The 131,555-nt window shown below is 42.5% G+C and overlaps 13 protein-coding genes, 2 non-coding genes and 1 pseudogene across 27 annotated transcripts; 6 read left to right on the forward strand and 10 right to left on the reverse strand.

Moving 5' to 3' along the window:
• Positions 1-11,216: 11,216 nt before the first annotated feature.
• On the reverse strand, positions 11,217-15,842 carry LOC133909517 (uncharacterized). Of its 3 annotated transcripts, none has more exons than XM_062351976.1 (4): positions 15,726-15,842; positions 15,407-15,632; positions 12,113-12,194; positions 11,217-11,524 (listed from the first exon to the last, which is right to left on the reverse strand). In XM_062351976.1, exons 1-4 carry the CDS (start codon positions 15,818-15,820, stop codon positions 11,334-11,336), a joined length of 594 nt encoding a protein of 197 aa, XP_062207960.1. In that variant the 5' UTR covers positions 15,821-15,842; the 3' UTR covers positions 11,217-11,333. The 3 variants fall into 3 exon arrangements, with proteins under 3 accessions (XP_062207960.1, XP_062207961.1, XP_062207962.1); XM_062351977.1 differs by having other exon boundaries at positions 11,217-11,521; positions 15,726-15,837; XM_062351978.1 differs by lacking the exon at positions 15,726-15,842 and having other exon boundaries at positions 15,407-15,673.
• Positions 15,843-16,875: 1,033 nt separating this feature from the next.
• Positions 16,876-21,114, reverse strand: LOC133909518 (uncharacterized; annotated as a pseudogene).
• Positions 21,115-25,513: 4,399 nt separating this feature from the next.
• On the forward strand, positions 25,514-29,928 carry LOC133909519 (inactive leucine-rich repeat receptor-like protein kinase CORYNE). Of its 3 annotated transcripts, none has more exons than XM_062351982.1 (3): positions 25,514-27,105; positions 29,184-29,504; positions 29,579-29,928. In XM_062351982.1, exons 1-2 carry the CDS (start codon positions 26,159-26,161, stop codon positions 29,491-29,493), a joined length of 1,257 nt encoding a protein of 418 aa, XP_062207966.1. In that variant the 5' UTR covers positions 25,514-26,158; the 3' UTR covers positions 29,494-29,504; positions 29,579-29,928. The 3 variants fall into 3 exon arrangements, with proteins under 3 accessions (XP_062207966.1, XP_062207965.1, XP_062207964.1); XM_062351981.1 differs by having other exon boundaries at positions 25,515-25,823; positions 25,915-27,105; positions 29,184-29,928; XM_062351980.1 differs by having other exon boundaries at positions 25,516-27,105; positions 29,184-29,928.
• An 11,889-nt stretch (positions 29,929-41,817) lies between these two features.
• On the forward strand, positions 41,818-47,385 carry LOC133909520 (auxin response factor 4-like). 3 transcript variants are annotated; one of them, XM_062351984.1, is made up of 15 exons: positions 41,818-42,190; positions 42,299-42,405; positions 42,478-42,573; positions 42,688-42,744; positions 42,840-43,001; positions 43,107-43,191; positions 43,436-43,526; positions 43,603-43,767; positions 43,910-44,029; positions 44,149-44,221; positions 44,295-44,463; positions 44,555-45,447; positions 46,073-46,263; positions 46,347-46,518; positions 46,883-47,385. In XM_062351984.1, exons 1-14 carry the CDS (start codon positions 42,109-42,111, stop codon positions 46,480-46,482), a joined length of 2,427 nt encoding a protein of 808 aa, XP_062207968.1. In that variant the 5' UTR covers positions 41,818-42,108; the 3' UTR covers positions 46,483-46,518; positions 46,883-47,385. The 3 variants fall into 3 exon arrangements, with proteins under 3 accessions (XP_062207968.1, XP_062207967.1, XP_062207969.1); XM_062351983.1 differs by having other exon boundaries at positions 41,819-42,190; positions 46,992-47,385; XM_062351985.1 differs by having other exon boundaries at positions 41,819-42,160; positions 46,992-47,385.
• Positions 47,386-49,316: 1,931 nt separating this feature from the next.
• Positions 49,317-54,080, reverse strand: LOC133909521 (aspartokinase 2, chloroplastic-like). Its single transcript, XM_062351986.1, has 13 exons — positions 53,400-54,080; positions 52,889-52,971; positions 52,758-52,798; positions 52,513-52,667; positions 51,903-52,052; positions 51,735-51,830; positions 51,452-51,568; positions 50,726-50,845; positions 50,552-50,644; positions 50,360-50,476; positions 49,984-50,100; positions 49,814-49,876; positions 49,317-49,725 (listed from the first exon to the last, which is right to left on the reverse strand). Exons 1-13 carry the CDS (start codon positions 54,063-54,065, stop codon positions 49,603-49,605), a joined length of 1,941 nt encoding a protein of 646 aa, XP_062207970.1. The 5' UTR covers positions 54,066-54,080; the 3' UTR covers positions 49,317-49,602.
• A 613-nt stretch (positions 54,081-54,693) lies between these two features.
• On the reverse strand, positions 54,694-57,621 carry LOC133909523 (transcription factor ICE1-like). Its single transcript, XM_062351987.1, has 4 exons — positions 56,815-57,621; positions 55,532-55,759; positions 55,124-55,294; positions 54,694-55,038 (listed from the first exon to the last, which is right to left on the reverse strand). Exons 1-4 carry the CDS (start codon positions 57,448-57,450, stop codon positions 54,955-54,957), a joined length of 1,119 nt encoding a protein of 372 aa, XP_062207971.1. The 5' UTR covers positions 57,451-57,621; the 3' UTR covers positions 54,694-54,954.
• A 7,891-nt stretch (positions 57,622-65,512) lies between these two features.
• On the reverse strand, positions 65,513-72,361 carry LOC133909524 (coiled-coil domain-containing protein SCD2-like). The gene is made up of 17 exons (XM_062351988.1): positions 71,827-72,361; positions 71,310-71,494; positions 70,463-70,532; positions 70,283-70,324; positions 70,128-70,190; positions 69,782-69,831; positions 69,676-69,703; positions 69,223-69,297; positions 69,004-69,114; positions 68,865-68,925; positions 68,042-68,158; positions 67,823-67,944; positions 67,329-67,398; positions 66,693-66,734; positions 66,516-66,556; positions 66,313-66,439; positions 65,513-65,912 (listed from the first exon to the last, which is right to left on the reverse strand). Exons 1-17 carry the CDS (start codon positions 72,202-72,204, stop codon positions 65,806-65,808), a joined length of 1,689 nt encoding a protein of 562 aa, XP_062207972.1. The 5' UTR covers positions 72,205-72,361; the 3' UTR covers positions 65,513-65,805.
• Positions 72,362-76,645: 4,284 nt separating this feature from the next.
• LOC133910230 (uncharacterized) lies at positions 76,646-79,629 on the forward strand. Its single transcript, XM_062352740.1, has 2 exons — positions 76,646-78,764; positions 78,834-79,629. Exons 1-2 carry the CDS (start codon positions 78,432-78,434, stop codon positions 79,467-79,469), a joined length of 969 nt encoding a protein of 322 aa, XP_062208724.1. The 5' UTR covers positions 76,646-78,431; the 3' UTR covers positions 79,470-79,629.
• Positions 79,630-89,068: 9,439 nt separating this feature from the next.
• Positions 89,069-93,912, forward strand: LOC133909525 (uncharacterized). 4 transcript variants are annotated; one of them, XM_062351989.1, is made up of 11 exons: positions 89,069-89,635; positions 90,012-90,071; positions 90,159-90,326; positions 90,755-90,818; positions 91,853-92,136; positions 92,240-92,344; positions 92,454-92,487; positions 92,662-92,753; positions 93,092-93,148; positions 93,234-93,314; positions 93,401-93,912. In XM_062351989.1, exons 1-11 carry the CDS (start codon positions 89,432-89,434, stop codon positions 93,461-93,463), a joined length of 1,212 nt encoding a protein of 403 aa, XP_062207973.1. In that variant the 5' UTR covers positions 89,069-89,431; the 3' UTR covers positions 93,464-93,912. The 4 variants fall into 4 exon arrangements, with proteins under 4 accessions (XP_062207973.1, XP_062207976.1, XP_062207977.1 ...); XM_062351992.1 differs by having other exon boundaries at positions 92,258-92,344; XM_062351993.1 differs by having other exon boundaries at positions 92,261-92,344.
• Positions 93,913-94,468: 556 nt separating this feature from the next.
• LOC133909526 (protein LAX PANICLE 2-like) lies at positions 94,469-102,779 on the reverse strand. Its single transcript, XM_062351994.1, has 5 exons — positions 102,692-102,779; positions 101,717-102,468; positions 101,397-101,447; positions 100,846-100,918; positions 94,469-94,722 (listed from the first exon to the last, which is right to left on the reverse strand). The coding sequence occupies exons 2-5, from the start codon at positions 102,295-102,297 to the stop codon at positions 94,531-94,533; spliced, it is 897 nt and encodes a 298-aa protein (XP_062207978.1). The 5' UTR covers positions 102,298-102,468; positions 102,692-102,779; the 3' UTR covers positions 94,469-94,530.
• On the reverse strand, positions 95,546-95,647 carry LOC133910329 (U6 spliceosomal RNA). Its single transcript, XR_009908501.1, has one exon. It is a non-coding gene; the product is annotated as a U6 spliceosomal RNA (small nuclear RNA).
• Positions 102,780-110,652: 7,873 nt separating the features above from the next.
• On the reverse strand, positions 110,653-114,451 carry LOC133909527 (long chain base biosynthesis protein 2d). Its single transcript, XM_062351995.1, has 12 exons — positions 114,056-114,451; positions 113,899-113,964; positions 113,369-113,457; positions 113,139-113,284; positions 112,910-113,034; positions 112,735-112,828; positions 112,490-112,653; positions 112,122-112,283; positions 111,907-112,033; positions 111,645-111,811; positions 111,369-111,476; positions 110,653-111,173 (listed from the first exon to the last, which is right to left on the reverse strand). The coding sequence occupies exons 1-12, from the start codon at positions 114,179-114,181 to the stop codon at positions 111,081-111,083; spliced, it is 1,467 nt and encodes a 488-aa protein (XP_062207979.1). The 5' UTR covers positions 114,182-114,451; the 3' UTR covers positions 110,653-111,080.
• Positions 114,452-116,371: 1,920 nt separating this feature from the next.
• LOC133909528 (uncharacterized) lies at positions 116,372-120,821 on the forward strand. 3 transcript variants are annotated; one of them, XM_062351997.1, is made up of 17 exons: positions 116,372-116,513; positions 116,684-116,843; positions 117,327-117,421; positions 117,546-117,659; positions 117,799-117,903; positions 117,990-118,061; positions 118,446-118,558; positions 118,644-118,778; positions 118,878-118,946; positions 119,079-119,166; positions 119,256-119,327; positions 119,414-119,514; positions 119,724-119,841; positions 119,956-120,015; positions 120,115-120,225; positions 120,431-120,548; positions 120,635-120,821. In XM_062351997.1, the coding sequence occupies exons 2-16, from the start codon at positions 116,711-116,713 to the stop codon at positions 120,527-120,529; spliced, it is 1,485 nt and encodes a 494-aa protein (XP_062207981.1). In that variant the 5' UTR covers positions 116,372-116,513; positions 116,684-116,710; the 3' UTR covers positions 120,530-120,548; positions 120,635-120,821. The 3 variants fall into 3 exon arrangements, with proteins under 3 accessions (XP_062207981.1, XP_062207980.1, XP_062207982.1); XM_062351996.1 differs by having other exon boundaries at positions 116,405-116,843; XM_062351998.1 differs by lacking the exons at positions 116,372-116,513; positions 116,684-116,843; positions 117,327-117,421 and having other exon boundaries at positions 117,546-117,658; positions 117,791-117,903.
• A 400-nt stretch (positions 120,822-121,221) lies between these two features.
• On the forward strand, positions 121,222-122,835 carry LOC133909531 (photosynthetic NDH subunit of subcomplex B 5, chloroplastic-like). The gene is made up of 5 exons (XM_062352002.1): positions 121,222-121,561; positions 121,710-121,764; positions 121,886-121,954; positions 122,108-122,166; positions 122,341-122,835. The coding sequence occupies exons 1-5, from the start codon at positions 121,292-121,294 to the stop codon at positions 122,572-122,574; spliced, it is 687 nt and encodes a 228-aa protein (XP_062207986.1). The 5' UTR covers positions 121,222-121,291; the 3' UTR covers positions 122,575-122,835.
• A 25-nt stretch (positions 122,836-122,860) lies between these two features.
• On the reverse strand, positions 122,861-126,867 carry LOC133909529 (serine/threonine-protein kinase-like protein ACR4). 2 transcript variants are annotated; one of them, XM_062352000.1, is made up of 9 exons: positions 126,720-126,867; positions 126,416-126,555; positions 125,015-125,241; positions 124,731-124,912; positions 124,361-124,487; positions 124,206-124,277; positions 123,879-124,062; positions 123,608-123,722; positions 122,861-123,496 (listed from the first exon to the last, which is right to left on the reverse strand). In XM_062352000.1, the coding sequence occupies exons 3-9, from the start codon at positions 125,163-125,165 to the stop codon at positions 123,233-123,235; spliced, it is 1,095 nt and encodes a 364-aa protein (XP_062207984.1). In that variant the 5' UTR covers positions 125,166-125,241; positions 126,416-126,555; positions 126,720-126,867; the 3' UTR covers positions 122,861-123,232. The 2 variants fall into 2 exon arrangements, with proteins under 2 accessions (XP_062207984.1, XP_062207985.1); XM_062352001.1 differs by having other exon boundaries at positions 126,648-126,732.
• A 2,784-nt stretch (positions 126,868-129,651) lies between these two features.
• Positions 129,652-129,732, reverse strand: TRNAL-AAG (transfer RNA leucine (anticodon AAG)). The gene has a single exon. It is a non-coding gene; the product is annotated as a tRNA-Leu (tRNA).
• Positions 129,733-131,555: the final 1,823 nt, after the last annotated feature.

The raw sequence follows: 131,555 nt of genomic DNA on the forward strand, positions 1-131,555 counted from the left end.
CACAAGCCATATTGAACTGAGGTCATTGTCCATCAGATCCTCACCCGGTAGAAGCATCAGATGTTTAGCAGGCGGAGCTTGGGACGGTTGATGTTGAGCTAGCACTTAAGACATAGATTGCAGCAGACTTTGCGCTCTATGGATCAACTCCTTCTTACTCATATCCTTAAGAAAGTCTACCTATAAAGTTAGTAAAGAACAAATGTGAGATATTATCTTACTAGGATGATGGATTAGTTTCTTCTAGTGGGCTTTATTTTTAGCTTTCTAGGTAGCCCAATAGACAATAGCTAGACCCATAGTGTAGAAGCCTTTGTCAGCTTCCACATGTGAATCGGTTCAAGCATAAAATTGATTTATAGAACTAGGAATAGTTATGGCACCAATTCAGACAGCTATCAATCCCCAAACCACTTTAGCAACAGGACACATAAAGAAAAGATGTTTACAACTTTCAGGTTAGGTACAGAAGTAACTGTTGGATTGTGATCTGAATTCTTGTTGGGCCAGACAAAGAACGTCTTCGGCCCATATTCTGGAACAGTCCGTATTAGACTGGAGTCGTATGTGTCCACCCCTATAAATATATCTTGTAAGCTGTAAGAAGAGCTACGCTCATTGTAATCTCCTGCATTGTACATATCCCTGATATAATGAAGATCGTTGATTGGCGCCTGTGATTTTTTTCTCGCAAGGGTTTTCCACGTAAAAATCGTGTCTCGTGTTTTATCCTGTTTTGCTTTATTTTCTAACAATTGGTACCAGAGCCGAATTGCATACACGAGAATAAGAAAAAAAAACAGATCGGTTTTCGTTGCCTTCGAGTTCTTCGTCTCACCGCCGAGTTCGTTTCTCGATTCGCCGTTCACTCGTCACTCAGCCATGTCCATATCCCAAACACTCAAAGAACCTCGAGCTTGCAGCCCACGTTTGCTTTCTGCCACAAAGAAGAAAAGACCGTGACCTCTCACATGAAGAAAAGAAGAAAAAAAGACAGTTTCAAGTCCTGAGGACACAAAGGCCTGCTCTAAAGTGAAAAGCCAATTCTTGGCATCTTTGCTAGGTGCATCCGAGAAAGTCTACCAGGAGCTTTGCTGTTTAATTGCTGCACGTACACAAAGTGTACCAGGACTTCTGCAATTTTTGCTTCGTGCACACAAAGCTGTACCAGAGGGGCTGCAAGCTATTTTGTTCCTAATTATTCTTCGTCACGGCTTCTATGAAATATGGTATTCCGCTGCTAGATTATGATACAAGATTTTCTCTATAGCAAGTAAAGATGTGGGTTATTCTTGCGCATACTGATCTGGATGATGCGCTTGATAATTTTGGAAATAAGGATCAAAAGTCTTGGGCCGATGAAGAAAAGAGAAAGGATCGTAAGGCTTTGTCACAAATTTATCTTCATTTATCAAACAATATTTTGCATGAGGTTTTGCAGGAGAAAACTGCTGCTGCTTTATAGCTAAAGCTGGAATCGATCTGCATGTCTAAGGATCTAACCAGTAAAATACATTTGAAGATGAAGTTGTTCACGCACAAATTACAGGAGGGTGGTTCTGTGTTGAATTATCTTTCGGTCTTTAAGGAGATCGTTGCTGACCTATAGTCTATGGAGGTAAAATATGATGATGAGGATTTGAGTCTTATTCTTTTGTGCTCATTACCTACTTCTTTTGCAAACTTCAGAGATACCATATTATACAGTCATGATACACTAACTTTGAAAGAAGTTTATGAGGCCTTGTATGCTAAGGAAAAGATGAAACAGATGGTGTCTACTGATGACTCTACTTCTAATGGAGAAGGTTTGATTGTGCGTGGCAGGACAAAGGAGAAGAATTTGCATAATAGCCAAAGAGATAAAAGTTCGAACGGTTACAGGGGTCGTTCAAAGTCCAACGGCAAAGAAAAATTCTGCAGGTATTGCAAGAAAAATAATCATGACATATCTGAATGTTACAAGTTGAAGAATAAAGAAAAGAGGAAAGGTAAATCTAATGAAGAAGGTAAAGCATCTGTTGCTGCTTCTGATAATAGTTCTGATGGAGAGACTCTCGTTGCTTTTGTTGGATGTGCTAGTAGTGGTGTTGAATAGATTATTGACTCCTCAATTAACCTCTTTGAGTACTCTTGATAATAAAATGTATGATTGGTCAGGTGGAGATGGTATTTTGAAGGTGAAAAAAAGTTCCCTTATTGTAATGAAATGTGATTTAAAGTCTGTCAATCTATATCATCTCCGGGACACTACAATCACAGGTGATGCCGCTGTAAGTTCACATTCATTATCAGATTCTGATGCTACTAATCTTTGGCATATGCGTCTTGGGCATACGAGTGAACTTGGTTTGGTAGAATTGAGCAAGAGAGGTCTTCTTGATGGACATAGTATCGGCAAGTTGAAATTTTGTGAGCATTGTATTTTTGGCAAGCATAAGAGGGTGAAATTCAACACTTCAGTTCATACAACAGAAGATATTCTTGATTATGTGCATTCTGATTTATGAGGACTATCTCGTAGGTCTTCACTAGGTGGTTCTCGTTATATGTTAACTATTATTGATGATTACTCGAGAAGAGTTTAGCTTTATTTTTTGAATCATAAATCATAAGCATTTAAAGCATTTAAAGAGTGGAAGGTTATGGTAGAAAGGCAAACTGAAAAGAAGGTAAAGAAACTTCGCACTGATAATGGGTTGGAATTTTGTTTTGATGAATTTGATTCATATTGTAAGTCTGAAGGCATTGTGAGGCACTACACTGTTCCTGGTATTCCACAACAAAACGGTGTAGCTGAACGTATGAACAGAACTATCATCTCGAGGGCCCGTTGCATATTGTCTAATGCAGGTATGCATAGGTATTTTTGGGCTGAAGCCGTTTCCACTGCTTGCTATCTTATTAATCGATCATCCAACATTGCCATTGATAAGAAAACTCCAATTGAGATATGGTCTGGTTCTCCAGCTGATTATTCAGAATTGAGAGTTTTTGGTTATCCTGCTTATGCTCACATTGATAATGGTAAATTGGAGCCTAGAGCTATTAAGTGCATTTTTTTGTTATAAATCTGGTGTTAAAGGTTATAAATTGTGGAATCCTGCAACACAAAAGGTGGTGATTAGCAGAAATGTTGTCTTTAATGAATCTGCTATGTTGCTAAATGCTCCTGTTCAGAGTCAACAGAGTTCTAGCGTGCAGGTGGAGCATTTTATTAATGTAGAAAGTACACCAGATACCGTTGTCCAAGATACACCTATTGCTGAAAATTTAATTATTGATCATGATTCATCTAGTGTTCCACATTCTTCATTCGTTGTGCAACCTACACAACATTCTATTGCAGTTGATTGGCCTAGAAGGTAAATTAATCCACCCAAGAGGTTAATTGAGGAGTGTAATATCGCTGCTTATGCTCTGAGTTGTGCAGAAGAAGTTGAAGGTAATGCAGAACCTTCTAATTACAATGAGGCTATTATTTCTGCTGATTGCAATAATTGGATGACTGCAATGCAAGATGAGATAGAGTCACTTGAAAAGAATGGTACTTGGGATTTAGTCAAATTGCCAAAAGAGAAGAAGCTTGTTCGTTGCAAGTGGATTTTCAAAAGAAAGGAGGGTATTTCTCCTAATAAAGCAGCAAGTTATAAAGCAATATTGGTTGCTAAAGGTTATAGCCAGATTTCAGGTATTGATTATAATAACGTCTTCTCCCCTTTTGTGAAGCATAATTCTATTCACACTTTACTCAGTATTGTTGCTATGCGTGATTATAAACTTGAGCAATTAGATATTAAAACTGTATTTTTACATAGGGAGTTAGATAAAAACATTTATATGGATCAACCTGAAGGTTTTGTTATTTCCGAAAAATAAGACTTTGTCTGTAAATTAAAGAAATCTCTTTATAGTTTGAAGCAGTCTCCTAGACAGTGGTACAAGAGGTTTGACTCATTTATGCTCTCTAATGGTTTTAAGCGTTCTAATTATGATAACTGTGTCTATTTGAAGACTGTTAATAGTTCAGCTATTTATTTGCTTCTCTATATCGATGATATGTTGATTGCTGCAAAGGATAAATCAGAAATAGCCAAATTGAAATCACAGTTGAGTAATGAATTTGAGATGAAGGATTTAGGTGCAGCAAAGAAAATTCTTGGCATGAAGATCATTAGAGACAGGAAAGCTGACAAGTTATATCTTAGACAGCAAGGTTATATTGAGAAGGTCCTTTGTCGTTTCAATATGCATGATACAAAACCAGTGAGTACTCCATTAGCTGCTCATTTCAAATTATCTTCAGCTCTATGTCCTAAGTCAGAGTGTGATATTGAGTACATGTCTAGAGTTCCATATTCTAGTGCAGTTTGTTCACTTATGTATGCCATGGTCTGCTCTCGTCCTGATTTATCTCATGCACTGAGTGTTGTTAGTAGATTCATGGCTAATCCTGACAAAGAGCATTGGAAAGCTGTTCAGTAGATTTTCAGATATCTGCGTGGTAGTTCTAATGCTTGTTTGCAGTTTGGAAAATCTGGAGATGGACTTGTTGGTTATATTGACTCAGATTATGCTGGTGATTTGAATAAGAGGAGATCTCTCACAGGTTATGTTTTCACCGTTGGTGGTTGTGTTGTTAGTTGGAAAGCATATTTGCAGGCTACTGTTGCTTTATCAACTACTGAAGCTGAATATATGGCTATTTCTGAAGCATGCAAAGAAGCTGTTTGGTTGAGAGGTTTGTATACTAAGCTTTGTGAAGATAATTCTTGCATTAATATATTCTGTGATAGTCAGAGTGCTATTTGCCTTACAAAGGATCAAATGTTTCATGAAAGAACAAAGCACATTGATGTGAGGTATCATTATATTCGAGATGTCATTGCTAAGGTAATATTAAAATATGCAAGATAAGCACTCATGATAATCCTGCTGATATGATGACAAAGCCAGTTCCTGCTACTAAATTTGAACTATGCTCAAATTTAGTTGGTGTTACAGTTTGAGTTCTAGATACTTTTGGCGTCAGTGATATTTATTGTTGAAGGGAGTTTATTGATGATTCTTTATTTGCTACAAGATGGAATTCGTCTTAAGGTGGAGTTTGTTGGATTGTGATCCGAATTCTTGTTGGACCAAACAAGGGATGCCTTTGGCCCATATTCCGGAACAGTTTGTATTAGACTAGAGTCGTATGTGTTCACCCCTATAAATATATATCTTGTAAGCTGCAAGGAGAGCCAAGACGCTCATTGTAATCTCCTGCATTGTACACATCCCTGGTATAGTGAAGATCGCCGATTAGTGCCCGTGATTTTTTTCCCGCAAGGGTTTTCCACGTAAAAATCGTGTCTCGTGTTTGATCCTGTTTTGCTTTATTTTCTAACAGTAACAAGTAACATCACCAACCCAATTCATCCTAAGCATATTATGTTTAGTAAGAACGGTTTGTTGTTTTAGAAGCCAAAGAAAGATTTTTATTTTTTTAGGTATTCTAGCTTTCCAAATGTGTTTGTAAGAACGATAGCGAGAATCTCTCATCAACCATTGGTACATGGATTTGACAGTATATCTGCCATTATTATTAAACTTCCAGATTACCACATCGTCAAAACTTGTGATGAACATGGGACACCCATCTCCTAATCATCTCACATTGATCAAGAAGATCCCTAGTTAACCATTTTATAAAAGGTATATGCCATTGGTTAAAACCTACCTCATACATGCATTCTTATTCCCACAAATATTATAGAGGGTAGGGAAAAGAGTAGCTAGAGGTTTATTTTGGATCCAATGTCCTCCAAAATCTGGTATTCTTACCATTACCAACTACACATTTTCTTCCTTCAAAATACAATTGCTTGACCTTTAATAAGCCAGTCCAACAAGGGGAGTCATCAAATTTATGTTTAACCAAAGCAATGTAAGTATTGGAGAGATATTTGTTTTTCACAATTTCCTGTCACAAGCCCTTTCTATTCTCAAGTTTCCACCACCATTTGCACAATAGAGCAAAATTCATCTTGCTAAGATCTTTGATGCCCATGAGTCCTTCAATTTAGGTCTACATATTTTCTCAAGCTACCAAATGATAATTTTTCTTTGTCCTTTCCCTTACCAAAAGAATCTCCTTCTAGCCATATCAATATGCTCAAGAGTTGTTTTAGGCAGTAAGTATATGACATATGATATATGGGGATATTTAAAATACTAGCATTTATCAAGGTAATTCTTCCCCCAATGAATAACAAACCCCCTTTCCAAACATCTAGTTTTTTCAGGATTTTTTCCTCCACTAGAGTCCAATCAGAGACATAAACCTACCAGGGCTCACATGGACACCTAAGTATTTAATAGGAAAGTGTCCAATCTAGCAATGACAGAGATCAGCATATTCTGCTGCAATCAGGTCATTACCCCCCAAACAAATTACTTTACTCTTTTGGAAATTGATCCTCACTCTTATCAATTGAGGAGGTTGTAATCAAATTATTTGAAACATGGGTGAACTTTTGTGTGAATTACTGAAATGTTGTGCTCTGGCATGGTGACAAGCTCGGCTACCACTGACAGCCTAGCCCCACGACAAGGAGCAACATGTAGTCTTGTTTTCCACCAATGATAGCTCTATCCTAGTGTCAGGCCACACCGGATGGCTCAGATCCAACCGCGTCATAGCACATGAACAACAACGTCGTCCACGTGTTGGTAGACCACGGCCGCATGTGCTCCCGAATGAGTAACGGCCCCAATGGCGACGACCATAGCCATCGAAGAACACGAACATCTCATCTTTTCTTGAGAGTACAAGTTGGACGTGCACACATATATAAACACTCTACTACACTCACACCCACTCACTGTTGTTGTTTGCAAAGTTAGAAGCTTGAACCGTCTTCGTTGATTACTCACTCCAGGGTGGAGTACTCCATTGGAAATTTGTTGTGATGAGTGTTTCACATCACCCGATTTTTTGATATCTTATCTTTCTTTTCTTTTGTTGCTGTTTGGAGCTGAATCTCACTCACTTTCGATGGTTGCCACTTTTATAGAAAGGTAGCCGCACCGATCTTGGCCCCTCCTATTATTAGTAGCAGCACTTTTACTGACTGAACCCAACCCGGGTTTGTTTATCCAATTTAGACGCATGCTAGCATCGAGAAGAAAAAAATTATGTGGATATCATTGTAAAGATACATATATTAAAATATATCCTCGGATATAAGGATAACATATAGTTTCTGAAACTACATGTCATAGAGACACCGATGCTATTTTTTAACTTAGATGATCTTTGTGATGATAGATTCTAAATTCACCCTAGAATGGCAGGAGCTTAATTCATTCTCCCATCACCTTGATTATTATCTGCAATTGTTCTGGTTACCAAGCTACTGGCTTTGATGTGCATTTTTTTATGTGTCAATCGAACCAGGCAAAGGCAAGTGGTTGCAGCTTGCAAGCAGGGCACGTGAAGAATATTCAGGTTAGGCGACCAAGCAGCAGTCGGTTAACGCTTGCTCTGTTTTTCTCATTCTGCAACTGCAACGCCCATAAAATTCGCTGAAACATGACACTGATATGATGATGCCCGTTCGTTCCCAACATGGATCCGATTCTCTAGGCGTGTCGTGTGATGAACGTTTGTGGATGACACTGTTATTAACTTTCTTCATAAATACTTGTCCTTTTTAATTTTTTAAGTCTTTGACGTACAATTGTGATCATGATTTTTTATTAGAATAGAGTTATAATATCTAATAAAAATATAATATTATAAGAATATTTTTCAAAACAAATCTATATGTTTGATTTTTTATGTTTTCAAACTAAATATTTTAAAAACTATTGATGATCAAAGTTTTAAAATTTTTAATCAGATCTTAATCAAAACAGTAAGATTTTACAAACAGAGGGAGTATTAATGTTGGCTGCACCACGATACTACACCACGATATCAAATCAGTCATTATATACGAGATAGCAATGCAATAGGAAGGTAAAAAAAAAGTCATGAATAAATATGATGTGTACCCTATCTTGAGAGGATGGGATTACGGAGCACCTGCATGTGCGTGCCCCCCTGTTTTCGATCTCCCTTTCTCCTGTCTCGCACTATGTCGTCCTGCTGCCCTCGCCTAATTACGCTGTCGCCGTCCACGCATCCCTCCTGCCCTCGCAAGAACGCATCTCCCTGGGCCATCGCGACGCCCCGCAGAGCCCCTCCGGATTCACCCTTACCGGTGAGCAACCTCGCCTACTCCTTCTCCTACGCCATCGTCATCCCCTAAACCCAATCCATGTGCGCAGAAGCCCTCACCTCTCGCCGCTCCCTCATCCTCCCCAGGGATGAGCTCTCGCCTTTGACCTCCTTTGACCTCGCATTCGCGTCTTCTGCACTGACCGGTGTATGATTATGGTGTCGATAGGTCTTTGTGGATTCTCCTTCAGTGGCGACCCCACGGCGGCTAGGATTGTGTGGCTTTCGGGCCCCAATGCAACGCCATCACCGGGCAGCGGGTTGCAAGAAGCCAGGCATCGGGTTGTAGGAAGCCAGGCGTGACATGTCCTCCCTCCCCACCGGCGACGACAGCGTGCTCAGAGTTAGATTCGAAGGAATCAAGGCCAATGCGACAGCAAATTAGCATCAAGGACTCATGTTCGCCCTCGCCATCATGAAGGTACACCCTAGCCCTGGCGTGCCACGGCCACCACCACATGGTAGGGGATCTGCTTGGTCCCGCGCATCCACCATGTCCTCATACTTCGTGTCGTTGTGCAGGACGATTCGGCTGCCTACGCCCTCGTCGTCATGAAGCTACGCCCCAGCTTGGTTACAGTTTGGTTTAGTTTGGCTTGGTTAGATGCAAGAAAGCTAATTTTGGAGGCTCGTTAGTTGCTCTGCAGTATTCAGATCCGATTGGGGATGGACTATACACGGAGGCGATCACGAAGGCACCCGGGCCGGAGTGCATCGTGCCCGGGCAACAAGCTCCGCTATGGCTCATGGGGCTCAAGGTACGAACCCATAACCTTCATGCAGTGTCTTAGGAATTCAATTGTGATTTATATGTGAGAGATCCGGGGACCGCAGTTGCTACCTCCTCCTCATCAACTGGAGCACCGAGCATATCGTCGCCTATATCCCCCTAACGCGCGCCCTAGACCTACTTCCCTCGCACTATCGGCGCCCCCGCACCACCGGTGCATTTGACCTCCACATCGTCGGCGCTCCCGCCCCTCCTCCTCTTCATGCGAATCGGCGAGCACGCACCACCACTACCTAATCCCCATGCGCGCCACGCCTCACTGGTCTCCATGCACCAGCCGGCGGTCTCCAAGTTCTACATCTCCTGGAAGTTTCAATAGAGGCAAGATCGTCTGATCCGGTTAAATCCGTGGGTCAATTTCCTTGCACTGCCAAGGTTGTCTGATCCGGTTGATTTAGGTGGGTTTGATCTGGAGTGTACCTTTTCTTTTCTGAACTTGCAAAGTAACCCCATTTTTAATTTTGCTTGACTGATTGAACAAACAAACATACTCATGAAGGGATCATGAAGTCATGCACTATATATTCCATCCACTTTGTTAGTTTTGAATTGTCATATGTTTGCATGTGTTATTTTGACAATACTTTTGTGATCAGACTGAGGAGCTGTTTGACCAAGTATTGATTAACTGTCCATATTTATTTGTTGTTCTGATATAGGAGAATACTTTGATAGTTTGTATTATGAATTTACTGGATTATCTTACTAAGGAGGTTAAGTTCTGTGTTTCAATTACCGTGATACAAGTAATCTGAGTAGTTTCAATATCAAGCTGCGATTTCATATACATAAATAGATGATGGATAGAAGTGGCTTCATATTTGTTGCCGTATTTTGAAATTGGTATTAATTTTGATTGCCCCTGCGCTATACAGTGGAAGGAATAACTTAACAAGGAGGGTGGGAGATCACAGTAACCTTTTAGCATTTGAACTCAAGAGGTGAGCCAAATTCATTGGCTGCATTGTTCTTTTACCATGGATCTCCACTTTGCCTTTGCTGCGAACTGCTCTAAATTGACAAGACGAACTGAAGCTATATTACCTTCTGAAAATGTTACCATCTAAATTTTTATTCTGCTGAAAAGAAAAAATAGAAGAAAGAAGTATATGAATAAATCCATGGCACGGTGTTTCTTCACTGCTGCTGATTTGTCCTTGCATGTTCGAGTGCACCAGCATATTTTCATATAATACTTGTTGTTACCAGCACATCAGATGTTCTGTTGCTAGATTGTTTTTGCATTTGTGTCCCAAGCTAATATAAGTTCATCATTGGCCGCTTCAGTGAAATTTCAAAAGTAGCATGTTCTTGTGCCAACCATAAGCTGCATTTAGATGTAGAATGGAGAGCTATATGGATACCTCAGGATCAATGGAGATTGGTTTTTAGACGTAGAAAAGACTAGAACTTATCGGTGACAATTTTTTTGGATATTTTTTTAATAAAATGGTTAAATAATGCTTATTGTGTTTCCAATAAAAAAAATGCTTAGGTTCAAGTTCAGTTTCATGGTACCATTTGAATACGTATCTTTCATACCGTGCTCATATGCATTGCAGATTTGAACTGGCGTTGAAGATCACAAGTGCTGCTAGTTGGCATCTCTTAGCCCTGAATGAAAAGGGTCAATGGTGACTTGATGAGCCCCTGAACGAAACAAAGACAAGCTGATAGTAATCAGATAGAAGTATCTCTGATTATTTTTCTTACATGTTAAACTAAATTTGAACACCAATTTGAGATGTAATGTCAAGATGTTACACATTTCGCTTGCTTTTGTAACATGTTTACATAAGATGTTTTCTATTTTCGTACTATTTATCTATGGCTAATGATAATATTAGTCGATTGACGCAAAATACACTATTTTCATAAGCTCATCATTAATGTTCAGTGCCTAACATTTATCTATATATCATGATTGAATATTTTTTAAGTGATTTTTATGCCTATAACAAACTGCTGCTAGATAAACTACTAAAGTTTTCAAAACCGAGTTGCTCACTTTGGTTGCACATCTTTGCATGTGGTAATAAACGAGTTTGTCTGTCTGTGCATGTGGTTTTACCTTTCGAGGTATACTTCTCTCCTCACTTTTCCTTTGAATTATGTAAGACTGTGACTATGAGAAATTAAATGACACTTGGTACCGCAACGTGAAGAGTCGATGACGACATATGTTATCTCATGAAATTTTCGGTTGCTGTTGCAACACAAACAATTAACTAATATACTATAACATGTACTATGCCGTGTACGCTATACTAGTACTAGCTATGAACCGTAGCATCCCAAAAACCAGGACAGCGTCCTGGCATGACAAGGAGATGACAGTGACGATCTCGTCTCCCAACCAGTGAGCCCATTCTTCTCCTTGTGCTTCTTCTTCTTCTTGGTGTGCACCACCTTCCCCCTCACTGTCACCTCTTTCTTCCCGAAATCCACCATGTAGTCCAGTAACCCTGCTAACCAAACAAACAAATGAAGCACATGAACGCACAGTACATTGGGCAAGAACGGACGCATGAGCACCGATGCACTCATTTCTGTGCATATAGTACGAATTTAACGGACATGATATGTCCTAATTACGTTGTGCTGGTCCATTTATGTGCATTAACGAATTTAACGGACATGAAATATCCTGATTCGGTTGCAAGGTCCATTCACGAATTTGTAGTGGTTGTGAAACTATGTAGGCGCCATTTGGAATGCAGGGAATCGAACTACACTTCATGTAAAATTCCTACAAAATTCATGAGAAATTGCTGTGTTTGAAACAGAGCCGCAACGGATGCACAATTCAAGATTTCAGCAAAATTTGGCTAAAGGAATGACATGCGGGCTAAACAGCATGTTAAAAAAACGGCTAAAGCAGAAATTACTGCGTCTAATCTAACCCTGAATTTTCCTTTCCTGTACACGTTCTAGACTTTGGGTGTCGAAGAGCTCCAATTTGAAATTATGAAAAGCAACCGGTTAGGATTTCCAAGGGAATTTGGGAGGAAAGGAAATACCAGCCAGGGTGGTCAGGACATTGGTTAGATGCTCACCGTTCATCTTGGAGACGACGTCGGCCACCCGCTGTCGGCAGTGTGAACAGCCCATATCGGCGCTCATTACCACCACCTGCACCTGCATGCGCGCATTTCAAGTCATCAATATTTTTCTTCCAAATACGCTGGGAGCTACGTATCTTTATATTAAAAGTAAAAAAGAAATACGAGTTCTTACACCGCGACCCATTTAGGTTCTAGAACAAAGCGAATAGTTTAAGCTGATTAACTTATGCCAAAGCGAAGACAACCGAGGGGAGCTAAGAACGTTTCATCTAAACTATCCTACTAACGATCCGCAAATGCTGAAGGAGCAAAGGTAGACTCTTTGCTCCAGCAGAGTTCCACTTCTTGCCATAAGTGGGCCACCAATACGTACGAAGAGGTGCGATGGTTATTGAAAACCATGTCGTTTCGAGATAACCAAATCGTCTAGCACATGAGGAGGATTAGGGAGTTCAGTCCGGCGCACAGGTTGCCGTCGACGTGCTGCCTGAGTTCGGACCACCAATCCAACAAGGATAGCAGACACCGGAACGCCCAAGTCATCAATATTTACTTCCCCATCAACACTAGAATTATTCGATTACTCCAGAAACACCATCAACAGCACCATTACAACTCATCTCCACATTTGCATTGCTTCTACGCAATCAAGCGACGGACCAGCCAGCTAGCTGGCCACTGATCCATTCATTCAATTGCACGGACGCTTGTTTACAACGCCGGCCGTATTGGGTTAGGCTCGACTTAGTTGTTGATGATTAATTATGAATGATTAAGTGCTAGCAACCCTACCCTAATTAAAGGCTGGGTAGCTATGTGCCTCTCACCTAACCATTCCATCTTCACTACATATTAAACTAGATAGAATTAACGTATCACCAAAAGATTAAACTAGTTAGAGAGAATATATCACAGGGAAAAAAATATACAGTATGTTTCTCTCTCAAGTCACATGGCTTCCACTCTTCAACAGTTTCAATACCATTGTTAAATGTACTAGTACTATCAGCCAGCGGTAGTATATGTTTGTGTCTGCCTCAATGACAAAACATAACAATTTAACATATGCTAATCTATCATCTATGCAAGTCACTTGCATTATAATATGCATACTGTATCACGTGCAGTGCCTTGTTAAATTGATTTAACCGAAAGTGGCCCATATGAACAGCCGGTTCACTTCAAATGTTGTGAACGTAAAAGGCTACCTGTTCATCGGGTATATATATGACTTCTGGGCAGATGGTTAGAAAATACACAAGAGAGAAAGGAAAGCAACACACATGAAAATAGTTCTCTAATCATCAAAGGAACAAGAAAAGTAGAAGAGAGGAGAAAAAAAAACATCTTCAATATGCAAGTAGCTAATATACAGGTGAGTAAGTTTGTGCAGAATAGCATATGAATGGTTAAGTTGTGCGACCCACACATAACATAAAGGTTGCATTATTTTATTTGGTTAAATCAAATTGTGATAATATGGTCTTGTAGCCTCCGTGAAATATTGCTAACATGCCTGTCCTGGCTTGGTCGCATATATGCATGGTTAGTTGGCTACCGTTATGCAGATGCATGTGGCCGTGTGGTCTCTCGTCCCTTATTGTCGGGTTAAAATTACTGGGAGGATATGTGGCCGTGATTGCATTGACGTATTAAGAGAATCTCTGCAGAAGAGGACACGAAAAATCTTATTCCACTATTGCAGCGGCTATCTTTATTCTTCAGTGTAATTTTTTTTTTCTCGAATACGCAAGAGAAATGCGTATCATTGCATTAAGAAGAGGAAAAAACAAATTCTTACAAATGAGGGGATTCTTTTGGAATCTGAACAAAAATCGTAAGAATTTGATCCGAATTCCCTTACCCAAACAGGTTTTAAGATGCTAAAATTTCAGCATGCATCTGCATTTTTGCAGATGCGCAGAAATGTTCAGTCAAAGATAATAAACTAGCGTGACTAACTGATGGTGAAACGGTGGACTGGATTAAATGTATTAGCATGTATGGTCAAACTTAGCACGGTGCATACAGATGCTGCTGACATGCATGTGTACAAAGACCCGTTGCTGGCAGTAGGTAGTATCATGCTGGGATGAGAATGAATGAATGAAGGGGATGTTTTACTATTTAATTCCATATGCATGTATATCTGGGGTCAAAGAAATCGTTTTCTACACCACATGTATTGCACTTGACTGAAGAAATTAACATGCAGAATACGGATGGATATACTTCAAGCGAAAATGACTCTGAAGCGACTGGCAGGATGGAACATCCAAAAGGATTTGCCTCTTCGATCACTCAAAATCCTGATCCAACGGTTGAAAGGAGGCAAGATGAATAACTAACCTCCAACGGTAGAGAGACTAGTTCATCAAGAATAATTCAGGAGCAGCCAAGCATGGCAGCTGCAGCAGGCTGCGTTGATGGCCCTCGAGAGGACCAGGAGACGCCGCTATCTGCCATGCACGTGATGCTTGTTCATGTCTAGTTGTCTACGGCATGGCACGGTCAAAACACAACAAAATACACTACTCCATGAGAAGACACCGAAATTGGTGACCAATTCAGCTTCGCCATTAGACAGGCAGCTCGAGTTCCCAGCAGCAGCAGCAGCTGTGACCGAGACCGGCACACAAACGGTAGCATAGCTGGTGCATGCGTGCCCGGTTTCTTCCAGATTCTTACTCCTCCATTTCCATGTGAAAAATAGAATGATATCATTCTGATTTCATCAGCGAGTTTAATTCTGCTTCCATCCAGGCAGGAGAAAAAGAAAAGAAATGGTCGTGCTGCAGCAGTGGAGTTGTTTGGCAGATTGGCACTGTGCCTTTTCACCTTTACGCTAAAAGCCGGAGGGCAAAAGTGATCAGAAATGGGGGGGCCCTTTGAGAATCCAAGGAGATAACGAGACAACTGCATTTCTCGATGGGCAGGGGACAGTGGGGCGCATAATATGTGAAGATGACTAACTGCAGTAAAGAATGGAGTGATTTACGAGCATATACATTGAGAAAGAGAGAGATTCTGATGGCTATGTTATTCATAGTTCAGATAACCGGGGAAGGGCAATGGCATCACGAGAACAGCCAAGCAGTTTCAGGAGCTAATGATTTCTGGAATGGCAAAATTAGCATCCTCGCGGAAGCAAGAACAGAAAACTTCAAGAGACAATGACTTTGGCATAGTAATAATCGCAAAAAAGTCACTAGAGATTTTTAGGTGGTGATCAACTGAGAGAGAGAGAGAGAGAGAGAGAGAGAGAGAGAGAGAGAGAGAGAGCACCGAAGGGAGGGAGAGGTCCTCTGCAAATCTCAAAGCTTGTAGCTTGGTTGCTGCGCTGCTAACGGTTGCATCTGATGATGCACCCAGGCTCCTCTTGGATTCACTCCCTCTGTCCTCTTCTTCCCCTCCATGCTCCATGGTGGCTCCCCTTCGGGAGCTCCCTCTCTTGAACAACCTTTTTCTTGTCTGAATGATAGCACAGAAACCTCTCTCTTTTATACTATGCCTAGGAGAAGAGAGAGAAAGGATAACAGTTACTTGTGGAGACCACTCACTGAAAGAAGAATTATTTTAAGCACTACTCAATAAAATTAGGTACATGATGGAAGGTGAACTCCAGGAATCATATTTATTTGATGGATTTCCTTCGCAAAGACTGCTCCAATCCACTGTATCGAGGTCCTTCACTTTCATTAGATGACTGGATATAATGTCAGTTGTCGTGGAGGCTGGTAGCAATTTCCAAGTGAAGGTGGCCCACTTTGTACCGGGTTCCTGACCCTTTTTTTTACTCTGTCCGTTACTGAAAAAAGTAAATAAACCAACCACAGCAGAGAGAGAGATTAGAACAGTTCGTATGCTATTGTATTGCCTTTTAATTATAAATTTAGGATTTTGTACAGTTTCTGCAAGAAAGTGCTAATGCTATGTTTATTTCATTATATACAGGGAAAAAGGCTCCAGTTCTTGGCACCTTATAGCGTGACAGATTTAAAATGTACTAGGTAGAGTTGATAATGAAAATAAAGGAACAAAGAAACAAAAGGTCGTGGTGATATAAAGGGAGAGTCGAAGTGCTCTTTAGGTATACTATCTCTAGGTGGCTTTAATGTTCTTTTAGCATGAAACACATAATATATACTAGTACTTCATCCTTAAAAGTCACAAAAAGGGATGGATAAGAAACATCAAGTTACTATTCTTAATTTTGGTAGGCAAAGAGGAACTATCAATCTCACAAACCCCAGAATTGAAGCAAAAAACCAAGATCATCACTGGCATGCATTCATTGTTCAACCTACACCGTGTGGAGTTTGAACTGAGAAGGAAGTTAACATAATGCCTCTATGTATTTCAGTGGAAACTTAATTTTGAAAACATGTGAGAAAACTGAATGTTCAGGGCCCAGAATCTCCCAAAAAAGGGGCCAAAGCTCATTGGCCCCGATTGATGTCTTACACAAGACTGACCCCCATAATTCTGATAAACAGCTATCGTTTTCATGGTGGTAGTTAGCATCCATTTTTAAGGACAAACTGACACGCTACCTAATAACTTTGAAAACTGTAGGCAGCTAGATAGTTAAAAACATACCATACACATCACCATAAATAACTGAAGACCTGAGGTACCCTAATGAAAATTCAGAAAATGATGCGTACTCCATGTCAAAACCAAGGGGCAATTCTAGCATGTTTCTGCCCACCTATTTCCCTTTCTGAGCACGCTACTGACCAAGATTGCACTTTCAAGTTTCAAGATCAGCTAGGACAGTAACTTCCACTTTTCGAGTCGTACTCACAACGTGTAGTTTCCAGAGTAACATACATTTTCGCTATATTTTTATGTGTGATATTGACACCTGGATGGTAGAGGAAGCAATCTCCAGACTTGCGTATTAATACCACAGAATGCTTCACGTCCCTACTGAATTATGAATTCATCTGTCTCTGTCATTCTTAAGTTTCTTTAAGCCAGTTGGAAGCCAGGAAACCTCATACATGAATGTAAGAACACTTAAAAATAGTTGCACCTGAGCACAAGAAAAACGCATAGATTATGCTCATGCAACAAGCAAATGTCACGGCCCTACTGGCCGCCGTGGGAGCTCTGACGAAAGGAGCATGCCAACAGCAGAAGGTGACTACTGAAGATCAAGCGGGAAAGGCGTGAAGGCATGAGTTGCGTGTGGAGCCAGCTTGTAATGGGTTGTAAACACCGATAGGTGTGCATGGGCCGAATCGAAGTCGGACGGATCGAGGAATCCTCACCCGCTGGTGTACTGGTTAAAAACGAATCCTGTAGGTGGTCATCGTCTTGTCGACCAAGTATGAACTATTCGCCACCTCCTTCCTGCTGTCTTCTTCCCCCCTCTGCCCCTCTCTGTACCTGATGATCTCGTAGTCTCCCTCGTCGGCGATCCATCACCGACGGCGGACCACTACAGCAATCAACTGGTGAGGACTTGTCTGAAAACCATCACAAAAAATAATAAGTTAAATCAGCAAAATCATTTAGACTTGCTGGAAACTAGTAGCGTACTACAAATGACAACACAAAACAGCGCACACCATAAAGTCTGATTGCCAGAAGTACAATCATATCAAAGTATTATCTAATTTTTGTTCTAAGCTGCCTACGTCACATAAAAGGACCGCAAAATACACTACTTATTCTAACCTAACATTTCCTTTGAAAGGAGAAAATTACAAGGCTGAAACTGAGCAAAAAGATATCCAGCACGCAAGAATTGGACAGAATTCGGTGTTTCTGTTTTGGATACTTAATCACAACTCAATTGTTGCATTGGAATTGTAAATATCACAATGCTGACATATGTATGGATGCATAAGATTCGCTGCAAGTAAAGACATAAATCAAGTAACAAGCCTTGCAAGAAATCCAAATAACAAGAAAAAGGAATCTTTTGGTGATCCACAAGTCAGTTGTCCTTGATTGATACTGTTCTGATATGGACCATCAAACAGCTTAAAAGAGTGACTACAGAAGACATCATTTTCTTGTTTGCAAGCCTGCAACCATCATATGTTGATATGGAGACAGATCATCTCAATAAAACCATTGAATATTAACAAAGATATTCTGGACACCCTCCACAGGGAACTTCAAAACACATGTTATTAGTTGGCGATTATGGGTTCACTTTCTTCGACGACAATGCAGTGTCGGCAGATCCACTCAAGAGGGATCGCAACAACAACTCAAGAGGGATCATTTTTCATTAATTCAACCATCATGCCCCATTACACTAAATATTAATTAGGCATGAAGCAGACAGTGATTGCATACAATGCTCATCAAGAAGCAACCAAAAGAACAGAAGGGTCTGTAAACAAATAACCCCAACTCGGGAGCCTGTAGCAGTGGCTGCAGTACAAATGGGCAGTTGATGCAAATGGTAAAATAATGCTACAGTACGCATCATTTCAGCTGTTGCTTTTAGTGTAACCGTAATTTCAGTTACATTGATTTCTCATTTGGTTTTGTCCTTTTTCATGGCAAAAACCTCATTATCCTAATTTTAACACCTGTCAGTCCTGATTTGAAATTGGTAAAGCATCAGAATGTAGGAAGAGCTGATCAAACAGTTCTATACACAGATAAAACAATCAGGACAACATCATCCATGGAGGCAATAAATCTATAAAAGATGGAGCAAAAGAGAAGGGTTGAGTCATTACAATTGGGCATCGGCTACTTGTGCTACTATCCATGCTTTAATGTATGATTCTTGTAGGAAGGGCACTTGGTTTCAGATGCCAGGACCCTTTCAGTATATCATGATTTTTAATTTCAATAACAAAGAAAGCAGGAACGTGATGGGAAAAGCTGAGCATTTCAGACCTTGGAATCCACCTTGTCAAATGGAAATCTTCCATTACTATCCTATGGAAAAAGGTTAAGCAACCTTTTACCCGAGCCAAGCTGCACACATTGACTCCATTTTCATTAGAGTAGTCCAAGAGGATCTCAACCATGCGAGGTTCACATTTGTCAATATCAGTGCTATTCAAGGTGATCGCCCAATTTTAGTACATAGCCCATATTTCCCCTTTCTTAGGGAAAATTCGGTAGAAAGACCTCTTTGCACTCCAATCACACTCTACAGGGTGAGAGAATTCCCAGATGTCCTTGTAAGTATTTTCAGTACCAGCCCGAAATACCCCATAAGCAACCGGTAGGCCATCTTCAACCCACCGCATTTCTTCATTAAGCATAGGGTTAGGTTCCAACTTCAACACAAAAACTGCAGTACTTGAAACCACACGGATTATTTTGACACAAGACCTAGGCAGCCGGTCCCGAGAATCATATACAGCCCATACCTGCCCCTCCAGAAAATCCTCGGGGGACAACTTGTTATTGCAGCTCATCATCCCTTGCAAGGGGGCACCTGAATTGATATTGCTTGTTGAAGGATTTGAGAATTGTGCAACAGCAGTTTCACGGAATCCAATTGTGTCATTATGTAAACCTGGAAGTGGGGACGAAGGAGAAATGCATGCCAATGTATTTTTGTGCTGCAGATTTTCTGGAACTGCAGAATGTTCAAGCTCGAACATAGTTCCAACCTCATCAGTACATTTAAAAGAAGGGATCTTGTGAGAAAACATGAGCAAATTCTCACTGTGGACTTGTAACACGTGCTCTGTTCCACTCCTCAAGTACCTCCAGAAAACACATGTATATCCATCTACCTTTACCAAGTGTGCAACTGTGCAACCTGAGTCTTCTGAGTAACTGGTAAGAATTTCTACAACAGAAAAGGCATTCTTCTTCCACATCCCAGGATCAGTGCACCACCCAATGTCCCAGTCACTGTAGATGGCACATACCTCTCCTTTCTGGGGATATACTTCAAGACGTCAATTCAGGTTATCGCTCGAGATTTGATAACAGAACATAGTTGGACAAGTTAGTGAGATTTGACATTCTTCCGCAACGAAAGTTCCACAAACGAATGGCAAGCCTGCACGAGACCATTTCTTCTCTTCATGAGATTGCGGATAGGGCTTGAACCATGACTCGGCCACAAACGAATGGCAAGCCTGCACAAACCATTTCTTCTCTTCATCGAAACATGACTTGTCGGTGAACTGAATATCCAAGGCTACATTGTTTGTAATATCCACTGTCCTAATATCCTTTGTGTGAAAACTTTTTAACTTGTCAGAATCAGCTGCTGTATTACGAGGAGTCGGTCCATCAACAACACCGGAACGAGCAAATTGAGAAAAGTGTCCCTCGAATCGAACTGTGCTCTCTTCGCTGGACCAGACAGCACCGTATATGCCTCCTTGACAAGCCTGAGAGCCAATTCAGCACGGGCAGCTCACCCCTGACAGGCTCCACCTGAGCTACAATGATCCTGTACTGCGCCTCAACTCTGGCAGCGTCATCCCATGGCAGGACCTGGAGAACCCTGTACCAGTCCATCCCACGGCTGCGACCGGGGTGCGCCTTCCCCGCGGCGCAGAGGACCTCGAGCACGGAGAGCATCTCGACGGCGCTCTCGAGCCTGGGGTTGGTCTGCAGCGTCTCCAGCAGCAGCGTCCTCGCGCCGGCGTAGTCATGGCCGCGCATCTTCGCGGTGATCGCGTCCCTCTGAGCCGCCTCGGCGTCCCCCTCCTCCATCCTGCACCGAAATCCTCCTCGGTATCCGCAAGATCCGATCAGAAGCAAGCATTCTACCCCAAAATTCAAATTGGGGTAAACAGATTCACCACATTTGAGCCCGCGCGTTGGATTAACCTACTCCCATAATCGGAAACGTAATCAAACGGAAATGGGGAACGGGATTGGGGCTACATGGTTGGTTGGTTCTTACCGAACCGATCGATGCAGCTCCGAGGGGTGGATGGAATTGGGCGAGGAAGCCCTAAACCCTAGCACCGAGGCATCGATTACCTCGCGGGAAGGCAATTCGATCAGTGCAGATGCTGGTTTCGGTGTTTAGTTGGACTTCACACTCTACAGCCTAAACCAGTGGCATATTCGTTTTTTTCCACTCCAATAAGTAGTAATGGCTGAGTGTGACTTGTCATCTCTGTAATAATTATCAATAGCTCGTTGGCTTTCTAGTTTTACACTAGGTCCAAATATGGGGCTTTTTTGAAAAAATTAGGATCATGAATGCTCCTATTTTTCAATACTTATCATTTTTATTAAACACGCATGCCAAAGATAGTATAAATTTTAAATATGAAATGATAAAAATATCTTTAGAAACTAGCTAAAATATTAGAACTTACCGTAAATAAGTGAATAAGAGATATTTTGTAGGGATAAAATTGAAAACTATATTAAAAAAAATGAAGTGACAAGTATTTAAAAATAAATAAAATGATCAAAAGTGACAAGTATTAAAAAACAGAGAAAGTATTGATTGATGGGTGTCATTATTATTAACACCGTTGTTAAATAGTACTATATCGTGATAATTGGTGACGTGTTAACTGTCGTGCAAAAAGAAAAAAATTATTATGACACAAAAAAAGATCTACTATATATTTTTTAAGAATTTATTTATGGATTATGTTTTAAGAAGAGATCGAAATGTAAATTTCTACTGGATAGATATGGGCTGTTTTCTGCAAAAGGGTCCGAATTTGGAGGTTTGATGCAAAAAAAAGTCGGATCGCAATTAAGAATAGCATTCCGAAATACTTTTCGGAAAGAAAAAAGGGACCCTACTTGTCAGAGCGTTGTCCCAGCCGGCGTGGACTCAACTGCTTCGTAACGAACGCCTCCATTTGACGGCGCATCTCAGAATGGGCTTCGTATTGGCTGAGGTAGTGTAGCTGCAAACAGAACGGCCCATAAAATCGAAGGACCTAACCGAGCCCGCGAGAACGGCCCGCGGCCCGTTTCCTTGCACGTGGCGCGGGTGATGGGGTCCAGGGGTGTCCCCACATGTCAGGGAGACGTCGCGGCTAACGAAAAGAGGGACGAACACAAGCGGCAGGAAAGGGTAAAGGGCATCTCAAAGTACGGGCCCGGGTATAATTACCCCGCCTGCCCTCAAACACCCGTGTGTTTGTTTGGGGAGTGGGTTTAAATGAGATATGATTATTTATGTTTTTTCTATGACGATTTAATTTTTTTTATTAGGATAAATATGATGTGTCAGTTTTTATTTGCTTAGATAGATGGGATGAGATGAATTAATTGTGATGACTTTTTATGAACACCTTAATTTATGCATATTCATATTTATATACATTTCATAAGTGTTTAAATGACTTTGTGTATATTTAAATTTGCTTGAATTTAAATTAAATTAAAAGGAGAATATCATATGAAATAATAAAATATATATAAATAGAGTAATGTAAAAAACTCATTGGTCAAAAGCGGCAGCCAACAAAAAGTTTCATCCGTCGAGTTCGTCCGGGTTCCGGAGCATTGATTCTACTACGGGCTACGGCCACCTGAAGAGATTAACCTCGTACAGTAACCGTAGTGAGCGAATTACTGATGGTAACTCCTGAAGCAGGCACTGATTGATTGAAACAATTAAGGACCTATTTGGCGAGTTCCATTTTTTGGATCAGCGGAGAGGTTAAGCAGTTGAGAATTACTTGCAGGTTTGTAAGTAGTAGCATCAGTAGAGCATGATGTGTGTTTTGACCAGTGTTTTCCACGGTGAACGAGAGTACCAAATGTGGAAAGGAAAGCTTATGACCAGAACCACTAGTATTGAGACAAAGAGAACTACTTACCGTCAGTACTGAGAAAACAAATTAAAATATATTTTAATTTACTTTTGATGAGTATAATCATGACAAAGGAAGTGAAGTTGGCATAGTTTTATCAAAATCTAGAGAAAATTGTACTCATTAGATAGCCCGATGTATAGAAATTTATATATAGTGGATAATCCGGTGAGCACTTAGAAACAAAACACTAAAGCATTTAACAAAGATGTAGTTTTTCAGTGTCAAACTGTTCTGCACATCGAATAGTCCGGTGATTAGAAGTAATGTATGTCGGAGTATTATTTCTTTGGCGCCAAATTTGAATATTGCACCGGATGGTATGAACACCGGACAGTTTTTTAAAGAAGTGTGACAGAGAGAAAATGTACACAAGATAGTTCGATGATGAGCTGTATGAGCACTGGAGGTTTTACCAGACAATTAACTGAGATTTGCAAATGAGGTATGATACAGTTTTACTTATCGGATTATCTGTTGATGGACCTTGAATTCACCGAAGAGTTTTCTAATAGGTTTCCAGAGAAAAAATCATTACACTCACCGGATGAGCCGGTGTGTAGGAATTTATACACATCGGATGATCCCCTGAGTATTTAAAGACAGCATCGGATAATTCGGTGATCAGACCAGTGCATGCCGGAGTATTTTTCTTTGGTGACAACATTTGAATGTTACACTGGATGGTCCAGTGTTTGGAGTATGTGAACATCGGACAATTTTTCAGAGAAGTCTGGGTTTTTTTTTTTTTTTTGCCAGAGAGAAGACGCACATCGGATAGCCCGATGATGAGCTATGTGAGCACCGGAGGTTTCACTAGACCAATTAACAGAGATGTTGCAAAATGAGGTATGATGCAGTTGTACTCACCGAAGAGTTTTCTAAAGAGGTTTTGAGATTAAAAAAAATATTGTGTTCACCGGATGGTCCGGTGTTAAGAGACAATACACACCAGAACATCTAGTGTTTATGTTTTCTTTGGACTGTGTTTTTCAACAAGGATTTAATTTGAACTAACTTGTGATAAGTATATATGGTGTTTTGGAGATACATGTCTACTTGTCTCATGATGTGTAGATCATGGATGTAACTTGGTGAACGATGACGGGATGATAGAGGCAAAACGGGGTGTTTAGTTCTAGACGATCGAGGAGGCCAAGGAAGTCGAGGGTGATCCTAACTATGCATATAGAAGTCAAGCAAAACTTAAAAGGAAGGATGAAGACGGTATGCTAACAAAGTCACGTGAAGGGAATACCGGTGCAAGTGACAAGCCGGTCTGAGGGGTCGAGAGCTGGAGAGACTTACCGGTGGTCAAGAATACAAGCTAAAGTACACATGTCGATATTGGAATGTTTGCTTGAGGTCAAAACAAACAGTTGTGAGTCACACTTTAAGAAGCATATGAGGCGGTTTCGCAATTTGGCCTAAAAAACCGTGGAGGGTTGAAATGCACGTGGCACCATCGCGGAGCTAGCGTCGAGACGAAGCTAAGTCTTGAAGATGTCACGGCCGTTCGATGGATGGAGAAAAAAAGACTAAAATACCTCGGTAGTAGATAGGAGACTATTGTAAGCGATGGGTATTTTATAAATAAAGAAGCTTAAGAGTCAAGCTACTTCTTTACATATATAAATAGAAAGATAAGGCTATAGGGATGGATTGAGCAAACTATTTATACTTGAGAGCTAGGTTTTCAATGAGAAGAGACGATAGATTTAACATTTGTAAGAGGAAAATACTTTATAATTTGTTTAAAATAGGGCTGACTTCTTGTTAAAATGAAGTGAAAGTTTCCTCCTGTGTTCGTGTTCATCTCCTTCTAGTCTCTTTTTATTGGCTTCGTGTTTTATTGCAAGTTTTCTTTTTGGACGAGTTTTTGGTTTTGGTTTTTGGCTAAAAGTTCAGCACCTTATGAAGTGATTCTCTTTGCTATTAAGAGACATCAATTTCACATATATAGGTATACAAGTAAGTATTGAATTATCTTGCCTCTGTTATATCAAATTAGTGAGTTTGCCTCTATAGGTTGCTTGTGTTGATTTAAAATTGTAAACTTTTATGTACTAAGACTTAGAATGGTCTTAAATGCATTCATAGATTCGAGTTGCCTTGTAACTTTCATTCTTAAACAATCTCCCTATTATTTTTGCTTCTGTTGAGATTTTAAGATATGTCGAATGATTAAATAAGAGAACCTCATCAGTTTCGAAAGAAATTTATTAAAGTGACTATTCATTCTAACTCTATTCGTCAATATTAATCATACATATATTTTATGGAAAGACGTGAGAGTACTCACTTTGAGAAAGGACATATTAAAATAAAGATTTGAAACAGTGTTGGCCATTGCGCACAGGCCCGAAGCATCTTTGCTCCTTCTCAGACTTCTTTACACAGGTTATAAATCGTGGATTGTAAAAATTAGATGGTAAAAAATAAATTATATAAACTAATAGAAAATAAATTACTATACTGTTATAATTAGAAGTTAAATTATATAATCTTATTTTTATAATTAATCTATTTATTTCAACTTGTAAATCGTGGTAAAGCGGCGGGGAGAATGTCCGGTCCGATCACTGTGATTGGTGGGTGCAAAGCCGAGCCGAGCCGAGCCCGCTGAAGAAGATGCGTGAACAAAAGTCTCGGCTTTTCAGTTTTAGGCGCCCACACCAATGCCACACTGCTCTGCTGTCCGAGGAACTTAGTGAGAAGAGAGCTCAGCTTTGGATAATTCTTGCTACGTGTCGTTTCAGTTTGAAGCTTTCTGGAGGGAGAAGAGGGAGTGTGAGAGACCGAGAAGAGAGTGGAGCAGCGGAGGGGGCAGCAATCTTGGTTGATTTCTTGGTGGGAGGCGAGAAGCGCTTGAGCCGGCTGCCTTCTCCTCCAGAGTGACTGGCCTGGGAGGAGAAAGGAGGTGTTTTCTCGTTGTTGTCTCTATCCAGGCTCTTCTTCAGGTACTTCTGTTTCCAGGTTCTCTCTTCTCCGGTTGCCTTGGGCAACTGCTCTTTTTTTATCTTTCTTCTTGCAAAATTTCTGTGGGTATAGATCAGGAGGACCCGTGCACAAGTTGAAGCTCCTTTGATGCACAAGTTCCTCGCTTATAGTATCCTTGGCAGCTCCAGTTCTTTGATTTCCATGAAGGAACACTGGGGTGTGAGTGAGATAAGCAATAGCCAAGCAAAAAATGGCATCTTGAACCTCGTTTGATCCTGAGCATTGAGCATTTTCCCCCTTTCCTGCCCGAGGATTTTTCTTTGTTTTTTTGCCAACGAGTCTGGTTCTTGTTTCCATGGAGGGAGGAGGTGGGATGATGAGCAAAAACCCTACCAAAACTCTGCTGCTCCTCTTACTCGCCTTCCTCTCCCTGTGCGCGCCCGCCTCCTCCCAGCCGCTGCACTCGGAGCCCATGGCCACGCAGTACCCGCCATCCTCACCACCGCCGCCGCCGCCGCCGCAATCAAAGATTCCCCGCGCGCAAGCCGGCGCCGCCGCCCGCCTCCGCCGCATCGCGCTCGGCGTCCTCTTCGGCTCCCTCACCGGCTTCCTCCTCGCCCTCGCCTTCCTCTACGCCATCCGCGAGGCCATCCTCCATGCCAAGAACGCGCCCGCGATCGTCAAAGGCCCCGTCTCCTTCAACCCGCAAATCTCCCCAAAGAACCTCCAGGCCGCGCTCCCCTCCGCTCAGCTGTTCGCCCATGGCCCTCATGGCAAGTACTACAAGCTGGCTCTTGATAATGACCTCACCGTCGCCGTCAAGTTGCTCGACACAGCCAACCGCCCTGAAGCCTCGCCGTCCGTGTCCCCGAACACATCCAAGTCTGACATGAGAAGGGTGCAGAGGCAGCTGGAGGCGCTTGCCCGGGTGAGGCACCAGAATGTGATGACCTTGAAGGCGTATGTTCGCGAGGCTGACCGCCTTTCTCTTGTGTACGACTTCGTTCCTGGGGGCAGCCTCGAGGATGTGATGAAGAGGGTGAGGTCGCAGCAGTTCAGCCTCAATTGGGATGCTAGGAGCAGGATTGCTGTTGGGATCGCCAAGGGATTGAGGCACTTGCATTTTGAGTGCAGTCCAATGATACTCCATTGCAACCTCAAACCATCGAATGTGATGCTAGACGAAGGTTTCGAACCGATACTGACTGATTGTGGGGTTGCAAGGCTGATTGCTGCAGGTTCAGGTGATCCAGAATGGTGCAGTGGCCTCTACGCTGCTCCAGAGTGCCACCAAAGCAGCAGGTAACATCCATGCATTGTCATTTCCAGGTTCTCTTGTATGATCTATAGAGCTAGTTAAATCTCTGAAGAATCTCATCAACAATCTTTGCCCCCTTTCGGAAAGCATGAACTTCACAAGAAACAGTCTAATTCTTGCAGGAATGTTGAAAAAGAAATCCCCGCGTTCTAGGGGCCTTAGCTTATTGTTGACAATACAAGTGAATATTTTCAGATTTAGCAATGCCGTTGATTTTGAACGGAAGAGGAAATTTAAACCTAAGTGATTCAAACTTAAAGAATAAAGTATCATCTCAGTGTTACTTATATACCATTCCTGAATGCATGTTAATCATATCTCAGAAGGTTAACCCAAGAAAAATAATGTTGTGGAATCTGAGTATTTTTTTTTTTGGTTAAACTAAATATATTTTAGAAGCAGCTGGCTGATGTGTATATGTTGACCTGTTGGATATCAAATGTCAAACAATTCTTTTAAAAAAACATCGGATCATGCAAATAACTAAAGTTTTTTTCTTTGTCAAAATCTGGAGATACGAAAAAGGAATTGTAGAAATCTGTGATGTGTACAGATGTTTGTTTAATATTTTCTATTTGCATTGTCTAGTCTAGTTGAGCATTGTAGACTTAAAAGACATCTTGTAATGATTTTGTGAGAACATACTTGTACATCTGACAACAACCTGCATATGGACTAATACCACATGCATTGTAGCAGTATCTTGGAAAAAACAAATACTTTGACTGTTTGTTTGCTTACTACTTACAAGTTCCATGCTGTGTCAATAGATTATTTCCTCTCTCTTTTTAAGTTTTAGTTCTCTTACCTCTCTAGACAGTATGCATTCATTGACTTGCAGATGCTAAAGCCCTGTATTATTTTCTCTTATACACCTATCTGTTGCATTGAGTTTTCCAAATTACTATTAGTAGTAGTCATTACCATTAAACTGATGAAAAGAATAATAGAGAAGGCATAAAGCATATAAATCATGATTATCCCTAGGGCTTGATGAAGGTATCCAACTTTTGCTTTCCACAACATGAGAATCTTCACTTTGTTAGAGGAACTGCATTTGTCCTGCCTTTGATACTTATGCTTTTTCATATATTCTTGCGCGAGCACATAGAGAATACACTCTGCTCTCTTTTTTTTCTCTTGAAAGTTTAAAACGATCTTTTTCATTCAGACCTCCCATATCTCCATCAGAGAATAAATCCTTTGAGGATTGGCTTTCTGACGCTTTATTCTTATTCCATTCTCTTTCTAGTCAAACTTATTAGCTATGTCAGTAAATTTTTGGAAAGTTAATTTCCAATTGTAAGTGCTTTTAACAAGACTGATCTATGTTCCTCTACCAAAGAAAAAAGACTCGTCTATCTTAACTACAAAAGAAAATTGTTGCTCTTGTTGTTGTATCTTAACTACAAAGAAGTGTCTCGTTGATGGTTTGTTTTAGTCACGGTGAATCTTTATTCTACGACCCTTGGAAGTAGGTAGTATATTAATTCTTTTGCCAATAAAAGCAATTTTTTTTTCCTCTTGTGTTGAGTAAATTTCACAAAACTACACTAAGATTGGAAAAACTATCGCAAAACTACACTTTTTAAAACTAGTTTCACAAAACTACACTTTTATTAATAGTATTTTTCGCAACACTACACTTATGTGAATCAAGTTCACCAAACTACACTACTATTTCCATGCCATATCACAAAACTACACATTTGTTGTCATTTTGTATCGCAAAACTACACTTTTAAGCCCTGAAAAAGGTAGTTTTGCGATACAAAATGAGCACAAATGTGACATGAACTAAGTGTAGTTTTTTTAAATTGACTCTTAAAAGTGTATTTTTGTGATACTTATGTCAATAAAAGTGCAGTTTTTGAAATTGGTTTTTAGAAATGTAGTTTTGCAATAGTTTTTCCAATCACAGTGTAGTTTTGTAAAATTTACTCTTTTATGTCTGATTCTATCCATACATTTCCCTGAGACGATTAAGACCTTAATAACTCGCGCATGTAGTTTAGTCATCATGTACCCCATCTCATTTAAATTCAACTGTTTGATGGTACAGGTACACAGATAAGAGTGATGTCTATGGTCTTGGCATGATCCTGGGTGTGCTGCTCACTGGGAGGGACCCAACAGATCCATTCTTCTCCGGAGAAACTGGCCGGGTTAGCCTCGCTAGATGGCTCCGGCACATGCAGCAGTCTGGGGAGGCAAAAGAAGCACTAGACAGCAGCATCTTAGGGGAGGAGGTGGAAGAAGAGGAGATGTTCATGGCTGTTAGGGTTGCCATTGTCTGCCTCTCTGATTTGCCAGCCGATCGGCCATCCAGCGATGAACTCGTGGCAATGCTAACTCAGCTCCACAGCTTATGATGCTAATCCCTGTATGTTCCTGCATCATGACACAGACGCTGAATTATGTTTGATCATCAAACCTTACTGCACGTGTACCTTTCAGTGTCTTCTGCTGGAGAGCCCAAGCCAAAATGTTCCACAAGGGAACCAACAAATTCAGAGTCCGAACAAGCAGCTGTTCCCTGTAATTCAGTTATGTAGCTTCATGCTGGTGGTTGAGCTTCCTCGGATGTTTTGCCCATGATCTGGAGGCCTTAGCGTCTAGCGATGTGAAAGTGAATATATCTTTGTAGAAAGCTGTCTTTCTTGGTTCTGTTGCTGTTACTTAGCTGTAGTCCGTAGAGGGATATTGAGCATGCATTGACCCATCATGTATATCGGCTCCACCACTTGCCTGTGATTTGATGATGCCTGGTATTTAACAGGCCGTTGGGCCCAAATGATTCGATGACATTTCTCTTCATCTCCCATGTCTGCAAGGAGAAGAGCACTCATGTGCCGATGAACTCTTATACTGCTGACCTCTTTGCCTGCTTCCATGTGCGTCGTGTGCTTGTGTGCTTGTAGACTCGCATAGACTATTTTGACTCTGTCTGACACAGAAAATAACAAGTATCCTATGTGAGGCCGGACCAATGGTGAAATTTTGCTCGACTGTCTTCTACTCATCTTTCTGGAGACTTGCAAACACCATTTCAGAGAGCTTTTATCGCCACCTAACCTCTCTGTTTCACTGTCAGCGTGTGACTGCACTGCCTGGCCTGGTGAAATGGTGGTCCTGTACAGCAGGACAAGGTTGCAAGGCCTGCAGCAGTTTTCACTGCAAGGTGGTACATACAATGGCTGCAATGCATGCCTTGTGGGCCATGCATGCTGTATCGCAGGCTTTGCATGTGGGCACTGAAAGGAGGCACCTTTCCACTGCTAGGTAGTAGTAGCAGCAGCAGAAAGTTGAAATAGTAACAGAGGGAAATGGTTAAAGAGGGGGCATGCATTAGGGAAGGGTACTCTTTCTTTGCAGTGTGCATGTTAACATGTTGGAAAGTTTGCTAATGGCCAAAGTTGAAGTTGCTTCCTTTTTGTTGTTGTTTTACACCCAACAGTTTAAAGGTACAAAGGGGGCTCCTCTTTTAATGTAAAGCAGGGATATTACTTGAATAATCCTCGAGAGGAGGAGGCCCGCCCTAGCATTAATAGGTAGAAGTGAGAATCGAACTAGCCAGTATACCTCAGAGATATTACTTGAATCTACTTGATCAGATTAAACGACCCTTTATTTTGTGGAAAAAACACGTGTGCGAGATAACACGAAAGCATTCCTTCAGTAGAAAAATGGTGAAGAAAGGGGGCAAATCCGTAGCCATGAGTTGGATATATCGTACAGAAAAAGGGGGGGGGGGGGGGGGGAAGGAGATGCAAATAGGGGTGAGATGCTTGGAGTTGGAGCCAGGTGATGGAGAACAATGGGCCAGGAAACACGGGGGCCCAAGCAAAGGACGGCGTGGTGCTGAGTAAGCCAGGCCAGGCCAGCAGCAAAGCAGACCCGTGACGACCTCGGCCATGCTTTTGCCTGTACGGCCCACAGATCCCAACACGAACCCCTCCACGGCCTGCAGGCCATCCTGGCCGCGTAATACGCAGACCGACGGTCCAGATTCCCGCCCGTGCTCCACCATTAGTACTATACTATTTTGTCATATATTTACGCTAGGGATGTACACATGCACGTAACAAAGAGAAGAAAAAAAAGAAGCCTAGCTAGCCCCATTCTTTTGGCCAGCCCGACCCTCTCCTCCTCTCCCGGCTCGAGCCGGTCCGACCCAACTCCCTACGCCTTATCCACCGACCACCGCCTGCCCTAGGTGCCCTGGGCGCATGTTCCTCTTCCCCCCACGCCCGAGCCACCGCCGCCTCCCTCTCTCGCGTGCTCTGTCTCTCTTCTGCGCTTGAGCCGTGCCGCTGCTTCCCCTCGCGCCCGAGCCGCTCTCTCCTTCCCTAATCTCTCTGCTCCTTGGGCCAGAGCCGACCGAGCACGCATCTGCGCTTGTACTCTCCTGAGCCGCATTGCCCCTCACCCAAGCCGCGCGCACACGTCCTTATTCTTTTCCGTTCTTATCCCCCAACACCTCAATCTAATTTTATCACTTAGGAAACCTAGCCACTAACTATATTGCCTGAGGAGGGATGCTCGCAGTAGAAAAAAGGTCAGATCTGAGAGAGAAGAGAAGAGAGCTAGAGGAGAGAGCTAGAGAGAGAGGAGGGAGATCCATTAAGAGAGGCATCCTCGCCGCATAGGTCATCTCGCTGGAGCGCCATGGCCGTTGTTGCCCTTGCTGGTGGATCTCTGCAATGATTCGTTTCCCCTCCCCCTCCATATGTGCTACAGATGCCGGCCGACGCTTTGCGTCGCGCCGTGCAAGCAGGTGTGCTGGCCGGCCTTTGTGTCGTGGCTATGCAAGTAGGTGTGTTGGCCGGCCTTTGCGTCACATCCGTGCAAGCAGGTGTCGCTGGCTGGCCTTTGGGTCGCGTCCGTGCGTGAGCAGGTGTCGCCGCCCGGCTTTCGGGCCGCATCCATGCATGAGCATGTGGTAATCCGGTCAGTGCTTCTTTTGCTTCGTCCGTGAAGTTGTGATCTTGGTGGCCAGCTACTTTTTGTGCTATCGTGATTGGCCGACTTTCGTGTCGCACCGTGCGATGGTTATTTTGTTCTGTGATCCGGCTGGCTCTTGTTGGCCGCATTCGTAGAAGAGGTGTTGTGTGTGTTGGCCGGCTGATCTTTGTGTTGGGATGAATCTGACTGATGCCTTGTCATTGTGGTCGTGGAGATGGTGTGCTGTGATTTTGGCTGGCTACTCTTGTTCTGCGATGGGATCCGAATGGCTTTGCGCCATGGTCATGGAGGTGGGCATTGCTATCAAGAATTTAGATGGGTACAAATGGTTGTTGCCTCTTTTGTTTGTTGTGATGCTCATGTGACCGACTGGGTGTTAGAGGGTCGTCGGTGAGCCGACAGTGGGTTTAAGCGTCGTTGAGCGCTTGCTGAACGTCATGGCCATAAGTGTGTGTATATGCCTTTATCGCCGAGATACTGTTAGTGTTTCCTTATCTGTGATGAGCTTCGGCTAGTGTTCGCGCCATGACAATGGGCTGGTGTGCTGTTGTTGGCCATGTTTGATATGGTGTTAGCTTTAGTCAAGATGTTCTATGATCTTATTGCGCTAAGCTGCTGCAGATTCTAGTTTATGGCTGACCTTTGTTTACCTTCTCCTCTCCCAGCCCGAGCCAGCTCGGCCCATCTCCCTGCACCTTATCCACTCGGCTGCCACCTGCACTAAGTGCCCCAGACGCTTGTTCCTCTTCTCCCCGCGCCCGAGCCACTACCGCTTCCCTCTCTCGCATGCGTCGCCTCTTCTCTACACTCGAGCCGCACCATCGCTTCCCCTCGCGCCCGAGCCACTCTCTCCTCCCCTGTTCTCTCCTTCCCTAGTCTCTCTGCTCCTTGGGCTGGAGCCGATCGAGCGCGCCATCTTGGCCACGCTCGTGCTCTCCTGAGCCGCGCTGTCGCTCGCCCAAGCAGTGTGCACCCGTCCCTATCCCTTCCCGTTCTTATCCCCCTAACGCTTAGATCTAATTTTATCGCGTAAGAACCCTAGTCACCGGCTATATAGCCCGGGGAGGGGTGCTTGTGGTAGAAAAAATGACAGATCCGAGAGAGAAGAGAAGAGAGCCAGAGAGAGAGAGGGAAGAGAGAGGAGGGAGATCCATTGAGAGAGGCATCCTCACCACACATGTCATCTCGCCGGAGCCCCATGGCCGCCGGAGCCCTTGCCGGTGGGTCTCTGCAATGATCCATTTCCCCTCCCCCTCCATATGTGCTACATATGCCAGGTAAGCAGGTGTCTCTGCCGGCCTTTGCGCCGCGTCCGTGCAAGAAGGTGTTGCCGGCCGACCTTCGGGTCGCATCCGCGCGTAAGAAGGTGTCGCCGGTCAGCCTTCGAATCACATCCGTGTGTAAGTAGGTGTCGTCGGCCAGCCTTCGGGTCGCGTCCGTGTGTAAGTATGTGTCGTCGGCTGGCCTTCGGGTCGCGTCCGTGTGTAAGTAGGTGTCGTCGGCCGGCCTTCGGGTCGCGTCCGTGTGTAAGTAGGTGTCGTTGGTTGGCCTTCGGGCCGCGTCCGTGCATGAGCAGGTGTCACCGTCTAGCCTTAGGGCCACGTCCGTACGCGAGCATGTGGTAATCTTGTCGGTGCCTCTTTGTCGCGTCCGTGAATTTGTGATCTTGGTGATCGGCTACTCTTTGAGCTATGGTGATTGGCTGGCCTTCGTGTCGCACCGTGCGATGGTTATGTTGTTCTGTGATCCAGCTGGCTCTTGTTGGCTGCGTCTATAGAAGAGGTGTTGTGTGTGTTGGCCGACTGATCTTTGTGTTAGGATGAATCCCATCGGTGCCTTGTCGTCGTGGCCGTGGAGATGGTGTGCTGTGATTTTGACTGACTACTCTTGTTCTGCGATGGGATCCGGATGGCTTTGCGCCATGGCCATGGAGGTGGGCATTGCTGTCATGAATTTAGATGGGTACAAATGGTTGTTGCCCCTTTTTGTTTTGTTGTGGTGCTCATGTGGTCGACTAGGTATTAGAGGGCCGCCGGCGAGCCAGCAGGGGGTCTAAGCGTCGCCGAGTGCTTGTTGAACGTCATGGCCATAAGTGTGTGCATGTGCCTTTGTCGTCGAGATGTTGTTAGTGTTTCCTTATCTGTGATGAGCTTCAGTCGGCGTTCGCACCATGGCTATGGGCCGGTGTGCTGTTGTTGGCCATGTTTGATATGGTGTTAGCTTTAGTCAAGATATTATGTGATCCTGTTGCACTAAGCTGTTATCGATTCTAGTTTATAACTGGCATTTGCTTATATTATGGTCGTCGACTTCTTCTCTCTCTAATGTTAGTGAGTACTGACTCTATTTTAGTAACTATCTATTTTTTAAAAATAAACTTACATGTAGTTTTATAATTTTTTATTTTCAAAATATAAAAATAAAAAAGCTCCATCATCTTCTCGGGCCATACGATGGGGCGGCCCTTTTACGGTCGCCGAGGTGACTGATGAAAAGGCGTACTTGGTACTGGCCATGGCCAGGATCGCACGGAATTGGGATCTGTGACCTGAGTAGTTCCATCCCAAATATATGTATAAGAATTATAAACAGTACTTTATAAACAGTAAAAACCGGTACATCATTGTTTTACACAGTTATTCGACTGCAAATACCTGTATCATCTCTCACATGTCAGGCCCTGAAATCAGGGGATCCGGATTCGATGGCCTCACCCCTCTCTCGCTGCAGCGCAGCGGTGGGCTGTCCGCTTCTGCCTGGTCTCGGACGGCCGTGCTTAGCTTACTCACAGCCGGGCCTTGGAGTACGTAGGCACAGAGTTCGTCGCACACGTCGCCATCGGCCTGTGATCCGCGTACGATTGATCGCCTGTAGAAGCAAGGGGCACAGGCAGGCGTGCGGCACGGCGCTACGACCTGTCGGCGTCTCTCTCTCACTCTCTATACAGCCGTCCTTGCCTGCATGCTCCGGTAGTCCAGTGCTGCTCTCCTCCCCGAGAGGATGAGCTTTTTGACCCACTCAAAGGCCAAAGCCTACCCAGGGCAAGGGCCACAGCATTTTTAGGCTCTCTTATAAAATTCACTCATATGCCTGTAAAATTCATTTGAAACTGTCAGGTGTCTGCGTTTCAAATACTTTCTTCAGAGATGTGGCAATTTCCAGGGTTATTCTGTTGTGTTCGTTTTGTTCGAACATACACATTCCTAAGTGCTGGTGATTAGCACGTGTAAGCGTCTTGCCTTGATGTTTCCCTCATGCTGCCATGGGTGGTAGCTGGTGTGTTTTGGGAGATGACTTTAGTTTCTCTGGACGGGAAGCGCACGGGGGACAGCGACCAGCAATAAGAACACGCGTGCTTTGAATGTTTCTTCCTTCTGGTTGTGCGTCTGCGTCTGAATTTAGGAGACCCTATTTTCTTACCTCTGCGAAGCTGGGAACGGCCAATCAGGCACAAGGTCAGCTGGAATCAATTTCAGCATTTTCATGGTCACAGCAACCATTTTTTGGTTAAATTTTGACAGTAGCATTTCGCGTGGTTGTCATAGCCTTTTTCTTCTCCGAAATGAATAGATAGCCTTGACCTCTTTTGGGTTTTTCAAAGGAGACAATTTGGTTAAAAATAATAATATGGAAACTGTTCTCTTTTCATCAAAATACCCCGCTCGTGGTTGGTCATCAAGTTTCAAATTTGCCCTGACGAAAGTTAAACCTTTTAAGGTTGGCAGCAAATCCATCCCCAATCCGACTACCCCACACACCTAGAAAAGAAACGGTCAGACAAGCCAGGAGGGGAAATGGCGCGTTGTCAATAGCAAGTCTACGTCAGTGATAGAGCTCTTACATCATATTTCTGCATATAATAAGGAGAGTTTTATTGAATAGTAGTTTTTAATTTAATTTTTTAGAGTAGAATCTATTTAATTGATTCTCTAAAATAAACTAGATATTAAAAGTAAAAAAATAATTTTTATGATTTACTTTTCACATAGAACTATTCTTTCTATAGAATTTATCTTAAAAAATTATTTTTCTTAGAAAATTACTTCCTCCGAAAAATTTAGATCAGAATTTTTTTTTTATCAAACATGACTAACCAGAAATGGGATTGACATTACAAGCGTTCCCAACCACGATCAACCAACACATAGACAAAGCGGTGGCCATTTTCCAAATGCCAAACTCCATGCCGAGCACGGGAGTTAGCCAATTAGGTCAAAGATAATTGACACCAAACTCCATCGCAAATGCTATTTCTCTCTCTCTCTCTCTTGAAAATGAATGCGGATCTCGTCAGGTTACGACTTACTAGTACGACCATTTTCTTTATCCTTTTAAAGGAAAAATGTCCGCTCTAGATGGGATTATAATTTGTCCGGCCGTCACCGTTGTCATTTTGTCAATATAGGCAGCATTGGCTTCATTAATTGAAGAGGAAACCAATGAAATGACAGTGGATTTTGTCGGTATAGGCAGCATTGGCTTAATTAATTGAAGAGGAACCCAATGAAATGACAGTGGATTTAGTAGTACTGCTCCATTAGTCCAGGTTTTAGTTCAACCAACGTGGTGGCGGAGGTTAGTATGGCTGGAGTTTTTTTAAAGCCAGTAATATATGTAGACACATATATATTCAAGTCTTCACCACGTACGTATTCACCCAGTGTATATTAAAAATCAGATATATAGAGTTTAGAGATTAATAAAATGATTATATGTACTGGTTTTCAACATATACGAGTATTAAAAAATCCATCTTAATAAGATAAGGAACAAAACTAAGATTTAATTGCTGATAGATACGGATACAGCCAAACCATCGAAAGCCTTGGTTCTCAACATATCTGGAGTTAAGCCCGCGTACAAAAACGCGGAGCCCAGTCCAATACGCTACTGTAGCACGTACAATGAGAACATAACGACAGGGAAATGATGCAAACTAGTACTAACGAGGTTTGGCAGGTTCTGTTTGCTGGATGATTGGCGATTGCTCGTGCAGACGTGCACCTTACCTCATGTCTTAGAATTCCCAGCATCATTTACTCTTTCTGTCGTTTGATTGTGAGCATGGTTTGAATTACGGAGAACGGATATACGAAGATAAGAACTACAATGTTACTTTCTGTAACATTCTAAAATTGTAGGAAAAGTTAGAAGCCGTCGTTTTCAGTTTTCGATGTTTAGTTGCTCTCACCGAAGAAGAAAAGAGAAATATTTGAAGCAAAACTGCAATAGTGGATTTAAAAAAAAATAAAAAAAAACTTTAACGTGAGAATTATTGAGCCAACCTGAATTTATGTCGGTTAACCCAGCCCCTCCCCAAATATCGAGGCGTCCCTCCCTTATTTTCCCTTCACCCGATTAAAACCCTAGCTAAGATTGGTTTTCCTCTATTATGCCCCCTCTTTCCCCTTTGTTGTGGTGCCTCCCTGCCATACCCTAGAGCTGTTGCTACTTCTAAAATCCGACCAAGAAGAGGAGGAGGAAGGGAAGGACAACAAGAAAAGGAGAAAAAGATGAGAGGAAGTGAGGATTAAGGTTGAGGATTTTGAGGTTTGCTTACTGTGGTGCCCTAAGTATCAATCCACCTGCTGTTTTTCATGTTTTGTTGGTATTTATGGTTGGTAGTTCTTGGTTTGAGAGGATATATTGAGTGGATTTGTGGTTTGATGTCGAATTGTTTGTTCTATGTGTAGGCAGATTGAGTGTTTTTATTGTTGAGGTTTTGGGGTCTTAGATTATTTTTCCTGTGTAAGAGATCAACTAGACAGTTGTAGTTAATTGTGAAATCTAACTGTTGTATGAATTTTATAATTTTTTTTTGCCTATGCGGTTTAGGAGATTTTGCTATATGAAGTTGTATGTATGTCATGTTGTCGTTAGAAAGTTCAGTATATTTTAGAGTTTAAATAGGTCATATTAATGATATTTTATGTAAATCCAAATTATATAAAAGTTGAAGCTTGTGTTATGATCTATATGTCCACAAAATTTTAGAATTTTTTGTTGAGTATTTTTGGAAATAATCAGTTTTTAGTGGTTGTTGATTGAAATTAATGATAATTTTTCAGAGCTACGTTGATGGGTCATTTAGGAGACCTTATAGGCATGAAAAAAATTATGTCTCTACAATAAAAGTTGCAGCCCTCGTTCTAAAGTTTTTGAAAATATATTTATTTATTGTCTTATCTGTGGTAGAAAAATAGATATGAAAAAGATAAGTACTGCTGCTCCTGTCGAGCGTTTGCATGTGTGCTGTTTTCTGTCGGTTTTGCTTGATTGAGGGTTTTGAGCGTAGGAACGTTTTGTATTATGTATTTGCATGTTATGAGGAGTGTTGGTGTTGAGATATGGTTATGTTTAGGTGGTGGTGCTTTGTCTCACACTTGAAGTTCATCGTTATCGTTGGTTGAAGGCAAGTAAACGTAGCTACGTGTTGCTACTGTTTTGATTTGTTATTTTCATCACCTATATATTTGTTTTAGAACCATGATAAATTTAAATATGATCTGAGCTTTGTGCTATTCTTTACATTTAAGTATGCTTAATTATTACTTATGTCTATCTTTATATTGCTACTATTATTGCCGAACTATATTATTGTTTGACTTGATAATGAAATTAAAGTATTATTGGTGGTATACTTTAATACAATTACAACATATTTATACCATGCACATTTGTATTTGCATATGCATTGGAAGATCACGACCGTACCGATATACATCGTACGTTGCCTGAGGAGCGGTGTGATGTAAAAGAAGACATGCTATTGCATTTATATGTATTCATAGAAGTTAATAATATTCATATGTTATTGTGGATATAAAGTTATACCTGTGGTTGTGACCTTTATTCGAGGTTATTCTTTAATATTGTCGATGCTATCGTAACCTGCTTTATGTTTTGAGAAGTTCTATATTAAATCGATGCTTAATCAACTTGTGGTTTAAATACTTTGTCAAAACAAGTTTGCTTGTTGAGATTTTCAATCTCACCATTGCATTACTCTTTCGAGGTACTTGATGCATGTTATGAAGGGATGTGAATGTAGCAGCACATTTTGCACTTTATGTCTATATCTTTTATCATTGTGCTGTAATAATAAATAAAGTTTAGTCCTCAGAGTCGTACGATTGAAACTTAAAGTATGGTGATGATGTTAAACTTAATATTTTACTCTTATTCTTATTAGGATGATTTTATCTGCTAATGTGATATTCTGTATACTTATTTATCTACGTTATCGATTCCATGATAATTAAATTTATAAGTAGATGTTGCTGTTTTTTCTTTCCTACAACAAGCTATGTTTTATGGCACTAAGGTGTTAACACTTTCGCCCTTGAAGATACTCGTATAAAGTATAATTTTGTTACTATCTAATAAGACAGTGTTGAAAAAAAAGATTACGGACACATCTTAGGTACCGAGTATAAGAGGACACATGGAGCACTAGTTCATTGCGAATAAAACCAAAATGAAATGTAAAACACCATAAGGCGGCATGCACCATGGACGTAAGTTAGTAGAGCCTGCAGATGCAAAGTCTCCTGAATCAGACTGTAGTAGTATTAACCGGTAGTTCTCCGGTTATGATGTTTCCAAGCGGACAAGGTTTTCGCCTTCGTCTCCGTTTGGTCTACGTGACCCTTTCTGACGTGGACCTATCAGCTGAGCTGGAGAAACAGCTCAGGCAAATCACCCTCCACTAGTTTCATCGCTGGCGACGAAGACCGAGAGGAGGAGCCCAACTCAGCCGTGCTGCTCGATCCGATCCTCTGCCGTGCCGTCCGGCAACAGGAGGAGGCGGTCAAAGTAAAAGCAACGAGCCATGGCAGTACACAGCCACTAATAATCAATCGTCTAAAGAATCCAAACCAATTAATAAACTAATCTGGATTCCTTGGATGCAGCAGTGCAGGAGCAGTATTGGTACTAGGCAGGTTAGGTCTTCACGTCGGCAGGATAAACTAAACAAATACCAGTAGTAATATCGTTAATTATCGCCTCCCGTCGCTAATGACCCGGTAATGATGACGACGACGACGAGGAGGAAACGCTGGGCGGAGGAGGGGCTGCGAGGCAAGGCACGAGACAACAGGGCGTCCTCCTCCTCCATGTGCGTGTCCGCGGAGCACGTCAAGCCAGACGCCGCGGAATAGTTTAATCGCGGGATTAGGCAGCGGATTAGCCGATCAGTTAACTAATCTGGCCGGGACGGGGTGGGGATGCCGAGACGATGCTACTGTTGGATGGCTGAGGAGTAGTTTAATCGGGTCCCCGGCGACGGGAGCAGAGCACGCATGCCGTCCGATGCAGCGACAGTGCCGCGCGCGGCCGGCCCGAGTCCATCGCCGTCAGACACCACACCACCACCCGCCACTTTCTGTTCCTTCCACACCGCAATTATTGCTCCTTTCTCCGTGAAGGGTAGCACCCCTAATTAACTAGCAGCGCTAACCCATGCGATCAAGTTGTTAATCTCTCGGCTCCCACTGTGCTGTAGCGTTGGTGATGGTGCGCCCGCACGCGAGCTCAGCTGAGCTGCCTTTTGTTTTCGCATCGCCATTATGCGCTAATTATCAAGATCAAAGGGGAAGCACTGACCGCATATCATTGTCGCCTTTGTGCTTCTATAATTTGCAGGTATAAAGCTCCGTGTTTATCGTCTATAAACATGGGGCCCACCAACCTAGCTTATATAGATAGAACTAGTAAGCTTTCAGCAAGATGAGTATGAACAAAGTGTCCTTGTTAATGCTCCATTTATGCCATCAGCGTAGCTAAGCTCGGCTCCCTCTTTTCGCCCAGAAGAAGAAATTGGCGGGTACGTGTTGGACTTTGGCGCGAGGCAGGCAATTTTTTTTTATTTCCGTTCAGGGTCTTGTTCTGCCTTGCCTTTTATGAGCCGCGATAAAACACCCCTTCCTTGCTTAACACTTCCAAATCAAGCTGTGCTTTGCTTGGCCGAAAATCCAACCCCCCTATTTTTATTTTGTACCCATCACCGGCTTTAATTCCACCCTCGGTATAGAAAAGAAAAGTAGAAAACCAATTCTCTGAACTAACCCATCACCCGATAGAAAAAAGCGAGACTTAGCGCACTAGCAATTAGTCCATTTGCAAGAAAAAAAAATGCCGCGAAAGGGAGTGCCACTGTCGCAAAAATAGAACGGCCAAGGTCTCTCAAGTCTTCCCCGTCCATTTCCACCACGGCAAAATATCTCATGTCCGTGCAAAGAGTAATAATATTAATTTTAGGTTGGTAATTTAAAAAATGTGACGTGCTGATCTCATAGGTAGCTTCTTGCTGTTAATTTCACGTGTAACGATTAACATGTGCTTATAGCAGAAATAACCTTGTAAAACCGCTAAAATTTTCCAGCGCTTGACTGATACTAGGAGTACTAGAAAAATATATCCTCGTATCCTTTTTCTCCGAAAAGATGAAAAAAAAAACAGAAGTGCAGAGCAGATCAGCAGAGCACCCGTCGTCGCTCCCATTGCTGCAGGCAGCCGCCAAACACTGACCCAACCCCGCACGCCCCGGTCCCACACTGTTCCGCCGAACCGGGTTCAACCGCCCGGACCCGACCCGACCCAGCCGGTGGTCCTCACCCGCCCATCACCGTCAAGCCGGGACACGAGAGAACGGGAAGAGCGTGAGGGAAAGGCAACGCGGTCGGGTCACCACCGGCTCGGCTTCTTTTTGTCCGAACGCCACCGCTCTTGCCTCGCGTTTGCTCGCCTGCCTCTCCATCTCCCTCTCTCTCCTCCCGCTCTCTCGCCTGCCTAGAGAGAGAGAGAGAGAGAGAGGGCCTCTAGGCTCGTGGCCGTGTCTCTCTCTACTCCCTACAAAGAGACCACCACCAAGTCCGGCTACCCCATCTCCTCCTCTCCCCCCTCCTCCCCACAGAACATTTCTCGACGACTACTGCTGCCTGCCCTTTTCCACCTGCCTTCCTCCCACCGCTGCCTTCTAGGGTTCCCCTCCCCCGCCGCCGCCGCCCGATCCGAGGCAGATGCCGCCCGCAGCCATGGCGCCGCCGCCGCCCCAGCCCACGTCTTCCTCAGGTACGCGCGCGCCTCAGCCGGCCAGATCCGGTCAGCCTCGGCGGTTTCTCGGTTCCCTCTCTTTGTGTTGTTCGTCTCTCCTAGTTAGGCTCGTGTTGTCGTGCTGATGGGTGCGTGGGGGCTGATGTGTTCCGGCAGGGGATCCTCTCTACCCGGAGCTCTGGCGCGCGTGCGCCGGCCCGCTCGTCACCGTCCCGCGCGTCGACGACCTCGTCTTCTACTTTCCACAGGGGCACATAGAGCAGGTAGCCGCCGCTCCCTCCTCCGCTTCCGTTGCTCTGTTTCGGGTGCTGATTTGCTGCTTTTGGGGCTTTTAGGTGGAGGCGTCTATGAACCAGGTCGCCGGAAACCAGATGCGCCTCTACGATCTCCCCTCTAAGCTGCTCTGCCGCGTCATCAACGTCGAGCTCAAGGTTCCTCCTCGTTTCGCTCTGCTTTTGCCCTCTTTTGCTGTCCAATTATCCTTTTTCCCTGCGTCTTAAGGTGAATTCGATGCGGTTGTTCACTTGTTCTGCGAATTTTAACAGGCGGAAACAGACACCGACGAGGTTTACGCGCAGATCATGCTCATGCCAGAGCCCGAGGTAAGCTCTTCACTTAAGCGATTTATTTTTGGACGGATTTCGGGATTTTTTTGGGTACGAGGACATGCTTAAAGAAGCTCGGTTCGTTCATGAAGCAAAACGAGATCGCGGTGGACAAGGCGAGTCCTGGGGCGAGCGCCACGCCGCCGAGGCCAGCAGTCAGATCCTTCTGCAAGACGCTCACCGCCTCCGATACCAGCACACACGGTGGCTTCTCCGTGCTGCGCCGCCACGCTGATGAGTGCCTCCCTCCCCTGGTGTGTATTCTCATTCCCTCGAGGATTTTTAGCAGGAGAGAAACCTACGCTTCTGCTGCTGATTCGTCGTTCTTGGTCAGCTGATTTTTTTGGTTTCTTTGGCAGGACATGACACAGTCGCCTCCCACACAGGAGCTGGTGGCGAAGGATCTGCATGGCATGGAGTGGCGCTTCCGCCACATCTTTCGCGGTAATTTGGGTTCCTCCTTGCTGTGATGAACCCATCTTTCACACTAATGCATGCTTTGTTATTTGGGACTCATCGATTTGTTGGGCCATAACTTTTTGAACTCTGGGTTATGTTAGATTTAGTCATTATCTGTTGATTAGCTTAACCATCAGTTTCGTTGCGATGCATGGTATCTGTCAATTAATCGGAAAGCATGTTTTCGTACTTGATGTTGAGGATTGTTTATTGTGTACGAAATTGTCAGGGCAACCTAGGAGGCATCTCCTTCAGAGCGGTTGGAGTGTGTTTGTCAGTTCCAAAAGGCTTGTTGCTGGGGACGCCTTCATTTTCCTCAGGTTTGTTGTTGTTTCCTGCCTACCAGCATAGCCATTCCCCAATCCAATGCTTAAATTTCTGTTGTGCCCCATGCAGAGGAGAGAATGGTGAGCTTCGAGTTGGTGTTAGGCGGGCTATGAGACAACTGTCTAATGTGCCTTCTTCAGTCATATCTAGCCAAAGCATGCACCTTGGAGTCCTTGCAACTGCGTGGCATGCTATCAACACGAAAACCATGTTCACTGTGTACTACAAACCTAGGTATGTTGACATGTCTGCAATAAACCTAACTCATTTTGGAGATGTTACATACTGATTTATGTAGTTGTTTATTACGTGACCTTCAATTAGTTCTCATTAGAGCCAAGTAAACCTGTGTCTGATCTCTAAACATCAATGTTAGGACGAGTCCTTCTGAGTTCATCATACCATATGATCAATATATGGAGTCAGTAAAAAACAATTATTCCATTGGGATGAGATTCAGGATGAGGTTTGAAGGGGAAGAGGCGCCAGAGCAGAGGTAACTACCTTCGCCTCCTTGTATCTTTGTAGTTTTATGTCACCTGATCCCCTCATTGGCGCTAGTTATTATCTGCAGTTATTCCAAGTGAATTTGTGACATGTTGTTTTGTCATGTAGGTTTACTGGTACAATAGTTGGCTGTGAAAATCTTGACCCACTATGGCCTGAATCCAGCTGGAGATACTTGAAGGTAACTGTTTGTTTAATATTGCCACTATGGTGTAGAAGTCATGTGCTTACGGAGGACTGCTTCTGAATTCTAGGTGCGTTGGGATGAGCCTTCTACTATCCCACGTCCAGATAGGGTCTCTCCTTGGAAGATCGAGCCTGCTTCCTCACCTCCTGTTAACCCCCTTCCCCTTTCTAGAGTCAAACGACCTAGACAAAATGCTCCACCGCCTTCTCCTGAATCATCTATTCTTATGAAAGAAGGTAAGTTTATAAAATACTTCGAGTTTCAAGAGTAAGGGTGATAATAATATGACCAGACTAATGCTTTTTAAATTATCTGTGCCATTTGCAGGTGCAACTAAGATTGATATCGATTCTGCTCAGACACAACATAATCAAAACTCGGTCTTGCAAGGTCAAGAGCAGATGACCTTGAGGAACAACCTGACTGAAAGTAATGACTATGATGCCACTGTTCAGAAGCCTATGATGTGGTCTCCAACCCCCAATAGAAAAAACCATACCCTAACTTTTCAGCAGAGATCCTCTATGGATAATTGGATGCAGTTGGGAAGGCGTGAAACTGACTTCAAGGACACCCGAGATTCCCAGAGGTTCTATATGCAAGCTTTTGATGACAATCATAACCATCTTAATTCTTTCAAGAATCAGCTTCAGGATCAGAGCTCAGCCCACCACTTTGTGGACCCATACTTCTGTATGCCTCCACAACCTTCTTTGACTGTTGAATCAAGCACAAGGACGCACACAGCAACCAATAAGTTGCGTTTCTGGGGCGAACAGAATACTGTCTACGGTACTTCAAGTGACCAACCACAAGGTTTGAGCTTTGGACAAAATCCATCGAGTTGGTTAAATCAACCATTTGGCCAGGTTGAACAGCCTCGGGTGGTCAGACCTCATGCATCAGTTGCTCCATTTGATGTAGAAAAAACAAGAGACGGCAGTGGTTTTAAGATTTTTGGGTTCAAAGTTGATACAACCAGTGCACCTCCAATTCCTTTGAGCTCTCCAATGGCAGCGACACATGAGCCTGTGGTACAAACTCAACTGCCGGTATCATTGAATCATTTGCAACCTTTGCAAACTGATTGCTTACCTGAGGTGTCTGTAAGCACTGCTGGGACAGCAACTGAGAATGAGAAAAGCATTCAGCAAGGTCTGCAAAGTTCAAAAGATTTTCAAAGCAAGTCCCAGAGTGCCTCAACAAGGAGTTGCACAAAGGTATTGGCTTTTTGTATCTGTTTGTGACCATGTACTGGTCTGCACTTGTATTTCAAGCAGCGTATTCCGACTGGAGCATAGGTTATTCAATTTGTTGAGTGTTTGGGAATGCATTACCCAGTTATTGGCTCATTCTGTTATTGAAGCGAAATGTATTTAGGCCTGTTTAGATATGGAATATTGCTATAGAAATATTTGAATCCTGGGATTTGAATTATGAACACCCCCCCCCCCCGGGTGCAAACAGGCCCTTAAGTATTCCTTCTTTTGGTTGTTACAGAAAATCTGCAAAAGATCATTTGACTTTGATGTACTTCCTAGGTTGCCTAAAATTAGATTTGATAGATCAAAGTTTTCCAATTGCTTTGCGGTAACATTGGTGGTGTTGATTCTTATTGTTAAAAACAAAGAAGTCACTGACATTTGACATGCTTGATGACACAGATCTTTTCCCTTTGTGCATGAATCTCTTTATGTGTCCATTTTTTATTGTCATGATCAAATAATAGTCTATTCAGTCTATGGAAGACTGCACCTAGTTTTTACCGTAGTTCTTGTGTTTGCTATGCCTATGTTTTTCTGGATGCCTGTCCTCTTTACATTGCACTTTCAATGGTATTTCCAGGTTCATAAGCAAGGAGTGGCGCTAGGCAGATCCGTGGATCTCTCTAAGTTCACTGACTACAACGAACTTAAAGCAGAACTAGATAAGATGTTTGAATTTGAGGGTGAATTGGTTTCTGCTAACAAAAACTGGCAGATTGTCTATACTGACAATGAGGGTGATATGATGCTTGTGGGAGATGACCCATGGGAGTAAGTCTTTATCTTAGTGCTTGCCCGATATGCATCTGAGCTTTCCTTCCAGCACTGACACCAGTTCATTATTTTATGAGCAGAGAGTTCAGCAGCATAGTGCGCAAGATCTATATTTACACGAAGGAAGAGGTCCAGAAAATGAACTCAAAATCATCTAAGCCAAGAAAGGATGAACCTTTAGCAGCTGGTGAAGGATGTGCGGCCACAAACGAGTAGACTCATCTGCCTGCGGCAAGCATTTTAGATAACTAGGTATGTCCGTTAAGTTGCTTCGTTAGTATTATATTCTCTACTAATGATGACTGAGTTTCAACAAAACTAAATAAATAAATCGAAACAGTAAGAAAGATGGTATGTTTGGTAGATTGTCTTGATAACTAGGTTATGTTGGAATAATGTGCCATGTTAGGATATTTGCAGCAAGCCTGCAACTGATAATTATAGTTCTGGGCTCCCAAACACATGCGCACTGCACACAGAAAACAACTGGTTTTAAATAATCCTACTGGTTTAGTTGAAGCCATTTTGTTGGGATGATAACTATTCTGTCCTGGTGGTTAATGCATTTGTACAGTCAGCATCTATTAGGCTTAGCTCTTCCCCTGTGCCTTTGCAGCGAACCATCAATTCTTGATCTACAAGCTTGGTCACATGATGTTGTTCGTTATGAGAAGTAGCACCGAGAGGTACTCATCTTTCAGTTGTTGCTTTTGGCGTTTGTGCAGGTTGTGTGAAGGCGACGATGCTTGTGCCGTGTCCCAGCCAAGTAACACCTGAAATCTTTTTGCTTGTCTGTTGCAGCCCTTGGGATTTTGTAGGAAATGTAGACTTGTCTATTCGCTTCACCGCAGTTTGCTCTTGGCAGAAAGATTCAAGGCCATTATTATTATTGTTCTTATTATTGCCCCCTCCTGATTTGCTCTCCATTCTCATGTAAATATTTATGAATCCAGTCTTCACCCAGTAGCAGCGGTAGCAGTACCTTGTATTAACCAGCTATTCCCGGTATCAGCCTTTTAATTTCTGTAAGCTATAGCCTTGTAGCTTGAGGTGAAGGGATGGCAGACAATGGTATATGTATGCCTGATCTTACTGAATGTACTATAGTTATAGAGGACCTGGACACCTTGCTGGCCAGTTGTGATGCCTTGTTTGCGAATGTGTTGCGGTGGTGAGCCATGTATGAGTGGAGGATGGTGGGGCACTTGCTTCCCTTATCTCCTGGCTGGGTGATGCAGTGCCAGTGCCAGTGGAGGGATGGCTCTTGTTTTGTTAATGAAAGAAACAATGGAAGTGGTGGTGGTGGAGGAGGTGCTGGGCTTTTACAGGGGAGAAGGGTAAGGGGAAGCTGAACAAATAAAGGTGTGGTCGACGCTGATCCTGGCTCCTGTCTCCCCTCCCGTGGAAAACAGTGTGCCGTCTCCATGGAAAGCCTATTTATTTGCTTTCCACTTGGCGCAGCGTGCCGCTCTCTTCTTTGACTCGTCCGCTCACTTGCCACGTTTGCAATTGCAGTTCTCCAGTTGCTGTATTGCTAGGAGGATGCATGCACCTGCGTGGTTTTGTGCTGATCCTGACCTGTGGTGCGAAGACTCGCTGCCAGCCTCAAAGCTTTATGCTCCTTGGACCTGGGCAGAAGAGAAGAGAAGTAGTACTAGGATTCCCTGCTAGTGCCAACCGCATAGATAACGTGTCTGCAAAGAAACCGCGCTTTTGATACGCGCGAGTCTCTTTCGTGCGCCGGAGGTCGAAACGTGGCGGCGAGATTCCCTGCACCCACCAGCTCCGGATATGCTTAAGGTGTGGTTCGTATTGGAGCGTCCCTGCCGCTGCCACGTGTGGTACTAGTACAACACGATCAGTGCCACTAGAGGCGACAGTGTGCCGTGCCGAGCCAGCACGATGCTTTGACTGGACTTCACGTTTTTTCTTCAAAAGAACTCGAAAAAGAGAGAGGATTTGTTGATTCGCATCAACAGGTTTGACTGGATCTGGACATCGCGGTTGATGGATGATGATTCGGTGCGATCTGGTACGGCTCGGGTTTGGTTCTCGCTGCCGAGAACGCAGGGGAGCTATCATTGCACCCAGTGTAGTATTCTACTACGGCGGTACTGCCCCTGTGTCTCTGCCTGCCTGTACCGCTGCCCTGGTCTGTCACGACTATAGTAGTTTAGGCATCATGGGATGACACTGGACCCTTGTAGGGCATCAAATTTAGCGTTCGAAAATCCTATGAAAACATTAAAAAAAAATCTACAATCATATAATACATCATATTCTAAGATTTAATCTCTAAAAAAGTCGATGATCGCTATCCTCATCTCTAAAGACAAATATATCTTTTCAATAGATCAAATAGACGAAAAAAATGAAAATTAAAAGCCATAACAAATAAAAAAATTTGTTTCATAAGATAATAAATAAAGAATCGTCTTATCTTCTGACGATAAATAAATAAGAAATTTTCTAACAAAACAAAGGTCGCTCTACCCGTGGTTGCAGCCGACCTCGTCCACACGGACGGACGCGTCGATAGCTCCACTGCCTCCAGCCCTCCACACCTCACCTGTCTTGCGGGGCGGTTCACTACTGACCTCGTTTTTCTCATGCTAGGAAGACTACTCGAGGACCAAGGCTATGAAGTAGTAGTAGGAGAAGCACTAGCAGTCTAGCACTAGTGTGGTTATGCATGCTCGGACTTTGATGTGAGTCTCCCCTTTGCACATTCGTTGACAAGACAACACGGGTTCACTCTACCTACAGCAGCAGCACATCTCTGACGCAAACAAACACTTTGCATGCACGACGAGACCAGACCACCCATCGTTTTCATCATGGGAACCAAAAGAACGCGATTCCGGTCTCAGATGGTGTGTTGCTAGTGGCCATTGCAGGACAGGACGTGTGATCACAGCCACACTATTCAACAGCTTGACCGGATCACTTGCATCTGAAACTGCCATGTACACAACCATAACACATACTCGATACTCCTGCCTGCCTGCCTGCATGCGTACATCACAGGTTTGCCAGCGCTCCAAGCCATCTTGTGCACAATCACTGTTCATTAATGTATGCACAAGTTGTGCACGGTCACAGTTCATTGTGATCTATCGTAGTTCGTAAGATCATAGGCGGTCATTCATTCACTGGGGAGCTAGTATTCATCCGAGTAGGCAACAAGAAAACATAATCTGAAAGAGTCATTCACTGGGGAGCTGAAATTTGCAGATATAAAATGTTGTTCATGCACGAGGATCAAGCGGCCGACGGGAAGTAGCAAGTTGGAGCCGATGCTGCATAATGTGCTGGAGACGGCAACCCATATATTGATCAACTCACGAGCAAATTTTCAGCCTCAGCTTCTGTCAGGACATCATCCTCGAAGAATGCCTGATGAAGAGCTTTTATGCATGCCTTTGCCTCGCTGTCATGAACTATCAGCGAAATATTAACCTGTTCAAGATCAACACACGACAATTGTTGGAACCGAAACCTGCACACAACAAAGGAACAAGAGAGGAAAACCGTCGACAGCAGGTACCTTCGATGCCCCTTGTGAGATCATTTGGACATTGACCCCGCTTTTCCTCAACACGCGGAAGGCCTTAAGATTTATTAGATGGTTAGTATGAGTCTGTGGCTCTCCAGTGAAAAAGAGCCAAAGGGAGAACTATGAAGAAACATTCCTTAAAAATGCAGGAACCACTATACCTTTTCTAGTATAAGGGATGATCGTTTCACATTCCCAATGAGTGAAATAATTGCCCTCTGCTGAAGTAGATGAACAACTGCAATTTTCTCAAGCTCTTCGACTACATGGTCAAGTTCCTAGAAATCGGTGACAAAACCAAGTTCTTAGAAAGCGATGAAAAAAAAATCTTTCTCAGTTAAGCCACTTCATGCACCCAAGCCATAAGAAGAAGGAACTACATAATGTTTTCTAATGGCAATGCCAAAGCACAAACTATCAACTCATTTTAAAAGCATTACTCTTTGTACTTGTACCGTGGTAGTTTTCCTTAGGAAGGCACACAATCCAGTCAGAGTACAGTTAGTTGACATTTAGTATGTCGAAGGAAGAACTTACCTGCTGAATAAGTTCCCTGCTCCAGATCTTTGATGGATCAAGTGACACAGAAATGCTAACTTCACTAGTAGCAACACAATCCACAGATATGCCTAGGTCTTCAAATATAGAAAAGACCTGCTCGAGATCATACAGACAGCAATCAGAATCATGAAATGTGAAGTAAAAATAACGGCTCAGTGCTCAATGTACCTTTGCCAGAAAACCAAACTGACCAAGCATCCGAGTGCTCGCTATATCCAACATAGTGACATTTGACTTCAGCACTATACTAGTTAGCACAACCTAGTAGTCAAAAGTGAATCAATACCTTGGGAACCAAACAGTTACCATGTGAGAATATACTTCGAGTAATCTGCTACAGACCTTATCCATCTCTCTTTGTTTAGTAATAAGGGTGCCTGGAGCTTTGGGGTTGTACGAATTCTTAACCCTAACGGGTATATCACCTTCTCTAGCAGGTCTCATTGATTGCGGATGCAAAACCTGTTTTGAAGCACAACAATCCACCATAATGATCAGTGAACCCAAATTTCTCGTTTATATCCGGCATAGAAATAACTAAAATTGACACAGTGAGCTATATGTATAATTCACAATGATTAGTAATGAAAATGTACATCAACACTCAATATATAGCTTCCCCCTTAAAAAATAAACACTCAATATATAGCTTCCCCCTTAAAAAATAAACACTCAATATATAGCCAAAGAAGAAAAAAGGAACATAAGTTACGATGGTCGATGGAATCCATTCAGTTTATCTTTTAAACTTTTGGTAATGCAGAGTGTGTAGCTGCAAAAGTGATTTATGATAATCAGAAGTATGGAAGTGAATGATGCATTTATTCATTCTGTAAAGGATTTTGACCATTAAATACATGGATTCTGAGTCCTTAGAAACTGCAATGAACATGAATTATCCTGTGTCAACTATCGTTGCAGTTAAGTTGCAGAATCCTCTTCTTAGCTCAAACAAATTGTTGCTTGTCAACTAATCACAGCTCATTTATAAAATCCTGCTCTTGAACAATCTTAGAAACTCAAAAATTTGTAGGAAAAAGTTCTTATACGCTCAAAATGACTGCATACCTGGGCACCAAAATAAGCGAGTTCCGTGGCCTCTTCAAATGTCAAGTGTGGGACAGTCTTTGCATTTGGGTAGATATTTGGATCACAAGTCAGTACACCATCAACATCCTTCCATACCTATCACAGGCAATAATGTTCATTCAGACCAAACAGGTAATTAGCGGGGACAAGAAATGATTTCCATGACACACCATGATAAGTAAAAACTAAACTACCACCTGAATTTGTTATTCTCAGAAAGAAAAATACAGTTCATTTATTATCTATTAGACTAAACATGGACCTGAATTTCTCGCAATCCCAAGGCTTTACCAATGGTTGTAGCAGTCAAGTCACTGCCACCTCGGCCTAAAGTAGTAACAGCGCCTGATTTCCAGCCCTGCAAGTGATGACAATTGCAATGAATAAATAAGTTTCTCCACAAGTGAAAGCACATTTGTTGATGAGATACCTTCCCAAGAAACCCAGTAACTACAGGTATTGCTGGATCCCGAATCCAGTCTCCATGCAGTCTCTTCGCAACAGCAGGATAAGTTGCTTCCAAGATATCCGCATTACCAAAATCATCTGTTGTTATGAAACCAATATCAAAGGCGTCATACTGCACAAGAGTTCAAAAGAAGAAGAAGAAAAGAATCAATAACCGACCCGAGCTCACATCATGATGTAATGTAGAAGAAGTTGTATCGATAGGCGATTTGCAGCCAGACTAGCTAACTTTTTGGGCCCCTGGACCAAATCAAGACGTTTGTGTCAGGAAGCCCAGACAAAAACCTATCTTCATACTATGATATTACCTTCAAACTATATTCAATCATATAGTTGTACACTTATATGGCAATACCAAATCAATCACATTAGTTTCCAGTTCCACCTTAAAAGCGAAATGCTGAAGAAAAGCAGAGTGCAATTAACAATACGAATTTAGAATTTGAAGTACAGGTGAAATCGAGAATTCAGTTCATACTTATCAGATTTTTAAGACCTCACACCATAGGGCGGAATACTATTGCAAGTTCATGCGAATTCACTCTGCAAATAAAATAAATGTCAAGAAGTACCTGCTGTGCTTTGACACCAATTTTGTTTAAATAAGCAGCAAAAATCCGTGTGGACATGCATTCTCCAAATGAAACAAGGTAGTCTCTGGTCCGAAGTGTCAGCTCTTTCATCATAGCAATACCTTTCAAGAGCTGCTCCAGTTCCTCCAGCATGGCTACGAGTTTCATCCACAGAGAAACAGAATCTTGTTATATCAGGGTAAAAAAAAAACGGAGGAAAAGGTTACTAAAGTTAGTGGGGTTACAATGTATTACAGTTCCTGGCAATCCAAATTCATCCAGTGTCCTGGTTTGACAGTCAATAAGTTGTCATTAAATGAAATTATCAAAACTGACAAACTGCTCAACTAATAAATCGTTCGGAAAGTAGGCACACGTAATATGCAGATCTTTGATCATGCTCCACTCTTCGATTTCAGAAACACGGATCACTCCACATCCCACTGCCTTCTCGCCAGCCTAAAAATAGGACCACATAGACCATGTATTACAGCATAAACATCACACGACGATCAAAATGCCTTCAAGTCCCCTTTGTGCTCAAAGATCTATGCTACAAGTACAACATCCAATCCAAGATTCAGTTTTAGTTAAATTTAGCCTTGTCTATAGCCATAGCTGATGCACCGCTGCAGCAAAACATGGACAAAGCTGAACTTTTCCACGCAGCATATATTAAAGACTAGAGTTTCTTGATTAGATGCAATCCAGATAACGATAAAAGGTGAAACCTTTACTTTAGGTGATTGAAGGTTCTTCTTGATGCACTCAAACAGTGAATTATCAAGACAAAGGGAACAGCAAACTTTTTGGTAAAGCAAATAAAGATTGCACAGAGCTAGAATCTAGAGAGGAATCAATCAAGAACAGTAAGAAGCGTTCAGTACGAGGAGCAGGAGGTTGGTGGTCTTCCCCATGGCAGAGAGGACGACGACGGGGCGCTCCTCGGGGAACGCGAGGATGAGGCCGGCCACCTCCTCCATCCTCGCCGCCGACGACACCGACGACCCCCCGAACTTCATTACCACGCTCAGCTGGTCCCCCGATTCCACCTCGGAACCTCCAAGAACAGAAGCGCCGAGGACGCCGTCGCCGTCGTCCCCTTTCTTGGCGCGACGGCGGGTGGAATCAGCGACCACCATTGCCAATCCCCCGCCACCGCGAGCCCCAGTCCGGGAACAGACGCGCACCACTCCTCCAGCACTCGCCGGAGGTCTCGACGGGACGAGGCGGCGCGGTGCGGCCGCCGATCGCAGCGCGGTCGCCATCTTTACCCTCCTCCTCTTCTCCTTTGTTCGGCGGGTAGACTGCCTGCTGCGGCCTGCGGCTCGTTCACTGCCGTGGAAGTGAAAGCGACCTTTCATTTTACGTAATGTGGCAGTCAAAGCGGAATCCTCAGCGGAGCTGCGACTTGAAAAGGATGGAATCCATCTCCTGGACGCCTTGAGGGCCGTATGATTTAGCTCAGATGACTGAGATTGAAGCAAATGAGAAATAACAAATATCCGTCGAAAACTTCGTGACTCCTGAATTATCCTTTTTATCTCGTCCATTGATACCTCGATCGGGTGGTTCCAAACCACGTGTGCCAATATTCTCAGGGATTGGTTTTCGATTGAAAGGGCAAAAATATACATATTGTTCCTGGCATTTAAATGGGGAAAATGACTAGGCCTACCACGACCAGATTGGATAAATGTGCTTAAAGTTTCAACCGTTAGCCCTGCGGCTGCACTGTAAATCTGGCTGTGGTCTGGGAGGGACATGGCAGAAGGCAAGAACTGCATCCTGCTCCTGCAGGTTGGAGGCAGGGATCACTGAATCAGACTAGGGAGGCAACCAATCCCATTCCCAACTAATCCTTCATAATTTATCAGCTATCAGCCAATGCATTTAGGTGTCTCATTACCAGTCATGCACATGGTGTAGCCGTGTAGGATTCATTCAACAACAGTCATGGCTTCACTGGCAGCAAAACAGTTTGCATAGATAACAAGAGGCCAGAGAATTCAATTCAATTGGATCAAGGACCAGTCAGGCTCTGATGTTTTGCTATCCCATTCAGCTAGACTGCTTGTCACAATCATTGCTCGACGGCTTGGCGCAGAAGAGGAAGATGAATCTTTGTACATCATCTCTGATCGACAGCATGGAATGAAAAAAAAGGAAGAAAAAAGGCACTGAGTTGATAACTTGATATATCTCATCATCAGATTGTTCAACACACAACGAAGATACTATAACACCACAGAATCAGAGAGAAAATAGACAGTACACGAAAGAAAATCCACAATTACATCATCACTAATTAGTCATGTCCCTATATAGATGGCGAGCCTCATCTCATCACTTGCCCCAGAAACTGATAAACAGCATAGGTATGCCACTTCCTAATCAAATCGCTAGGGAAGGGTCATCCTGTCGATCCCGTTTTCGGACTAGCTACATTTCATTCTGAAGACCAGCAGAGTGCATCAGTACCGCCTTAATTTCTTCAGGCACAAGTCCAGGGCCATCCCCGCATTGCTGGATGACAGAATCAGATATGTAACGTTAGGTTTTGGTTGAATCTAACAGAAGAAGAAATGATGATGATGTGGTCACCACAAACCTCAGCTCGGAAAACATCCATTGCAAACCCATTGAAACAGCTGATGACTGCCTGCTCGATGTCGAGACCAAGGCTGTCAAGAGCCGTCATTGTGGACAGCAGGATGCCTGGCCTACGCGCGCAGAACATGTGGATATTGACTGCATGCCCTTCTCTCATCCTGACTTCAACCTGAACAAACAAGAGAGGTGCATCTGACTCAGTGTTACATAGATTGTTACCGTTGTATGGATGAGATTGCTCACACCATTCACAGAAAGAAAAAAAGATGAACATGTGCACGGAAGTAATAGGGATTGTAGAATATTCAGTGTACGGATATTGAGCATAAAACAGGCTTAAGTATCACATAAGTACATAACTAAATGTGGTTCCTGACTTAACATTCATAATCAAAATCGTACTAACCGTGGCTTGTTGTCCCCTAGGGCTAGGGAATGAAGCTGGGCAAAGTTCCTCCTTGATGTGGCCAGGAAATGTCTGCAATGTGGGTGTTGATGGATGGAAGCTAGCTGATGTTGGTCCAACAAGCGAGGAGCTAGGAGCAGACTCAATTTCATTGTGAAGATCATTGATCCTTTGTAGGAGTTCCTTCAGGTACTCAATTGCATCACCAAGGATAGAAGCCCTATCCATCTGTCACAGGAGAAGAAAACTGCTGATGAGCTAATCAACTACAGGAGACTGAGTTAAACATGACCGTGTTTGCTGTTACACTAAAAAATGGATTGCATCGTAAACGATGCCAAGTTGTTATGCTGCAACTTGTTAAACATTACAATAACTATACTTCAAGTCTTTCTATATTGTTTAAAACCCATCTTGATGACTGTGAGGAAAGTAAGTTGATGACTACAGTCTACTGAACATTGGCTATCATGCCGAAACATCCAAGTGCTGGACTTTCGCAAGGAAACTGACGATAGTTGAAGACAAAGCCACCAACACAAAAAACTATCATACCATTTTTGGATGGAACTGATATGGTGAATCATTGCTAGCGGATGATAGTATGTGGTTGTTGATAAAACATAAGGGAAAGAAAAAAAATCTTCACTATTTTGCAAGCTATTGGTTGATCCATCGCTTTCACGACGTCTTGTTCATAGCACTGTTTTAATCTTGCACCATCGAATGTGGGCATTTCTCATAATTAAAGATCCCAATAAGTAGTCTCAAGAAGCAACAAAATGAAAGGTTCTAAGAAAAAACATTTCAAATACTAGTTCATGACTGAAAATTACCATGACTATTTTGACTAGACGGTCAAACAATCGCCAAAGAGTTGAAAAAAGAATTCCTTTTGGTATTAAAATCACATGATCAAAATTTGCAATTTAGCATAAGGAGTAAACAAAAGGATATGGACTTGTGGATACGATTAGTCGGAAAACATGGCTTACGACACACGAGCATTGTCCGGCAATAGATCTGATGCAAAAGAACAGTAGCATGCGCCATAGATGATAGATCTAACAAAAAAGGAGTGCCTTTTGGGATCTAAAAGTTGCCAATTCAGAAAATCATCACCGAAATTCACACCTACTGAGGTGACAAACTGACAGTATCATGATAAATTCCTATACTAGCAGTATCAGTTAAAAATTCAAACATAGTAAGAGCGATCAATATTATGCAACACAAACGGGAAGTAATGAAACAAGAGATAAATGGGCGAGGCCATCGGTCACCTTGCTGATCTTGGGCACCACCGAGCGCAGCATGTAGAGGCGGTCATTCAGCTTCTTCCGGCGGCGCCGCTCCGCCATGAGGTTCTTGGCCGGCATCCCCTTCTTCTTGCCTCTCCCGTTGCCGCCGCCTCCTCCTCCTTCGCCACCTACCCGGGCCCCCGGGGCCGCGGCATTCTCCAGCGAGGCCGAGACGGCCATGGAGGACGCGTCGACGCTGTGCTCCATCTCGTCGTCGTCGTCGTCCCACCCCATCCCACCGAGGAAGTCCGGGGCCGGCGGCGGCGCCAAGAACTCACCTTTCTGTCCCGCCTGCGCCGGCGCTGGCGGCGGGGGAGCGCCTAGGAACTGCGCGGCGTCGTCGAAGGGGTTGGAGGACGCGAAGTCGTGGAAGGAGGGCAGCGTGGGTGTGGCGGTGGAGGAGGACGGGAAGGCCGCGTGGAGGTCGAAGAGCGCGGCGGGGTCCATGCAGAGGAGCAGCGAGGCAGATGCCGGCGTGGAGAGGATGTCCCTGGGGAAAGGAAAAGCTGGGAAGGAGGCGTTGGCCATCGCGTCCGACGCGAGGTACGCCCAGTCTCCCCCGCCGACTCCCCCTCCCGCGATCTCGTCCAGCTTCGCCGCCGCAGCCGAGTCGTCCATGGCCACCTCCCCTCTGCTCCTTGTCTCTTCACTTTATCCTTCTCTTCTGCGACTCTCTAGTCTGTACTACCACGGTACCACCCCTCTCTCCTATCTCGAAACCCGAGAGAGCTGAAGCCTTTGCTTCCTTCTTATAGGGGAGGGCTCAACACCTTCCAAAAAAGGCCATGAAGATTACTACCTTAATCAAAAGGAAAGAAAAAGGTATGGAGTTTCTTGGAACACCAAAATTTTACAAACTGCTAGAGCATTAATTAGGTGGATCTGATCAAAACTTTCTGCAATTTGTTCCCATGCAATGTCGTGCCATGCATGCTGACGTGCATGGGTGATCTGCATGGGTGATCAGAAATTGCAGCTGACGTGTCCGGCCGCCTATCGCATCGTCGGTTTCTGCCTCAAAAGGCCATGCACATTTTGTTTGTTGCTTGTCTTTGCAAGGAGGAGAGCAGAAACAGATGCCGGCCGGTGTTGCTTTGCTTGCGGCGAGGAATTGATCGATCATCTGCTTTGGTTAATCGCCAGCTCAAATCTGTCTTGGGCTTTGGCTCCAAAATTGGTCAGACATTGACAGACAGAGAGATCCTCTGACGTAATATAACTGGTGATATCGCCGCTGATATGCGGGAACTACCTAGAGTTAGTTCACGTATTAGTAATAATATCACCTGTGATGTTAAATCAGAGGAATCGGTTCTTATTGGCAGTACTTATCTAGACACATAGGTTTTAGATTAGTACTTAAAAAGACCAACAATAGTCCACCTAATTAACACAATATATATCTGCCTCATTTAGAACTTAAAAGTGAGAGGCTCTTGAGGCCTGAATATCACAATTCGTAGTGGCTTACATTCTTTATCCTATCTTAATTTATATCATTAACTCGATCAAGAATTATCTTACTTTTCATACATGGTTTTATTTCGTAAGGAAAAAGTGTCATGAATGTTGCCAATAAGTAAACAAAGCAAATAGGAGTTGTATAACTTGTTGACATATGCAACTAGATGGTATAATGAACATTCTATTTTAAGTTATTGTCGTTTGTGTTATGGTTACCTCGATTTGAACATCACACTATAAATGTTTCGAGAAACAGCAAAAAAAAAAAAACATTCGACAAAAGAATTAGGAAAGAATGCATACCCTAAAAAGAGCACAACCCGCTAATCTATATATGTAACTTATGTAACAACCTACCTAGTGCAATTCACTATCACAAAAGTCGACAGAAAAAGTGACATGAGCGTCACCAATCAATAAAGAAGTGAATAGGATTTGTACAACTTGCCATATGTAATTATAGCTAATAGAACAAATTTACTGTTTTAAGTTATTGTCGTTTGTGCTATGATTACCTTATCTCGAACATCACATTGTAAATGTTTTAAAAAACGACAAAATGACCAAGCATTCAACAAAAAATAGGAAGAGAATAGACACGCTATAAAGAGCGCTACCCGTAAATCTATAACGCCAACTCGCATAACAAACCTACAAGTGCGGTTTTGGTGTCACAAAAACCGACATGAATCTATTCCGCTCATTTTGGAGGGCTACAATATATGTACAGGCGGGAGTTTTATTAAATTGTATTAACCGTTATTTTGGTATATCTTGAGAATTCTTTTGCAGAACGGGCCATGAAAAGGAAGAAGAAAAGGTTATTGAGCTTCTTGAAACACCAAATTTTTACAAACTACAAGGTTAGTTGGATCTGACCAAAACTTGCTGCACTTGCTTGTCTCTGTGCCGTGCAGTGTCGTGCCACGCCGCAACAAAAACTGCTGCAGCATCGGATCAGATGAGGACTCCACCGTGATGTGGAATGCACTGCACTGCACCGGTGATCACAGCTGACAACTCGGCAGGAACCGTCGCGAGTTTTCGACCGCCGAGAAAGGCCTGCCGATACACGTGTACGGCCACCTACTGCGTCGTCGGTTTCTGCTTCTGCTTCTGCCTCTCCTTTTGTTTTGGCAGTGCAGCCGAAAAGGAGGCGGCCTCTTCTGTTGCTCGTCGTTTGGAAGGTGAAGTGGAGAACAGAAAAATGCCGGTGGTGGTTTCTCGTGGGAGCATTTTTTTTGGATAAAGGAAGTTTTATTAATTCTTATTGTCATTGATTATTGCATTTGCTTATTTGCTCAATCGCCAGCTTTTTGGTCGATTGCCTGATCGCTTCTTTGATTCATTTGAAACTCCAAAATCAGTTTCCATTCAGAAGAAGAAAAAAAAAAACTACGAGATCAGTTTGCAAGGACTTATCTAGACACGTATATGGTGGATTCGTAGGAAAAACCATCGACACGTCCACCCGGTGTACCTCATCAAGTCATCATCCTATCCTAGGTGAGAAGCTCAGGATGCGCCTGAATAATAACATATCGGCTAACCTTTATCCAATCTTGATTTGTACCATTAACTGAGGTGTTTTCTCACCGTTCATACAAAAAAATGGCATGTATGAGTGTTGCCTAAACAAATCAAGATATATAGAGGGTAGAAGTTATGAAAAAAAAGTGGCATGAGTGGTGATAGAAGTTTTATAACCAGCGATCCGTATAACCAGCTAGTAGAATAAACTTCCCAGTGTAAGGTTTTTGTTGTTTTTAAATTAGCGGAACAAACTTGCAATTTAAGCTTATGTCGCTTTTGCCACGATTACCTTATCTCTAGTATGACGTCGTAAATGTTTTAAAAAAGGACAACTTGATCAGGCTCGTTTGACAAAAAAAACTAAAGAAGGGTAGACAAGCTAGAGTATAGCACAACCCGCCAATTGATATAGCAACTTACTAACGAACCCATAAAGTGCAATTCTGGTGTAAAAAAAGGCATCATGAATAATCGACAAAACTTACTATATCCGTTTCAAAGGTTTCACTGTGTGTAGATGAGGGTTTCATTGATATCGGAGGGGTGAACTCTTAAAACAGGGATTCGGAGTGACCCCTTTGAGATTCGGTCGGGGGATGATTCTGAATCTGTTTTGCGGGTGAAATAAATGAGCGTAAATGCGATGGCAGGTGGAATGGAATGATCGGATGCAGAATGCAGTAAATGCACTGGAAATTTTTAGACAGGTTCGGGCCGCACTGAGCGTAATACCCTACTCTTGTGTGGATGCTATAAATACACTGAGAATGTCTCTTAGGAATGTTGCTGGTTATAAGGATGTTTGTCTATCCTAGAGCTTCGGGCTCCTTGTTCTTCGGTGGTCTCAGCTTCTGTACTTGTATTGAGTGTTCTTCTGTCTTCGATCTTCGTCCGGATCGAGCCCGACTTTCCGTGTCCACCGGCTCCTCTTAAATACTCGCTGGCGGTATCGTGCCTCGAAAGGGAGGGCACGAGTTCCAAGACGCCATAAATGGAAAAGCAACCATCATGGGTTGCTGCGCGAAGTGACGGGGGGGGTTGAAAAAGCACCCCCGCTCGGTCTCGGACGTCATGATGGCGTTCTGCAACAGGCGCCGTGGAGAGGGCCCACCGGGCAGCCACCGAGCAGCCCGGCGTGCCCGTTCGGTCTTGTACGCCTGACACAGCAGGGCGGCAGGCGGGGCGCCTTGGGCCTCGCGTTGCTATCTCGAGGCGCGCCGGATGACGCGGGATGGGACCCGTGCGCCTCACGCCCTCCTGCCAGAATGTGGCAGGTACTGACACCGAGCGTGGCAGGAGCAGTTGGAAGTGACAGGCCACGCGCCCTCTTAAATGCAGCATCGGGCCTGTCACTGGTTGACACCTCACCGCTGGACCTCTGTGGGAGCCACCGGTAAAGGACTTTCTAGGCCGTCGGGGAACTAAATGCTCGGGTGCCACTGTTCACAGCCCCGAGCACTCTCTCCCGGATATGCCTTTTCTTGGTCCTCGGGGAACCGAGTGCTCGGGGGCCCACTGTTCATGGTCCCGAGCACTCTCTCCCGGATATGCCTTTTCTTGGTCCTCGAGGAACCAAGTGCTCGGGGGCCCACTGTTCATGGTCCCGAGCACTCTCTCCCGAAATTCACTGTTCAGGTCCTCGGGGAACCGAGTGCTCGGGGGTCGCTGTTCTCGGCCCCGAGCGCTCTCTTCCTTGGGTCCTCGGAGTACTCAGGTGCTCGTGGTCACTATTCTCGGCCCCGAGCACGCCCTTACTGGTACTTGACTTTTCTGGTCGTCGGGGGACTTGGGTGCTCGGGGGCCACTGTTCATGACCCCGAACACTTTCTTCCCGACACTTGTTCTTCGCGGATCGTCGGGGAACTCGGGTACTCGGGGACCATTGTTCATGGCCCCGAGCATCCTCTCCCAGGACTTAGTCTTCTCGTACCTCGCGGAGATGATCCCCGCGGGAGGACGCCACGTGGCAAACTGCTAGCCTGGCCTCAGGACTCGGAAACCCCTGATTCTTGATTCACCAACAATTGAGCTCTCTTTTCCGTTATTTGAGCTCTCCTATCACACATGCTATGGCCCATTCAACCTCCCATTCTTCTCATATCTCGCCATTCCCCAAAATTTTTGGACAAATGTGCAACCCGTGCGTAAACGAGAGGTTGTTTTCTTCTGATGTTGATTGAAGAACATACGTACTCTACTTATTTCTTTTGATAAGGCACATTTAAATTGGACGCGGGATTAACACCATAAAGTGACCTTATTTGTCTGTGTGTTTACTTAAATGCCGAAGAGGAAGAGGAAAGATTGGTTAGGGCAAAAGAGATAGAGAGAGAAATACATGCATGCCTTATATTTTGAAAATTAGATGGAAAAAATATATTACCTAATATTTTGAAAAAAAAAGGAGTACATGATGGTGCCGCCATCGCCTCTCATCCTCTTCCTGCTAAGTTATATGTAGTTATTTATCACGGTAGACAAACGGTAAAATTTATCAAAAAAAAAGGTAAAACTGAAAAACAGTGAGGGAACAAAAGAGCGAGATCATTCTGTTCACGGTTTGAGGATGAGGGGAAGGCTACATGATTGCAATGAATTCCTACTCAACCCCTCGAGTGTGCGCAACGCAGCATCTCCAATTACAAGCTCTCCCATGCATCCTGTGACGCCGCTGGAGCCGAGCGAGAAAAATCATCGGACGCAGTGCGAGGGAATGTAAACCGGAGGGGACAGAACACTGGAAAAAGGGTTGCCCTGCCTACCACGGCTCACATGAGTGCTTCTGCAAAGCCAGCGAGAGAGGAATTCAGCTGTTCTTTCCATTCGACGGCACAAGTACATGTCAAGCAGTTGACAAAGAAATTACAATGTGTGCTCCTCGCGCTACCGCCATGTGAAGAAAGAAGTTTCAAGTCAAGCACTTGACAGGTTCAGACGGCGTGTTGTTATGCAAGAGATCAACTATGGGCTAATTGGAATCCATGATGAACAGGCTTGCTTTATGGATTTCTTTCAAGAGTGGTGCACATCCAATTTTGTCAGCATAGGCAGTACAGCTATTGCAGGAACACAGGTCTTATCAGAGAAGTTCACTAATCCCTAGAACAATTATGTACGTACAATGTTTAGTGACAGATCAGTTCCAACTTTCTAGATTTGCTTTGATGGCCCATGAACCACAGATTAGATAAGACCTTTGATTTGAGAGGCTATACAGGTAGTAGAACGGTCTATTTTTATACCTTTATCATCATTATTCAAACTGAATCGAAGCCTATTAAGCGTCTGTTTGTTTGAATTTCTGCTTCTGTCTTTCCTGAAAAGTTATGTTTTTAGTTTTTTCTGAAAAGTTGCTTTTGAATTTTATAATAATTTTTTAACTTCTCAGTACACTACTTCTCAAAAAAGTTACTCTCAACTAGCTTCTTAGCTTCTAGTTCATTTCCTTAGAAGCAGACTTTTGGTTTCTACAGAAATCACTTTTCAGCAAACCCGTTTGTTTAGACTTCTGGCTTCTGACAGAAACAGAAGTCAGAAGCGGTTTGAAACAAACAGACCCTAAGTAACAGAGTGCATCTATTACATGATGCAAAATATCATTATTCGAATTACACCTAGAGAGCACATTTTCAGGAACTAAACCTAAGAACCAAATGATGCGAAATATCAGTGAGTTTTCCGAGCACACATGAAACACTTATAAATCACAGCCAGAGGTGGATTCACCTTTATACCTACGTGGTGTATAAGATATCGGTTAAAATTTTATTTTCTAATAATCTATTATATATAACAGTCTATATGACACTTTCTAGTCAACAAGTGAGACGCTCAGACCTCTAACAGGTTAGCTCGAGACAGCTAACCATTTTTATTCTAGATCCGTCGCTGATTAATTTCCGAATCATATCTCCTGCACACCCATCTGATCTAGCTGCCTAACAGCCTAACTACCTCCACTGCTGCACTGCTAGCAAACGCCAACCGTATGAGATTTTTGCGGCCTTTAACGTGCCGCCGAGGGAATGAGCAGCGCAGCACGGCCATGGATGGATGCCCAAGGGATGAAAGGGAAGTGAGGAATAAATAAGGAGCAAAGAAGACGGGGCAGGGCAAAGGAGAGCGGCACCCCTCCCCAGCCCAGGCAGGCTTCCCGTGACAGCTCTAAACCGTCCTGACCCCTCCCAAAAGGAGACGCCTCGCCTCACCAATCGCCGCCGGCCAGCGATGCAACGCGGCGGCAGCGGGTCGCCGGCTTCCCTCCTCGCCATGCAACCGATGAATGAATCCATCGCTGAATTCATCAATCCGTGCAAAAGTCAGAAAGAAATTGTGATTAGACAAGACCGCAGGTTAATTTACAACAAACAAGTACTGGTGTTACCTCATTGTTCCAACAACTTGAGGAATTAGGACTACGACGCCAAGAATCGCACCTGCGATCCAGATCGTGGAACTATGTAACCCGTCGAGACAAATCAGGATATCGCCCAATTTTAAGTTGAGCTGCCTTCATCCCAGACAGCACGATAAGATATGTGGTCGGACCATTGTCGCTTGAGTTTAAATTTTATAAGATAATAGATAATAACGTGCTCTATACTATCATAATTTTATCGGAATTTTTCACGACTCGTAACATGGCGGTTTGGTTAGTTGGATACACAAATCAGTATGCGGTAGTCCGGAAGGCTTGCTTTGGGGCTGGAGTTTGGTGGACTGCCCTTCCATCGGGCTTAGTGTGCTGGATGTGTGTTGTTTCATGATAATCTATTCTATGCTAGGCTTTTTGTTCTGAATTGGAATGTGAATGGGCTTGAAAATGCTGCAAGACGGGAATCAATTCTAGAAATGCCGCAGTCGGTGAGGCTGAACCTTGTTTGTCGGCAACGCTGATTTGCTACATCTCGGTTGTGAATTCCTTGGCCAGCGTCTTGAGAGCTTATGCTTTCTCACGGCATATGGCTTGTGCTGGCATGGGACAAGCGAAAATCCAATCCATATCCGCGACGATCACTTTTCTTGCTGACGACAGTGCATAGGCCATCCATCGGAAGATGCAGCGGGGCTCTCCTCCAAAAAATGAGTCCCCACTGCTGGGATGTGTTGAAAACAAATTTTATAAAATTCTGTCCTACCAAAAACTCTCTCCTGCGATGATACATATTCACTTTCTTTATTTTATCTTTAACTCAATTATTAAATTACAAGATAGATAATATAAATAAGATCTCATAAAAATCTTTCTAAACAATAGTATAGAATTTGCTTCCCTTTGTGTCTATCCCTCGCTCACACATGTGGACTCCTTTAGATTAGATCTACACCGGTATAATTTTTTATAATTAACATGGTAATTTTAATGCTTAAAAGCAAAAGCAGTGGCTTCTTTTAACTACACTTTGTTAATACAATAGATTCTTAAGACTAAGATACAATAGAGCAACTCGTAAGGGAAGGCCCTGGCTCAAAACTGGAACACAGGCATTGGCCAGGGGCAAATGTTATATCTTTTCTTTCATGAATACCAACCATACAGACGATGCATAAGTTCAGGATAATAACTAGTTTTAAATTCTAAACTCTAAAGCCATACAAAGTTCTTTGTTCATTTGATGCAGGAAGCACATCTTCCTCGGCACGGAGATATTGAACTCGATACCGGAGAATAACCAAGGGGGAATAATCACAAAATTCACAATTACTGGAAGTGAGGTCGTCGTTGTTTTGTCTTGCCAAGTCAAAACTATTACACATTTCACAAAGCTATTTTAACAACAGGTAAATGACTCGCACATGCACCACACAAGCTCGTTGGAATTTGGACAGGACCATTGCTGAACACCCAAAGATTGAAGAACTATTCTGTGATCTGGTGATGCAAGGGCCCGAGACCTGCTGGGAACCAAAGTTGCCATTTTTTTTTTCTTCCAAAATTGGTATGATACGCGAAGCATAAACAACCATGACGAATGCCTAATGATTATCCATTGCCAAAGAAGCTTGATCTATATCTGCTCGCGAACCCTCCCACAGTTGTTGCTCTATGCCCAATTTCCTGAGCTCTGTTAGACCTCTCTCCACTGCATTAATAAAATTGACAGCATCAGTACGAAGAAAATGGAAAAGATGGCAACTTGGACCAGAAAAAATTGATTTGATGCATGAAGCCAGGTATAAGATTACAAAAAACAATAGATAGCCTAACATATATAAGAGGGCATACTACAAATAATTTTGTACATCAACCATTAGCTAGTTTATGCTTAAAGACATGCATAACAATCTTTTGGTTCCCTACAAAAGTGGCCTGGCTTCCAAGAGCAATAAGACCGTCTGATCATTCAGAAGGGCATATTGTTCAGAAGAAACTGCAAAGATGTAAGTCCACCCAATGGACATCATGCTAATCAGTAAATTTAACAGGGATACCTGTAAAGGTTAGTTATTTCAGTAAATGGTAACATGGGGCAAATATCATACCATCTATAGCGTCATGCGAATTTGGAGCTTGCGCGCTGCGACCAATCCAAAACTGAAGCCGGTCATCAGCAATATCTTCTTCAACACCATGAGTTTTGGCTCTTCTCCAGAAGTATATAAGCCATGCCTGAATTTGGTGTGAATCCCATAAATCATGGGTAATTAACGGAAGAATTGCAGAGTTCACAATGCTGAAGGCTTACCTGCTTAAAGCTAACATCCTCCGCCTCTTCTGGACTAAGGTCTGCAACATGAAGAAATAGTCAGCTTTGAATTTAAGCCGTACAAACCTGACTGAAATGCTTACATATACAAGTAGTGAAATATAGTGAAGGGGGAAACTTCACGAAAATCATATAGCCAAGGGGAGGAAGCAGTACCGAATGCCTCCAAGTATTTAGGTTCACCAGGTGATTTAAAATCTGCATAGGTAGAAAAGAATTTATAACTTGCTTAATTTCTAAGCGTGCAAGCAAGGACATAGAAAGGCATTCACATGTAAAATCATCCCTATGAAAAGAAAATCGATGCATGCATTTGAAGATGGCACCATAGTAACATAAGATCAGTATTTGTTTCATGTGATAGCCACTACCAAGTTTGTGAGAAAGTATCTTGGAAGAAGACCAACACAAGTATGCGGAAGGGTTATCTTGGAAGAAGACCAACGCAAGTATGTGGAAGGGTTTGGATGGTTCAAACACATACTTAACATTATAGTGCCCAACTGTGAATATTGCAGATATGCAAACCCAGAACTTGCGATGAGACACATGATAGGTGATAATTGACATTGCGGATTTCACTAATGCCACACAACAGATGTTTTGCCTATGAACCTTCAAAACAAAGACCATGCAAACAACTTATGATAATGTTGTAACACATTGAAAATGAAGGGGCATTAATTCGAAGCCTAACCATATATTTCTAGCACAATCAATGATTTTGCTTACAGTAATAAACCAATTACAAAATCCAATAGGCACGGTAAACATATAACAAAAGGAACAGACCTGATGTGAACTGCCGAACTATGCTAGGTCTGCGATGTTGGCCTAGTGCAACTACAACAGCATCTTCCACCTACATGACAATAACAAAAAATTAGGTTTAAAATGACAAAGAAGCCAGCTATTGGTTAAATATGGGAGGAAAACTATGCAATAGTACAGGGGAAAATTGCCCTTATAGCCTTTGTAATTCACTTTGTACAAAAAAAAATTGATAACTTTGAGCTCTTTACGATAGTGGGAAGTCCAACCAAGTCCTTGAAAATTTTGGCAGAAGAAAAACAGAGCTAGCAAGTTAAATTCTGTTGCCTCTACAGCATCCTACTGGGCATACTCGAAAAAGGAGTCTGTCTAAGTTTGTAGGATATTAAGAGAGCTTATGTTCTCCCTCGTGTCCTTTTTTTATGCGGGAGCATGTCTCTGCATTTGAGAAAGTAAAAATGCTACTGCAAAGTTGCCTTCGAGAAATCTAGAAAAATAGGAAGTGAAGTTAACACCTTCAATGATGAAAGCTCTCTAAGCCCCATTTCAACTGAAAGCATGCTCTCTATATTGCCTTCTCCCATTATGTCACTCATTTCTCGCACAAGCTTATTTCTCCTCTGAGCATTATCCTCACCTGCTTGAATAAGTTTCAATCATGATTAGTTGGAGTGCATGAAATAAACTATAATTTATAACTTATACTGTTATACATCGTTAGAATTAAGACTTGCCTTGTATACGAGGTTCCTCCTTAGCCTTTTGACTAGCAGAGAGAACAACCTCGAGAGGAAGAGGAGCTAATGATGACCAATGCTCATGTTTTGATACCGCAATCTCGGGATACACTCCTTCAAGTTTATTAATCGGCCATCAGATAATTAAGACATTAGTGCCAATGATGCATGCCGACTAGACCTGTGCATTTTTCAGACCAGGCCCAGTCCCTTCTGGGGTGCCAAACCTAGACATGGGCCAAGCCATATACCTACTAGGACTGGCCTGGTTGACTAAGGTTTAGTGTTGAGACAAAGTATTAGCATCGAGAGAATAACTATATAATTAAATTGCACAGTACTTACGTAAATGTTATCTCACCAAACTAGATAGCTCTAATTCTATCCTAAGACATGAACAGTTATCTTTTGCTTATGTATGCATAATTACATCATCTGTGGATGAGTGACTAGAAGAGCTATCAACCATCATATCCTATTGAAATGTATCCAAACAAGTAAATCACAGTAATAAGCTATCTAACTGCCTCTCAAGAGAGAATAATTAATTACGTATGTGCAAATGGAACTTTTTTGCATCAAGAATGATGCACAAGCTCCTCCTATTATTCTTTTTAAATGTATAGTGACGAGTTAGTATAATCAGCTATTGGTCTCCTTTTACCATTATTACTATTACTGGTACCTTTTTATTTTTAATTTTTCTCATCATCTTTTTTGTTGTATCTTGTGGGTTTCATCTCTAGCCTACCCCAACTTGCTTGGGATTAGAAGGCTTTGTTGTTATTGTTGTTGTAGAAAAACTTATCAGGCAACTTACCATATTGAACTGCCAAGCCCCAATAACGTGCAAGCCAGCACCTCTTTAAGACAACCTCCTCCTAGCATAAAGTTGCAAATATATTAAAATCCATGTCAATAAAACAAAATGAACAGAATCAAGCAGTAATCAGGCTAACCATTTCTTCTTGGGTTAAGACCATTCTCTGAGTCATGGACCGGAGAGCCTTTGTTTCGGATTCTGCTTCTTTTAGCTGGTCAATTGCTGATGCAACCTCTTCTTTGGCAGACTATTCAAAACATGAGAAGCGAACAGAACACAGGAGTCAAATAAAGGCATAAAGCATCATATACAACAAAAAAAATTCCACAGTTAGATTCGTAGAAAGCATATTTACTTCAAGTTCTTGCTTTAGTGTTGTTACTTCCCCATCTTTGCCATCCTTTGATTCCCTAGCAGCTTTTAGTGCAGCCTGAGGACAAAAGTAATAATAGAAAGAATTGCAAAATTAGCAGAAAAGTGTTGGTTAATGGATTAAAAAAAAATGACACATTGACTTCATCTCATAAAACCTTCTAAATTTTTTAAGCATGTACTTTCATATACCATTCAGGGAATCCTCGAAATAGGTATATAGCATGAAGCCATGAATATAATGTATTTAGGGACAACACAAAGTAGAAAATTGGAATTGAAATTCTGCACAGGAGCTATCTTCTTGTTTGAACAATAAACGGCATCTAAAATCCAACAATTAAACCATTAGACATCTAAATCTTGGCAAAACTAACAGTATGACAAAATTGGAATGTCAATGATCTATAGGCAGAACGTAACAAGAAAAACTAACCTCCCTCTGTTTAAGTGCTGCCTCCTTCCTGCCAGCATCCATATACATGTTATACTATGACCAGTCGTAGATTTGTAAAATATGTATATTCAAGCATGGAACAAACCTGCTCAAGAGGCGAGCTTCTAACGATACTCCTTCTCCAAGAGCAGCTACCTGCATATCAACAAAACATGACCTTAGAAAACAGAAGGATTTGCATATCAACAAAATATGAACTTAGAAAACAGAATATGCATATAGGTCACAACGCAAGGATCACTTATTTTATCAACATAAAAGATCCTCTTTTTTTGTTTTACGGGGAGCATAAAAAGGCCAACTTATTACAATATTTCAAAGTTCAGTTTAGTTTCAGCTGTAGAGATAGACTCCGAACACATTTTACAAATGAGCAAACATATCCTGATCCAGAGTGTAAAATAACACTTATTAGTAGATCCTTATCTCACCTGTTTCTCAAGATTCTTGGCTCTAGCTTCCGCTTCATCACATCTTTCTTCAGCAAGTCGTAACTGTCAATCAAGATTAAGAGATAACTTACTGAAGCCCCATATAAAATCTTTGACTACATTAAACTGTACAGTAATGATATTTTTTGTTTCACCTTTTCCAGAACACTCTCATTCTCCTCTTGTAGCATGTCAAGCTGTAGGGCAGTATTGCATTAGTTAATATGCACTCCCAAATATTCAATGTTATGGTAAGGAACTAAGAACTCCGAACATTTAAACAAGAAAACATGAGCTACAGTATAAGCGACTAATCTTTAGATAACAAGAAGCACCTCATCTTGAAGTGTGGATGCCTCTCTTTTTAGACCTGATTCTCTAGAGCTGAGATGCCCTGGATCAAACCTAAAGGAAAAAAAAAAAGGGGATGGGTCAAAAACTATATTTTCCCTATTTCTTTAAAAAGAAAATAGATGAAAAGAAAATCCAAGCTATAGGCAGTGTGATAATGTGACGACTGATCAATCGAAACAAAAGTAATGCAGCACACATTCTAACATAAAGAAAAGGTAGCATGCTGGACATCATTTTGGATCTTAAAAGCCATTTTTAGTTTAAGATGTATTAACTAACACCTCGCTATTTTCACCTGCCGATCTAATCTAATAACAGTCACATTGTAACCATTGTGGTACTTTAACAAGCACATAAAATTAGACTCCAAAGCATTGATTCTATTAGATAGAAGATCAGGGGCTTTCTGCTGTAACTGTACAAACTGAACACAACATGTTGTGCTTTGACTGCTTTCCACGCTATGATACTGATGTCACTCTTTAGAAACCTTAACTTGGAAGCTCTGTAGCATGTATTTGCTCTCTCTTTTTTTCAGGTTAATTTATTGGCACCTAATTCTTGACCAATAGTAGTGGGGATGATGCTTACATTGATTCAACAATATGTACAGGCTAAGTCAAACTAAGCCCGTACCAAGAGTTGAGTAATGCAGTAAGCAAGTAGCATCACTTCTTCCGACAAGTGGTACAAGAAGTTAAATTCACTTAGCCGGGACACTAATACCACTAATCATGCAATCATTTTGTGGGAGCTGAGACTAACCTATTTTTAGTGGATAAAACATATACCATGTTTAGGAGGTCTGGGGAAATATGATCAGTGTACCTTTTCTGCCGAGTGCGATTCACTGGAAGCTCCACAGCCACAGGTGGAATAGGGGACGGAGTTCGCAATGTAGTGTTCGTTTTGATTGGTGGCACCACTGTGGTGGTCGGCCGCGACGCAACAGCTGGCCTCCCTGCCGATGTTGAGCGGACAGTAGGAGGTGGTTCTACTATGTTCCGACCTAACTAATGAAAATACGAGGAGATCAAATTAGCAGAAGGCCAATTAGCAAATTGAGCAAACAGAGAGACTAACCCAGAATTTAAATGCACTGATCACTTCTCTAAATTCCCCTCATTCAAAATGAGTCAACAAGCATTACTAAAAAGTGATCTAGGTCTAGCAAGTGGAAACTATCTTCGTTTGCAATTTCATACTCGTGGATGGTTTCGTAACAATTTGACTTCAGTTTGACCAATTTGGACTAATTAGCGCATAGCAGCAGCCCGGAACATCCGATTGCTGAGTAGAGAAGCAGCCTCGGGCGAGATGAGCGAGAGATCCGGAAGCAAAATACCGCAGGAGAGGGAGATCTCGCGGTGCGGCCGAGCAGGGAGACGCCGTTGCTTCCGTGCGCCGGCCGGCTTCCTCCGAATCTCGCTGGGGGCGGTGGCGGGTGGTCGGTGGCGTAGTCATCCTCGTCGTCGTCGTCGCCGGCGGCCGCGGCTGCGTTCTGCGAGGCCATGACCTGCGCGAGCCTTGCAGCCGCGGCTCGCGCGGCCACGTTCTGAGTGCGACGCACGTTGGAGATGCCGGCGCCCGCTGCGGAGGCGGCAGAGGAGGTGGAGGAGGAGCGGTGGTGGGAGGGGGAGACACCGCCAGGGGAGGAGGAGCCCGTACTGCTGCCGCTCCGCTGCCGTCCGTAGACGGGGCTCCCCGCCCGGAGACGGTCCATGGGGCCACTCGCCGCAGGGATCTGGGCCGACGCGCGGCGAGGTACGGACGGCCGCGGCGCGGAGATGGCGAGGCAAGGCGAGGGAGTGGGACGGAAGTGGGGGAGAGCACGCTCGCGACGCCGGTAGAGTTTTCAGTTTTTGTCTTCTTGCAGTTTGTCCCTTGATAATTTGTTGTTTTCTTTTCTTTTTTATAAAATGCTCGAGTGATCTTATTAATATTTAAAAACATTTTTCTAGATTATTAATATTGTCAAACTGTATCAATCAAATTCATACCGGTTCAGAGAGGTTCTAATATTGACGGGGCATGACATATGGTGCCTGCGTGAACGTGGTCCTAGAGATAATCAGGTTGGTTGGAGAATATGGCTGGAGAGCTGAGAAGAGAACACAGATTAATTACCCTTCATAGCATGTTTAGCATACTTGGGACCTTGAAATTTAGCTTAACGTAGGGACTCTTTTTTCACCCTTCCTAATAATCATGTGGCTGAAAATTGCAAGACGTTCAGTCAATAGTGTGAACATGTGATTGTCTGAACATCGGTGGCCCCAGGGTTAGAGAGAGGCTGGGGCGATGGGCTACAACATGGTGGTACGATGAGGTGATAGTGGTGGTGTTGGTGCCATGGGTTGGAGGCGGGCGGTGAACGGAGTTGGTGCCATGGGTTGGAGGCGGGCGATGAGCGGAGTTGGTAACAGTACGATAAAAATAGAACAATTAGCGTGGCAACTTATGGTGGGTATGGATCTGACGGCTGAGACATCGTCAAAGACGGCAGGAGGTGGACGACACAGGGAAGCACATCACGACCGTGGGAGGAAGAAACAGCCGACGCTGAAAGAATGAAATAGAGAAAAAGGATGAGCAATACCTGCTCTCAATTCTAGACCATTGAATTGGGATCAGACGTCTAATGTTTGTCGCCAGAATTATTTTTAAGAAATAGGCGTGTGAAGTATATCAACACTCTTTTTTTTCTTTTCTTTTTTTTTTTTTTGCTATACGTGTGACATTGTTCTGTATCTCTAACTAAAATGCACTTCATTGTCCACAGCGGTGCATCTCAGATTTCAATCAGGTAGCGCCCCAAGCTGGAGGAAGTCTGTTCAAGGCCGGCCGGGAAGAATCAGGTGGCAATGAATCCTTGCTTGATGCTGAAGCCATGTCAAGGAGAAGATCAACTCTGAAATGTAATAGGCTAGTAATACTTTTGGCTCGGCTAGTCCTTTGGGTTGTAACTGATAACACTGCACTGCACTGTAAACGGTTTCGTCTCTTTTTCAGTGCAATGGTGGCCGGAGCTCGTTCCCTAGAACTCTAAAAAAATACACTTCATTTGGCGACATAATTTTGTCAATGACATAATAATTAGAGTCGCTTCTGATCATAAGTTCGATCCTGCCCCTCTTTATCCTATCTAAACATGCATCCGAGAGGTTTTTAATAATTTAACTAGCAACCACGTACCACAGGAAAAAATCTAGTTAGTAATTGCGCATGTGGAATCACGTGCCCATACTCAATGAGAAATACCAAATAATTTAATATGTTCAGCATATCCATGTGTCGAGGCCGTGCGTTGGAAAAAAACTCACCAACTAAAATCTTCATGTAAGAGGGGCATTCGTTTTTTTTTTTTTGTTCACCGATGACTTTTAGTGGTATTCTATTTGTTATCTTGTCCCATACATTGACTCAAGAAAGCTCGTATATCATCATCAACAACAATTATTGTTTTTTTAAAATGACAACTAAATAATTATCTCTCATTTAAGAAGTTTCTATTGCATTAGACAACATAGATTCCAGCTATGTAGTGCCTTGGCTAGCTCAGCATCCACTCCAATTGATCCACCACTTGATGATGGCTATATATATATGAAGATGAAGTGTAGGTTACACGTTGTGCATCATCATCGTTGTCATCTCCCGTACGTTGACAACGCAGCACTGGTCGTTACGCGAGCAGGTGGGCATGGCATCAGTAATCTGCCCGACCCGACACAAGCAAAAGCAATGATGCGTGAGTGAAATTCAGCTGACACATCAATCGATAGTTGTTGATCTGAGGTATGAACGGTGGAGATGCAACTCCATGACTGACCGACGCATGCAGACAGTCCAGGACCTTCTTCTGGACACGTGAGGGAAACAAGTTTGATTTGCTATAGCTTGAGCCGTGCATATGATCATGAACAGAGATCAGGTTATAGATTGTTAGTAATATATCACGCATTAAGGTTCAACGGTTAGCAATATATCATTAGATGACAAATGTTGGTCGTCTAGGAGACAATTAATCATGGCTACATACAGATAGCCTTATGAAAAAAAACATAGCGATCAGATACCCATGAAGTATATGCATACATTCCCTTTATTTGTTTTTCGTAGTTCGTTGGTTATAAAGGCAATCTTAAAGCCCGAGTAACTACTCCCTCTGATGTTAAATAGAAATCATTAGGATATGAACACGGTCTCTGATATAGAATATTGACTAACAATATCTATAAAAATATATCATTTTAAATATAAATAGTTACAAATTATGAAAGTATTTCTTACGATGAATCTAGATATACCAACATTATGTTACCAATCTATATGATTTCTCAGCTATTGATGATTAAATCTAGAAAGATCTGATTTAAGATAAATTTAGATGGACTTATATTTAGAATCGGAGGTAGTAATTGACGACACCCTCAAATTCCACAAATCCACCATTGACATACCTCTTTAATTCTTTGCTCATGGCCCACCAAACCCAAGCATATGTGTAGCGCATACACGTCCAGCGCACGATGGTGAAAACAAATTTTATAAAATTATATCTAAAAAGTCTCTCATAATACTCTATATGTATCATCTATTTTTATGACCTAATGACTAAAATAAAGAAAAAATAGAATATAACCATCGTAGACAAGATTTGCTTCACATGGGGCGTGTTTGGTTGAGCGAATGAGGCCTAGCCTGGCTTGGATCATGCGTAGAAATTGGTGTTGAAGGGTGTTTGGTTCGCTGATTCTACTGTAGCGGCCTGGCTCCTCGCATGCGAAAATACGAGCGCGTGCTGCATTCGCAGTGAAGCCCGAATCGACATTCGCTCGCGGGCCTGGCTGAGCTGATACAAGCACTCGCATGCAGCCACCTCCTCGCTCGGGATAGAATCGAATCGCGCACCGCTAGGGTTACCACCGCACTCAATCCCCTCGATCCCCTCCGACTGCTACCGTCCTCTCCATCCACACCGGCGAGAGGTCCCCTCGATCCCCTCCGGCGAACTCCCTCTGGGTGAGTACCCGCAGCCTCCTCCCGTCCCCTTTATTTTGGGCTTAAGGCCCCTTCTCCTCCTCACCGCGTTGGTCTGCACAGATCCACGGTGTGAGGCAGTGAGTGAACAGTTCTGTCCTCTCCATCCCCGCCAGCGAGCTCCCCTTCCCAATCGGCGAGGTAAGCACTGCTATTTGCTCATGTTTATTTTTAGCCGAACAAGATCTCATCTTGTACTTGAGCATGCATACTGGCCATTTCAGATACAAAGAAACCCTCTCTTCGCCAGCGTTGCCGCCCTCCAGCCCAGGCATTCGTCCGTCCACCGGATCACGCTACCTCGAGTCCATCGCTCGCAGTCGCCGGCGTTCGTCCTCCTCCCCTGTTCCTGACCGGCGTAGATCCGGGATCCATTCGGACTCGGGTGGTTTGCACTTTCTTCGGTTAGGAGTGCTCTGCTCGGGATTCCATCTTTCTTTGCTGTGAGATTGAGATATCGAGTCCCCCTCTTTCTTCCTCTGCATCCAGTTTTTGATTGCTGCATGGTGCCCTGCTAGCCTAACCCCATCTGTCCATTGTTCCCGATCTATGTTCTTGCTGGCATCTAGAGTTCAATTGGCATTTGTAGTTTAATTTGTTTTGACAGATTATTCCGCATGATTTTGATCGATGATTATACAATAATAACACAAATAGCTGTTAGGTCAATATTTATGGTGTATCCGGTCTTAGAGATTAGTTAATTGGCTTCTAAAATGCTAGCATCCCGTCATTTCCTTCTCTTTCCTCCAGTTATTTTATACTGTCAAATTGTTTTGTTTTAATGGCTTCTAAAGTAGTTGAACATTGATTTGTACTCCTCGGTTCAAGATGTAAGTTGTTTAGAACATCGACATGGTCTATAAGTTAAAATTTGACAGTAAGATAGTAGTTAATGTTTAGTTATGTTAGTTGTAATCTGCAAAGGTTGTGGCATGGTGCTTAGCTTTTGCCACTTTGTCAAACTGTTTTATACTTTTTTGGTGGATGATCAGCTAAGCAAAATCAATACAATATAATTCAAGTTTCATCTGACCTATAGGCAAGATGTTCTACATGCCAGAAAGGAAAGAAATATATTTTAGCAATCATGCTCTGGCCAATACTAACACTAAAACAAAACAATTTGTAATCTGCAGGAATAATTTTTAGAACATTGACATAAACATAGGACTATGTTTAGTCATGGAAGTTGTTTAGAACATTGACTATGTTTGTACATTAAGATAGTAATTAATGTCTAGTCATGTTAGTTGTAATCTGCAAAGGTTGTGGCATGGTGCTTAGCTTTGCCACTTTTTTGGTGTATTTGATGTATGTGTATTCGATGTATATTTCTAAATCTAATTGCAATTTATGCTTTGTTGAAATGGTTAGATGAATGATTTGGCTATCAAGCGGCGTAAAATCATTGCTCAGGCTGTTTGAGTAGTTGCTACAATGTGTGCGTACACACTGTTTGTGTATAGGCGTGCAGGCCGTACACCACCTGTCACCTACGGTCCCTTAGCTGAAAGAGACAAGATTAGGATGGCAAACCTTAGGTTCATTTTCCACAATGATGATCGGCACTGTGTAGAACAGCTTCGCATGAGAAGAGCTCCTTTTTTCCACTTATGCACATTGCTTAGGACGAGGCGCTTACTTAGGGACACAATTAATAGCTCGGTTGAGGAACAAGTTGCCATGTTCCTGCAAGTGGTTGGTCATAATTGTAGGTTTAGGTTGATAGAGCTTAATTTTAGAAGGGGTTTGGAAATAATTAGTCGTTACTTTCAAGAAATCTTGTATGCTATTGGAGAGCTACGTGGAGAGATGATTCGGCCTTCATCCCACGAGGTCCACCCAAAAATTGCAAACAGCCACAGGTTTAACCCATATTTCAAGGTACTAGTGTTAGATTGCGTAGTTTTTTCCCACTCTAGTTCTTACCTAATTGTTTGTTACCCTTGGTTAGGATTGCATTGGGGCTATAGATGGTACTCATGTGCTAGCTAGAGTCCCAGCTAGCATGGCAGCCGCCTTTCGGGGTAGGAAGGGGGTTACCACGCAAAATGTCATGGCAGCGGTGGATTTCTACCTTAAGTTCACGTTTGTCTTAGCTGGGTGGGAGGGATCTGCACATGATGCCAGCATTCTAGCAGATGCATTGGAGAGGGATGATGGTTTAAGGGTGGCCCCGGGTAAGTGTAGTTAGTTAAGTTAAAAAGTTTGTTTGTGAACTAAAAAATGTGCTCACTTAAACGATATTTATCGCTTGATAGGTAAATTCTACTTGGTTGATGCGGGATATGCTGCTCGGCCCGGGTTCCTTCCACCATATCGTGGGTGTCGGTACCACTTAAAGGAGTATGGTGGAAGGAACCACCCTCATGACCAAAGAGAGTTGTTCAATCTGAGGCACTCCTCCCTTAGGGTCACGGTGGAACGGGCTTTCGGTGCATTGAAGAACCGTTTTAGAATTCTATATAACAAGCCATTCCACCCATACAAGACACAAGTCAAGTTAGTACTAGCCTGCTGCATTTTGCACAATTGGATTCTAATGCATGGACAAGATGAGTGTGTCCCTGGGGAACAAGAGTGGACTCTGAACCCTGTAGAGCCCGAAGCGCACAATGATATTGCATATGACAACAACACTTGGGCAGCAAAGAGGGATGAGTGGGCACTAGCTATGTGGAACAATAGGGGTAGCATGCGTGTGTGAATGATGTTACCATATAATGTTGTACTTTGTAAAACAATTAGAACTTGTAATAATTGGTACTTCTACTTATGAGTTGTATTAATGTGTACTCTGTGACAATTTGTGGCCTGTAATAATAAGTAGTTCCAATTAGGTTTTTATCCATTATATGTGCTTATTTTCTTCTGTGTTCCAATACATGTGCTTCGTGACAGCTCATGGCCGACCATGGTGGTGGCGGTGCGCCAAGGACCAACTTGAAGTGGACATCTCACATGTCCAACATCATGCTGAGACGTTTGGTTGACCTGATCGAGAGTGGATTGAGGACTGAGAAGGGCTTTAAGGAGGTGCACGTGAACACCGTTGCAAGACAAGTGACTAAGGAGACTGGTGTTGAGGTTAGCGGGAATCAGGTGTACAACCACCTCCGCAAGTGGCGTGCAAGGTGGGTGAAGATATGCAAGATGCGGGAGCTCAGTGGTGCCTTGTGGGATGACACCACCAACTCCATCGTACTGGAGAACGAGCACTACAAAGGCCACATAAAAGTAATTTAAGTTAAAATGTTGTAGGCTTATGTTACCAATTTGTTGTAACCAATTCATGTTTTCTTGTAGGATCACCCTACTGATGCTGAATACCTTAATAAACCTCTTGAGAACTATGACCAGATGGCTGCCATATTCTGTACTGGACAGGCCACCGGGAGGTATGCCATGGGCTCCAATGAGCCTTTGGGAGCTCCTTCCGATGTGATCGATAGCGATGAGAAAGCTGGCCCTATTTCCAATGTCATCAGTGGAGGGTTCAGCTTTGCCGGGGGCCTTGCTGCGGATGTTGAGGACACCAACACCAATACCCCTCCATCCACCTGGACTCCATCGAATGCCTCTGCACCCGAGGAGGTTGCTTCCGGTGCTTCTGAGGACAAGGGGAAGGACTCCTCCACTGCGGTTGGTTCCAAGAGGAAGAGGGCCATGATCACGGAGGAGGAGGTCGTTGTCTTCACTGGCATGACTGAGGCTGTTAAGGAGATGGCCGGTGCCATCAAGGCAACTATCCACACTGAGGCACACCCCGATGTGTACAATGCTGTGATAACCCTCCCCGGCTTCACCGAGGATGTCTTACTAGCCGCTCTCGGTTGGCTCTACGACAACAAGGCGCAAAGCATTGGTTTTGTGCAAATGAGTGATGACCATTGTCGCAAGTGGATGAACCGTTGGATCACTAAGCACTACTTTAGTCCTTAGTTTGCTTCTCATCTAGCCTTTTGCCTACTCAGTTGGTGGTTGATGTAGATCCCTTCCCCTGCAGGCAGCAACTATTTTTGTAAGATGAAACTGTAGACATCTTTGTATTAATTAGCTTACCTTAGTATATGAGGTGGCACTATGGGAAAATGTGTGATGATGGTGTAGATGTTGCACACCTATCTTTTGTACATAAGCTTCATACTTTGAAGCTTCATATGATATGTCAAATATGAATTCTGAAGTCTGTGCAGAATCTGTTTATGCTTATTTCACCTCTCTTTGTCAAGTTTTGTGTTCCTGGCTTCCTTTGATCCATATATTAGTTGTCAGAGTTATAGTCTATTTGTTTAATACATAATATCTCTAGAAATAGTGAATTCTGATTTTACTGAGTGAAAATAAGGAATTTGCAAGTGTAGGCTTCTAATGCCTATTCCTTTTGTTGTTTATCAGATACTTAGATGAAGGGGAATGACTCTTAGCTCAATTGTTTGGTGTTTGTTTCCACTGTCTTGGGTAAAGAACACACAAAGGTCCATCCCTTATGGTATACAACAAGTCAGGGAACTTCTTGGTGTCTCATGTGCCTTTGATCAAGTTGTGCAGGTTTGCCACCCAACTTTCTTTGTTTGTTAGTAAAAAGTGGACAGGTGATTTACTTAAGATCTACTATCTGGTGAACAGCGTTCCAAACACTCGGTAGGAGTACCATATTTTTCTGTCATCATTTTTTCTTTGGTTGAATAACACTGGGTAGATCTTACCTTGTTTAGTATCAGTGTCTACCTCTTTAAGTTGTGGTGAATAGCATTTGATACTTGTGGCAAATAGCATGACATGCACTGGAAACTTGAATGGGTTCAATATTGGTGGTAATAAGGCAACTTTCCGTTCATTAAAAGTTCAAGTGCCTTTCACAGAGTCCACTTTATCTGTAAGCTTATATGTAAAGTATCTGATTTTTTTATCATATTCAGAAAAGCAGCTCATGGGAAAATGGCACAACGATGAACTCAAGTTGGGAACAAAATGCAAGTGGTGGGAATGATTCTGATGATTTGGGAGGCTGGAATAATGGAGTTGTAGCAGCTGCAAAACAACCATCGGACAATTCACGAAATGCTGCTCTAGGTTCCCAAGGAACCACAAATTCAGATACAAAGCAATCAGGTTCTTGGGATGGCTGGAATGCTGCCCCTGAGGACTCATCGAGCACTGCTAAATGGAATGAGGCAATGATGAGAGGGGTTTGCCAATGCCAAGACAACACTTCGAACTAACAACTGAGGAGACAAGCATTCTTCTAGAAGTCGAGTCCATTGTGCTGTGTGTCAGAAGGATCTTTTGTGAAGCATGGTAAATTAACTCATAATTTTTTTTTGTGCTTCATAGTATACAATCAACTTTTTAAGTATCTTTAAACAATGAAAAAAGTGTGACGTCAGACGTGATGTTTTACATGAAAGAATGTCATATGCAACACAGCTATCTGGTTTTATGTAATGATAGTGTGACGTGATGTTTTACATGAAAAAATGCCATATTCGAGAACTTAGCCAAATTCGACCTGCAGCTATACCAACATTGCATCATCTTCGAGGACTTAGTCAAATTCGACCTACATGAAAGAATGGCATTGCCTTGCTCTCAAATGGTCATCGCTTACCTTTGTATGCCAAACTTGCGTTTAGCATATGCACATTTTCGAGGACTTAACCAAATTCGACTTACAATGATACCAATAATGCATCATGATCGCATCCAAGGACTTAGCAAAATTCGGCTCAAGCACATATGACCTATAAAACTTTAGCCAAACTTACCTCATTCAAATAAATTACCTGAACAACGCTTCAAAATTTCCAAAAATTTAAGCTAATTTCAAATTTACACAAAATTAACATATACAACTTACATATAACAGTTTTAGGACTTAGCCAAATCCAATATTAGCAAACTCAACCTCACAGGGGTAAGCACACCGCTCCTCAGGTGCAAGGTCACCGTACTCTAATCATGCGGGTAACCAATCACAATCTCAGCACTTTGCATTCGCTCATACAGCCTCAGATACAGCCAACCAAACAGAATCTCAGCTCAGCTTGCATCCACAGCTACAGCCAACCAAACACACTTCTTTTCTAAAATACAAATCCTCTCAGCCTATTTCCCCTCATCCAGAATATACACTGTAGATCTACAAAATCTCATGTGGACAACTAAACACACCCATGGTGGTTGGTGTGTCGCATCAGACGCATCAAATCAAATGCTTAAGCACAAGTACTAGCTAGCTGACCATTCATGCAGCAAGGACCATACATCTAAGTTAGCTCCTTGCCTCCTGTCCTGCATATGTACCATACATGTTTTTTAATAATGAAATAGTCTTATCCTGCCTCAGTATAAAAAAGATGCAGATAGCCGTTCAGTTATAACCACAGACCGATACACCACGAAGCAACCACTCGTCTTTTGGAAATGAATACATGGAAGAAGAAAAACGATCGAATGGCCACCGACAGAAGCTGCTGTCGACATGTACAGGTGCATAACAGGATCAGACCGACCGCACCTGGCTGTCAGCCTCCCTCAACAGTCCATGCATGCAGAACCTTCTGACCAACAACATCACACATGTCTGATCGACTAATATTAGTTACCTAATCCCCTTCCTCTACTTGACAAAAACGGCAAAACACATAAATTGCTAGCACTAATATATAACGCTTTGCTTACTATTATTCATTAATTTAAGAAAAAGCTAGGCGTAGCTCTACTGTTACAGAACAGTATGCGGATGAAACAATTGAATGTGCAACCGTGTGCTGTGCAGCTATAGCCTTCCGGCTAATCTTTCTATGGCTGGGCCATCTCTCCTTCAGAAAAGGGAGGACGTATAGGAAACCAGTCTGTCCATTTGATTCCATTTAAAAAGGGAATCCAAGCGTGTAAAGACGATGCTGATGAGCTAGAGATCTAAACATTTCAGAGTGGTGCATGCATGCTTAGGCGAGGCACCTGAGCATCGGAAGAGGTAGCCAGAGTGCTTCAGAGTTACACATACAGATCAAGATCAAGGCACAACACAAGGTATGAAGCTCTTGTTCCAGTGTCCTTGCTGCTCGTGCTTCTGCTTCATGAAGGCCAGCAAGAGCCAAGGCCAGGATGCAGGTAACAAGGGCAGCGAGTTGCAAGGGGGAGTGGCAGGCAAAGCCATAGAGATGTAGCTTAATTTGGTTTGAACCATGCGTGCTCAGTGCCTCGGTCAGTGCTGCTCTTTCAGCCCACCAGTTTGATGTTTATTTCACATGATTATGTCGCGCATGCTTCGCGCTGTGAATTTGTACTGTAGTTGCCCTCATCTTCGTTTGGAATTCCTTTCAGAACTATGAATTTTAGTGTTGTGTGTGTGGCTTCATGCTGTGTCACTAGACCTACTCCAGTCGATGAAAGCAGCAATATTTTTGTCCAATTAATCGCCTCCCTTTTTTGTTTGTTTGTTCAATTTAGTACTGCTATGTTTCTACTAGCATTGCTGATTATAGTCCATGGACGACTAAACTTGCGGGAGAAATCGAGGAACAAGAATGGGTAAAATAGAGTGATCGATTTGGGGGTCGTGATCTGCGCAGCTGCATATAGGCAAGACAAAAAGCGTGCACATATTCAGACTTCATAGTACCGAAGGATGATAATGGACACACGCTTCCCTCCGGTAAACCGATCGTCTCCCTTATATCTGCTGCTTCTTCAATTTACTTTGCTTCTATTAGCATCGATAATTAGTCCATGGGCGGATGAGTAAGCTTGCGGCGAAATTAAAGGAAAGAGAACAGTGTGGTCAAACTGGAGAGAGAGAGAGAGAGAGAGAGAGAGAGAGAGAGAGAGAGAGAGAGAGAGAGAGAGTTTGATTTGATCGGTTCGTCTTTTGCTGTCAATGCAGGTGGTATCTGGAGAGAAGGTGGCGCCATGTATTATGGTTCACTGGCTGTTCTCTGTTCTTGTTACGGCGATATATATGGCCATCTAAAAAAGAAAAAGAAACGATATATATGCGTTGCATGAGATCATCTAAGACGACAGAAAAAAACGATATATATGTTTTGGATGGTTAGGCATCTTTGACTTAAATCATACTTATTCTGTTAAGATTAAGCATTCTGCTTTGCGTGTTTCATGCATGTGTAGAGGAAGCATCGGAACATATGAAATTTCTGTTTTATGGGTGCCCGTGACTTAGAAAGTTACGGCCCATCTAACATCCCAAGCACGGCCCACTCAGAGTTAGAGTTCAAGGTTAGAGGACAGTAGCCCAAGTTGACAAATGTAGAGGAGGTTTAAGGGGCGGCAACAGGCAAGGTGGAAGTAGTGGGTGTGGATGTGGGCGGCTGAGGCCGGACGGCAGGAGCGCCACTGGCCGGGCGGTGGAGAACCGTCGGTGGGTGATGGTGGCAAGGAGCTGTCGGAGACGGTGGAGGACGACGGAGTGGGGCGAGCACGTCAAGGGTTGCCGAAGGTGAGAAAAAAAGAGGGACGGATGACGAGGAGCACGTCGAGGGAGCCAAAGCCAGAGCTGAAGATGGGCAAGTCGAGAAAGTTGGAGCCGGAGCCAGAGACGAGAAGAGCCGGAGCTAAGGCTAAGTGCGGAGGGTTGTCGTTTAGCTTTCAAAATTCGCGTGCGCGAGAATTAGCACGCCCGCAGCAACTGAACTTGGGCCACAGCAGTTCCCGTCCATACTTAATTACAAAGTTCAAGTGTAGTTCACTCATCAGATGAATCAGTAAAGGTGATACATGCATATATAAACCATAATATTGCTATGCTCTGCTATCTGTGGTTAAAATTGCTATGCGGTACTAGACCGGTCATCTAGTGATTACTAGTAAGCTCGCACGTGAAATCCACTTACTTATACTAAGGATAAATACCAAATAATCTAATATATCAATCCATGTCTATAAATTAAGTATTAAAATAAATAAATAACAATAGTACATTAATCATTTGAAATTTATCTCTGATAAAATTGATCGTGCCATACCTAGTGGGAGCAATGAAATATTACAAAACATATTTTAACAAAGTATATGATTACTAATAGCAAATTATAGGATTTGACAAAGTATATGATCTCTGCCAATTATAGGATTTGACACAGATAGAGGGAGGGAAAATAAAACTTAGTATATTCCCATATATAATTTTGAGCTTTTCTATGAAAATAATAGTGATGTGATCTAGAATCCAATATTATATTGATCAACTGCCAATTGTACGGTTATTTCAAACTTATCTCTCAGCTGCAAAGACAACTGTCCCGTTATAATGACAAAACATCACATACTGTAAAAACTATTTTTGTCCAACAATTTTGAGACTTGTCAGTAACAAACTGCAAATAAACCGCAACTCGCATCTCGCATGCAGACGTTCACCCATCAGACACTCATAAACCAAGTACCCAACCCAGGCGCCTTCTACCTTTGATACCTTCGGGAGCATCCTACTTGTACTAGAGCCGGTGATGATGCACATGCATACCTTGCACCGGCCACCGGATTCCAGACCTCAAATCCTGATGAAACGCCGACGATCACCGGACTCGATCGCTCCATGTTGCCTCCGTGAGACCACTGCCGCGCGCGCATCTCACAGCCTCGCATAAGCACGGCCGTGAAACTGTTGCCATGCGCGGCTGCATCGGTGAGCACGTACGTACGTACGTCGGTACGTGACACACACGTCGATCGTGAAAATTAAGCTGCAAGTCAAGACGTCATGCATGTGATGGATTGCAAACTAACTAAATAAGCTGGAAATTAAATGGAAAGAAATTAGCTAGCTAGATAGAGCAGCTGCATGTTAGAAACCCACTCGACCAAGCACTCCAATCAATCACAAGAACACTGGATTCACACCAGTTCAGAGTGTCTATTACTGCTAGCAAGCCAAATCACAGAAACGGGATACAATCTGGGAAAAGATAGAAGCATAAACGGGAAGAGCAGTCTAGGCTAGGTAGGAGAAGAACACAGGGAGGGGAAAACAGCAGAGGAAGGATCGGGAAGACAACTCAGGGGAAGGGGAGGACTTGGCTTGAGGAGGAAGAAGGTGTTCTGGTTCTGATTCTTTTCTCCCCTGTGCTGGACGGTTCGGTCCCTTTTGTAGCCGATGGCCCAGCCATGCGCCAGCCTGGAGTCAGCCTTAACATTCCCTTCCTCTTAAAATACGACTTGCCCTCAAGCCGTTGCCGTCACGCCGCCAGAGTTCCATGGAATGTCCTAGTTGGTTAGGTCGATGGTGATCAGGCCAGCACTGCACCCCATGCTATCAGACACGTCCTTCACCGTGTTGATGTCATTGTGCACTCTGATGTCCCTTGTCTGGAACACATATGCGGGCCCTGCAATGCCGTTGCCGAGGTCCTCTGGGAGCAGCTTGTCTAGGTCCGCATCCGTTGAATGTTTCGCCCCGTCCGGAGCACTGGCGCTTGACTCGACAGTGGGCGGGCCCCATAGGACCCACAGGAAGCTATGGCTGCAGTGCTCAAGTGTGGCGGTGATCTCCACATCCTTGTCGTTGTGCTTCGCCTCGCATCGCCGTAGCAAGTCCTCCAAGGCGTGCCGCCCTGTGCCCAACAACACCAACTGCACGTCCTACCTGGCGATCCACAGTATCGTGTTGACGATGAAGTTGACACCCTTCTAGTGTCTAGCCGCCCAATGAGCGGCACGTCGTCGTGTTCCTGTAGCCCCAACTGCTGTTGCAGGGCGACCTTGCCTTGGCACTTGCCGGTATATATCCAATGTCTCGAACGTGTAGTTGGTGTAGCCGTCATAGTGTAGGTGCTTGAACCAATCTAATAGTGTGCACTTATTGATGGTAGTCAACGAATGCATGTCTTGCACCAGCTATCGGTGGTGATAGTCCAACCCATACCATCGCTGAAGAGGACGATGTTTTTCCTAGTAACGTTAACCGTCTCAACGTAAGTACCAGCTTTGATGTAGACAACATACTTGGACTTTCCATTGGGCGCGTCGGCCAAGGCCTGCACGATGGTGGTGTGATGGGAGCTGTCATCCTTGGCCACGACGACATCAACCCTAGTGCTGAGGCCCGTGAGGCGTCGGAACCTCAGCTGTGCCCACTTTAGCATGGGCACCATGACTGGCCACGACGATGTTGAGTCATGGTGCAGGGTGGTAGATTTGGATGCACCGCTCACATGGCAAACAAGCGGCAACGTCATCGTGAGAAGCAAAAGCGTGTTCTTGCCGATTGCCATACTCTCAACTGATTGATGTGGCTTGCTAGTGTTGCTCGATACATCCATCAGATTATCGCACGATGGAATTGGACCAGGGTGGCATGCGTCCATATGGACGTGGAGCGACGGTGGAGGCAGGAGGTGTGGGGATTAGAAGGAAATGATATGGAAGGAGACATCTAATATGGAAGACAAACAATAGGTGATTGATAGTATTTTTAGAATGAAAATGGAATCTAATTTTGTATGGTGACTATTTGATCAACTCGGATGGACAATGAAGATCGTCCGAATTTACCATAACTGATGAATTATATAGGAATATAGATATAGTATAATTAGGATATGATGATGCAATTACACTGTCTTACTGTGATGGCCATATATACGGACTAAGTAGTCCTTCTTTTAGAATATTATAGTTATTCCATGACATACCAAGTCGATATTTGTCTATTTATCATCTGGCTTTGCCCCTAAGAGCGAGTTCCCCTTCTCTGCCATCGGCAGATGGGCATTCTATGCGTTGGAGAAGTGACATTTTAAGGGCATTCTATGTGTTGGAGGGAAGGGGCAAATGCCCCCCCCCCACACGTATACGAAGAAGTGTTCTCGCTATATAATGAGATTTTGTCATAAAAAATAATTGCATTAAAAGGACCCACTTGTCATTAAGTAAGGACCTTCACACGTATTCATTACATCTATGCAAATGAGCATTTAGGATGATTTATAGTGATCTATCTGCATAGTTGAGGTGGCTAAATAATATGCACGGCCATGTATTTGAGCAGGCTTGATTTTTCTTTATACTTGAACAAACATGGAGCTAGTGCCATATGTTTACGTGAAACATTTAACTAGTGTCTGCTATCTCACGTACTTGGTTGGCTGGCTAAGATGCACGCATGCAAGTACCTAGGCTTAATGTTTATGCTCCAGTACATATGTATGTGTTCAAATACGTGCTCACCTCGATACATATTATATACCTGAGCCCATAAGTTGGCCAGTACAGCCCAGAAGCTTCTAAAACATGATGTCATCTCCATCTCACGCACACAACTATCCTAGAGCCAACAAACTCCATCTTCTTGCTACTACACACATAATCGTCTGCCTCCGATTTTGGTTTGAGCTCTACCAGCGACCAGTGACCTCGCCGATGACATCATGTAAGAGTTGAGAAGATGCATATGATTTCTGTGAAGAGTTGAGAAAATCAAATGTAATTTTTTGTTAAATAAACGGCCTATAAATTTTGGCCCAACCCGCACGGGAGAAGGGTGGACGACCTACAAAATTTAAAACGGTCATGTATTTTTAATAATTTAAAGAAATGAAATATATAAAAAAATCCGCCAGTCGAACGAAAGGAAGACAGATGACGCCCAACCTCCTCCCCCACCTGCAATCAAATCAATGTTTGATTTTGTACTGCTGTACTGTTTTATAATTAATCGGCCTGCAGCAATCAAATCAACGTTTGGACTGTTCGTTAGCGAGAGAAGGAAAACATGCTACAAAGAGCTCGGCCCCTCGGATGAATCTGCATATGTTGTTTGAGCGGTTATATTATGATGCGGTATTCAAAGATACAACATAAAACACGAAAAACTAAAACAATTTAGTCAATAATATCTCAAAATGCAATGATTATGTAGAATCACGTAGAAACAGTTCAAAGTATACTAGGGAACCATTCAAAATATATCTGGTTAGAACGATGAAATAGTAGCATGGAAACAATTCAATTGTTCTACGGGAACAATGCAATAATAGCATGAGAACAAATCAAAACATATTACGGGAATATCTAAAAACATATATATTAAAGGAACAATTAAATTAGTACCACGAGAACAATTCAAAACATACCGTGAGACATCTAAAAAATTATATTGGAGGAACAATTAAATTCTACCATGGAACAATGCAATTGTACCACGAGAACAATTCAAAACATATCACGGGGACATCTCAAAAAAAATATTAGAGGAAAAATAAATTTCACTAGGAAAAAGTGCAACTATGTCATGTAAATAATTCAAAATGTATTGAAGGAACAAGCAAATTCTTCTACATGAATAATGCAATTGTACCATAAATACACCATGAAAAAGTCCTAAGAATACTAAAATAATAAAAAGTAAGTGTACGAAAGTGAACAAAATTTCATAAAAAACTAACATTAATTAGTGAAGAAAGAAATACAGTATGCATAGAAATGGACGGTAAAAAAAGGAAGAAGATACCTGGGCTAAAAATGCATATTATCTAGGCCCAACACCTGTAAAGAAGAAGAAAATCAGCAGCCCACGAGCGAGGAAGGACACACCAGGGCTTGGAGAATGCGCGGAGGGGTGGGCGGCGCTCGTCTTCCCACCGCCTGTGCGGACCGGATGGTTGCCGGCATATAGTCGGTCCCACTCCCCCACCGCGCGTCCGCGCCGCTCTCGCCGCCGCATCTACCTTCCTTGTCGTTGGCCCGGCCTTTCTCTCTGCCGTGGTGGGAGAAGCGACTCGTGCGCGCGCTCGGCCTAGAAATTGAGCACGGAGGCGGGGGCGGCGGCTCTCCGGGGTGTGGAAGGTGCCGAGCCGCACGAGGGTGCCGCCGTTCCGAGTCGCCAAACCGGGGCCGTAGCTGTGGGGTTTTTTGGTCGGGTGGTGGGCAAGCAGAGAGCGATGGCTACGCCCAGGAAGGGGACGGCGACGCCGCTGGGCGCTGTCTTCTCGCCGGAGGAGACAAAGAGGGCCGTGGCGAGGGTGGCCGAGGCCATCGCCGACCGCCGTGCCGAGCTTGGGCGCCTCCAGGGTTTCGTCGCCGACAACGCCGCGCTCGTCTCCCTCGTCAACAGGCTCCCCGACGAACTCTCCCACGAGATCATGGTCCTCCCCTTCCCTCCTCTCGCTAATTTTACAATCTGCATCTTCTTCTACAAATAAGTTTGCTAGCTTACTTGGTACTATTATCGATTTCTTCATTTTGATGAGCAATGTTTGTGGTAGTAAACTGAAGACACCAGTAACTGCATTGTAAAGTACATAGTGTTTTTTGGCTGTGCAAATTGATTAACAAGGTATTACAGTTGATACAAAATGACTAGAGTGCCATTCTCATAATTGATATCGAAACACGGGGGTACTTTATGTGGATGATACTACGAGATAGGAAAATAAAAGGGGCTAACAAAGGAAAACCTCATTACATCTACATGTATGCTTTATATTTTGCAACAAGGTATAAAAAGACTATGCATTGCAGGTTCCCTTTGGTGGTGCTGCATTTTTCCCAGGGAAATTAATCCACACGAATGAACTCTTGGTATGGTTTCCACTATGGAACACCTTTTGATTTTCAGTCTACGTGGGCCTATCTATGTATATGTTCGTGATGTGCATTATGTCTTAGGTGCTTCTAGGTGAAGGGTACTACGCACAGAGATCTGCTAAGCAGACAACTGAGATTTTGCACAGAAGGGGGCTGGAATTGGAAGCTCAAGTTGAAGCGATGAAGGCAACTATATCTGACCTTGAGGCTGAGGCGAAATTCTTTGAGTCCACTGCTGACGAGGCTTCTGTAAGGCTCCTTTCTCATGGGTCTTGTATGTATGGGCAGTGGTAGATTAGTGTTTTACTTAGTAAAGGCAACCATAATATCAATTTCCTTTAGGCCATTTGTAAGAGAAAAATAGGAAATGGGTAGTGAGTTATAACAGACCTTCATTGGCATATGGACTCGTGAATTGCAGTTATTGCATCTCAGTATGCATACTAAGCTAGCACCCTAGCCTTCTTTAGATTGAAAGCTGGAAAATGCTATATGTAGTGTGTTGAGGTATAGCAATATAGCCTTGCAGACTTGATTCTTAACTGAGTTACTTTTATGATTGATCAATTCATTTGTATTAACATAAATGAGAACTGTTCACAAGTTGGTGCTCACTCTACATTGTTTTTGCACACATTTACATTAAATTGGGTGCTTAACTATGTTGATTTGGGCAGGAGGGTCTTGTTGAAATTAGGGAAGAATATGATGAAGAGACGGAGAATAATTCATTAAAATCAGGTAACCATTTGGAATTTCCTTTTACTTAGCTAATGGTTATAAAACTAATCTGCACTTTTATTGTCTTCATGATTTGTTTGCCTCTTTATGAGTTATTAATATATTAGTTTCTAATATGAATATTTGCCCAACGTATCTAATCCTTGCTCTCTTGTAACTCCTTACATGGTAGGATATTCTTGTTGAGTAGTCCTGAATTGACCAAGTTTTAAGTGATCTTGCTGTAAGTTGATCCGTCAATATTTTATTCCACAAGCAAATGTTGTTTCGGTGCTCTAAACAAAAATATAGATACTAGCAATGACGGTGGAAGCTCCATGACTAGCAAGAGCAGACACAAGCAGCTGCAAGGATACTAGCAGATACTAGCAGTGGAGACTGAGACTAAAGCTAGACACTAAAGTAGCTGAAGACTCAAACAAAAAGACTCATAACACTAAAGCACAACCTAGCACAGTAGCAGGAGATTGACAGCCCAATGTGAACCAAGAAGCACAGAACCATCACCAAAAGCAGCCCATAGCAGCAGGCTACAACCACCGAGCATTATGATAAGGACCCGGACAAGAACAACCACAAAGTCGGTGAACAGTGTAAACACATGCTTGATCGTCCACGCACAGGAGAAGAGCAGAGCCACGATATGCAGGGTGCGGCGGCCATGGGAAAAAATTAGGGTTTTAGGCGAGTTGCAGTGCCCTGAGGAGAAAAACCTAGCTGTGGTACCATGTTTGGAATAACAACTTGTATTCAATAGTAGCCCATGGGAGCAATATATAGAGAGTACATGAGGGAGTACATGATAAGGACTCTAGTAACCTATACGTAATGGATAATGATTCTATATTCCTAACAGGTTAAAGGTGTATCTTGTACTTTTTTAACTGCTATTTAGGCATGACAGAATAACATGTTCTGGTGATATTATTATCGCCTTGATGGTTCAAAGCTGGTGGTAAACCTTTGGCGCTTACATGTGTAGCAAGCAAATTGAATTATACTTTGGCATAGCTTATTTTACTTGTCTACTTCAGAGGCTTCAAGTTTTGCTGGGGGCATGTCAGATAAAGATAGGGAACATGCTCGAATCATGGCAAGGTTAGATGAACTTGAAATGGAAGAAAAGGAAGTTGAAAGTACTTCTGAAGAAGAAGAAGATGCCGATGACAATGACGAAGATGATGAAGGTGCTGGAACAAGTGAGGATGGTGAGGAATCTGGAAATGCTTTAAGTGGTGACAATGAGCATCACAGTTCTAGTTTTGGCGCCTCGTTTTCTGGAAGTGGTGGTAATGATAGGAGTCATGAGAATATCCAGGTACTTAATTGTTTCTCAAGCTGATCTTACTAAAGATTGATGTAATCTTAATTTGCTTAACATGTTGTGCTGAAATTATTCATTTTGATGCTCTGAGTAATAGCTGAAGAGTGCATTTAAGAAGCCTGGAGGAGGGGAACTGCTGAGAGGTGTTTCTCATACACCATCAGCCCACACATCTCATCCAGTATTTCCTGGCCAAACTTCTGTAAGTTGTTTATCGTTTTTTGAGTACCTTTTCCTTTTGTCCCTGAATTAACAGCTTATTAATTGGTGTATCTCCCTTATGTTCACATTGTGTTTCTTTTTATTTGCAGATAATAAACTCTGAAGTTCAGGTTCCCACTAAAGGTTTGTTCTACTCTATGGTTGGAGATGACTTGTAGTAGAATTGGCATCTTGTTGATGTAATGTTGCTGGAGATGGGACTGAACTTGATTCTCTTGGCGCTTCATATGCTTGCTTGAAGTGTGTAGAATTAACTACCATGCTTATTTTTGTGTGACCCAAACATTCTACTTGCAGCTGTTTCTTTTCAAGACGACAAGCATATAGTTAGTTCATTAAAGTCTCCTCCCTTGCCACTGGATCCGAAATACTCTGCTCCAGGGCTCAAGGTACTGATGGTTTTACTTCTTACAGAACTTCTGTATGCGTTCCTTTGTCTGCATAAGTCTCTCAGTCAGGTTTTCTTCAGTGAACTTCTACACTAAGCCACTAACATTAATGAACATGGAAATGGGAGTACTGGTCCTCACAAAGGATGTTAACTATCTGCCCATACGTTAACAGTATTACCCCCATGTTTCAATCATGGTTTTTTGTTGTTTGGATGTACCACAGTTCTACTGTCTAAACATGCCATGACTCCACAAACGTGCATTGCATTTTACTGTTATGGTTTTTGTTATTTGGATGTGTGGATAATGCTGATAGTCGGTTACTCTATTTGCAGGATTCTTCAGACCTCGTTCCATCTCGTGATCGAAAGATAATATCAAGTGGGCGAAAGGTCTCTTTGTTGTACTCTGTTAGATGTACTTCCGAACCCTTGAACTTGCACTTGAGCTTAATTAGGTTATTGACTTATCTGTCAGCAGGCCTTTACTGGATCTATTATTGAACATGATGACAATCTTTCAGCCACTCAATCTTCAGCGAGCAATTCTTCTGAGAAAGTATGCTGTTTTTCCCCGAACTTCGCATTGGTGCAATAGAAATTCATATTGATCTCTTCTCTACTGTTTCCCTTAACATTTTGCAGCCTGGTACTTCTGCTTCTTCAAGGCCTATGTCTAGATTCAAGATGCAGAAAGGAGAGCGCTGAGTCTCTGACACCAGGGTGAATCTATGGCAACAGAGCTGCATTTGCGATAATCTCCATAAGTGGTTGTGCTGATACAGCACGTTTGAATTTTAGTTGATCAAGATTCTTCTTTCATACAATGATTGCTGAATGGAGATTACCGAAGTCAACATTGTATCCCACCACCTCCATGGGGGCTTAAGCGACAGCGATCAGTTCAAATAGAGCAGTTTGTCTGAGCTGTTGAGCACCTGAAAACTAGACATTTCCTTGTCGAGTGATTTTTGCCTTGTGCGGACGGTGGAGTGCATGTTCAGTGAAACGGTCTGTGGATACGTGTGGCGTGTCCAGTAACATGTAAGCTGCGCAACCTCCCAGGTTATTTCATTCATCGGGTGGTATGCATAATACTAGTTTGCTTGAAGTGCCACATGCGAGGTCACTATTGCGATGTGGGCATTACACATCTACGAGGGAGTCTCTTTACGAGAATTTCTTCGCGAAGGGATTTTTAATTTTTTTAGTATTTTAATAATTTTTCTTTACGGTTCTTGGTATGAATGAATTTTTAAAGTTATTTATAGGAAAGAAATAAAATAAAGTGAATATGGATAGGGATGGTCTAAAGTCAGTCAGATTAGTTGTCTGCTTGCTGCGATATGTAACGGGCTTGCGTTCTTGTCAGCCAAATTCAGCTAAGTCGTTCTTGATGTTTCTCTTTCAGAACCATATACAGGTAATTGGCAACTAAATTATTGAAAGAATCTTACACATACAAGTGGTTGTAATGCTGAGGAAAGGGAAATGCCTACAACTACAAAAGAATTTGATGAAAGCTAGCTCAAGCTCAGAACACAGCAGCAAATGAATGTGGTGGTTGGTGAGGAAAAGTATTGAAGATTTCCACGAATGGGGTTAATTCACCCTTTTTCTTTCAAAAGATTGAAAAGGGATTAAAGCAAAAATAAAGAAAGAACAATATTCATTGGTTGATTGGTTAATATGGGACGTCAGTTAACCATCAGATGAGCAGGGGAGTAGTAAATAACCAAAGAACTTGTTGGTCTCAGTTAATTACAGATTGAGTACTAGTGGTTCGAACTTGTGCTGTAATAGAGTGTCATGACATGGTCAGTTGTTGCCGCCGCCGGTGAGCGCCGAGCAGGGAGCTCGACAAGTGCCTCTTGTTCCCTTAGCGTCGACGAGCACCAGATGCTGTCTCTCACGTATTTCACCAGCAAGAATGGAGGAAGAAGCTGCCCTCTACATGTCAGCTCCACCTGTCATTCATTTATAAATCGTTGTAATTAGCTAAAGAGATAACCTGAGAACCCAGGAGCGACGCCACGTTGTGTCTCCCTGGTGCACTGACACCAGACTAGAAAAAAGAACTTGGTGCTAAGTAGCACATTTTGATCACATATAGCAATAAAAATTATTCATTTGATCATACTATGCACCATCATAAGATTCATCCTAACTTCCCCACTGCTGAGAACAATATATGCAGAACAGTACGAAGAAAATCTCTATGCATGCATTATCGAACTATACATACCTCAATCTTTTTCATAAGCAGATTAATATTCGGAATTATGTGTTTGTTGTTGGCGTGCTGGACGTGACACACTACACCGTACCGGTAGCGCTCTACGTATCTAACAGAAATACATAAGCATGATGGCATGCGGACGTAGGCAAATATGCAGATGGAAACTCACACACTAAGTATTTGGCTAGATGACATTGATTTGGTGGTGGGTGCATGTATTGCATGTCGCCTTCACGTTGTCTTTGCAGTGCAGCCATATCCATCAATATCCTCATCAACATGCAACCTCTGCACCATAGAGAGCACACTACTCCGGCCGGCCTTACCGTAGAAACCACTTCAAGCCAAAACCTAGCATGCGGCGGTGCGGCCAAAAGTAGCTTTCCTGACTCCCCTCTCCATATCATGTGCCTCAATTCGTACCTACGGATTCTATACGTCTGTATATAAATATGTAAATGCACTGTAATAATTCTAAGATCACAAAAGCCTGAGAAAAGAGAAAAATACTATCTCTTATTAATCGAGCATTCATGAGCTCAAGATTGACCACTACATGGGTCACTCTTTTTTTTGTGTGTGTCATTCTTGCACAGGGGTCATGCTAATTTTCTTTGTATCATTCTAATTTCATCGGAGGTCTCCGAAGAGACGCTACATGGATCACTCTGTCGAACAATTGACCCCAAAAGCTTGAACGGCAACTACAGGACAGTACTAGGTGTCTAGGTAGCATGTGCATGAGTCGTGCGTACGTGTGGCAGGCAACGCCGTGAACTCCGTGACCAACACATATGTGTATATGTGTGTGTGTATATATGTGTGTATATACACACATATCCCTGCTGGTAGCCAGCAGAGAAAGACCGAACGACATTCACCGGACCCACTCTACATTGCGCGTACGAGATCAACAGTGACATTTTGGTCAGCAAAAGCAATCAAGCTAATCGTGGATCGATCGATGGTTCGCAATCGCGGCCAGCCGGGGTCGTCGTCGTACACACGTGCAGCGCGTGCGATCGAGAGAGCTCGCACGCGTACGAGCGTGCGTGCGTACGGACCGGCCGGTCCATCGAGTGGTTGCTGTCGCGCCGTACGTACCTGCGACAGTATATATTCTGGCCACATTTTTCTTAGGGGACGACTATTTATCACTAGATTGAAATCAGGAAGACTTTGAGTTAGCGCACCAGAGCTATTCATGCTTCATCCGACGGCCCTACGTGGTTCCTCTTTCTCCAGCCTCTCTTTTCTTCGACACAATAGCTTTCGATGCGAGCTCATTGTAACGCCCACGCCTCCCGCTCGCCTGCGTCCTTCCCCAGCGACGTCTTCGTCGCCGGATTTGCCCCCACCGTACTAACCTATTGGCACGTAACGCTCCCATTCTTAGCTCTGCCCACCAATGATCTTCCCACCGTTCGCAGCCAGCGGCTCCGCCGCCTCACCCACCATCACCGTCTATCCTGTCTGTCTCCCCTAAGTTTCCTTCTAAGCCCGAAATATATGGAACCTCACCAAAAAATCCGAAACCGAAAGTCCACCGCCCCTTACTTGCTGGCGCCGCACATTCACGCAGTTGACTGAGACCTCGCTCCATTTCAATCGATTGTTACATAGTAAATACGTTTTTCTTAACATCTTAATTTCTTTTCGGTAATTTTGGGCACATGAAAATCAATGCATGTGGTTTGATCAGGGTGTAGAAATTCGTAACATTTTTAGATGCCATCAAATGTATACATACATATATATGTATATATTACTCTAATATATATAATTATATGTGCCTATTAACACTAGGTATCCCTTTACTGTTCCAGTCCATCATGCTTGTGCTTGAGATTTTTCTTTGAGCATTTTCTTTTGGTTACTCTGAGTCTAAAATATGATGAGGTAGTTTAAGGTGCTTGCAAGTGCTGATTAGATTAATTTTTATTAGGTTGTTCGTTCTAGTGTTTTTGAAGTATCTATTGTCTTGGGTATGTAATATGTTAGTGCTTAATTATTTCATACTATGAAATGAGACTGATCCTACATCCCCCATCCAATACGTCAAGTGCACCACTGTGTGCTATGGAGCATGGACCACCCAGCTGGTAACTAGCATACGTGGCTCCTATTGGTTGGCTAGCGAGCCACTCGTCAGTCGGTTTCACGAGAGAGACGTAACGTACCTAATAATACTGCATGGCTTATTAGGCGGTACTAATAATACTGCATGGCTTATTAGGTGGTATTTTAAAGGATAGACGATATATTCATCAACAAGACGTATCTGATAATTTCTTAACCTCTACATTTCTGATCTATTGTGTAAGTACATGTATATTATGGTATAAATATATGTGTGTCAATATGTTGTATTAGATTTCTCAAAAAGTAAAAACTACATGCGCGTGCTGCAACCGTGATGTATACTCCTGGATCGAGTGGTAGGGCACCTGGAGCGATCCATGATCGATGGATGCTGACGATCAGATGACGCGCCTCGCCACTCCGTCACCATGATCTATGCATGCATGCCACCGGCCAGCGAGCTCCTGCCTAATACTGTCCCTCCGGTCAAAGAGGGAGAAAAAACAGCGAGGGAATGTTTGGAACGAACGAAGAAATTCCACAATAAACAATGTAATTCCCATTAATCCCTGTAGTAATCGGGGGAAAAGTTCCAAAAACTGGCACGCTAGAAATATATATAATGCTGTTAGCGACTAGATATATGCATGTATGGCCTTCGTTGCGTTCATGCATATCCAGAATAAGTGCTGCCATGCATGATAGAAATGCTCGAACATGATTGATGAATGCCTTCATGCTGCAAACCATGCCGCTGCGTCATGCATGCAGGCACGCACGAACGACTTGTAAGAGGAGATGAACTGCTGTCAAATATATTTTTGAGCGAGGGCATCGTTGTCAAATATTAATGACCGGAGAAGTAGGAGTACGTACAAGCATAACTTGCTAGTTAAATCAAACATAAAGCTAGCAGATCGATCACGTCGACATCGGACGATTGGTTAAGCTGGCCTAGCTTGATTTAAGATGATTAAGTGTATAAAAAATTATTTGAACCAGAGTAGTTAATTGGTTTATTAGTGCAAATGAAAAGGTTGGCAGCGAGCAAGTCGTTGATGAGTTATGATCACGCACCAGCACACATTTGCGCAACAGTTTTATCCACATTGAATAATTGACAGCTCAACAGTTTGATTCTTTGATGAAACGGAAATAATAGGCATGAACTTGATCAATCAAATTGATTTACTTAATCAAACGAAAATACTACAGGATTTGCTTTTACGCGCGCGCGTATCCTGTTTAACCCAAATAACTGATTTCTTTGTAACTCGTCCTTGTTTTTCTATTATCTCTATAATGAGATGTTTGCATGTTATTAGCATCCCAAATCATACTGGTACTTTCAACCTTTCCTAGCTGGAAAGTTACTACCTCATGCATATATACAAACACCAAAGGACCAAACAACACTCGTCATTTTTTACCTTCAATCGAGAGAAATTAACTAAGCAAGGGAAAAATAAGTGTGAGTTGATCAACAGGAGTTACTACAGTTATTTCTGGAAAAAATCTACTCAGGTAATTTTCTCACTAATCAGAGAGGATTGGGTCTAATCGCTGCGCATTCAAACAAATTACAGGTGTTTTAGCTATAGAAACAGGTAGGAAACTCAACTATTTGAGCTCACTCCATTTTTGAACAACCTTAATTGCACATAATGCATATTTGCTTGCATATATATATATATATATATATATATATATATATATATATATATATATATATATATATATATATGTGTGTGTGTGTGTGTGTGTGGGGGGGGGGGGGGCGTGCCTAGGCGTATTGTAGTTTACTATTACGCTACCTCTCAGCTACGATCCTAAAAACAGTATAATTGTGATCTACAAGATATATCAGTTACTATAAATATATATGATCGTAACTTGGTACCTTCTCTAATTGTAATTATAATTTTTTTTTATGTAATCGTAACTTGTTCACCTCTGCACACACTCCTAGTTACGATCCCAAAAACAATATAGTTACAGTCCACAAGATAGGTTAGTTACTATAAATATATATATATATATATATATATATATATATATAGTCATAACTCGGTACCTTCTCTGGTCGTAACTTGATATCTTCTCTGTTCATAATTAAGTACTTTCTGTCATGTGATCAAATTCGTTCACCTCTGCACACACCCTCAGTTATGATCATAAAAGCAGTATCGTTACAATCCACAAAATCCAGTTACTACAAAGCAGTACCATATTGTAACTGTTTTGTACCTTGGCATGAACGTCCGGTGTGCAAGCAGCAAGCTTCAAGCAAGATGCAGTGCTCCGCTCGCGCTGTCCAACCAAAGCACGTCCGGTGCCACGGCCTGTGGCGAATCCGCGCGAATGAGTGGCACGACATGTCGTACTTATACCCATGAGAGGTCGTGGCGCGGGGTAGCGTGACATGGTTAGGCGAACAACAAAGCGTGCAACATGGTGCCAGACAGGCCCACGCGTGGAGCGGCGGTGCCGGGGTCGTGTAAATCCCTCTCGGCTTGATTGACTGCAGTGGCGCAGGCACAAAATAGACTTGCCGGCACCAAGTTACAATCTATATATATTCTGCATGTACGTGCAGCGTACCTGCAAAATACGCATGGATCTAGCGTGCGCCAGATCGAGCAACCAACCAGGCACTGACGCGCTCACCAGCCTCACGGACCGAGCGCGCACCACCCGTGACCCGAGCAGTGATTTGCAACCAATTGCAACTTCTTGCATAGATTAGTTACAAGTATGAGCATAGGTTGATTGCAACTACAGGCATAGAACATGTCCTCACCTTCGAGTAGCGATTGCAACTAGTTGCAACTACGTGTATAGATGAGTTACAACATTTAATATAGAGTGATTGTAACTTTTAGTTGCAACTAAAGACATAGTGGTTACAATTATATGCAGCGATTTGCAATCAATTGTAACTTTTTGCATAGAAAAGTTACAACTACAAGCATAATGTGTTTTCAACTACAGGCATAGAGCGAGTTCCCACCTTTTAGAAGTGATTAGTTGTAACTATAGACATACAGTGGTTACAAGTATATGTACAGTGAGATTGCAAGTCGTCATCCTAACTATTTAAAACGTGGGTCGAAGGCGGTGATGTGCAGGGCTGATTCAAGGCGGACTCGGTTGGGCACGCGTTGAAGTGGTCGGGGGTGTGTGGGAGGAAGGCCGGCTCGGTCAACGACGCACGGGAGGGAGGTAGACTCGGTCAAAGGTGCGCACGAGGAGGAAGGTTGGCTCAGTCGAAAGGAAATTCTATAGGACCCTTCACAGAAAGATCTCTACGATACCCTCATCTATATCGTTCTTCGCTGATCCAACGGCCGGATATATAAGAGAAGTGAGATCTGATGCTATAAAATTTCCTTCTAATTTAGTGGGGACGCGTGCGGCCGGCTAATGTGCAGCGCAGGTAGGTGCAGAGAGAGATCATGATGTGGCCTATTGGTTTGTCTACTACCAAACCAAAGAGATCCCAATCAAGCTATATGGTACACTTATATATATGCGGCCATACAGGATATAGCAACCAATGCTACATAGCTTGCAGTGCAAATTCAACAAATGCGCAGCACTGTTCACTATATTGATTGCTCTATATCGATATATGCTTCTCCCCGCCATTCATTTAGTCAAAAAGGTTTCATAATTTGATTCGAGGAAACCAAAGAAATGAAAGACCACACTATGCCTGCTTAATTCGTGACTAATGAAGGGTCGATTCGAAGTGTCGTACGGCTCGTACCTGATGAGATCGTGTGAGTCCTAGCTTGTCGGCCAAATACTTCATCACCACCTCCACCTTCATGTTGCTATCCCTGTGAGAAAATAGTTTGGATCCATACTGAGATCGATGTGTATATTTTTGTATGACCTTTCAATTCATGATGGTCATTACAAAATGAAACAAAGTTCGTTTGATGGGTACTACTCTTACATATGGCTGCCTGACTTATCTAAAAACTGAAATACTAGCTACCGGCTAGCTAGATAGGTCTTTCAGACTAACAAGACAATGAAAGTTACATTGCAGATACACACATATAACACTGTCATGCATTTAATCTTTGAGAATGTCTATTAGCTTAGTACGTATAACAGTGACTTTTTTGTAAGCGTAAGTTTCAAATTTTATCTATTAGATAAACATCCAATCAAGCAGCAAGTCAATCTCTATACACATCCAATGGTCACAAAAGTTGACTTATTTATAGTTATTAGGAAAAAACCAGGCAACTTATAAATAGCAAAGCTGTTAATCGTAAAATGAAAAAAGAAAGAGGAAAGATAAATTACTTGATTCTTAAGTAGCTCTTTGGTATCTGAGGCAAAATGGATTCTCTAGCTCTGCAAGCATGAAAAAGAAGTGTAGTTAAGTACTTAAAGCTCCACACAAGATTAACACAAATACTCTCAGGATAGCACTAATAAGCTTATACAAGTATTCATTCATGTATTCAGTAAAAAAAAATGGTATTCGTGTATTGGCCTTGCAATTGGATTATCATCAGATGCATTAAGATGCACCTAATATGATCAAACATATGCATATATGATATGAGCAGATGTCAACACACATATGCATGTACTGTAAAGTTGAGGACATATACACTTACTGGTTGGTAGCCGCCTGAAGTGTCAGCCACAGCCCGGCCGCCTCCGCTCGTCGCGGCGGGCTAACGACCCTCATGGCATCGCCGGAGCTCCTGAACGGAGGCAAGAACGGCGCCGACATGGACCCGCTCGCCGCCACCGCCGCCGCTGCCCGATAACGGCCGTTGCCGTACGACTGGTAGCTCCTAAGGGGCAGTGGGAACAACGGCGGCCTCATCCTCGTGTTCCGCTTGTCGTAGGTGAACAAGTCCAGCTCCATGGGAGGTGGCACCGGAGCTGTAGTGTTGATGTCGCCGGAGGAGGAGGTGGAGGACGACGACACCGTTGCGAGGCCCAGCTGGAGCCACTCCCCATCGTCTCCGGCGCCGCCCCTAGAGCTCGTGCCGGCCGCGGCAGCCAACTCGTCGGCGTCGCCGGCCATGGCTATCCAAGGGGATCTTGACGGTTTGTGATAATCTTGGCTCGCAGCTGCCGATGAGGCCTCCAATTGGGCAGCGATGCCGACGCAGAACTGACCGGGGTGGTAGTACGACTTGCTGCTGTTCTTGCCGTCATGGTGCAACAGGTTCCTAGTAGGGACCATGGCGGCGACGACGATCTGCTGCTGGCCTCGACCGTGTGGTACCTCTCATGTCTCGATCAATCTCTCTTTCTCTCTCTAGCTATGATGGCTCATCGATCGTGTGGTGCGCCTCATGTCTCAATCCTTCCCACCGCCATGGCCATGCTAAATAAGTGCAAAACAGCAAGCTACCTATATATGCATGTATGGATCAAGAAGTGAGATGCACATATGCGGTAGATTCTAATGGAAGCAGGAAGTATGATGAATCAAGAAGCTAGAGAGAGGGATAACTTGAAAGGGAGGAGGAAGAAGAGGTAGGAGAGGGTTCTGTAAATCCTTTTCTCCTATTGGGGAACAAATGAGGAGGGATAGAAGACTAGAAGATGAGGAGGATAGCTGATGGGGAGCTCACTTTCCCTTTGATCTCGAGCCTGGAGGCTTGTGGCCGAGAGATGAAATAGTTGCTAGAGAGAGGTTAGAGTAAAGAGGAACCAAAGAAAAAGATATATATAAATTTAATATTAATAGCTGTGGGTACTTATCTTACATTATTTATACTCGCTCCAATCTCTTTCGCTTGTCATGTTAGTACTACTTCCCGACAAGGTCTCTAATGTGCACCATCATACCTAGCTCTATCCATCCTATTCTTCATGGTCATAGCTGATTGTTGAAATGTATTGATATGGGATTACTTTTACGACAAATCTACTAATGTCATTAACTCATGATAAATCACCATACGTGTTTACGTATAGTAGTCATATAAAATCGATCACACGCATTCAGGAGTACAACATCTAATTTGGAGTAGACGTAGTGTGTGTTTTGTTTTGCAAATGAGTTAATATTACTTGAAGGGTGTGCATGCCATCTTTTAGTACAATCTATGTGGCATGCAGTGGTGGACGATGGAGGCTAGCTGGACAGGGAAACTACCTATAAGAGAGAGAGAGAGAGAGAGAGAGAGAGAGAGAGAGAGAGAGAGAGAGAGAGAGAGAGAGAGAGAGAGAGAGAGAGAGAGAGAGAGAGAGAGAGAGAGAGAAAGAGAGAGAGAGAGAGAGAGAGAGAGAGAGATGGGAGCAAGTGAAGTATGTTCTACGTTGAGGTGACAGCATGGCAACTCACTATCCTTACTAAATATTCCTTTTGATGCGATATGTTCAGGGGATAGCTTGGAGAAGGGGTGATATCTGATAAGTTCATAATCATTTAATTATAGTGCACACAAGAACGACAACAGCAGCATGCATCTTAAGCACCAGTGATCATGAGAAGACTTCTTACACATTAGTAAACTGCTTACGGTGTAAATGTTAGGGCGCAAGCGTCATTGCACTAAGATGTAGCATTATATATAAAAAAACTTTCCTATTCAAGTACTATTTTAGCTGGCAATTAAATTTGTACAGATGCAGAATGAGAATAATATGCAGTATTTATTCAACATTCAGATGTAAGAAACTAAATTGAATTAGAAAAATTACAGAAAGTATAAAAAACTTGACGCAAGGGAGAGACACCCGAAAGGTATTGCATTAAGGTCGAGAAAAAACCCCTGAAAGTCGGCTACAACCCGCACGTTGAGCGACCGGGCCACGACTACGAAAAACATACAATAAAAGACCTTTTTTGCAAGAACCAGAGTTCAAGCCCTGATTGTTAGCCTCAAGCCTGAAGGTCTTACCACAATGCTATTCACACCTTCTCAAAATTACAGAAAGTATGTTACTACCAATATTCTCATGATGATTAATTAACTGAATTGTACTAAGTCTCATATATATTCTTATACCACCCGCAAGCATTTTCTGACAATAAGTTATCAGCTCCTTTTAATTCCGCCTCTAATCATTCTAGAGTTGACTAATGCCAACGCAATATATTTTAAGGTCATGAGAAATACTATTCCATGAAATTATTACACCAACTTGAGCTTAGTATGAGTATCTTCAAGGATACACGCATGATCCACAGCAGGCTAGCAGCTGGGCACCTAATTGTCAGCTATTGAAGGTGAGGCTATCACGTAATGCAGGAAGCAAGAATAATATTTCAAATATAAGAGAAGTTCAAGGTACTGCATGCATGCATACCTGCATGGGCCATCTATCTACCATGTAGACACTACAGTGTCAGCCTCATGATGCATGATGAGGACAAATTAATCCTATATATGGGGTACTGGACGACGACCATAGCTGCACAAGATACCAATTTATATAGCACATGAACAGAAAACAATTGAGTAAGATCGATGACAACTGCATATTATGGGCATTTCACCAGTTTATTATATTGAGCATAAGTTTGTGAGATCATTACGCAATCATGCTGCATCGACGACAGTGCCTTCACGCCGTATACACGATTTGCAACATCAGTATATACTATGATGGACGTATACATGCATCATATCCGAGAAATGCTCAGCTGTTGATTAGCTCGCTCCTGATTAATCATCAACTACCATTATTAAACATTGCCCATGGTGTATATTAGTCTCATTGGCACACAACACAACAGGAGAGTTGCCTTCAAGATATTGCCAAAGTTTGCTCAATTACATTCTTGGACCAGTTGCAAAATATTGTTTTCTATGAGACTAGTGAAATCATTGATTCATTCTGTCCATGATTAGATGTGTTTGGCACGAAGAATTGGAAAAAAATCCATTGTTTTTGCCAAATTATTAAGGTCTACTACCTGATCATCTCCGTTAAGAGAATAGCTAATTAAGGCGCTGTTATATTGTTAAGTTACTAAAATCTCCGTTTAGTGCTCATAATGCAATTCAGAGAAACACAATGTCGACAACAGTTTTTTTAAAGTTATCTTCGCCATAATGTTTATCAATATGCCATAAAAAAAAATCCTAGCCTCAAACCCATCGTTGGTCCAGGAACATTCAGCAAATGGATATTGTGGCACAGTGTGACAAGCTTATAGAATGTCAGCACTACATTAAGTGGCATTTTTAGATGCATAGCTAGCATACATATATATAGTGACCACGTGCTAGTCACTACCTACAGTATCAAATAACCCATGGCCTTAGTCTCCATGCCTCGACATCGAAATAAAGAAATCTATAGGTGGAAAGATAGTTTATTAACACGCTAATGCTCCTCTGTTCTAAAAACATGCTAATGCTCCTCTGTAGACTATGATAAAAAGCTGTGTGTGTTGGATTCTCCAAACGCACATTTAACCAGTTCTTTAGGTCAACATCTCTTCCTCTCTAGACTGATTTCATGTTCTGATAGATTGTACAACTGATCTGCCTTTGGGAAGCAAGACATATTCTTCAGCAGTCAGTCAGCATATGAAAGTACTCCAATTAATTTCAGGTGACACATTTTTGTTCTCTGAGATGCACTGCTTGATTGATGAGTGTCCAGATAATTATGCAGATAAGCTTGTCATTCACAATATGGACTCAGTGAGGTCTCTCCCACATACACTGCAGATATTGTGCTGTGAACGCAGACTAGAACAGATTGAGAAGAGGATGAGTGGCATGATGCTAACAGGAAACAGATACACTCTCAAAGTTTTCACAGAATGAACTGAAGATGACACCGACCAGTCACATGTCGAAAGCACAACGGAGGCAGTTCAAATGTCTCTATAAATTACCATCGGTCTTGAAGACAAGTGAGTCTCTTTCTTACGGGGTGTCCGGGGCGAGTGCAATCGCTCTAGGAATTCTTAGGATTTATTCCAAATTTGTATTAAATTATATGGATTTTGGATCCAAAATTTGCAAAGATGGACATATACGAACAAAACTGGATTCCAATTAGAAAAGATGGACATGGTAGGACTGGCATGTTTTCATGGAAGCAAGAAATTTTGACTGACCAATCAATCAGTCCCAGAAGAGAAGACACATACACCTTTTTATGTTGCATCTCCTTTATTTGGCTCCACTGATATACTGTTTCTATTTGGCTACCTACAGATTGGTTCATTTGCATTGTAAAAATGTTGCATAGAAGTTGAAGCACCTCCCTACTTTCGATTAGATTTCACTTTCCCTTGTGGTGCAGCTGCAGCCTCAGCATGCAGTCTCTTGACCAGCTGCATGCCGATAAAGTGGACACACACAACACTTAAAGCCCTGCACCTTTCCTCTCTCATATCTCCAATGTGGCACGGGAGTTGGAAAAGATAGTGCATGACAAGATGTTTGGATTGGGGAGGTCAGAGTTTTGATCATAGTTTCTTGTGATATGTCGAAGGAAGATCTTGTGGACCATGCACATCACACATGCATGCATACAGTTGCAGCACAAGGCTGGCGGGGGCTGCATGCTGCAGCGGCAATCTTGTAATGCTGCTGCAGCAAGCCTGCAACCATGCACTCATGCCATGGAAAGACACATCACTGGATCTTTGTGAACCAGCTCAAAACCATTAAACCAACAAGGGTCCTCTCCTCTGTGTTTCAGTGTCCTCTTTAGTTTGATCTCTACTTTATTTTGTCTCTAGCTGTCTCTGAAAAAAGGTTTTGTAGTAGTGCTCACTGCCAGGCCACAAGCTTATAATGGCAGGAACAGCCTTCAAGCTTCAGGCTTAGGAGGAGGTATCTTGCTGTTCATGTCCTGCCTCTTTTTACTGTTTTTGTACGCTTCTTTGATAGGCTAGTAGGGGTAGGATGCTACCACTACTCATAAAGCTACTACTCCTAGTACATGGGTACTGCATATGCATGCAAGCACGTCTCTGAAAAAGGAATCAATAAACTGGCATGCATGTAAAAAGCGTATGCACGCACACGTATGTGCTCAACAACTATTTTTAACTCCTATACAAAATCCTTGTTTGAACTTTGAAGCCAGTTTGCCTCCTGGCTTGCAGATCAGGAGACAGGCCAATGACTGACTAATCTTAATCTCGTACCAGGTCAGATAATGCAGTTAGTATAAACATAATCAGTCAAGGGCAAGTTTTGATTTCAGGACAAACTTATGATGCTATCAGAGGAGTTAAGAGATGACCAGGAATCACCTGTGCTTGCTCCAACAGAAACATCTTACCCATCCTTTCAAGTTTCCAGAGTCAGACTGTTCAAGCTTCCATGATCTTGCAGTTATTCCAATTTCCAAGTCCCTGGACAAGGATATCACCAATTGCAGTTTATTTGTAGCAGCTCTTGATACTTCTCTGCATGCACCAGATAGATATACAGGAGCTGTCTCCTCCCTCACATCATACCACTTGCAACTGTTCTTCTGTTACAGTTTTGTTTCTAGATTCAGTTTTTCCATTGCCTATATATAGTACAGCATGTAGTCCGAATTCCCGATGCCCCAAGGGAGAATCCGGTAAGCTTTATAAAAAGAACCACATCACAGATCTCTCATCCATGTCAAGGCAAAGTGCAAATATATATCCACCTGCATATATATTGTTTTGTGCTGCTGCAGGCTGCTGTTTTGACTAGACAGAGACTCAGAGAGATATGGAGCCCTTTTGTGCCATGCAAAGCAGGGAGCCCCAGGAGCAGGCATTTTGCATCATAGCAGGCATGACCAAGCAGGCTCTCCTCTCATCTCCTGCTCTAGCCCCTAGACATGCTACAGCATCACACACACCCTCATACCATATCTCTTTTTCCTTCTGTTCTTTCTGATCTCACTAACAACACGACATAACAAGACAAACAGAGGCACTTAAACTAGAAAAGACAGAGCTGTTTCTGCTGAATCGAATCTTCATGTCATTCTAGTAAAACATGCTACATAACTGCACCTGATGGAACTTTGCTGAGATCAATCAGAATACTGATCACCAAAAGAATGAGTAACTACAGACGGCGAACAAAACTCTTCTGCTTTTGCGTTTATGTACACTTGGTCACATAAACTGAACTCATCAAATTCTAGTTCAAAACAACCAGAACTGATAGATAATAATACTTGCGTATATCTACTTGGTTTCAGTCGTTTAATCTCAATGATTCAGAGTCGTAACCTGGAAAATTGCTTTTCTGAATTTGATAAAACAATGTCTATATGTGTGTTATGTTTTGAACTATGGTGGATGATACACTGTATATGATGGGAGGATTGTTTTTGAACACATGGAAAAAGCAGCCATTCTTTTTTAAGCCTACAAAACTAGAATGGGGATGCCATCTCATCCAGTAATGCATTTTAATCTGGATGATCTTGTGAAGAAGTATGAAAATTTAGAGAATCTTTCTGCTCCATTTAGTATGGAAGAAATTGACAGAATGGTTCTTCATACGCCTAATGACAAATCTCCAGACGCTGATGTTTTTAATAGTCTCTCCTTTAAAAGACGTTGGCATATCATCAAGGATGACTTCTATGTTTACTGTAATGATTTCTTCAATGGCAATTTCAGTCTTCAGGCCATCAATAATTCGTTCATCACCCTCATTCCAGAAAACAACAAGCTAGTTGGGATTAATAATTTCAGAGCTATCTCTCTAATGAATTATACCCTCAAATTACTCACTAAGCTACTAGCAAACAGATTACAAGCTAGTATCATTCCTATCATTCATCAAAACCAATATGGTTTCATAAAAAATAGAACTATTCAAGACTGTTTGGCATCAGCTTTTGAATATTTACACCAATGTCAACACTCGAAAAGGAAGATTGTAGTTTTGAAGTTAGATTTTGAAAAGGCTTTTGATACTATTGAACATGGCACTATCTTGGGCATGTTACATCATCTGGGTTTCAATGAGAAATGGATGAATTGGATTCATAAGATCCTTGATTCTGGCTCCTCTGCTATTCTTCTCAATGGGTCCCGAGGAAATTTTTTCATTGCAAAAGAGGGGTGCGCCAGGGGGACCCTCTATCACCTCTTCTTTTTGTTCTGGTGGCTGAATTACTCCAATGTGTGATTAACAAGGGACATAAAAAGGTCTTCTTAGTCTTCCAATCCCCTCTGTTAGCTCAAATGACTTCTCCATAATTCAATATGCTGACAATACAATTTTATTTCTAAAAGCTTCACAGAAGGAGTTATTTTGTCTTAAAACTTTGCTTGAGACCTTCTCTCAATCAACTGGGCTCAAAATTAACTATGCAAAATCTTGTTTCATACCTTTAAATCTTAGTCAAGAGAAGCTGATTGTATGGCAGGTGTTTTTGGATGCAAGATTGCTTCCCTTCCTTTCATATATTTGGGGCTTCCTCTTGGAACCACAAAACCTAAAGTGGAAGACTATGCTCCACTTATGCACGAGACTGAGAGAAAACTCAACTCTACTTCCAACTTACTCACTCATGCTGGTAGATTGCAACTCACCAATTCAGTCATTTCCTCCCTTTCTACATACATGATGTGTACTTGAAAATCCCTTTTGCAGTAATCGAGTTTATTGATAGAGCAAGAAGATATTGTTTATGGAGGGGATCTGATGTCAATGCAAAAAAACAAGCCTCTTGTTGCATGAAAAAAGGTGATCAAGCCTAAATCTAAGGGGGGTTTTGGTGTAGTAAATCTCAGAAATCAGAATTCAACCTTACTTCTCAAACACCTAGATAAATTCTACAATTAAAAGGATTTACCTTGAGTCAAATTGATTTGGGACACTCATTATCAAAATGGACAAGTGCCCCATGCTGTCACAAAAAAAGAATCTTTTTGTGGAAAGATGTCTTGAAGCTCTCTGATCTATTTAGAGGCATTGCCACATGCTCAATGGAATATGAAAAAACTATCCTTTTTTGTCAGATATTTGGAATGATCACATGTTGAAAGATAAATTTCCCATATTGTTTTCCTATTAAAAACTAGGAACATTTCGGTTTCTGAATTTCTGATTAACAATAGTATTGAAAGACAGTTTCATACTCCACTATCAACCTAGGCATATGAAGAATATCCCAAGTTACAAGAGCTCATTCAACAGATGCAGATACAAGATAATAAGAAAGATATCTGACATTACATTTGGGGATCACAGGTGTACTCATCTAATAAATGCTACAATCTTCCCTACAAACATATCAGTCCCCCACATCCTCTCATTTGGATCTAAGATTCTAAATGCAGCAACAAGCTAAAAGTTTTCTCTTGGTTGTTATTGATTGACAGACTCAACACAAGAAATCTACTCAAAAGGAAGAATTTCAAAGTAGAAAAAATGATAATTATAATTGTGTCCTATGTAGACTCTAAGTTGAAGAAATTATTTTTCATCTTTTCTTTGATTGTCTCTTCAGCGGAAGATGTTGGAACTTTATTGGTATTGATCGGGATTTTACCAAACCTTTCTTTGATATGATGAAAAAGGCCAAATAAGACTTCATCCCCTCCTTTTTAATGTAAGTTTTCATTATTGGAGCTTGACAGATTTAGAAGTAACAAAATGCAGTCATCTTTGAACAAAAACTGCCAAATTTCCAACTTTGGCAAAATAACTTCAAAAAGGAATCTCTGTTGCAATCCCACAGATTTAAAGAAGGCAAAAGGCCTAAGTTTTTGGACTGGATTTCTTTTTTTAGCTAGTTCTTCTGCGCGTCTGTTCTTGAGTTGTTGCTTCCTTTACAGTCCGGGCGCTTCCCTTCTTTCTGGTTTTGTTGTTTTGGTACAATTCTTTCTTTTTATTTTTAATATATATTTTTCTACAGTAGGAGTTTCCTCTACTGTTACCTAAAAAAAGATACACACTGTACAAAATCTAAATTGCTTCAGAAACAAAAGTACACAAAAAGTTGCCCTGAGGTGCACAGAAGGGCCAAACCGAGGCACATGATGAACTACAAGGATGACCCAGTAAACCTAGCACAACAGAAGCAGACTGTTCATTAAATCTTCTTCAGTTTCTCAACAGCCGTGGTCTTTTCTTGCTCAACCGGAAAGTATTTGATACCCACGAGATCACCAACTTTGCTGATAACCTGCAAATTTGGCATAAATTTAGTTCTATAACTTGTATCGCAGTAAGTACGACAACAGAATAAGTGGCCTAATCCATAAATGGTTGATACAACTCCAAAAAAAGATCAGATCAACAGTACACGGTTAGCAACTAAAGAAACCTTGTTAGACCAAGCTACCTAGGTAGCAACACAGATAAGACTTGTGGGCTTTACCTCCAATCCTTTAATGAGATCTTCCCTGGAGTGGGAAGCTGAGATACATATCCTAGCTCTGGCAAGTAGAAGTGGCGTGGCAGGAAATGCAACAGTAACAACAGCAACCTAGTAATATGGAATGGGTCACATTAGTAAACTAACAAAAACTTCCCTAAAAAAATCAATATGTTACAGTTCAGACATAAAAGAGGAATTGTTTGATATCAACTCCCATTAAGAAATGGTCAGCATTATTTATTAGGGATCTAACAGATGGTGCATATGAAAACTCACATTTTGCCTCAGGCATTCCCTTGAGAATGCAGGAATTTTAGCAGGATTGTAAAGCATGATAGGCATGACGGGTGAGTCATTATCTCCAAGAACCTCAAAACCCATTTTGTGAAGCTCTGAACGGAAGAAATTGCTGTTCTCTCGAATATGAGCAAGTTTCTTGGCCCCTAATGAGAACAATTATTACATTAGGAATTTCCTCAAAACAGGAATCATAATAAACTGGTAGGATGTAAGAATGTTGAAATTCTTTCTGATATACCTCTGTTAGTTCCATCTTCCCCTAGGATAACCTTTATAGCCGAAATAACCTGCTGGACCGCTGGAGGTGACATGGATGTTGCATAAATATGGGCTGGGCATGTATTCTTCAGATGATGAATAATCTCCTGAAAAAATATAGAATGCTTGGCGGGTCAGATTTATCAACTTTAAAATTTATTCAGTTCAGAACAGCTAAGTGAATATGCTTCGTACTTTTGATGCAGCAATGTAACCTCCGCATGATCCAAATGATTTTGTAAATGTACCCATCATAATGTCAACATCAGCTGGATCTACTCCTAGAAGCTCGCATACACCTCTCCCTGTTTTCCCAATAGCTCCAATACTGTGTGCCTCGTCTAAATATGTGTAAGCCTGTTCAGATGTTAATTACTTTAGTCAGTACTCAATGCATCACTATCAGAGTATCAGTTTAAATCACTAGTGAAAGCTGCAATGATATATATGCCGGTAATCACATGCCTGCTGACGTCCATCATGCAGGAAATATTTCTTTGCCAGTACTAAGATGCACAGTGATCCTAATACAAAGCACAAGTCATCACGTGAAATTTCCAAACCTTGTATTTCTTGCAGACATAAATAATCTCAGGGAGTTTGCATAGCTCCCCCTCCATGCTATAAATTCCCTCAACAATCACGATAATTTTCTTCCATGGCCTGTGTGTACGAGGCTGGCCTCCTGCAATCTGCTCTCTCAATACCTCTTCCAAGTGTGCAGGATCTGGAAGAAAAATAAAGAAGCATTAAACTTCACAGTGCACTGGTGATCTCAGTACTTGCAATGCAGTTGTTAGTCACTTACTGTTATGCTGAAAGACCCGAACAGTGGCCCCTGAACCTCTAGCTCCATTGACTATTGAATTATGATTCAGTGAATCACTAATTATCAGCCCCCCCTGCAATCATTACAGTACCCTTAGCTCCAGAAATCATGAAAGGACCAAAAAAGAGAATACGACTATATCTTCACAACGAACCTTCCCAATAAGAGCAGGAATGATCGCAGAGTTTGTCACATAACCCATACCAAAAAGAATAGCCGCAGGCTTACCAACAAATCTTGCAATCAGCTCTTCAAGCTCTGTGTGCAGCTTAGTGTTGCCTAAGGTCATATAAGAAACAAATAAGCTTACGAATTTCGATATATTGTGTAAATTACTCAACTGAGGCAAACTATGGCATAGTGTGACAAACATAATCACCAACCTCCATCAACTCGAACACTGCAAGTGCTAGCAGAGTATTTCTTCAGCGACTCAATAACACGAGGGGTGCAGTACTCATCAGCAGCAGCAAAACCAAGGTAGTTATAGGAACCCAAGTTAAGGCATTTGGTTGTTTTTGTGGTACAGCTGCATAAAAGATGCACCGGATCAGATTATGCAATGATATTCGCCTATGCTGAGTTGGTACCGATGGATGCAAGAATAACATACTGGAGTGTCTTGTTGCTGTCATTTGAGTAGCGCTCAACCACATCGAACCAAGCATCCGGCGCACTGGCAATTGGCCGGCAAAAGCAGTCCTGCCATGACAATTGAGGATAGATTTAAATAAGAAAACGCAAACAAAAATAAGAACGCTATTATGTTGTAGCAGGCAAGTTGTGAAACATCATCCCTCACATCTCAGGCACCGAATTCCTTTCTTTGGCTATCCTAATTTTTCGTTTCGAAGTTCCAGTTGAATTTGATGAGAGTGGAGTATTCCGACAATAATGTAAAAAATCAATCTCAAGAAGTTTCGCTTGCAAGAATTCTATGGTACAGTATGATATGATCTATCTACTCATGCAGTGAAAGGACCTGTTCTCTATTTCTTACTCGATCCAATTACAAATGAATCCGTCAGTAATAGTTACTCAATTAGAACTGCTGAGAAACAATTAAATTAACAATTGCATGATCTCGTGGTACTTGCAACAATGAAAAAAAATGACCATTTAACTATTGAAACCTTGGCATACCTGGATGCGGAGATAGAGGCGGCGCGTGTAGAAATCCTCCAGGCCCAAGCAAATCGGCGCGTAACCCTACGAAACAGATTAACAGCAACGATGTGAGACAAAGCAGCAGCACAAATCGGACGCTAACCGGCGCGGGGCAGGAAGGAACCAAGGGCACCTTGAGGTTGTTGGGCTTGCGGGCGTCGAGGATCCTGCGGAAGAAGTCGCGGAGCTGGCCGAAGGCGAAGAGGAGGCCGTAGCTGAAGAGCGTGGTGAGCGCGGTCACGTACGGGAGCCGCACCATCCTCCTTCCTTTTCCCTTCCCTTCCCTCCCCTCCCCTCCCTCAGTGCAGCACACGGCAGTGGTGGAGGCGGCGGCGGCGGCGGGAGTGGGATTTGTAGCCGCCAACCCACGCGGTGGCAGGCTACCGTGGAGGGGGAGTGGAAGCGGTCGTTAATGGCGACGAAAGGGTGGCGACTGATTAATTGATAAACTAATACGACTAACGAATCTGCGATGCTGATCAGATTGGAATAGTAATATATTGGGCGGAATCTGGATTGGGGGGGGGGGGGGTAGTGGTGGAGCAGCGCCGCAGTGGTCATGGGTTTGGACGTGGACGACGGCGACGGCCACGACGACGGAGAGCCTGCGGGGGCGGTGCCTCACCGGCGAAGTACCGCATCGCCAATCAATTTAGGGCTCTTTGAACGTAGGATTGGGAAAACATAAAAATTGAAAAAAACATAGGAATATAATAGGATGGTAGCTGAAAAATAAAAGAATTAAATATAGAAATAGAAAAAACGCAGAAATATGATAGGATAGCGGGTGAAAAATAAAGGATTGGAAAACAAATGAGCTCCAAGTTAGATGTTGAAAATCCAGCGTTTTTATAGGATTGGTAGAATATTTGTACAAAATTCTTTTGCCTATTCCTTTGAACCAAACGGTATGAACAGAATCAATTCCAAAGGAATGAAAAATCCTATGAAAATCCTTTGAACCAAAGGAGCCCTTCCATTTTTTTTTTTATCGGGGTGGATATCTCCGGCTCCTGAAATAGCATAACCACAAAATATATACTCTATCCCATCATAAATACATGTTATTTTAGATAAAACAGGGTCTTCAATATATACTTCCTCCGGTCATGAATACTTGTTGTTTTTGATTTTTCACGGTCTTTGATGTATAATTTTGACCATTATTTTTTATTATGATATGGTTACAATATCTAATAAAAATATTATATTATGAAAGTATTTTTAAGATAAATATACACGTGTGGTTTTTATATTTTCAAACTAAATATTTTGGAAGCTATTAAGGGTTAAAATTTTAAAAATTTGATCGTATCTTAGTCAAAACGACAAGTATTTATGATCGGAGACAGAAGCTTTGACTATTAGCCCTCCGTTCAGAAATACGAGTAGTAGGCGTATTATTTTTGGAAAAAGTTAAACTTTATATACTTTGACTAACATTTAATCAAATTATAAAAATGTATAGTGTATAAAAATTATATAACTAAGTTCACTGGAAAGATTTTACACTATATATGTTTTGTAGCTATAAATGATATATTTTGTGAGAAAAACTTAGTCAAAATCTAACTTCGAAAACCTTAACCCAAAAGAAATATGTATACTATTTCTAAACAGATGGAGTATTCTCTATTAGAATATATTTATCAATCTATTGAATTTGTAATATTATGAAAGTAATTTTTAAGATAAATCTGCATATATCATTTTAAGGTTTTTAACTAAATATTTTAAAACAATTATTAGTAAAAGTTCTAAATTTTGATCTAACTTTTTTTAAATGATATGTATTTATGACTAAAGATGTAGCAAATTTTACTTGTGAGCGATGTGAACCTTGGATTCTGGTTGCTGGACTAGCATATGCATCTTCAAGTCAAGGTTGCTTTCAAAGTTCAGTCCATATCCATCACCTGAATTTTGCAGTTTTTTCCACTAACTTGGTCAGGATTGGGATTCGATCGACCATGGAATGATCTGATCAAGTCAAAGAATTCCACCCATAAAACAACTCAATTCATTTCAGCTACACAAACATAAATCCGATCGACGCATGACCTGATCATACTTGGCGCTGGCACGCAGAGTATGACACGCAGCAAACTGAGTACACTTCGGCACTGGACAAACCGTGCGGCAGCTGCTCCATGTTTCTGTTCTTCCAATCTTTCTTGGTTCAGACTTCTTTCTGGAACCGTGGGCGTGTTGCCTCCTCGAAATGAAGCATAGGATTGACATCTTATTGAATTTCTTGTGCTTCTGATTGCTGTGTCAACTTCAAGGAAAGTCCAGCTCTGTTTTGAGAGGGATTATAAGTTAACTAGATCTTTCAAAAGCTTGACTTTTCAGAGAAACATGGTGAAGACTGACCTCAAAATCAGCTGCTTTTGTGGACGGCTCAAATCACGCCAACCAATAGGGGTGACAATCGGTGAATGTAAGAGTATCCATCGACCCTCTTTCTACAGAAGGCCGAGGTTTTGAATGTTCAAAATTCGCTTTGTAGCTTGGAAGGCGTATTACAAGGTATCGCTTCCGCCGTACCGCCGGCTGGAGGAGGAAGAAGACAGCGTGGATCTGTAACCGTAGTGCGTTTCCACTTCCTTCCCAGCTCATCCGCGACAAGCAATTAATCAATTGCACGCTTGCAAATTGCAATCCACACCCCCATCCTCCGTTCCCAACTGCATTTCCTCCTCGTCGTCTTCAAGAAGGGATCTTGAACTGAAGTAATCCAGGCTGGTGACTGGCGGTGCAGGACGTTGGTGGTAGGTAAGAACAGGCAATGGCGGAGGCGAAGGCGAAGGCGAAGGCGAAGGCGGGGAAGGAGAAGGAGAAGGACGTGGTGCGGCTGGAGCGCGAGTCGGTGATCCCCATCATGAAGCCCAAGCTCATCATGAAGCTCGCGTACCTCATTGGTCTCTCTCTATTCCCCCCTCTCCCCGCTTCTTTCTCTACCTGTTCCGTTTTGTCATCCACCATAGGAGATGTGTGTTTCTTGATCTCCGTCGAGCACAGAATGGTCGCGCTTACAGGGTGACTATTTGACGGCTTGACTTGTGAGATTTTTTATGATGGTTGATTAGCCTGTTTCCACTGCAAAGTTGTTATCTTGCGAGAATCTTGCCTATTTTCAGGGAAAAGCAAGAATCTTGCTTTGACTGATTCACCTTGTACTTCTGTAAAGTGGAATCTGCGTAGAGAAGTCTCCGTAGGCATGGCAACTTCAATACAAAATTCTCATCACTAATACCCTTTAGCATGGTGCCAACTGTAATGTGGCATCATATATGTCTTATTAAATATTGGCATGTCTTGGTTTCGACTGTTTGAAGCAATGATATTGTTTCGGGTATGAGACTGTGCAACCCAAAGCTAACACTATTACCCATTTCTTGAAGAACATCAATCCGATAGAGAAGAATTCTTGAAGCTCTGCAAGAGGGTTGAGTACACCATTAGGGCTTGGTACCATCTCCAGTTTGATGATATGATGGTGAGAAAAGTTTATTGTTACATACATACGCAGCATTTGTTGGCTCAAATTGATGCTTGCAACCATCACTAGGATCTTCAGTGTTTGAATGAGATTTGATATATTCAGGCAAATATTTTTGCAGGAACTGTTTGCTCTCTTCGATCCTGTGCATGGGGCTAAAAAACTGCAGCAGCAGAACTTGTCATCTGAGGAAATTGATACCCTTGAGCAGAACTTCATGTCCTATTTCTTTCAGGTAAAGGACCTATTCTGGGCGAAATCACTAGTGATAGGTTTCATCTCCAAGTAAACGATGGAGCAGTTTCTGAATATTAAAATATATCCAAACATGGTCTACATCAGTGCTCTTTAACATGTCTTTGATCGGTATACAGGTGATGGAGAAAAGCAATTTTAATATAGTAAATGATGACGAGGTTGAACTTGCTCATTCTGGACAATATCTGCTGAATCTTCCCATTAAAGTTGATGAATCAAAGGTTAATGCCCTTTCCCTGGAAACTATGTTTTCGTATCTAAAACTCACCAGATTGTAACATTTCAACTTGGTTGTTTCCTTGTGCAGTTAGATAACAAACTTCTGTCGAAATATTTTAAGGAGCACCATCATGAAAACCTACCTGAGTTCTCAGATAAGGTGAGATTTTATATGAAACATAGATGGACTTCTCTTTTGGAGACACATTTAGTAGGTTGTTTTGGGTGTTTTTTTTCTCTCTCTTTTGGTTACATCAACTCAATAGTATTTCATAAATAATAAATTATAGTTTTATATGACCTGTCGATCAGGCCAGGATTTAAATTGTGGGAACTCAGAATTCAACTAATCCTTCTTAGACTTGCATGTCTTCTTATTGTATGTGGATATCGTGATTAATATAGCTATCAGGAGTCCAAAGCTCTTCCTCTTCTATTGGCTTTGGCCTATGACATAGTATTCCTCAAATATTATTCAGAAACAACTACTTGTTTTGTACTTGCAGTCCTTTTATGTTAGCTAACATGGTCGTTTATTTGCCAGTATGTCATATTTCGGAGGGGCATTGGACTGGACCGCACTAGTAACTTTTTCTTCATGGAAAAAGTGGATGTGATCATAGGTCGTACATGGCGATGGTTCCTAGAGAAGACGAGGTATCTATCCGCTGCACATGTAATGCCCTGTGCATTTTATCTTGCTCATCCATAGGTTCACCAATTTTCCATACTGGAATTTCAGACTACAAAAGCTCTTCGCAAGAAAGAAAATCGGTAGGACAAAGATAGATTCCAAGAAAAATGATGATCTAACTGGTGATGTAGAGGACAAGGAGCTATATGTTGAACGTATACGACTTGAAACAATGGAATTAAGGTTTTTGTTCTCTTCTTAACCTGTTTAGTTATGCAATCTAATCCGTTTCTATCATGCTCTTAGGCCTCTGCCTCTCACATTTTTCTCCATGCATTGCAGCTTGCAGAACTTAATTGGCAAGGTCGCAATTCAAGAGCCTACTTTTGAAGAAGTGATTGTCTTGTACAGGTAAAAGTTATAAAATGAATTTGACTATTTGAGGTTGGAGGCAATTTTGTAGTCTTGGTTGTGATACGGCTCATTGCATTAAATTACTATGTGAACTGATTTCTGATGGTGTATATATATATATTACTTAAGGAGGAAAAGTCCCAAGGGCCAGAATGATAGAGCAATCCATGTAAAACACTTCAAAAATATTCCAATGGCAGATATGGAGTTGGTTCTGGTTAGTAAGTGTCCTTTTTCTAAAGAAAAATGTCACAGCCATACTTATTTCTTGAACTGGAATTATGCTGAAGAGCTATTCTATTGCAGCCTGAGAAGAAAAACCCAAGCCTCACACCAATGGATTGGGTTCAATTTATTGTTTCTGTTGTTATCGGACTTGTAAGTGGAGTGGAATAGGTTTCTTTTGATTCTGTTGTGGTTCTTCAGATCTTCACCTGCTGATTTAATTTTGTCAAATCGCCTAGGTTACACTCATCAGTTCACTGGAAATACCTAAAGCTGATTTCTGGGTTGTGATTGCCATCCTCTCTGCTCTGGCAGGATATTGTGCCAAGATCTATTTCTCGTGAGTATCTCAGTTGAACTATTTTTTTATAACTTATTCTATCAGCAATGTTTTATGCAGATAAAAGAAAAGTTAGAGTTTTTGTGTTTTTGACCTTTTAGACTCGATCCAGAATGCATTCACAAAATGCACAAACTTCATTAAGATGCTACTTTATTATTGTTAATGGTCGTGTTGGCAGTCTGTTAAATTAGTTACACTTAATGCAGGTTTCAACAGAACATGGCAACCTATCAAAACCTAATCACTCAATCAATGTATGACAAACAACTAGATAGTGGGAAAGGCACTCTCCTGCACCTCTGCGATGATGTGATTCAGCAGGAAGTAGGTCTACTCGTGTTTTATTCAGAATCAACAAAAGAAAGCCTTTAGTTCAGACATGGGAATTCAAAGCTGAGCTAACAATTTACTTTCATCTTTGTGGTTTCTGATGTTCAGGTCAAGGAGGTCATAATAGCCTACTATATTTTGATGGAAAATGGAAAGGCTACCAGTGATGTATATTTTGTTCTTTCATTAAGCTATATTCCGTTTCTGTATGTGTTCTTATGCAAGAGAAAATGCAAATTAAATATTCATGTTTCCCCAATGTGCTAGGATCTTGACTTGCAATGCGAAGAGTTGATCCAGGAAGAGTTTGGCTTGAAATGCAATTTTGAGGTGATGGATGCTGTTCGAAAGCTGGAGAGGCTTGGTATCATTGCAAGAGTGAGTTCTCACGTCTTCCTCTTATTACTACTTTGCCAAAACACAGGGAAGGTTTCTTACAAACACAGTGCACAAGATCCAAAAGTATTTGCAGAAACTCATTTACAGAATCCAAAAGTTTTGCGACTACAGTACCATCATGTTGTTATTTGTTTGGCCTCTACTTTGTTTTTTTTTACAATAATGAAATCTGTTTTGCATGCAGGATTCTATTGGAAGAATTTGTTGCGTTCCTCTAAAGCGTGCCAATGAGATCATCGGTGCCACTACGGAAGAGCTGGTTATGAAAGCCAGGCAAAGCTAGCGCTCTTGATTTGGACGAGGTAATCCTTTACTAAATTCTAGCCTGATGGCTCTATAACGTTTATGGCACTCCAGGAAGTCCTAACACTAAACTCTTGCATATTAGGTGGGGTAAATGCATCCTGGCCATCGGCGGAATAGTTCTCTAGTGAAAGTCTAGGAGAGATGCGGTTGTAATTTTGTTGTAGGATCTGCTGTATTATGGAATGGCTGAGGTGTGTTGTATAAGAATGTAGTGCTTACAATAAACGAGGAAGGACAATCAAGAACTAGGCATCCGTTGATTCAGTTAATGAAGAAAAAAAATTCCTTCTGAGTTGATCAAAACTCATACTGATGGTTCACTGCAGTGTGCTCACTGAGTCACTGACTTGGGCTGTTTGATCTGTCTCTGCTCTTACAGTGTATGTCAGCATGTTGCTGTTCTCCTTTCCCATTTCCTTATGTGTGAACAGGAAGCTTTTTACTCCCTTAACAATTTAGGATGCTGTGATGTAAACAGGTTGTTGGTTAGTCGCAGAATAATCACTTTACCAGCATCATGCTGAGTTTTTGTGGGTTGATTACTATTTAGTTCGATGCCCAAATTCTTTTCAGACTTCAGAAAGGAGAGGAAAAGGCAGCAAAATTTCTGGACGGTACATGTCCCATACCATTATCCAATTGTTTTTGTCTCTTTGCAGCAACGTACAAGTGCAGCCGCAGCAGCAAGCCAAGCAAGGGGGTGGAGCAGAGAGCAGAGCACAGCGTTTGGAGTGAGATAATGAGCAGCAACATGGTGTCCACCATTTCTGCGTCACCATCTGCAGCCACTGCCGCTGGTGCTCGTCATCACCATGGCGCAGTGAAGCAGCTAAGGATAAAGGCAGTGCAACCACAGCAGCAGCAGCTGCACGGTGGCTGCCGTCAAGGCAGAGGCGATGGCAGGGGCAGCGCGGTGGTGGCGAGGGCCGGGCCCGGGCCGCTGACGGAGATAGAGCCGGACCTGCATGAGGACCCCATCGACCGGTGGCGCACCAACGGCGTCAGCCCGGTCTGTCCACTGTCTCCTCCTTTTGCTTTAGAATCTTTGCGATTTCCTATGTGTTGGAGCACATAAGCAATTTTTTGCTTGGTTTCTTGACGTGTTGTCTGAGCTCTGAAGAAAACATGGATAACACTGGAGAGAAACTGTGTTGCAGGAGGACTTTGAGTATGGAGTGTACGATGGACACCACACCTACAATGAAGGCCAAGGTCTAATCTTGAAAACTCCCTTATCATAGTACCCTTCAGCTGATATCCTTAAAAAATCATCGAAATATAGATGCACTGATTATTATGTGATGTGCTGAAAATAATCCTGCAAATACTGAAGACAAGAAGGGCTTCTGGGAGGACGTCTCCGAATGGTACCAAGAAGCTGAGCCTCCTCAGGGCTTCCAAGGTACAAACTCATGGTACTCTTCAGTTTACTGTCGTGAAACAGTACACAGCTCCTTAAAATCTTTTTGCTTCACTGTGAGATACTAGAAATCACAAGTGTTTTTTTTTCTTGAAACACGCTTCGCTCATTTGCATCGATGGCAATCTCTTGCAGCACTCATCTCCTGGGCATTTCCTCCTGCAATCATCCTTGGCATGGCTTTCAATGTACCGGTATGGATTGAATTGTTCTCTTAGTCCGTGGGAATTATCCCGATTTTACATGAGAACCGAACTATTTCCTTTGAAATTTCTGCGTTCGAAACATGAACCTAAACTTTTCACTCTACTTTCACACATCATCTGTCTGAGCTCACTGATTGGAGATGTGTCTGCTTGTGCCACTAGGGGGAGTACCTCTACATTGGGGCAGCTCTGTTCATCGTTGTGTTCTGCATCATCGAGATGGACAAGCCGGACAAGCCCCACAACTTTGAGCCGGAGATCTACATGATGGAGAGATCGGCTCGCGACAAGCTCATCGCCGACTACAACTCCATGGACATCTGGGACTTCAACGAGAAGTACGGCGAGCTCTGGGACTTCACCGTCAACAACAGGGAAGATATTATGAAATCATAGATGGCCATTCAGAAATGGGGGTGACATTGGCTAGGTGCAGTTGCATATCAGTTCAGATGGTATCTATGGCACAAACCTCTCCAGAGAAAAAGAAGAAAGCATGGCATAGCTGCTACGAAAAGCTCTTGAACTAAAGGAGTTGGAACGAGATGAATAACAATGTATGTATCTTCCATGCCTAAGGTTCTCAGCCTTGTAAAAATGGAGATCCTAAAAATCTGTTTTATCCTCATATAATTCATTGTCAGGCTTCTCACAGAACATGTTCTGCAGTATAGCTTGCACGTTGTTCCTTCAACTTCCTGCATGTTTCTTTTATATTTTCTCCAATGTTTTGAGAAAATACATGGGCACTAATGCACTGGACATTTCGAATAGCCGGTTTGCCACCACCCTCGCAATCTTACAAATATCCGACAGAAAGGAAAAGTCATTCTTTCTAAAATCTATGGAGAAAGAAGAATAAAAAAAGAAATCAGCAGGGTAAGAAAAATGAAAAGGGGGGGGGGGGGGACCTCTCAGCTGTTCCTTTTTTGTACACTTGAGATGCAGCTGACTCAACATGAAAAGAAGAGACAAGTTGGAAGAGGACAGACTAATCTATAACTCTGACGAGAGAACTAGCTTTGCTATGAGATGCTACACGTTCCATTGTTCTTCACCTTGATGTTGTGAAGAGCTGACTGCCTAGAGTCACAGTTGGGGTGCCTTCTGCCATGACCGTCGTCAACCTGATCTCTTGCTCACGGATCCGGTGTATTTCAGCCTCCACCAAGCTCATCGACGGACGCTGCTCGCTTATTGGGTTTAAGCACCATGATGTCAAGCGCAGCAATTCCTTCATGCTTTCCGAGGTAAAGCCACTGGTCATTCTGTTATCTGCAATTGCAGAGATATCACTTGATTCCTGAAAGTTCTGTACCTGCATATCAACAAATACAAAGTGAGAAACTTGCAACTATAGTACTGATCTGATGATTATGAAATGAGTAAAAGGTGCCCCTAGAAAAGGACGAATGGTTGTATTATATACCCATTGAATGATGCTTTGATCAGATACCGCTCTTCGTCCACTAACCAACTCCAGAAGAAACACACCAAAACTGTACACATCACTTTGTACAGAAAAATTTATGGATTCCTTCATTCTTGTCATGCGACAAAAAGTTTCATCAAACTCAAGCAATAAATTGGTACTAGTGCAAGCAACAGCATTCAAAGCAGGTAATTTTTCTTGTATCCATCTGATGAAATCAATGGAATTAAGAATCTTCGACAAAATAAAAAGGTATGTCCATTATTACCGAGGATCAAGGAAAGAATCATTAGATATTCTGGAAGACGGTCCTGCACCACCGAGTCGATCAAGTAGGCCTGGGATGCCAGTATCTGCAACTTTTGGTACAAAATCTTCATCCACAAGTACATTAGCTGTTTTGAAGTTCATATGGATCACAGGGGGTGTCAGCGAATGCAGGTGACTTAGGCCTGAGTAACAGGAAGATCATCATGTTAAGATTGCCGGTGTAGTTGCCATAAGATTACCATGATGGATATGAAATTATGAACCTCTGAATTATATTTCTAACAATACAGGAAAGCGTAGATTTGGTGTCAGTGTAAAGACTTACCTTTAGCAGCTCCATGAGCAATAGAAAGTCTCTGCTTGAATTCTAGCTTTACACCTGGGGCATGGCTGTTACCTACAAATGGTCAGCAGAAAAATTACCACCTATGACGCCCCGCTTGTACATGAGTCTAGTTATAGGAAAGACAATGAAATCACCATGTAAATGTGTAGAAACACTGCCATTGGGGACATACTCATAAACAAGCATCTGTATGCCGTTCTCCTGGCAATACCCCAAAAGGTTTACAAGGTTACGATGACGGATAGATGACAGGTAATTAACCTGAGGAGAAAACGGCACCAATGCATGAGTTCAGAATCAATCACAAAGAAGGGCAGGGAGCAAGCTAAGCTATATTGTAAATTCTGTCAGGAAATAGGGGGTTAAATTCCTTTGATGGAAAAATGGGACATTTCATTTCTCACCTCTTGCTTAAAAAGTTACAGCAAAGCATAGTCAGCGATTTCAGAATTTCAGAACCAGCAATTACTCTAGAGAATATGAGAATAAGTAAAATTATGGTACCTCTTGAATAAATTCCTGGCTAGGAGGAGAATGTCGTCTTTTAACAGCAACCATTGTGCCATCCTGTATCAAACCCTTGTATACATCTCCGAACATTCCACGTCCAATAAGATTCACACTGCTGAAGTTCCTTGTAGCTGAACCTAATTCCTCCAAACTCAGGCATCTTGCTCCCTGTGACTCTGATAGATGGAAGGCGAATTTAGTAAGATAGAAAGAAAAATGAATCATTAGATGAAATATTTGAAGTTTTAAGGTCTGTTGAAAAGTAACTTAAGCAGTACCTGGTAGAGCTGGACCTGATGAACTACCTTCTGAAGAGTCTGAAGTTCTTCTGCGGTGCCGTAGGCAAAGTACTACTACAACTATGACAATGCCTACTAGTGCCAAGCCTCCTGCTGCACCTCCTAGAGCTGCCGCAAGAATTCCTGACATCTAGTATGGGATATCCTCGTTCAGAGTAGGGTAGTAATCTTTGTAGCCTTGGTGATGAAGTCTGCAGATATGTAACCTAAAGAGTAGTACAATAAATTTGTCTGAGATTATATTCGAATTCATAAGAACAAAAACATACATATTGCTGAACTGCTATGTCACCCAATGAACTACTGAATAGTTCGGATAGTGAATATCCAAACATGTATGGATGGATTAATTGGTCGATAGATAAAGTTACATCACTGGTCAATTTAATTTATGTCCCAGTAGGACATGTTTGTCGCCCAGTGTTACCTGTACATGGACATAGGTGTCGGAATCCAACTCGGACTCAGTGTCCAATTCTGCAAATAAAATTTGGACACGCGAAATACAACTCGGAATCCGACACGGGTGTCGGAATCCGATTCAGTAAATAAATTTGGACATAGGTTTCCTGGATCATGACATCAGCGGTACGGACAAAACTACTATTAATGCGTAAATTCGGCGAGAGAACAATTATATTGTCAAATGGAAAAACACAGAATTGTCGGATATCCAAAATTGGACATTATGTGGCAACGTGGTCTGTGCTTTTAGCTTTTTTCCTTTTCTTTTCCTGGATAATGCTCCCAGACCGTTATTCAAAAATTTTGCGACATAAATGGATCAGGAGAAATTTTACCACAGTACTAAAAATGTCATGTTATAGGAACTAGGAAGTGCCTCCCAAATCTGCAACAAGATATCTTTCACTATGGCATTGTGCTCTTATAAGGATGCTCTTACAGTCATACTACTGAAACAAATATGAGTAAGCTGCACTGTACATGCAAAACATGAATGCGTTCTTGCTTGAACCATTTGCCTATTCAAGCTATACATATACAAGTTGCCTTGATTTTGTGTATGAAGCAATAATATTTTGTGGTCTAACAATGTGGCATTGGCTTCATGGGCTCTGAATATTGAACTCATTAACAGAAACAGACTGAAAGTATTCATCAACGAGGATTGCAGAATGTTTGTTTGTTTTTTCTTCGCCCACGATCAAACAAAATTCAGCACTCCTGAACAATGCATGAGTCGAGGTAAGCCAATAAATCCACATGATACACACTCTATCCCCCAAAATACACAACGATTCCACCTGATTCTGATCCAAGAAGGCCCTTGTATGCAAAATTGCAAACTTCGATGAAGAGAAATGCCGACAATTTTTTTTTTTTTTTTTTTTTTTGCAGTCATCTGAACCTACACCGTACCTGCAGATAGTCCAGGTCTCCTGGCATCATTTCCATCCAAGCACAACAGCATCATCAAATGCTGAAGCCATTCTGCAGACAACAATTTCTCCCTACCGACTCTTGACTTTGCCCCCTTCTTCTTCCTCCTCCACTTCCTCCTATCATCACACAGAAAGCAACCAAACCAATCAAGAAATGCAAGAATAAGGCAAATTATGGAAGAAACATCAAACATGTATATGATAGATACACCAAAGCAAGATAGAATCCATGAAAGGGAAAAGGTGAGAGAAGCGGCAAGCAAGCAAAGCAGGCAAAAAACCTCTTCTTCCTCCTACTCTCCCCAGGTGGGTCTATCTCTGTACTGTCAACTGATTGTGAGTGAGATGAGTTTGGAGGTTTTGGGGAGGGAGGGGAGAGGGGGGAGCCCACAAGAAAAGTGAACAACAATACACCAGCAAACAAATATGTACCTATATATGCAAGTATATATAGGGGATAAATTGGCTGGGTTAGCTGTAGGCATCAACGGAAAGCGAACCGAAATGTGCTAAAAATGTGGACTTGGCGCGGCCGCTGCAGGTAAAAACAAACAGCCCAGAAAATCCCCAACCCCATCAGCTTTATCCGGCGCTTTGCTTCGCATCTTTGCTTGTATATGAACTCGGATGGAGGGATCTCCCAATAGCGACACTGCGCCGACGCAGCAAGCAGTTCTTATTTAACTCGCCGATTCTTTCTTTCTTTCACATACATTCATATCATCGGATTATTCTAATATATCCGCCGATCAATCTTTCTTGCAATGCCTCACCGTTCGATCAAAGCGAGCAACAGAAACAAAGGAATTGAAAGGGGAATCGGTGCGATGGAAAATGGGGGGTGGAGAGAGCCAAGCCAATGATTGCCGGCGAGAGAAGAACATGATGGGGGCTCAACAAGCTGGGACAGACAGACAGACAGCCAGACAGGAGCTGATCATCAGATAAAAAGGACTCCTCTTTCTTTTTCTTTCTGTTGGATTTTCACCATCTGATTGATAGAATTGTGAAGTGGGGAAGCAAGGATCACATCGGCAGAGGCGTTGTCTGTTAGTACCAAATTAGAAGGTTAAAAACTCTATTCTGGGATAATTAATCAGGATGTTATATTGGTCTGTATTCTTCATGCACAGAGGCTGCACTGCACTAGCAGCCAAGGAAGACGATGGGAACAAAATATAGAATGCTGGCTATCTTCCCCGGCCGTGGCGTTTTGCTGGCGATCCAGAGTGGCCGTGAGCTGTGGATCATTCTCTCATGCATTGCTTGCTTGCCACTGCTGTGCTTACTGCTGGCAAAGTGTCCGTTGCTAACTTCTGCAGTTCTGCTTGCTTCCTGCCTCTGAATTCACACTCACAAAAATTAGTCAAAAACACTTACCTCCGGCTATCATGCCCTTCTCCTGACATCGAAGTAAAGTAATTAAATCGAATGAAAGATACGGGATAGAAGAAATTAAAGAACACGGACGAAAATGGATTGCTGCTGGTTATTCAAGTAGCATCACGATCACAAAGAGGGGGGCCTGCTACGTGGAATGACGTCCTTCCTACCTGGAAAGGATCTCTCGGATTTCTTTAGCCAGATGGAGAGTAGGGAGATACTGCTTCCATTTCCATTTCTCTGTCGTGCTCACTCTCACTTTTGGTCCCCTTTTCCTGATTCTACTATTTTTCTTTAAAAAATTACTGGGCTATTCTGTTTGGTTCTCTGAACCTTTCTATTCACTCATTAGGGTGAAAATGAACTGGCTGATACGATGTTTAGCATTTATTTCCTTCTATGAACAATGACATTTATGTGCATATCTTACTTTGAGGTCTTTTGGGGGTGGTTGATCAGTTGTTGGCGGCAATTGTTTTGTTTTGGATTGTTCAGGACTTTGCTTCCTGCAGCTTCCAGTCAGGCGAAATAAAACTTATCTGCATGACTGCATCAGCAGCAACCTGTCGTTAGAATGTTGTGTGTGCAGTGCAGCGGTTGAGTGCAGCACAGCTGGGTCTTGACCCTTCACGATGCCCGTGTGAGCTACATGTAGCTTATAGCTATCTTCTATTATTGCCCTGCCGGTTGCCTACACCTTGTTGGTGCTTCATCGCCGGCAGTGGCACGTGAGCCGTTTGTGATGACACAGCAGGAATAGAATTGCAGGTTAGTGAGAGGTGTGTCAGTGTGTGTGTCTATGCAAGTCAGTCGTGCCTATCTCCATCGAGAATTACTACGGATTTGGGGCATCTATGTTGACTGATGGATGTTCAGTTCAAAGTGTGTATAGATATGTGATCTGCCATGCATGGACATGAGATTACAAGGACTAATTGGTTACTGCTCCCCTTTCCAATTACACAAGTTCAATCAGATTAAATAGACAAACATACCTGGCCAGCATCCAAAAGGAGATACTATATATGATTCAACGGCATGCATAATAGCAACAGCTCGAAAGTTATGATGCTCGATCTAATCGGCAGGTAGCCTAGTACAGCGTCCTGTGACGGTGATTATTGTTGAATGCTGATCTATGGCTTTTGCTTACGTTGTTCATTCTCTTTTTACGTCACGGTCAGTCTGGGATCCGAGCTTTGTTTTGGCCAAACCATTGATTGCAGGGGTTGCAGGCTTGTTGGCACCTAGACATGCATGCAAAGGTACTGAAATGAAAGCCTAAAGCTTCCACTTAAGGCGGTGCGTGAGCACTGAGCACACCTCATCCATCATTGCATCAAATATTCTACACTGTCAGGGTACCATGAACATGATTCTCATGGAAATCGGCCATAAAAAGAAAAAGAAATACAACTGTTTAGACCAAAGGCATGACCCTGTTTTTTATAGGAAGCAAAATATTGTCACTAGGATTACAGTTTTACATAGTTTAGACACCAGCAAAAGAGCAGAGAATTAGACACCAACCCAAGTTTTAGAGAGAGAACTCCCTATCACAGCTCTTTTTCATCCACAGCTCTAGTCTAGACACCAGCAAAATGGCAGAGAATTAGAAGGCAAACAAAAGGGTTTCATTACATGCCAACAGAGCTAGGAGCTTTAATTAACCTACACCAGTCGGTAATCTACTCACAAACAAAAAGTAAGATCCAGCAAAAGGGCAGAGAATTAGAGGACAAACAAAAGGGTTTCATTACATGCAAACAGAACTAGGAGCTTAATTAACCTACACCAGTCGGTAATCTACTCACAAACAAAAATAGGAAATGTTGAGAGTGGGATTTGAACCCACGCCCTTTCGGACCAGAACCTTAATCTGGCGCCTTAGACCAACTCGGCCATCTCAACTTGATGCCCAAGTGCAGGACATAAATGTCTAGTATAAAATTTTGTGGATCCAGAGGGACCGACCCCAGTTGCCCGATGAACGATGCAATAAATTTGCTTGCGATCGACCATCCACCGGCTGCATTGCACCAAGCCACCGACCGAGCTGATGGCACCTCCAAAAAAACAAACTGATGGCACTGAAGGCCATGCTCTCAGACAAGACAAAGGAAAGAGACCCTGATCTGAACTCCAAATCAAGGCATGCTTGCACATAGTACTACATCCTATTATGCCTAAACAACTTAAGACTGCTCATCCATGCGGCATGCATCGTGCTCGATGGAGCCTGCCTGCTGACTGCCGGTCCCCCCCTGCACCTGGCACTGGGCCTAACGCGTTCTGACGCTGCTCTCGGCATATCTCACCTGGCATTCTTGGCCAGGGGCGAAGCCAGCCGAGAACTGCGCCGGTGTCTTCGCCATTGTAGGCCGGTGTCTTCACCATAAAAGAACAGTGCAGAACGGTGATTTCTCACTGATTTTGCGAAAAAAACCGTCAGGGTCAGCTGACTCCGACAAAATAACCTGGCTCCACCCCTGTTCTTGGCCCACGTAGACTATCTAGACCCACATGCACTAGCACTACACACACTCCCTTAACCGTATGTGAATCCTGCTGCTTGCTGAACATATCAATGTGCTTTATCAAACTTTTGGCATAGATCTGACAACACGCATTAGCATCTACATCCTGTAGGCCAACCTACAGATACTTCTTGCATGGCAAGGGTGCACCACCATGCTAGTGAAATCTTGGTGGTTGGCTTGATATGTGCTGGAATGGAATCTCCATCATTTCCAGATCAAGAAGCAAGATGCACCGATTGTTGAGCAGTCAATGTCGCAAACCACTCATCTGAAAACGAAATGGCAGATGCAGGAGCCCTAGGTACCCATTGACATGCCTTGCATAAATAAGGTAGGCATGTTGACTTCAGGGTTCAAAAAACCGTCGGTAACCGCTCAAAAATCGCGGTTACCGACCTTCCCGGTCCGGTCCGATTTCAAAAACCGCTCGGTAACCGAAATTTGAATTCAAAAAATTCGAAAAAATAAAAAAATTTAAAAAAAATTCAAAAAAAATCTTAAAAAAAACTAGACACAATTCTAAGAACTTCTGTGAAAAAAAATTTCAAAAATAATGTCGTTTGCATCATATTCTATAGGGAGAAAGTTTGAAAAAAATGAAAAAAATTGAAGCGTGCGGCTCAATTATTAACTCACGTTAAGGAAAAGTGTAACATGCAAACACATATTTTTCTTGTATAAAACGTATTTTAAGAGAACCTTTAAAATTGATTTCACTTTATTTAGAGTTTTATTAAATTCTCTATGATTTTTACAAAGTTCACAAGCATAAAGTGAATATGTTAAGAAAAATCACTGTAATTAATTTTTTCATGTCTACTATTATTTTTTCTACGTAAATCATAATATAAATAAGCTAATGAAAGTGGTTTCACTAATTTTTAAGGTGTGATGGGTCAGTTATGAATTAATCTAGTCGCAACACATTTACACAATCATGCATGTTACAATAACTAATTCATGAGTTCATATATTTTTAAAAGATATAGGATCATGTAAGAAGACTAACAAAATTAGTTTCATGATTTTTGGATTAGCAAAGAGTAAACTATGCATTTACCTTGGTTTAACAAATAAAATTTCTCACAGAAAATTTTGAACTTTTTTATGAGTATAAATACTTTTATCATGTAGATCATGTTACAAGGAATCCAACAAAATTTGTTTCACTTGATTTGAAGCTCGGATGAATTA

The sequence above is a fragment of the Phragmites australis genome, chromosome 2 (genome assembly GCF_958298935.1).
Source record: "Phragmites australis chromosome 2, lpPhrAust1.1, whole genome shotgun sequence".
In the NCBI taxonomy this organism is placed as follows: domain Eukaryota; kingdom Viridiplantae; phylum Streptophyta; class Magnoliopsida; order Poales; family Poaceae; genus Phragmites; species Phragmites australis.

Bases quoted from the DNA above. Each gene is read 5' to 3' on its own strand.
- LOC133909525 (XM_062351989.1), top strand. From the start codon at position 89,432: ATGGCTACGCCCAGGAAGGGGACGGCGACGCCGCTGGGCGCTGTCTTC. The intron at 90,072-90,158 runs GTATGGTTTCCA...ATTATGTCTTAG, and splicing joins TCCACACGAATGAACTCTTG to GTGCTTCTAGGTGAAGGGTA. The intron at 90,327-90,754 runs GTAAGGCTCCTT...TGATTTGGGCAG, and splicing joins CCACTGCTGACGAGGCTTCT to GAGGGTCTTGTTGAAATTAG.
- LOC133909528 (XM_062351997.1), top strand. From the start codon at position 116,711: ATGGCGGAGGCGAAGGCGAAGGCGAAGGCGAAGGCGGGGAAGGAGAAG. The intron at 118,062-118,445 runs GTGAGATTTTAT...TTTATTTGCCAG, and splicing joins TACCTGAGTTCTCAGATAAG to TATGTCATATTTCGGAGGGG. The intron at 118,947-119,078 runs GTAAAAGTTATA...ATATTACTTAAG, and splicing joins GAAGTGATTGTCTTGTACAG to GAGGAAAAGTCCCAAGGGCC.
- LOC133910230 (XM_062352740.1), top strand. From the start codon at position 78,432: ATGGCCGACCATGGTGGTGGCGGTGCGCCAAGGACCAACTTGAAGTGG. The intron at 78,765-78,833 runs GTAATTTAAGTT...GTTTTCTTGTAG, and splicing joins ACTACAAAGGCCACATAAAA to GATCACCCTACTGATGCTGA.
- LOC133909526 (XM_062351994.1), bottom strand. From the start codon at position 102,297: ATGGTCCCTACTAGGAACCTGTTGCACCATGACGGCAAGAACAGCAGC. The intron at 101,448-101,716 runs GTAAGTGTATAT...TCATGCTTGCAG, and splicing joins CTTCAGGCGGCTACCAACCA to AGCTAGAGAATCCATTTTGC. The intron at 100,919-101,396 runs GTAATTTATCTT...ATTTTCTCACAG, and splicing joins AAGAGCTACTTAAGAATCAA to GGATAGCAACATGAAGGTGG.
- LOC133909521 (XM_062351986.1), bottom strand. From the start codon at position 54,065: ATGGACGAGATAAAAAGGATAATTCAGGAGTCACGAAGTTTTCGACGG. The intron at 52,799-52,888 runs GTGTGCCTACTT...CTGTCAAACCAG, and splicing joins ATCAAAGATCTGCATATTAC to GACACTGGATGAATTTGGAT. The intron at 51,831-51,902 runs GTATCTCATCAA...CATCACTTGCAG, and splicing joins TTACTGGGTTTCTTGGGAAG to GGCTGGAAATCAGGCGCTGT.
- LOC133909520 (XM_062351984.1), top strand. From the start codon at position 42,109: ATGCCGCCCGCAGCCATGGCGCCGCCGCCGCCCCAGCCCACGTCTTCC. The intron at 42,745-42,839 runs GTAAGCTCTTCA...TCGTTCATGAAG, and splicing joins TGCTCATGCCAGAGCCCGAG to CAAAACGAGATCGCGGTGGA. The intron at 43,192-43,435 runs GTAATTTGGGTT...CGAAATTGTCAG, and splicing joins CTTCCGCCACATCTTTCGCG to GGCAACCTAGGAGGCATCTC.
- LOC133909523 (XM_062351987.1), bottom strand. From the start codon at position 57,450: ATGGACGACTCGGCTGCGGCGGCGAAGCTGGACGAGATCGCGGGAGGG. The intron at 55,760-56,814 runs GTGACCGATGGC...CTCCTGTGACAG, and splicing joins TGGTGCCCAAGATCAGCAAG to ATGGATAGGGCTTCTATCCT. The intron at 55,039-55,123 runs GTTTGTGGTGAC...TCTGTCATCCAG, and splicing joins TGGATGTTTTCCGAGCTGAG to CAATGCGGGGATGGCCCTGG.
- LOC133909531 (XM_062352002.1), top strand. From the start codon at position 121,292: ATGAGCAGCAACATGGTGTCCACCATTTCTGCGTCACCATCTGCAGCC. The intron at 121,562-121,709 runs GTCTGTCCACTG...ACTGTGTTGCAG, and splicing joins GCACCAACGGCGTCAGCCCG to GAGGACTTTGAGTATGGAGT. The intron at 121,955-122,107 runs GTACAAACTCAT...AATCTCTTGCAG, and splicing joins GCCTCCTCAGGGCTTCCAAG to CACTCATCTCCTGGGCATTT.
- LOC133909517 (XM_062351976.1), bottom strand. From the start codon at position 15,820: ATGAAAGTGAAGGACCTCGATACAGTGGATTGGAGCAGTCTTTGCGAA. The intron at 12,195-15,406 runs GTGCTCTCTCTC...GCGCGCATGCAG, and splicing joins AGGACCTCTCCCTCCCTTCG to GTGCAGGTGGTGGTAATGAG. The intron at 11,525-12,112 runs GTGAGCATCTAA...TTGTTTGGTTAG, and splicing joins CGTCGTCTCCAAGATGAACG to CAGGGTTACTGGACTACATG.
- LOC133909529 (XM_062352000.1), bottom strand. From the start codon at position 125,165: ATGTCAGGAATTCTTGCGGCAGCTCTAGGAGGTGCAGCAGGAGGCTTG. The intron at 124,278-124,360 runs GTGATTTCATTG...GACCATTTGTAG, and splicing joins TGTTTCTACACATTTACATG to GTAACAGCCATGCCCCAGGT. The intron at 123,723-123,878 runs GTAATAATGGAC...TCGCATGACAAG, and splicing joins GATTCTTTCCTTGATCCTCG to AATGAAGGAATCCATAAATT.
- LOC133909519 (XM_062351982.1), top strand. From the start codon at position 26,159: ATGGAGGGAGGAGGTGGGATGATGAGCAAAAACCCTACCAAAACTCTG. The intron at 27,106-29,183 runs GTAACATCCATG...TTGATGGTACAG, and splicing joins GAGTGCCACCAAAGCAGCAG to GTACACAGATAAGAGTGATG.
- LOC133909524 (XM_062351988.1), bottom strand. From the start codon at position 72,204: ATGGACCGTCTCCGGGCGGGGAGCCCCGTCTACGGACGGCAGCGGAGC. The intron at 71,495-71,826 runs GTATTTTGCTTC...TATTTTCATTAG, and splicing joins CGAGATCTCCCTCTCCTGCG to TTAGGTCGGAACATAGTAGA. The intron at 68,159-68,864 runs GTAAGTTGCCTG...ATAAACTTGAAG, and splicing joins GGGCTTGGCAGTTCAATATG to GAGTGTATCCCGAGATTGCG.
- LOC133909527 (XM_062351995.1), bottom strand. From the start codon at position 114,181: ATGGTGCGGCTCCCGTACGTGACCGCGCTCACCACGCTCTTCAGCTAC. The intron at 112,034-112,121 runs GTACGAAGCATA...ATATTTTTTCAG, and splicing joins GTTACATTGCTGCATCAAAA to GAGATTATTCATCATCTGAA. The intron at 111,174-111,368 runs GTAAAGCCCACA...CCAAATTTGCAG, and splicing joins ATCTCATTAAAGGATTGGAG to GTTATCAGCAAAGTTGGTGA.